The 144,179-nt window shown below is 32.5% G+C and overlaps 1 protein-coding gene and 1 long non-coding RNA gene across 2 annotated transcripts; both read right to left on the reverse strand.

The window, feature by feature from the left end:
- Window positions 1–6,973: 6,973 nt before the first annotated feature.
- dmrt99B (doublesex-Mab related 99B) lies at window positions 6,974–82,307 on the reverse strand. The gene is made up of 4 exons (XM_088240004.1): window positions 81,725–82,307; window positions 67,218–67,358; window positions 63,130–63,256; window positions 6,974–8,883 (listed from the first exon to the last, which is right to left on the reverse strand). The coding sequence occupies exons 1-4, from the start codon at window positions 81,866–81,868 to the stop codon at window positions 7,922–7,924; spliced, it is 1,374 nt and encodes a 457-aa protein (XP_088096130.1). The 5' UTR covers window positions 81,869–82,307; the 3' UTR covers window positions 6,974–7,921.
- Window positions 82,308–109,854: 27,547 nt separating this feature from the next.
- On the reverse strand, window positions 109,855–116,304 carry LOC148284426 (uncharacterized). Its single transcript, XR_015824830.1, has 3 exons — window positions 116,164–116,304; window positions 115,871–116,014; window positions 109,855–110,392 (listed from the first exon to the last, which is right to left on the reverse strand). It is a non-coding gene; the product is annotated as an uncharacterized LOC148284426 (long non-coding RNA).
- Between the last annotated feature and the right edge of the window lie 27,875 nt (window positions 116,305–144,179).

The raw sequence follows: 144,179 nt of genomic DNA on the forward strand, positions 1-144,179 counted from the left end.
CTAAATAGCCAGTAGAAGAGTCCAACATGCCATTTATTATCTTAAAAAGAAACATTAAATCACTCAATTTTCGTATTCTGGATAAACTTTCCAAATCAAGTGCATTCATTAAAAAGTCATAGTTTTGAAATTCAACAGGAATAATGCTTGTAATTGATGAAGCGTAAAAATTTAATCTGCACTCTCTTAAGTTTTAACGAATGAACTCCGTAAAATGAGCTCCAGATACTCGAATTGTATTCAAGTATGCTCCTGACAAGTGATATATACCAAGCCTCAAGGAAGATAATACTGATATATTGAGTTTTTCTACTGACATTTCTTTTTTTTTTGGGAATTTTTGCTTTCAGAGAATCACTTAATTACCCCCGGGCCCGGAGGCATCGCTGTCGATGGAACTACCAACCATCGGTCCCTGTTATAGTTTTAATTAAATGTAAATACATGTAATTCAAATACATTTTTACTATAAAACTTCATAAAATTATAAATTTTACACAAGTTTTTATTTCTATACATTCAAACAAAACTTTTATTCTTATAATTGTTATTACTTTATACTTAAATGATTTTAATTTAAATTCTTTTATTTATATAAAATCATGATTAACTACCTCTGCTTGCACTTGTATATAACATAGAAATTTGTTTAGTATCCCACCAGTCTGACGATGTCGGTCACGACGAAACCCGGTCACTAGTAAAAAAAATATAAATAAAGGTGGAATAAAACTATAAAGTATTTTTATTATTATAATTAAGATAATACTGATTTAAAATCTGCCGTTTTAAAAAATTTAAATTTAAATTAAATTTAAAATGCGTCATTTATCCTAGCCCCTCGTTTTGGAAACTGAAAGTTATGTCTATGAAAGTTATGTCTATGTCTATATTATGACTTCAAAATTTACTTATTTCTCTCTCATATTTTTAATAGGCTTTTAAGAAAAAAAGTGCCAACCTCAAAACGACAAACACGATGAAAATTTTTAATAAATCATAACTAAAGGAGAACATTGCTCGGTGAAACAACATTTTGGACACTTTTAATGCGTCGATAAACGTATCGAGGGGTTCAAGACCCGTCGGAATAAACCCATGTACTTACATCAAAACTTGATGGTGGGTATCAGTAGTATATCTTTGTAGTCGGTCGGGGGACTTTTATCGTCAACTATGACGTCATACTGAAGCTATGTCATTTTAGAGCGTAGATATATGTACCGTGACGTACGCTTCCTCTTGTTTCATATTGATGTACCTATCCAAAACTTGAAGGTGGGGGGTCGGTATATATCTTTGTAATCGCTAGAGAGAATTTACCTTCAACTATACCTTCAAGGTGAAAGAATGACGTCATGATCTTCTCATCATAATCGAGGCCCAAGTGACTTATTTATGTCTATAGATTTTATTTTTTCTTCAACATCAGTGTTAGAAAATTCGCATGTATTAACACCGTATCCCGGAGCCGTGTAAACACGTGATTATATGACCACGCGTTGTGTCTCGGTCCCGTGTTTTCACGTGGTTTATCAGCTGTCTAAAAAAGTGCATTTCATTGTCATCTAGTGACTTTTATTAGTACTTTTTCGCTGCTGGTAAACCACGTGAAAACACGGGACCGGGACACAACGCGTGATTATTATAATCCCGTATTTACACGGCTTCGGGATACAAAGCACAAAAAAGGAGTCCCTGTGTATGTGCGAACATTGCAATGTGGCTCCCCATAAAGGCCAATGTTGGCAAAACTAAAATACAAAAATGTCGTATTAAATTGTTTCAAATAAATATTCTTCTTCTTATGGTTCCTCTCCCCGATGGAGGTTGGAAATCATCATTGCGATTCTTACTTTATTGGCAGCTGCTCTGAACAAGGACTGAGTGCTGCAATGGAACCAGTCGCGCAAGTTCTTAAGCCAAGAGATGCGCCTTCTACCTGCACTGCGTCTCCCTTCAATCTTTCCCTGTGGAATGACTTGTAAAATTTTATATTTTTCGCCTCTCATCACATGCCCAAAGTACTCAAGTTTTCTTTTCTTTATAGTCTTCAGTACCTCTTTATCTTTTTCCATCCGTCGGAGAACATCATCGTTTCGGACTCTATCCACCCAGGAGATTTTTAATATCCTCCGTAGCACCACCTTTCAAAAGCTTCGATCTTTTTTGTTAAGTGTTTTGGGTAAGTGTTAATTAAAAAAAAAAAAAACAAATAAATATGGAAAGTTTAAACTCATTAAACCTAGTATTTTCATAATAATTATGACACTTTAGAGAAACCCTTCACAAAGCATGAAATTTCACAAAAATGGGCCGGGCACAGGGTAAATTCTATGTGTATTCGGCCGGTACTCAAAGTGATAAAATTAACTATACTGTTGTGATTGTTAAAAGAAGGTATATAGTTGGAACTTAATTATTATCATAAACCTTAGCAGAGCTGCTAGCTTTTAAAGAAAAATAATGTTCTTTCGGGATTAGGAATCAGGACTATTTTCTGGTACAATGATAAAACAGTTTTAATTCTTTTCTGCATAAATTTATTTATTTATTTATCGAATACATTCCATTTTTATTAAATAATTCCTATACTACCTACTAATCGACATTGTGTTGGTAAAATGTATTGAAAACAAACACACAATTCGAAGCAACTGTTTACCTAATTTCTCATATTAAATAATGACAAATTTACATATCATATAAACTGTCAATTTTGATTTATACCACGTAAATAAAATACTGATGACAACAAATTAAAAAAAAACTACCTATTTCCTCATATTAAATAACGACAAATTTACATATCATATAAACTGACAATTTTGATTTTGACCACGTAAATAAAATACTGATACAGCAAATTCAAAGCAACTGTTTACGTAATTTTCATATTAAATAATGACGAGTTTACATATCATATAAACTGTCAATTTTGATTTATACCACGTAAATAAAATACTGACAACAAATTTCAAAACCCAATTATGTATCTTTTAATGGCGTTCAATCCATTTAATTATTTTATTATAAAAAACGGGTAGGTACATGAATAGAATTGACTGTCTCCAAAAAAGATAATTATTGTAAATATCAATATTAATACTAAGCAAGGTGACGTAATCTCTAAATGTTATACAAATTCGTATCAAAACTCATTTGTAAATAGACTGCAATATGTGTAATCATCAATTTAATCATATCGATACTAATAATATGTATTTAACTAAACTTAAAAGTGATATTTATAAAACAAATTAAAGTTATGATGTTGTGCTTTGGATCCGGAGCCTATATATACAATACAGAACAGCACATAATAAGAGTATACTGTACAGTCATCTATATTCGTAATATTTATTATTACTAGCGGACCCGACAGACGTTGTCCTGCCCGAACGTTGGCTTACCTGCTATTAGCTGGTTAAGAGTTAGCTTTTAATTTTATCTATTTATTTATATTTAAGAGTGCCATTAATCAAGGGCGAAAATATGTGAATGTGTGTTAATAAACAAAAGTCAGACCAGGTTTAACCTTGAGCCCTCTAAAATTATGGCACTCAACTCATGCCCAACGCGAATTTAATAATTATTTAACCGCCAGCCGGGTTTTGGGGCAATCTTGACATTTAATTCGAAACCAAAAAAAAAAAAGAAAAATGCCCGATTTTTTCGCGAAAGCGTGCAAAACTGTCCGTATAAAAGAAAAAAGACTTTTCGTTGATAAGTAGGTACCTAGCTACTTATTTGTTATTAATCGGGTTGTGGTCCTGTGGCTAGTGTCTCGGACTCACGGACCAAAGGTCCGTGGTTCGAATCCTACTCTATCCCAACTTGATTCCCATTTTCTAATAGTGAGTTATTTACAACTCGTTGAAAATGGCACTCAAAATTTAATAGTTGGGTAAATCATAAGAAAAAAAAAAAATCAAAACTAAAATCAATATTCAAATATTAAATTTAGGTAGGTACTTGTTTATGGTTGAATTACAAAACATACAATAAATATTTTTTCAAATATGGCATTCTTTTTGCAAACGTCAAACTCCGGTCTTCTCACCAACAAAGGGGTGTTCTTATGTAAGAACACGATTTTTAAAAATGTATTGAATTAAAAATTATTTTAGTATTACCCAAAATCCAGTAAAAATAAATAAATGAGTAGAAATTATAAGGAATTTAAGGAAAGAATCTGATTGAGATCTACAAAAAACAAATGCTTTTTGTAAACAATCAAAAACAAACTTTTTTTTATCAACCCAAAAAACAACATATTTCCATTTTTTGTAAAAGCATTCTCCTCGGATGCATCCCTGGTAGATCGATGAATAAAACATTTAAGCTCCTTACTTTTTTTTACAAATGAGATTAAAGATTTTAATATCTACGAACCCGTACAACGCAAAGATCTATATTTCTCTGAAAACCGCACGTAAATCGGTTGAGCCTTTTAGAAGCAGTTCAGTGACATCACAAGTACAGAGGAATTATATATTTAAAGATAATGTGCAAGGGTAGTAAATTTTTTTACACTACTTTTCTCATCTAATGAGAGAACTCATGAAAATTGGATCTCGGATTAAACAACTCTATCGTATTTTATGGTCTTTAAAACATAAAATATTATTTAACATGATATAAAAATATCAGTTTTATGTAAAATGAAATTTGATTTATATTTTAAGTTCAAAGTTCATTAATTCAATTACTCTTATTTAATGACCTTTTATTATCTACTCTGTTGTGTCAATTAATGTTTCCGCGTGCACAATAAAATTTTAGAGAAATTAACAGATTGCCTTTTTTAACCTTACATTTGTGTTATAATTATATTTTTCCCATCGTGCAACATTATGCGGCGGCATCACGAATGCGCGCGGCGAAAGTGAGGCATAGTGGGGGAATTATTAGACACGGTCCGATGTATTCAAATATGATTCGACGCTCCTTCTGGACTATTCTTAATTCTATGGTAGGTATGTTATAATTTTTTGAACATCTCTTGGCTCTCCAATAAAAAATAAATAAAACACATATGAATCGTGGGATACTTCGGTGAAGCAAGTGAATCGGGTTGTGGTCCGTGGCTAGTGATGCGAACTTACGAAACAGAGGTCCGAGGTTCGAACCCCACTTTACTCTTGTCACTTGTTTCGCATTTTCTAACGAGTTATTTACAACTCGTAGAAAATGGTCCCCAGAATTGAAATATTTTGCAAATTATATGAACACTAATATTTATTTTGCTTAGGTATTAGTATAAATAAAAAAAAACAATTATTTAGCTACTACAAATAGCAGATAAAATTCCAAAGGAAAATTGTTTTTGAAAAGTTTATTATTTGTAGCCTTTCTTCATTAAGGTGACAAATGTAAAAATCACTTTATTTTAAGGTAATTTACAAAACAATTTTCTTCAACTCATATAGTATTGATTGTTCCAATACATTTTACCAACATGTCTAAATTATAATATTGCGTAGAATGACAAGAGCAATTACTTTAATCTAGTAGTTTTCATAATAATTTTAATGATAAGCATATATAAATGTGTTTGTAAAATCACTCTACCATCTACGTTTTCTACGGTATAATTATGGATTTACTTCAATTACATTGCTAACTATTACTAAAATTATTTATTAGTGTACTTTGTACAATGGAAAATAAACTTATTCGCCTACATAGAATTAAGTTCTAATTCAAATGTATACATTTTAAAATTATAGATAATGAAATACGTCATTAATTTAACAATATTCTGTTTTAATTATTATGATATAATACAAATATTTGTCTACAACCGGCTACACATAACGACACAATCGTCGATAAAAATGTTAGAAATTATAGGTTTTTAATGATGTTTTATCGAATGCTTAATGTTCAATTTTAATTATGCTTTAAACCTGTAGTCTCATTAACAGATATTAAGTTAAATGAATTTGCTATTTTTAAACGCCGTTCTTTCAAAAACAAAGTAAATAAATATTAAATAAAAACAGTCATTTTTTAAAGTATTCGTGATAAAAAAAATAATTACATAACTTAAATATAATAGGAAAATATTACATATCTACTACGAATACCGATAAAAATTTATAAAATGTATTTAGAATAATTGTTTTTTTAAAAATCAATATGGATATTCTTGAGAAATGTTTTCATATACAGGATGTTCTTTAAACCCTGTCACATCCGAAACTTCGATGATCAGTGTGGGCAAGAAGACATATGAGCATGTTCAAAATAATATTTATTACCCAGAATTTTTTCAAAATAAAAGATTTTAAAAAACAAATGGTTGCTTACTTCTGCAGGGAGAAGTGAGGGGGCGTGGCCATGTGGCTGATGGTGTATCAGACTCCCCCTCCCTTCTCCTCGCTTCTCCATTGCAAAGCAAGCAACCATTTGTTCTTTTAAATATTTTATTTTTGTAACTTTTATTCGTTTTAAAAATGTATTTTAATGTACCGATATGTCTTCTTGGTCATACTGATCATCGTGGTTTCAGATGTGACAAGGTTTAAAGAACACCTTGTATAATTTTAAAGATTTTTTTTTAAAAAGATGTCAATAGAAAAACGCGACAATTTTGGCATTGATAGTTGTGACGTCAAGATTTGTGACGATGTTCCAAAAAAAAATTGAATGTTTAGAAACAAAATTGAAAGTCAACGTGAATCGTGACACATTAGGGGATGATCGTAATGACCGTTTTTGCGGGAATTCAAAATTAAAAAAAAATAATTTTTATGCTACTAATAAGTATCAAAAGATATTATTTTTTTGCTGGACAGTATTTTATTGACCTTTATTACTTTAATGATGTAAAAAAAAAGTTATGTTTCCTTATTACTTTTCGATTTGCAGATCACGCCTCTTAAAATTTAGGCTTAATTTGGTTACCTACTTACACAAAGTCAAAGTATTTCAAAATAAAATATAACCATCCGAATAAAGATAAAATCAAAATACTTTGTCATTATATGAGTACCAATGTACCTAAGTATATATCAATTTCAAAATGCATAATTAGCCTGTTGGTAATAAGGTATAAATTAGTAATATAAACCTTTAAATTATATTTTTGTATTTAAAATAACTTTTAAAATGTTTTTTTATTGACCGGGCGATTTTGAAAGAACGGCGTCTTAGAATGACACAATCGTATGATTTCCTTGCTTTTTATCAGACTGGCCTTGATGTAATATTTAATAAAATGTATTTTTTATTGTATTTTTTTGTTGTGCAAAACATATAAATAAAAATAACGTGTTACTGCAAAAATTTTGTATTAAGATATTTAATTTATAATGAAAAAATGTATGTTCTTGTGTTTTCCGTTTTCAATATTCACTTAGACACAAATATTTAGAAGAATTTTTGAATTTATTAACAAGAAAATTATAAGCATTTTGCTTCTGTTTATTTACAATACTTAAATTCTAAAACAGTAGTTCATTATAAATGTTTGGAGTAGCTATGCCCAAATATTTGAATAAAAGCACATAACAACAGATTATTTAAAGAAAACGAAATGTGTCATGTTGTGCACATTATTGTGACTTTTTACAATTCTTAAATTAACTTATGAATTAATGATTAATAATCTAAAATTACTTAATTACATTATTAAGTTAAGTAAACCTTTCTACAAATATACTCTTAACCTAGGTATTTTATATATGGTAGATCACAATAATTTTAATTTTTATACTTCTTGCTACAACTACAATAATTTTCTAAAATCAATGTTTAATGAACATTATCAGAAGATATTATTTTTTTTAGAAACACATTTTACCTTTTTGGAAAACTAATAAAATTGCTACCTTGAGTAATAAAAACGAAAGTCAATAGGTATTTCAATTCTCTACACCATTAAAACCAAATGTTTTGTCATTGGAAAGTAAATTTAGTCGGAATATCCATCCGGGTTAGCGTGGTCAGATCTCGGAGAGGGCGGGGAGGCTCTTGCTCTTCTGGCCATCATTTCGGGAGTCGGGGGAAGGAATCCCGCTAAGTATTCTGCAGGCGGTCTGATGACTGTCGGGAGGTACCCAGTCCCCGAGTAGGGAGGAGTCAGGAACCTTCTGGAAGGAGAGAATTTCATGTTCTGCCCACCCAGAGGGGAAAACGCAGATTTGGCCTGGTACCCAGACAGCGAATACGGCGGAGAGTCCTGCGTCATGCCGTAGGCAAGATGGGAATTCATAAAATTGGTGACAGCGTTACCACTGAGCATCGCTTCCATGGCTAAAACCACGTCGCCTTTACATTTCGTCAAGATATTCTCTATTTCTGATCGTCTTCTACCAGGGAACACTCTCATCAACACATCCACTGGCGATCTGTTTCCTGGACTCGTGCTGTATTGAGGCGATATCTTCCCGCTTTCGAATGAACTGTCCAGTTGAGATTCGTTTATGAGGTCGCTTCTGTTCGGAGAACTGTGGTCACTGTCAATTATCGTTGATTGTTGAGGAACTAATTCTGGAGTGTCACTGGAAGAACTAAGACCTCGCGCAAGTTTCCTATTATCCTGTTCATTCGTGAGGTTCTGTATCTGATGGGTGTACTTGTTTTGTGGACTTGCCGCTGAGATGTACCGAGTTTCGTCGATTTGCGACCATTTTTCGTTCTCGTGTTTGATGAGCGCGTCTCCGTAGTGTTGCGGTCTCGTCTCCTTGAGAGAGAGGTTCTCCGGGGCTCCGACTGAACTCTGGTTGGAGTTCTCGTCTTCTTCTTCCTCCACGTTGAGCTCCAGATCTGTGTTTGGTGAAGTGGGCCGCGGACTCGGCGGGGAGCATCCTGGAGAATTCGCACCTTCAGTACCGACAGGGCACATGGGGCCGGTGATTCGGGGGCGCTTTTGCACTGCAACAAAGGAAAATTGAAATTTTAATACGTTTTTCTTTTATTGACATTTATGACTTATAAAAAGGAGCTATGTTCTTTCAAACATAATGTGGATACCTATTATTTCACGCTCTTAGTTTTTGCATTATCTGGGTCCGGGCGAATTAAAAATACAGTTCTGTGTGTAAAATAAAACCAGAACCCTGGACGAGTATTTTCAGAAAATTATTAACAGAAAAATCATTTCTACATAGCGGACCTAAACTACATAAACTGATTTCGTGTGTTTGGAAATCTGATAAACCAAAAGTATTGAAAAAAATAATTACGACTTGAATTTATTTAAAATAAAACACTTTGTAAATTTACCACACAAGAGTTTAATACATTAAAACACGACTAGTTTTGGGTAATCAGTATTACCCATCCTCAGGTGTAAATATAAACTAAACGATTATAAATCGATGAATACGTGGCACAATTAATTTATTTATAATTGTTTAGTTTATATTTACACCTGAGGATAGGTAATGCTGATTACCCGAAACTAGTCGTGTTTTAATGTATTAAACTCTTGTGTGGTAAATTTACAAAGAGTTTTATTTTAAATAAATTCAAAATGTTTTTCCACAAATGCTGAAACAATAAATAGTATAATAACAATTTGGTTGACAGATATTGGAAGTAAAGAATAAGAAATTTTACTAAGAATAGTACTCTAAATATTATGCAATTCCATTGAATCATTTATAAATCCTTTATATTTTTTAAAGTATAAAAGTAAAATGTGTTTTTTTTTTTCTCTTTTGGGCTATAATTGTTTTTCAATTTCTTCAATATTATTTTTATTTATGGGAAACATATTCGATAACCGTATTTGCCGCAACAAATCGGCTTTTTAGAACAGGCATTTGCCCACATAGGAACTGATTGCAACATTAGGTATACTAATATTTCTGGCTAGCCGACCCTTCACATACTGAGCCTACTCCTAGTAAGAACAAAATTTGTCTTGGTGTTTTTGTGCCATTTTGTAAAATATGGAATGTATGTATAAATAAATAAATAAAATAAAAAACTCTTTCGTGAAAAGGGAAATCTAGTGGGAATAAGTCACTCTCAAAGTGTAGAAGTTGAGGCTTTCGCCTATCATACCGATGCAAAGGATAAGGAAAACTGACGAAAAAAGACGTGGCATGACTAAAACCAACAAATACTTGAAGATGGACATGTAAAAAGTCGGAATAATTGGAGTGCGTGCATGATAAGCCAATGTACTGTATTTATTTATAAGGAAAACAAAAACCAACCGACACGAGTGTTGATTTAGAGATTACACACGCGTTAACTTATGACTGCGATAACTTAAGCATGTTCATTATTGTTTATTGTGATCGCTCCATTTGTTTTTTGTTTGCCTCGTAAATGAATACAGTTCACTGGCGAAAAATCGGCGTTTACTATAAAACAGAATACAATATATTGCATTTGCAAAACGGTAAGGAGTGTCTAATACAAAAAAGTGAAAATTAAATAACAATTACTATGGTGACAGTTTTTCTCGACATTTGGCTTGCCAACAGCCGTCTAAATGCAATTAATTGCATGATAAATAAAAAACAAATAATTGAAAATAGTCGTTTTGGAATTTTTTCCATAATTTTACCGGTGAAATTCAAATATGTGATTGCGCAGCAGGATTATACGTCGCGAAACGTAAATATTTTGACATTTAATATTAAGTGTTCACGGATGTTCCATTGTGATCGCGAATACGATAAACAACCGTGGCGAGAAATTGTTATCACGTCGCTTATTAGAACGTCGATAGTTTTTTTTAATTTTATTTATTTGTTTATTTTTCCATACACATATTATTTACATAGAAATATAATTACAAAAATACACTTTAGAAAAATACATCTTAAAATTAAGCTGGAACATGAATTTGAAAAAATGCCCACAAAGACTTCAGCGTCTGAGCGTGGGCCATTCCGTTTTTAATTATTTAAAAGTTTATAGCATATATTATTTATATATGTTATGATATGAACATGAAATGAAAAGAAATGAAAGATAGAAGAAAAACCAAATTAACAAATGCTGATATTACGAAAACATGATTTATTTGCAGTATGGATTTATTTTTAATTTTAATGTTTTTTTTTTTTAAGAATGTGTCTATCTGTTCCTTCCATGCTTATCCAAGACCAGTGATTTAATGTTTTGTAGTTCCTTGGTTAGAAAATTGCAGGTTCTTAGACCAACATGTAAGGAGTGCCTCTGAGCGAATTTAGTCCTGGAACTGACAGTACGCTTTCGGATCTATTACTAATACGATTTAAATTATTACTAAACAATTCCCTATTTAAGTAAACATATTTCAAACACTGAAATAAATATAATTTTTAAAACTAAGGAGTCCACTCTTTACATATAATTTATTACTATTGGAGAGTCCATGTTATTTTTTTATTTTTTTACATTCCATGTTTATGTTGCCCGGCTAACAAGGGTACATACCCCGTTCTAAGCTAGGCAATTACATTTTAAAATATTATAATAGTTAACAAAGTAATATAGAGCACAGACAAACAAAACATAAATTTAATCGTATACACATTTTGATACATATACATACAGACATACACATATATACACATGCACATACACACACACGTACATACACCCGTGCGCATACACATACATACATTCATAAAAACATAGACAATTTATTTATGCGAAACTTCATAGTTGTCATCTATAAATATATATTTTTTTAATTATTCCTTATTTTTTATATCTTATTTTCGACATCCAGTAAGAATCTCCAATCCGTGGCATGCATCAACTTTTCTGACTCCCTACGACCAATGTCATGAAAGAGCGAGGTCAACACCTTCCGCAACTTGACAACACTCCCGTCTTTCCACGATTCAGGCAAAAGGTTATGGACCTTTTTGCCTACGTAATAGTGTTGTCTTGACGCCAGAACAGTGTTAACCCCTTCAATTAGTATGAGATCCCTATTAGAGTATCTTGTATTATAGTTGTGGTTGACGCTCGGGTAAATGTCTCTATTTATGTGTGTAACCAATATTATTTGTGATTGAGCTACTGTATGCAAAGACGGTGTGATAAGGCGTTCTATCCCTCTGCTGACGCTTACGGGAAAACGGCGTGATGGTTCGTTTGTTTGTTTGTTTGTTTTTTTAACCGTTTAGTTTCTATTTCAACAAAAGAACCGCATATCAAACAAACATCAAAAGTAATATAATGCAGGCGAATAGGTACACAACCGTACGTATAGACATACAGATGTTTAACGAATATGTAAATATGTATATTATACTTTATGTGGAGTGAAAATGCAATTTTTTACTCATTCAAATGGCCCCATTCATACGGTTTGAATGTGCCAGGATGGCGTATAGTTCGCTTCATCAGCGCATAATGGCTGACTGGCCAGGTAGAAATAAAAAAAGCGTAATCAAAACTTAAAATACCTCTAACACAATGGGGTTCGTATTCACTTATAGCGGGGCGGACCAATGAAAGCGTTGCATTGTGTTAATTTATTATTCTGTTCACGGGAGGAAGATAGAATTAGGGCTGCGGAGGAGTGGGTAGAGGGGGGGGGGTCCCCCCACTCCTCTGCCCGAAAGTTTTACGAATGACAAACACAAATAAAATTAGACAACCGGTTGTGAAACGTAAGGCAGGGGCGGTGAATCGTTGGTTTCCACAAAGTCAAACATATTTTTCAATTATTATATTTATGTATATACATTTTTACTCGGCCTCGTGGTGTAATGGTCAGCGCGTTTGCCTACCACGCAAGAGGTCTCGGGTTCGATTCCCGACATGGTTGATCTCAAATATTTATTTAAAAAGGGTGTTTTCACACTAGAATATTTCATAGTACCTCGACTGGTACCTCAAGCGTAAGACTGATCACCTTACCTTCATGTTACAAAATTGATCGAGGTATGCTGCAATTGATGTAATAATCTAATGCCCTATGCACCATTAGGTGCGGAAAGGGAATGAATATATATAAATATATATTGGATAATTTATATAGCGCCATTTTTGTGAAGTATCCCTGAACGTCTTGCAGCTACAGAGCGCATAAACGATTGGGATTCTAGTTCTTCCTTTCCAATCATGATATATTTCAAATTTATCATATAGGAGCTAAAGAACCTTTTAGAGAAGGTAATATAGAAGTCTAGGCATCTACAGGGCTTATGATTTGTCATTGGCTGGTTTAAGTGGCCACTTTACACACTGTGTAACATTCACCATTCTGCCCATATTTGAAAATCTATATTCCTTCAATTATTTTTATCTGTTGATGTTTTGATGCTATTTTGATGATGATGTTAACAACTCCCCAGAGAGTTGAGTTTTGAAAATACAAGTTAGATTACAACAAGTCTTGCAGTTACTAAGCGCATGAACTATCAAAACTCTAGACCCCATTTACAAAATTTATATCGTCCTGCAGCTACAAAGCGCATGGACGAGTGGCTGCTTTGACCGCTAAAACTACCCAAGCGTTTCCAACAGTGCGGCGCGAGTGAGATGTTTGCGGCTGCCAGGTTTCCTCACTGGGATGGACTGCTGCAACACTGGATGGCAGGTCTCAGAGAAAAGGAAAAGCCAAAATTTCATAATTAAACAACTGGTGGAACACTGCTGGGAATCGATGTTGTGTCAGCATTGAAGCAGGACGTTTAAGTGTCATTCTTTTTCATTAAAATTACATGTTCTACTCAACAGCACTTACGATCAGTCATTGACTGGTTTAAGTGATCATTTTACATAATGAGCAACATTCACCATCTAGGTGCCTAGAATTTTACAAGGCATATGACATGTTATTGGCTGATCTGCTGATCTAATTCATGGCTGAACTGAACACCACTAATAAATAAATTGTTCTACTCGTGGTACCTAAGGGTGCTACTGCTAATACAGTAGCTGTCCATTGTATTGTCTTTACTTCCGAATGGAAAATCGATGTCATATTCTTCTTATTTCTCTTACAGTCAGCAATTTGACATCCGCGCTAAGGAATCAGTATTTTGAATGTACAAAAAATGCAGGATTGACATTCTGCACTGTCCTTAGGACGATAGTAGGTCAGGTGCAGTGGGCATTGTTTTCCGGGTGAGCCTAGATATCAAAAAATATTTTCTCGCTTTTGTTGTATCATCGTTCTTCTTTTACAAACATTTTGACATTGGAACTCAAAATATTGATGAAATTCCAAAATCAATAAATGTTTATTTGTACGTATTGACATTATTTTTGGTAGCAATAAATTTTTTCTTGTAATCTAAAAAATGTTTTATACCCCTGGAAAATAAACTAGAATGACAATATCTGCATTGAAACCATATTTTATATGCGCGAAAGAGAAGGCAGGTATACGCTAGTATATGAAGTTTAAATGGGTACCAGTGTAGGAGTGAGAGTGACAAAATATAACTTAGCAGTTGGCATGTCTGAAAGCGAAAAGTTTTTAATAGGTATCTTCCACCATACTGTATTTTGTATTGTCATTCCAGGGGTGTTAAACCTATCACAGCACTGAAAAATTCGTACGTTTTTTTGTTAAATCCAAGCGAAATGCGTGCACATTCCTGGTTCCTGGTTAGGTAGTTTTACTATAAATCGCCAGTATACTGCTTTTTCTATTCATCAAAAATGTGTCCTATTTCGCTTTTATAATTTCTTCAACACGTTTTGGTATGGAATCAACAAGTTTTTACAGTTTTTTGATATTTGCTGGTCTCTAAACCATATATAGATTACATCCTCATTCAGTTTTATTTTTTTTTATATTTTTTTAATTCTTTATTCGGATAACCAACATCTACAATTATCGTATATAAAAAACAAAACATATAACAAATAAGACAATTACAGGTTTTCACAAATAGCACCACAGTATGTCAACAAATATTCTCAAACATAAAATAAACTTTTATCTAAATCCAAAAGAAAAAAAAAAACACTACAAATTATTTCGAAAGCAAACGCCGCACGTCATTATGTAATCATATGCGAATAATTTCGCAAATATGAATAAAAGCTATAGAAAGATGGAGAGACATTTGTCGTAGATAAATAATGTTTAATTGTAAGTCAGAATATGAGTATAATATAATATAATAAAGCGAGCGTTTGCTTTCGGAAACAGGGGTTACCAACCCATTAAAAACAATCGTTGAAAGTAATACGAGAACATAAAAAATAAACATAAAAATCTCAGTAAATGCGAGCGAAATAAATAATAATAAACGTATTAAATAAACTTGTTTAAATCGGTCTCAGTGTTTATAATATGGACACTTGTGGTATCATTTAATCTTGCATGAATTTTGCCATATTTCACCCAAGCATATTTATTTCCTTTCTCGTCCTTTAACTTGGATTTGGTCAACGTAAGGAGTTTCTTGGTCAACGGAGTCAAATAGTCATTTACATATATTCGATTGGTTGTGTGGAAGCCTACATTGTTAGCTGATAGGTTTTTCATAGCGCGAGCGGCTGATGTGAAGTCTTCCTTTATATATCGATTAATTTTTTTTTTGCAACGATTTTTGTTGTGCAATCTGTTTTACGAAGTCAAACTTTCACAATAGCCCACAGATTGAAGGTCCGGTGAGTTTCCTGGCCATTCAAGGCATGATATCTTTTTGTCCATAAAATATTTCATCATGATATTAGACGCGTGGCATGGAGTCAAATCTTGTTGAAAAACTCCTTGAGCGTTGGCATCGACTTTTCGTAGTTCAGCTTCCAATATCTGTTTTAGCAAGTTTTCGTATTTTTGCGAGTTCATCATCCCTTCGATCGGCATAAGGCGTTCGGTAACTTTATAAGAAAGCAGCCCCACAATATTATCTTTAACGGATGCTTAACTGTTTAATCAATATGTAGCTCAATCACAAATAACTATCGACGTGCTAATAAGCGACGTGATAACAATTTCTCACCACGGTTTTTTATCGTATTCGCGATCACGATGGAACATCGTGAACACCTAATATTAAATGTCAAAATATTTACATTTCGCGACATATAATCCTACTGCGCAATCACGTATTTTAATTTCACCGGTGTAAATATGGAAAATATTCCAAAACTGCTTTTTTATTTATTTATGTATAATTTATTATGCTATTTATTGCACCTAGCCGGCGGTTAGCAAGTTAAATGTCAAGAAAAGCATTCGCCATCGTAATTGTAATTTAATTTTAATTTTTTTGTATTAGATACTCCTTACTATTTTGCAAACGCAATATATTGTTTTATTTTTTATAGTAAACGCTGATTTTTTGCCAATGAACTGTATTTATTTACGAGGAAAACAAAAAACAAACCGACACGATCGTTGACTTTTAAAAATTACGCACGCGTTGACTTATGACTGCGATTACTTAAGCACGTTCATTATTGTTCATTGTGGTCGCTCAAATGCTTGGCATGTTTTTAAGCACGTCGATAGTTATTTGTGATTGAGCTAATGAGCTGTCGTATTTTTTTCGTTGTCACTTTTTCTAACGACACGAGATCGCTCTCCTTGTACCAAAAAATGGCTCTTTTTTGAGAACAACACTATTCTCCAATCATCAACAGTCCAGCTCGCATATTTTGCTTTCTCGATCTTCCTCTATTTCCGCATCCATCAACATTCTCATCATTAATATTTAAACTAGTGTAATTTTGATTAAATGAAATAAAATAAAAAAATAATTCATATTTGATTATCTTTTTTACATTGTATTCTTTGGAGTTTTATTATTTATTACTTATACCTTGTTTTCCTAGATTGTTTTTCAGTGCATCACATGTCATTACAATTTAATTTAATTAATTTTACTTTGTATTTTTGATTGTTTTTTTTTATTATGGCTTGACACGGGCATAGCCTAAAAAGCCTTAATAAGTTCTTTAATATTTAAACAAGTGTAATCTTAAATGAAATAATAAATAAATATAAATTACCTTAAATCAATACTATTACTCAATGGGAAAAAGGAAAAAATAGGAAAGAGGAAAAGAGGAGAGACTAAGGAAGAGAAAGGAAATGTTTCCCATATTAATAAAAAAAACATCCTTTGAAACCTAATGTATGTTCAAAATATACACAGCAGTAATTTCTAAACTAAAAAAGAAAGAAAAAAAAACGATAGTTTTCAAACAATTCTCTTATGCAACTGCCAGATTTAATTCAGGTTTCAGGGTTAGAAATAATTTCGTAATAAATTTATTTTTTTTATAAAATAAATAGTGGCGTTCTTCTGATTTACACAAATATTTCAATCTTTGGGGTTCACTTTCAACGAGTTATAAATATCTCCCTATTAGAAAATAGGAATCAAGTTGTGGTAGAGTTGGATGCGAACACTGCAAACCTTGGACCCCTGATCCTCGAGTCCGCGACACTAGCCACGGAACCGCAACCCGGTTTAATTTAATTTCCGTTATACGGAAACTAGTTCATTATTCGGCGGCCTCCGTGGTGCAGTGGTCAAGACGCTTGACTCACACACGGAAGGTTCCGGGTTCGATTCCCGGTGAGAACACAAAAATTAAAATGTAATTTTTGTCAAGCCTGGGTGTTTTGTAATGTAATTCACCACTGTAATTGAGCCTACTGGCCTGTTGGGGTGCAAAAAAATAAATATTATTCGGGTGTTTTAGGGTGAAGTTTTATCCAGAATACGGAGCCCCCAACAAAAGTAAATCCTAAGAAAGTTTTCGTAATTCGCGCATCGTCAGAATCATGAAAAAGTGATTCCATTTCGCATAGAGGGATTTCCTTTTTCTGGTGATCTCTTAAGGATATTTTTAATTCATTAAAATTAAAGTATATTTAGCAGTTCCTTTTACATTTAGCAGTTAAATTCATTGTTAATTTACAATGATAGCGGTAATAATTATTCCATCAATAAATCAACCCCTGAGACTTGTGAGAAAAGCGCCCCGCAGCTCCCTGAAAAAGTGAACGCTACATCACTTGAAGTGTAGCAATGGGGGTTCTAATATTTGTAAAGTGACCCCTCGATTCTTAACACACTTTAAGTGAGGGGCGATTTCGAAGCGGGGTTCTTTTAATTGACTTATTAAATCGCTATTAAACTGTTAATTAAACTGATGCCACCATTTTTAAATAACTTACCAAGTGGACTAAGTGGACAATACAATAAATACGAAAATATTGTCTTGTCCCAGCTCCGTGAACAGCCTCGACCGCGCGGGACAGCACGCTGGCGTTGGGAGAATACGAAAATCCAGCCGCAGGTCACAAGTGAGCGCTATAAATGAACACTCGACGGTGTTTATTACTAGCGAGTTCACGAAAAACAACATTTATTTTAAACCAAGATGTATTGGAACTGTTTAGGAACGAACTAAATATTTTTTTTTTATTATTAAAATTTTTCATTGATGAACCCTTAAGGGTTACACAAACATTTAACAAAATATTTTTACTTCTAAAATTCACATTCTACTGTTAATAATAATATTTTCAACATCTTTTGTAAAGCTTGTCTGAGTCTTTTGTTTAGTTTTGTCTAGTAGTTTATTGTATAATTTTAGTCCATGGTTTATTAATCTCGATTGTCCTTTTCTCGTTTTAGAAGGTTATTTATGATATTTTTTGATATTCTCGTATTGTGTTCATGTTTACGACAGTTTTTTTCAAGTTTTAATTCTTCGTTTACAATTACATCAGTGGCTAATTTATGAATAAATTTTAAGGATTCTAGTTTAAAGAGTTCGGTCACATTTAATTGTTTAGTTTATTTAAAAAGTTTTTTAGTTGCTGTTAGATAGGGTAGGTCATATACTAACTTTAATATTTTATTTTGCTGTCTTTGTAGTCTGTTTATGTCATTTTGATTTCCTGTTCCCCATAGTAGTTGCATATAACATATTTTAGTTTTTACATAGGCTTTGTACATTTTTTTTTTCGTTTTTCGGAACAAAGTTTTTGGTTTAAAAAAAAAGATTCGATAATGTCGCCACTTGGCTAATAAAATTGTTGATTTGGGTGAGTCACTGTCGCAGTGTCGCACATGTACAAACACATGTTGTAACCATGGACTAAAACTATACAATAAACTACCAGACAAAACTAAGCAAAACACTCAGACAACCTTTACAAAAGACGTTAAGGATGTGAATTTAAAAAGTAAAAATATTTTGTTAAATGTATGTAACCCGTAAGGGTTTATCAATAAAATTAAAAATTAAATTTCGCTATTACGGATAGTCAATGTCGGGTCATAATCGCTGTAAACGCGTAGACTTTCATATTCCCTTTTCGAAATCTCCACCTCTGTTGAGATATTTGTCAATTGTGTATATTGCCAACTCCCATGCTATTGTAATAGACTTCAGAAACAATAAACTCTTGGCGCCATCCCCCGCGAATCGGTTATTGTTTTCGGCCGGCCTTTGTGTCGCGGAGAGAATAATCACTCGGTCCCGGAATTGTTAATTGTAATTTATCGCTAGGGTTGAATTATCTGTTGATGTGCAGTGCCGCGTGTACCAGACACAGAGCCAATTTACTGTTGGTTCTACAATGGATACCCGGCCACGTTCGCATTCATCATGGCCACGAGGAACACGGGACTGTACGAGCAAACAGAGGACCCCACATTCCCTTCTGAAAACGCAAACTAACTTTAGACATTTTTGCAGATTATTTATGACCCTAAGTCTGGGTTCCAAGACAATTTGGATTTCGCCCTTGCTCAGGCAGAACTGAAACAGCTAATTTTATTTTAACATGATTATGAAAAATCCACCAGAAAAGGCAACGGGAAACCACTCTGTAGCTCAATCACAAATAACTACGTCGTAAATCATCCTTTGTTGTGATGTTAACGACCTTATCTCCCTTAGTCCTAGATTGACCACATCCTCCAGTGTTTATCAATTTTGTTTGTGTTGTTCGTACTATTTGTTGCTTTAGTTCGTTTTTGTCTAAGATACCATTTTTAACGGAATTGAGTTAAGAATACAGCAGCTCAATTACAAATAACTATCGAAGTGCTAATAAGCGACGTAATAACAATTTCTCACCATGGTTGTTAATCGTATTCACGATCACAATGAAACATCCGTGAACACCTAATATTAAATGTCAAAATATTTACGTTTCGCGACGTATAATCCTGCTGCGCAATCACATATTTGAATTTCAACGGTGTAAATATGGAAAATATTTCTCAGGTCATCTTTTCCTAGTAGCTCAATCACAAATAACTATCGACGTACTTAAAAACATGCTAAGCATTTGAGCGACCACAATGAACAATAATGAACATGCTTAAGTTATCGGGGTTATATGTCAACGCGTGTGTAATCTCTATATCAACGCTCGTGTCGGTTTGTTTTTTCTTTCCTCGTAAATAAATACAAATCGGCGTTTACTATAAAAAAAATTCATAGTCCCTGAACTTGTACCTAAATCGTAAGACTGATTATTTTACCTTTATGTAACAAAAATAATCAAGATACGCTGCGATTGGTGTACCTATGCATCATTAGGTACGGAAAGGGAATGATGATATTGATGATTTATCTCTGATTGACAATTAACGCCCTCTACCCCACAGAAAGTAATTAATTTGAAGATTTTTTTTAATGTGACTACACATTGCTTCATACAATAGCCACACTCGTGATTTAACGTCAAACGTTGTATAAAATTGCTTCAAAAACGGAAATAAAACTTATACGGTTTGGTCAATTCAACCTCATTAATGCTTAAGGTCGCAATACTGTTCTAAATGAAAATCATTTTGTTTGATTATGTTCAAATGCTTGCAGACTGGCTGGATTTCCTCCCTAGGGAGTTGTTCATATTTAAATTTATTTCAACAGAGAGGGAAAGCATTTTTGAGAAGGGACCAGCCAATGACAGGTCACAAGCCCTGTAAATGCCTAGACTTCCATATTCCCTTCTCAAAAATGCTTTCCCTCTCTGTTGAAATAAAATTTATTATGAACAACTCCCTAAGAAGGAAATCCAGCCAGTCTGCAAGCATTTGGACATATTTAAACATTGTTGAATTACTACCTGGTAAAAGAAGAAGTATAAAAATTGGAAAATTGTTTTCAGGCGTTGCCTAGTAGGTGATTTGGTTCAGCCGGATGAATCTCACCCACGTGATAAAGGTTTCAGCTCTTTTACTTCACAAAAGTCAACAGACCGAAGAGTTGTGGAAATGTGGATGTTCAAACATGGGCAGAATGGTGAATGTTACACAGTGTGTAAAGTGGCCACTTAAACCAGCCAACGATAGGTCATAAGCCCCGTAAATGCCTAGACTTCCATGTTCCCTTCTCAAAAATGCTTTCCTTTCTCTGTTGAAATAAAAATGAAAATCATCTTGTTCGATTTCACGTGATCATATTTTTTGACGTTTAATCATTAGTATGAATATTCATATATGAAGCAACAATTAGCCGCATGAAAAAAATAAATATCTCACCCCATGTACGAAAACGTGTTTATTTGTATTGGAATTTAAAGTATGTATCTTCGTCGGTAACCTGTAATTGAACATGTTTAGAAACAAATGTATACAAAGCATATTTTTCATACGAAAAACTTAATTTTAATTTGTATAGGGTAAAAGCACCAGTAAATGACCATTGGTTAAGAAAACACAATATAATAAGAATTGCTACATGTGTCCAGTCAAAAAACTTTTAACACTAGAAACTATGACAAAAGCAGTAGGCGGACACATCTTTTGGTAAGAAACAAATCAATCAATTTTGAACTGTGTCTTGTCAAAAGGTAATAGTGCGTCTTCCCATTATTGTTCTGAGATTGATAGTGTTTTTATAAGGAAAGGTGGGGTAAGTGTTTTATTTTATGCTATTTCTTATGCAATTCTTTGAAAATATCCCTATTCTAATATGTTAAAGTATTTTATAATGTTATGATGTATCTAAATCTGAGTATTATTTTTACTGGGGTATTACTGGTCATTCACTGGTGATTCTGCTATTTTTTAAGAGTAATATTAGTAATAATTGTAATACTCGTATCTCAATAAAAAAGTAAAAGTACTTGGAAAAATTAATGTGTTTTTTATTGTTTTCTTTTTTTTGTACGCTTAAATAACGAAATTTATACCTTACATGTGGTTTTTACTACAAGCTGAACCTTAAACGGCCATTTATTGGTACTTTGATCCTATAAAATTTAAAATAAATCGACGGTCCCTTGGATTTAGATAAGGCAACACAAAACAGCAGGTCAATTTACAGTAGGTACTTTGTACCTTGATAATTTCACCTGAGTTTTTGCAGTTAGTTATAAAATATTTTTATTATTCTCAGAATTCTTTTAGTCTTTAATACTGCGTTTATTATTATTTTTAATCGATTTTCAATAATGTATTCTTCCCTTATTGATTATTTGTATGCCTTTTATGTTGAATTTATTTTAAAAAGATTCATAAAAGCTTTTTATTATGTTACCTAATGCACACAATATTAACAGCACTAAATACATCAAAATATATTTTTAAATATTAGTAAAGAACGTCAAGAATAACAAAAGTGCCCACTCGAGCGAATATCATTTCGTTGTGGCAACACTTCATATCGGGTGACCGCTTCCTCCATTTAAAAATGAAGAAAAATAGGGGGCAAAAAACGGGGGAGATTGTTCAAAATTCGCGGAAGATCTAGCCCTCGCTAAATATAAGGTATCAAATAATTATATTGTGTCAAATTGAGTGAAACCCAATTATTCATTCTAACAACAATGAGGAATATACATTTCATTTTTTGTGCTGGCAACTAAATATACACAGGGAACAATGTTTGATTCTGTGTAATCAAATAAAAGTATCATATTTCAACATCCCCATTGCCTCGTACGAAAATGCAAGGAATCTTAAACTTTTCTGATATTTTACGCGTCAGTGTAGTTTATTTAGCTTGCATATTTTATTTTCATTTATTCCCTAATCCAACAATAAGAGTCAAAATATTCACGTTTTATTCGTAATTTAAAAAAAACTCTGTCTGTGATACCACCTAGGAGTGGTGTCCTGGCCATTGGCCCGTAGGAGTGTCGAGTATATATTTTTTTAAACATAAATTTACTTTCACATTAATCAATCATTTTAGTTTGGTGATACATTTAAAAAAAATAATTAAAAAAGAAAGGAAAATCGAAATTTAAAAATATGCACCTATGTAAAAAGGAGAAAATAAGGATAGGCCTCTAATGCATATAATTGGCATAGGTCGTTCCTGATTGTGTCGCTATAAACTGTGTCTCCGTCTTTAATAAATGTATGTACAATGTTATAAATAAATAAAAATAAAAATATGGAGTATGTCCAAATGTTTGTAGACAAGGCTAAATTCTATTACATAGGAGAAAGTCTAGGCATTTATGGGACCTTATGACCTGCCATTACCTAGTTTTAGTGGCCAATTAACGAATCTCCAAGCCATTCTCATCACCAAATACATTAAAACTTCTTTTACTATACTTATGTGCGAAGTCAACTCGAATTCGCTTCATTAGTATGGTCCCCTCAATATAATGTATATATTAATCAAATTGAAAACATTCAAAAGAAATTTATAAGGAGCCTGGAATATCGTTTTGGTAACATTGAAAATGATTACGGCGCATCTTTGATCAATTTTAATATAGAATCACTACAAAAAAAGGCGCCTTAGATATGATTTAATTTTTCTTTTCAAAATTCTCAATAACATAGTTGATTCGCCGTATCTTTTACAAAATATTGGTTTCCGTTGTCGTATTACATTCAGCATTCTGTCTAGTGGCAGAAATAATTTAGTTTTCGGCTCTTTTACTTCACAAAAGTAAACAGGTGGAAGAGTTTAGGAAATGTAGAAGTTCAAACGTAGACAAAATGGTGAATTTCACACAAAATAAAAATTCACAAAGGCTTGAACAAGAAGATGGATTTGTGTATCTGAGAGGCATGTTTTCAACAGATGGAAGAGAAGAAAAATATATTGGAAGGAGATAAAAAAATGAATGGCGCGCTAAGCACAGTAATTGCTAAAAAAATATGTCAATCAAAGCTAAACTGGCAGTGCACAACGGAGTTTAAGTCCCAACACTTATGTATGGAAGTGAAACATGGAACTGGCAGGGGAAGCACGAAAGCCGAGTGAACACGGTTGAAATGCAATGTCTTCGACGAATGTGTGGGAAATCAATGTATGACAGGGTTACAAATGATGAAATCAGACGAGAGTGTAAATCTTAGTCAAGTTTAATTGATAGGATTAAGAAAAAGTCTCTGAGATAGTTTGGTCATGTAGAACGAATGAACGGTAACGTGAGACGAGGACGACAAAAGAAGACGTGGCATGATCAGATAAACCAAAACGTTAAATCTGGTCATGTCATAAGGAGACAGAACCGAAGGTGATGCATGACAGGATGTATAAATGTGGAAGAAGCTAGGAATGTATGCCAGGATAGACGTGTGTGGCGGTCCGTTCTCTCTGCCTACCCTTTCGATTCTTCCGTCTCGAGAGCACTTCAATCCGCTTGATATGCCGTCATCATAAAATAAAATAAAATAATATAAATCACCGCGCTACTAGGCCCTACCGTCATATGCTTTTTTTTCTGGACTTTTAAAAATTTTTTTTTTTTTAAAAACGGATTTTTTCGGCGTCTCTAAAAACAATGCGATTCCATTTAAAACGGGACGTATGGCCACGTTTAATTACTACAAAATTTTTGATATGAATCATTCGCGGATACTGCCAAATATTTGGGAACTCGTGATTGCCCCAAATACTTTTTTGAAATCCGTAGTATTGCATAATATTTTTGTCTTAACTTTCACGACTAAAATAGTTTAAAATAAGTTGTATTCTCCAAACGTTTGAGAATCTTTGGCTCGCACTCCAAGGAAGGGAGAGATTTTTTAATAAACTCCATCGACACCCCTATTAACAAGGTAACAAATACTTTATTCGCATACAACGACATATTGTATATCGGAGCTTGTCTAGAATTTGGCACAAGGAATTAATATCGCATTATAAAGACCTAGTCATTGTCGTATACAAACTGTGACAATGCCCTTCACTGGCTTTGCATTGATCGAATTACACAGGTGATACTGATATTAGCAGGGGCTATTTTGTCACAAAACATTGTTTAATATTTGAACCCTAATCTCTTGTGAATAAACAAGTAATAAGATATGTTTTTATCTATAATTTCCATTACAAATACGTGTATGCTAATTTATTTTTAAAGACTTTTGCATACATTTTACGGTGATAAATTATAGTTACAGCGCGCAATAAAAAAATACAGTGACAAGATAGAATATAATATAAATAAAGAAATCCAAAAAAATTAAAGACAAAAAAGTAATATCAGTAAGAAAATAAATGTATACGGATATAAAAACACGTTTGAAATATAAATTTTAAATAATACACACTATTACATCCACTGACACATTACCTTAGTTATGCTGAAAGCAGCCACAATTTTGAAAAAATAAGATATTGGTGTTATCGGGTGCAGTAAGGTCAATTCTATGTTCTGCTAAAAACAGCCAGACCACTTTCATACAAAAAACGGTAATAATCACCTTTTGAAAATAGTGGCAATCACAAAAACGGCTACTATACAATTACTATACAGTTATACAATATTAATTCATGTGAGTCTTTATTTATTTTTAAATAATTTAAAGGCCATGTTTAATATGTTAATAGATGAAAAAAAAATCATTATAGTTTGAGCAAGAACTGTAGATGAAAGAGTGCTATGCATAGTTAGTGCTACAGACTGGCAGATGGAATGATGATTTATTTCTTGTCATGCGAAAGGGGACATTAAAATTAATTTTTGAGAGTAGGTTTAAGGAGTCGACATTATTATTTAATAATTTATATAAATAGCACAATATTAAATATAGTGCGTCTATTTTCACGGGTAAAAAAAACATTTTGTTTAGCAAATTGGATGTAAGTGCAAAGCGTTTTATTTTTTTTATAACCTAGGTATTGAAAAAAATTCCGTTGAACATTTTCAATCTTTTCAATGTATGTTATGTATTGTGGGCTAAAACGAGTTGATTACTCATATGCGGCGGGCATAAAAATACCAGTACTGAAGATGTCGCGAAAACGGTGAAACTGGTCACTGTTTATTCCAAATTTCTGGATTTGAGTATCACTCGTCTTAATTTTTTTTATAATAAATTACAACGAACTTCCATCGATCAATTTCATTTACAATTATGAATGTTTTACATTTTAAATTGTATTTTATATTATTTTCAAGTGTTCTGAATTAACTTAATCTCTGATGCATTATATGTGTTAACATCAATATTTATAGTGGTTCTATCAGTACAGGTGGCCGGATAATTTAATTATCGGGTAATGCTACGTATTTTTACGATTTGCATATTAATAACGAAGGAATGTCTGTTAAATATAAATTGGAAACACAACAATAGGTTTCTCGGAATTACGACTAAGTCGGATGAAGGGAATTCAATTTGGGCCCAAAGCTCCTTTATACAAGTCAATAAAGCTCTATGAATCCAAATTTAATCAAAGGATAACACCCCTATTCGGTGGGTTCTAGACACTGCTCACAAAGAAATTCAAGGGTATATCGTGATACAAGAAATTATACTAGGTACTTTCTCCTAAATACAAAAAAATCTACTGTCATCGCGTCCTCTCCGTAGGGGCAGATAAAAATATGAGAATCCACGCGGTTTTAGGATTTTTAACGTAGGTATTTAAACAGAGGCGCAAATACAAATAGTATCGAATATTTTTTTCCTGTTCATTGGATAGTTTATTTTTAACTTGTTTATTTACATGGCTACCCACCGGTTGTGTTCGCTTCATACCAGAGGTGGTAAAAAAAAAACATTTATTATAAAACAGTTATTCTCCCGTAACAGCTGAAATAGTAACATAAAAAAATAAACTGTTACTGAAAAGAAAAACTAGTCAGGGTATTATGAATTCACATAGTAAACTGCTTCGTGAAACTTATTTTTTATCAATTACATAATTTTACATTGTTTTGAGAAATGCCTAGTAGGAGAAGACCCGTGCTAAAGCAGACTGATATACATGTTTATTTATACATCCATAATACCCCAGGGTTACAAAATCAACATTGAATATTTGAATATAAATTATGTGGACGAAAAAAAATATCTCGGGGTCTACTTGGATAGATATTTAAATTTTAAAAAACATACTCAATATGTAACAAAAATAATTTCATTTATGGGAAGATTACGAAATGTAATAGATTTAAAAAGTAGTATTCTTATATATAAAATAATAATATGTCCACACATTAATTACTGTTCTTCCATTCATTTTTATGTAATGAAGGAAAAATTCAAAATATACAAATTCTTCAAAAAAAGGCAATGAGGATTATACTAAAAAAATATATATATTCTAATGTAGAAAGAATGCACAAAAAAATTGGCTTGCTCACAGTAAAGCAACAAATTAAATATAATGTGGCAATTTTTATACATAAAATAATTAAGGGGATGAATGAAATAAAAACAATAATAAAATTTAACCAACAATGTCATACATATGAAACAAGGGGTAAAAAAAAGATAAGATTACCAATGAGGAAAAAAACAAAATCTCAAAACTCATTGTACGAGGGATTGAAGCTGTACAATGAGTTACCTGAAGAAATAAAGGAAATAGAAAAAATTGAAATATTTACAATTAATTTGAAAAAATATGTTATTGAGAAATTTTGATAAAAAAATTGTAAAATTATTAAAAGTTTATATTAGTTCTTAAGATGTTATGAACTAACTTAATAAATCATAAATAAATAAATACAAACGCACGCGTGTACACGCATATAAATATATATACAGATGCATACACATTCGTACATACATATATACGTATAACAATATAAATATATACATTTTTATCCTTCTTGTCTTTGCATATAGTTTTTATGTTGTCATGGATAATATGACTTACCTTTCAGTGAAGTTTATGAAACTTTCAGTTTCTTTAAAAAATATTTTTTTGATCTAATTTAAGGGTTTTTATTTTTTTACTTTTAAAATGGCAAAACCGTATGATTTCCTAAGTTTGCGTTCGTTTTACCAGACTACAGCCTTAAACGAAATTGTATTCACCATCGTTAGAATGAACTGCATATGTCCGTCAATAAATCAATAATTATCAAAATTTAAACAGAAGGTTAAGAAATATGTGTCATATAACTTATAAATAAAATATATGTACATTGTAATTATTAGAGCACACATAAGAATATGTTTGTGTGCCTTATTTCAAGATTCAAAATAAAAATAATAAATTGATAAAATGAAAAAGAAATTCCATACATACTCATAAGTGTATTTTCGATCGTGGGAATCCTTTGATCCATTGACGGCTGATAAAATCGAGGATGCATAACGATACCTGTGCCAGTATGAGCCAGAGGGGATTACAATTCTCAGTTACAATGAGTGTATATTGTTACAATGAGTGTATATTATCACAACACATTGTACAATGAAACATACGCAAAGAAAGAAGATCTGTTTCTTTAATATCTCACATCTTGAAGCGGCCTCGGGTTGCTTAAAGTGTCCCGAAGGATTTCATCTCGTCTATATATCTTCGCCTCTTAACAGGACCAAATAAGAAACAAAATTATCAGGGCCGCGATCGTACAGACTATCTTCATCGGTAGATACCGAGACGGTATACTTGACTTCTGTACTATATCTGTCTACCTCGGTATGTCCTACCGACTTGTCATCTCGACGTCATATGATCGAATCCAACCCATGAATGACGCCGAAAATTTAGTCCGCGTTACTTATTTAATTAAAATTTAAAATAGTTTTCAGTTATATTTTAAACAGGTTTTTCTGAAAAAAATTGACAACTTCAAAGCGATTATGAACTCCGATAAATCCTAATTCAATTTATGATTTTTGACAATCACCAAAACGGTATTTATTTATCTATTAATTAACGGACATTGTCTTTTTATACAATTAATACTGTTTTAATATTACAATAAAATAATATTTAAAAACATTTTTTTTAAAAGACAAGAAACATTGACAAACATAAGGGACATCAAGACAAGATCTGTACTATTTATTTAGTGCTCGTTTAAATCGCTGTATACTTAAACCAAAAAAGGTATAATAATAATAATAATAATGTTTGAATAATTTATATAACGCCATTTTTCTGAAATCACCTCAAGGGCGCTGTACAATAAATAAATATCCCAACACGTCTTGCTTAACTTTCGTCTGTATTTATCTACCGAGCGATTACATAGCCGGATCTTTTAACATCTCGATACGTACACCCAGGAAGATAGTAAAACAGATGAAAAAAATAAAATGACTATTTTTTTTTATAGTGGCAATATTTTACGGCTAGATGCTTTTATATACGGCTGAATCTGGCCACATGGCCGTTCGTTTTCAAAACTGACAGTTACATCAGAATTTAATTCGAATTCGAAATTGACTTATTTCTCTCTCATATTTGAAATAGGCGTTTAAGAAATAAACTGGCCACCACAGCACGATAAAAAAAAATGTTAATTGTAATTAAAATACATTTTTATAAAAGCAAAAAGCGCTAGGCGGAACTAATTTTTTATCACTTTTAATGAGTAGATATGTGAAACGTGAGGGACTAGACCCGTCGGTACATACCGTTGTACCTACCCAAAACTTGAAGGTAGGGGGTCGGTAGTGTATCTTCGTTATCGTTCGGGATAATTTATCTTCAATTATACTATCATGGTGAAGCTATGACGTCCTTAGCTCCCCATTTTAATCGTGGCCTTGCAGAATGCAGAACCAACCTGCCAATGGTTATGCCGGTAGGTAGAGCAATCGTGTTATTCAATCGTATCGCCTCGGATGTCGATATATTTCATGACAGTGGGATTACTCTTAGGAGGGCGATTTCCAAATTGTAATATGTACGTCAATTTTACATAACAATTTACATTTTTTTCTATTTAATAAATCTGATACGTGTATTTTGTAATGTGTTGAGAATTAATTCGATACTCCGCGATGTTCTCAGAGTAACTAAAAATAAATCAATGAAATAAATAATAACATGCATGCAGATATGTATGTTGTTAAAATGTTCCAACTCAACACAGGACTTGGGTTCTATGGATTTGGGATTTGTATCTCAATAAATGTAACATAAATATATATTGTGAATGAAATAAATAAATCTGTAAACTAATTTATTATGAAATGAATAAATTCCTCAATTCGGCCCTTTGATGTCCCTGTAACCTGAATACAAGACGGTGTCCTTTTTATTAAGAATTCCGTACATTATTACCAACTGAATTCAGCAAGTGTAACGCTTTTTCCAAGAAAAACCAAAAAAAACTTTCTAGGAATTTTCTAAAAAAGAAAATAGTTCAACAACAATTTAATATTAAAACTACGTACCTACAATTTAAAATCATTTTTAAAAATCAGCTCGCTTAATTTTTACAGAAAAATACTTATTAAAATGTAGCCCTTGTGCTTTTTTATTAATATCTGGAAAAATTTACCAGATGGACAAATTAAGCTAAATACATTAAGACAACATACCAGCTATTAAAAAATATGTACATAGGTAAGTATAGTAATAAATAGACTTGAGTTTTTAAAGCTGTAATTGTCAACAAATTACAACGGGAATGGAGAATACTTCAAAGTAGGGAATATGGACTTATGACCTTTCATTGGCTAATTTTTTATTTTTCAAATATATATTTTTTTGTTTTTTTACAATAAACACAAGTGATAAAACATGGTATTAAAAAAATAAAGCATAATTACATAGCTATGAAATACATATTAATAGAAAAAATAGTAAACAAAAAATCCCACAAAGGCATGGCCTGTTCGTGGGTTTACAAGAAAATATTAATTAATTTTCGCTCCCATAATAAATAATGGATAGTTATAATATTTTTGTGTAACATAATAAAGAAAAAATAAAATGTTCTCTAAAAGATTATACGGAATTTTTTTTATAGTAATTAAAAAAAGAAATAAGGAATGGTCCAGAAGAAGATTAGAATCATATTTGAATACATCGGACTGTGTCCAATAATTACCCCACTATGCCTCACTTTCACCACGCGCATTCGTGATGTCGCCGCGCAATGTTGCACGATGGGAAAAAATATAATTACAACACAAATGTAAGGTTAAAAAAAAGCAATCTGTTGTCTCTAAAATTTTTTTGTGCACGGGGAAATGTTGACACAACAGAGTAGATAAGTAAAGGGTCATTTAATAAGAGTAATTGAATTAATGAACTTTAAACTTAAAATATAAAACAAATTTAATTTGACATAAAACGAATATTTTTATACCATGTTAATTAATATTTTAAAGATAATGTCGGTCAAATGTCTACGATAGAGTTGTTTAATCCGAGATCCAATTTTCACTAGTTCTCTCATTAGATGAGCAAAGTAGGTTTAAAAAATTTACTACCCCGGCAACACTAACAAAATGTTCATTTTGTTTCTTCAACAATCTGACAGATGGAAAAATAATTCAATTTTAAGTAATGCGTTTGTTAAATACACATTCATTTGCTAATTACACATGAAATGTGATTGCACCCCGTTTCTTTAGGATCCTAGCAGTATTTCTACACTTTAAAAGGACGCAACACGGCATAGTTGAAACCAAATCAGGAGTTGCGTACTGAGCAACGTCTACAAAAAAACTAATGGGTCAAAACGTAAACCTGCTCATTTATGAGTAGTTTAGTCGCCTTCTGTTTGATGTGCGTATGCGGTTTCTGGACTATTCTTAATTCTATGCACACAATTGTCAGTTATCATTACGATCGGTTGACGGGAGTTTGATAGATTGTTTATTAAATCGTCCTTATATTGAGTATGTATATAATTGAAGTAGGTACCGTTTGCCCTGAAGCTTTTTGGCCCCGAAATCCCCAATAAACCATACTTTGCCCGAAAACGAGTGATATAGCGTTTATTTAGTACCTGCAACATTTAAGGGTATATTTACTTTGGAAAAATCTAAACAAATATTTACTAGAGCATAAAACTGTATCTATTGCGTCCGATATATTACTACTACCCTCACATCATTTCTCTGTACAGGTACGCAGAGAGCATGAAACGCCACACGCGTCTATCCTGACATAGCTGTACAGATACACAAGGATAAAATCGATGTTAAATAAATTAAAAATATTAACATGTGAACAGATAATATTTTGCAATAATATGATATTTACAATATTTGAGTTATTCCAAATGTTCGTAGACAAAAGACTGGATTTCACCCCCTCGGGAGTCATTGAGATTAAGAAATTACAACAGGGATGGAGAATACCTTAAATAAGGGAATATGGAAGTCTAGGCATTTACAGGGCTGATGAATCTCTTCACAACAATAAAGGTTTCAGCTCTTTAACTTCACTTAAATCAACAAATGACGTAACTAATAAACTGAAGAAATATGATGTTAAACTGAAGAAATATGATGTTTAAACATAGGCAAAATGGTGAATGTTGCACAGTGTGTAAAGTGGCCAATGACAGGTCATAAGCCCTGTTAATGCCTAGACTTCCATATTCCCTTATTTAAGGTATTCTCCATCCCTGTTGTAATTTGTTAAACATAATATTTGTTTGTAAAATTATTAACTCTAAAAAATACAGAAATTTTCGACCCTGAAACCTTACGTACGGTTGTTTATTATACCAACCACTATACCACGAAGCGGGAAAAACTAATATCAGTCAAATTACGGCAATTGAGTATAATAAATTGATAATTTTGCTCTCTTACAATAATCATGAACAATATGAATTCAAAATCCAATATGAAACCAAACATTTAAAAATTTATCCCCTCGTATGCGCATATTCCATTGTTAGAATCTCACCAGAACTAAAAAGCGAAAAATTCAGGTCAGCGTTCCTCAAATCGATGGTCTTTAGGAAAAGTATAAAATCAAGTATTGTTTTGCGTTACAACATGCCGGGAGGCTAAATTACAGTGGTGAATCCTGACAGAGAACACGCAGTTTTGAGAAAAAATACATTAAGTTTTGGTGATCTCACCGGGAATCGAACTCGGAACCCTCCGTGCGTGAGACAAGCGTCTTAGCTATTTAATTCATTGAACATTTTATTTTTTATTGGACGAAATTAAAACCACAAATAAATATTAAAACGGTTCAAAAATTTATTTAAAAATAAGCTTTACAAAAATCGCACTTTTCCCTCTTTCCAATTTTTCCAAGAAGCTAAACTTTTAGATATGAGACAAATTTATTGGTTTCAATGTTTACAATATATGTTTAATAACCAAAATGTATTTACAAGTACATAATTCAAATATATCAAGTCAAAAAGGGAATCGAGTGTTAGAAATACCACATTGTAAAACAAAACTAGCACAGAGACGTTCATTTTTTATGGGCCCATAAATTTTTTATTATTTTTTTACTGATAATATTTCGTGGATCCCAAACTTTCAAAATTTTCTTTCTTTTAAAAACACGCACTATCCTGGATTCAAATTAAATATATTAACTCTTTTTTTTATGACATATTTTGTTGCCCTTTAATAATAAGGCTTTTTTTAAATTTTTTTAAATTTTTTATTTCCTTTTTCATAACTATAAAATAAAAAAAGTACCTTTCAATATTTTGCAAAATATTTTCCGTTCTCTTTCTTATATTACACAAAAATATTATACCTGCCTATTATAATTCATAAACATTTGTATACTCACGACCAGGCCATGCCTTTGTGGGATTTTTGCTTACTATTTTTACTGTTTAATTGAAATTTAAAAAAATCTAAATATTTAAGATGTTAAATTTATTTATTCATTGGAAATTACACTAGTTTAAATATTAATGAACTTCTCAAGGCTTTTTAGGCTATGCCCGTGTCAAGCCACAATAAATAACAATAAAAATACATAGTAAAATTAATTGGATCAAATTATAATGACATAGAATAACAATCTATAAAAAAGGTAAATGTAATAAATAATAAAATTCCAAAGAATACAATGCAAAAAAGATAATCAGAAATAATTTTTAAACTATAAATTTTACAAATTAAGAATCACACATAATCAAATATACAAAATAATGGTATCATTAAAATCAACAAAATACTAGTAAAATATAGTAGTATTAAAAAACAAAATAAGAGTATCATTGAAATCAACAGAAAAAAAATATATTTATAAAAACATAATTGAAATGATAATTGATATATGTTTTCTAGAAACTCACTCAATACTATAAATAAATATAAGAAAAAGGAGCAATAAATCATATGCCAAATAATAGTACGTACTAAATTAAATTGTACAAAAATACATAATGAAAAAAACATAAAATATCAAGATATAAAAAAAGCAAATAAAAGTAAAAGCATGGAAGGAAAGCAGATTTGTAAATTTTCGCTAATCTCGAACATTAAACAAATTGACAACCTCTTCCCTATCGATGTGCAATTGGGACAACATATCAGGCCAGGAACGCTTGAGAAATAGCTCGTTAAAATGATGGCAAAGTACCTAGTCTCCAATAGCAAGAGTGTTTGCCTGTTGAACATTTGTAGTTAAACTTATTTTAAAGATATGGATCTCCAGAGTGATCATGTTCAGCTGCCTGACTACTCCTTCTATCGGCAAGACAGGTTTGTTCTGGAAGCCGAAAGGTAAACAGTCACTGCTAAGGCTGCGCTGACGGAAAAAGCCACCCGGAACATTGAAAATAGGCGAATTCTTTATAAAACCTCTTATCAGCCCGAAAAATAGGTGGGTATAAACCCATTTCTTCTAAGTTGCAAACAGATGGTCCGAGAATGTCCACCAGGAATTCAATAGGGCAGAGCCACGGATAACTTCTTTAGATTTTTTTCTGAACCCTCTTCAACGTGAGCGAATATCTCCCCTCATGTGGACTCCATATCACTGAAGCACTCTCAAGCCTGTTCTGGACCGACGAGTTGTATAGGAGTGTATTCTCGGAAACTGCCCGTTAGGAGAATAAAACCTAGTGCAAGGTTACAATATCTTCTATAACAGCAACTAAACCTCGGAGGTCACTGACTAAATTATCTAATCAAGAGTTTTTTTAAACCTTTCCCTCACAAAAATTACACACGATCCGATAGATCCGTATGGGGGGGACCAAACGACCGCAGCGCCTACTTGGCCGCTCAATAACCCGCTTAGCCTCTAGTTTAGTGGCTAGTCAGCAGGTGAGACAGAGTGGATATAAAATTAAGTCTCGAAAAATACACCGACGATTGGAAACACAAATTGGATATTTTTCTTGCAACTGGCAAGAATCGAACCCGCGACGCTTACTTCACGGTTGACCGTCTTACCAACTGCGCCACGCCTGTCTTGAAATTTCAAAATATTGTTGAGAATCGCTGACAAAAAGTAGGCAAAGTAGTAGGTAATAGGGAATCGAATTCTACAATAGTGATATTATAATACACACACTATCAGTGGTATCCACTACGCGATGCCAAGGGTAGGTTAGATGATATTTACCCTGAATTAAGACCCCGCGGGGGGTAATTTGTAGGCCACGGGTAACAGGGGTTCATTTAGAATGAATTATTTGCCAATTTGTATGACAATCGCCGCCCATTTCTTTTTGAATGTGTATAATATCAAACACAGATTAATCATAGGGTGAGATTCATTAGGGGAAACATTATGTTACCAGGTTTAAATTTTTTATCTTAAGGGTCAGATATTAGAAAGATCACTTCAGTTCATTCCAACAGAAGCAATATTACTGATGATTGAACTGTTACTTCTATACGTATAGTATAAGGCATACACACCCGTTATTGAAACCTCAATTTCATTTTTAAGTCCTGTCAGAAAAAAAGCAGAAACTTGCGGAAAAACTCGCAAAAATGACTTATTTGACATGCTCCGTGTGCTTGTTACAGACATTTTATTTATTTGACGGACTTATGCAGTCCATTCTAACAATGGTAAATACAGTTTCTTATAATAAATACAGGCACTAATAAAATAAAATAAAACTAAATAAAATTTAAGCTAGGACAAAAAAATTAATACCTCAAGACAAGATCCGGTCTATCTCAGTGAATTTTTAAATCTATAAAGACTTACACCAAAAAAGTCCAGATCTTGTCTCGAGTTTACAATAACACAATCGGGACATTGGTGCATGCAAGCCATAGTTTGTGCTGTGTTGATCGAGGAACAGCACATTATTATTTCGCAACCGGTGGATCGAAACATTAAATGCCGCTTGTTCTAGTAACGATGGTACATTAATTAAGCCATTCACCAAATTAAACATAAATATGGAGTCAATGTTATTTCTACGTTTTTGTAGACTTGAGATTTTTAACATTGACTCCATTTCTCCGTAAGTGTAGTCTCCCCTCTCGAGACCAATCATCCATGCAACTATCTTTATCTTCATGTTTTAGGGTAGGTACAGCTAAATGTACCTAGGGTTTAAGTTCCCTACGGTAAAAAGTATCACTCGTCTTTTATTTATATAATAAACATATCTACTCATTAAAAGTGAAAAAAAATGTTATTCATGGCAATTTTTTAACTTTTTAATCTCGCCGAAGTAGCTTGTTTTTTTTCTTCTTAAACTAATCAAAAATACGAAAGAGAAAAAAGTACGTTTTGAAGTCGAATTAAATTTTGACAGAACTGTAAGTTTTGAAGTCGAAGGGCTAGATGCAGAGGTAATGTGGCTAGATGCTGCCTGGGTTGGCAAAAATATTTCTATAACTAAAAATATATATAACTGTTATATTTTTTCCATAGTTTTTAATATCTTTCCGAGAGCATATTTTGAGATGTCGATAGAACCGGTTTGTAATACCTCGCTAGATACAGTCGTACAAAAAGTTCACCATACCGCCTGGGAATTGTCAAACATCATATAAAAAACACGTTCAAGCGAGCATTTTTTTGGTTTAATTGATTTTTATTGAAATTTTTAATTGTTTTGAAGTTAATGTTTTTGATGAAGAGCTTAACATATGTGATAACAGAAGCCTATTTAAAATACGGAAGATAAATACTTAACTTTTAATTTAGCATCGAACACGGAGTAAAGTTTCAGCGTCAGTTATTGGTTGAGTTCGATCACATGACGATTGCGATGATGTAATGAAAACGCGTATCGGCATGTCGGTAGATTAAAATTCGCAATACCGTGGAAAGTACAGGTAGTAGATAAGTTAAATATACCGTCAGGGTAAGTACCAATGAAGATGACGTTTGTAATTGCGGCCCTTATATTTATTTTATTTATAAAAAAAAACCATTATGATATATTTAATAATAAAATAAAAATAATGTGACCTCACCTGGGGTTACCCGTGCCGAGGACACTTAACAATATACTTTTTTTTAAAAATATTTTTACATTTGAGAATAACAAAAAAGACTTGATAAACAGAGATAATTAACAAAATGTTCACACAGTTTTAAACGCTACGTATTTATGTTCATAATTAATTTATGTGCATCTATATTATTTTTATTGCAAAGCGCATAACGAAAGAATAAAAACATAACATAAGCTATTCATTGCAGTTGGTTCAATATATTTTAATCTTTGCAATTTTGTTTCTAATCAGAGTCACTTATTGAAAATGATTAGACACAATGATCAAAATGTTTTAGTGGCAAGCCGGTTGAATTAATAAAATATTTAAATTAAGTAAAGCACTAGTACAAAACAGGAAATATCAACTTGTATAAAAGGAATCTTTTATTCTAAATATTCTAAAGGAAATAAAATTCATAAAAGGACTTCCAGAAATATGTCAATTCAGAATTCAATAAAATTTATTCCCCGCTCTTACGGTACGTTTTCTAAGATTTGGATGAATAATAACCGTATCTGAATAGAAGAAAATATTTTTAATAAGAGATCCTTCAAGTGACCACAGGTAGTTGATATAAGGTAGGGATGTTAAGTACAACCCCTTTAGATTTTTTAAAAGATTCATCCACTTTTGATATGATACGAAAACTACCCTCTTCCACTCATTAGGTACGTAAATATGTTGGGGGATATTTTTATTGCAAGGGGTGAATTGCATTTATGAAATGAGGTTAAACGGTGAATCGTGAAATCAATATAGTGATATGTTATCATATCAATCATGTTATTATATCTACTACTAGCGGCCCGACAAACGTTGTCCTGCCCGAACGTTGGCTTGCTTGGAAAAAGACTTTTCATGGATAAGTAGGTACCTAGATACCAGAGGCGAACCGTGTATAGAAGCGATTATGCGCAGCTTAACATTATATTTTACTTACCTTAATGATGTTTTATTGTAACTTTATTTACAGAAAAACAAATAAATAATCACTATTTATTTTAAATCATTTCCACCGTTTGTATTTTTACTTTAATATAAATATTAATGCTAATAAAGCACGCCCAGCGCCTGCGGTGAGCCAAAAAACTAGCCGATTATTCCAGCTTATTTTTTCATACAAATAAGTATACTATATTTTGAATGTCTTAACCCCAGTGCGGGTTTTTTCACCTAGATTAAACTCGCAGATTACCTACACAAATTATTTGAAGATTCTTGATTTGGAAAACAGTATTTCAAACATTAATTCTTTAGGACTATTTTTCTTTGAGATGATACTTTTGACATATGACTCGCAACACACATGGCGCTCGAAGCGGCCGTTTTTGGCATTATTCATTTCTAGAACAAATCAGCCAGTTGACATTTCAATCGTTTTGAAAATACCTAATACTGACTGAATTATAAACTTTTTTATAATGTGTTAAATGAATCGATAATATGGCTACACAATATAATATATCACGATGTTACGTAGTTTGAGTTGATTTTATAGATGAAAGTTGTTGTATCACTCAGAACCAAAGAAAAAATAGCAATTTATGTATATATAACTTACTTGTATGATAATATTGTATAACTGTATAGTAAATTAAATAGTGGGTAGTAATGTTATTGTTTATTTTTTACCTACTAGTTAATTTTCTATACAGTTATAATATTTCATACCATTTATTATTTAAGAATGTATTTTATGTGTACTCTTTTTCTTATTAATATTCAAAACATTAACTTTGTGGTCAAATATTTTACTAAATGTTATTAAAAATTTGTATATAACCAAATACCGACTTTTAATGTCTGCTGGTTTAGAGACGTGCCTGTCTCTTCATCAGGTCACTAATAAAATCAACATGCAACACCGACTATACACCTTCACCATATGTTAGTTTAATTGGTGTCCTGACAAAGAAACGGGTACGTCTTGAAACCGGTAGACATAGAAAAGTCGGTAAGTGGTTATTTATAAATATTTAATAACATTTCGTATTCTCATTATCTTTATTTGCCTCTAAGTATAAATATTAAAACATGTACATCTGTTTGTATTTAAAATAAATTATACAAAATATAAAAAAATAAAATTAACAATTTTTTAAAAAAAAATAAAAGCAGGCCCTGTTGATGTTCATAACAGTAATACGTATTCAAATGGTCCATTTTTTAAATAATTTTTTTTAGTATCTTAATTATTTTATTTTGGATCTTGAAATAGGGCACGCATATACAATTAATAGCTTTTATTGGGTGATACCGCGCGGTTTATAACTTGATTCTCTAGGAATTTAACGGCAAAAAGTACATCTGCTAACCTTTGCTGAATAGTATTCAATTTATGTAATGGCTCCAAAATACCTATCGGACCTTTGTATTAAGGAAAATACATGTCAAAGAAAATCTACTCTTAGGTCAGCACTCGATTCAGGAAGAGGAAAACTTGTCGAAATCTGGCGCTCCCCAAACACTGCATTTGGAGATCGTGCTTTTGCCGCCGCCGACCCCTCTACCTGGAACCAATTGCCTTTAAACTTACGAATCATCGACAGTCCTAGTCAGTTCAGATCCCAAAATCCCACTTCTTTAGACTATCATACCCTCAATTTTAAATCTGGAAATATAATATTTCACTTAAGTTTAGTTAGAATGTAAGTTTAGGTTTACAATTGTAAAGCGCCCTTGAGGTGATTTTTTACAAAAATGGCGCTATATAAATCAGTCAAATATTATATTATTATTACTTTTGTGTTCGGTGTTTTTCAAGAGGTAAGGTAGAGGTCTAAGAGGTAGATAACTATTGGATTGATGTATTTTTGTACTCGTAATTTAGTACAAAGCTTTGATAAGATTAATATTTAGTTGAATTAATTTTTACATCTAGTGATTACACAAAATAAAAACGTTATCAGATAAATAATTAAAATACGGATATTCGAAGATTGGCAGAATCAAATGTTTATTATATTCAATAATTTTTCGGGACCGCCACTGGCAAAGGGTCAAAGTTACATCGCGAAGTTAGTCACAGCAGTGTAGTCAAATATATTCATAGAAGAATGGAGTTCAGTCTCTGCACAGTGTACAGTATACTATGGACAGAGAGTAATGGACAGGGGTTGCAGCTACCCGCTGGTCTGGTAAAGCCCCTTCACGGTATAATTGAATAGGCATCACAACATGAAAACCTGCTGTGTGGGTTCCTATGATATTATTGTGTGCATTATGAGTGGGCTGTACCGACCACAAAACGCAGTGGCGTATCCAGTTAAGTCATTGGTAGATATTTATTTATAAAATGAATTTGAAAAAAATATTGATTATGTTTTGATTCCACTTATCAAGAGATATATCAAGAGATATATATATTTGCGGGTATTAGAAGAAATCTCTCTTAGAAAAAAAACAGTAAATCAGTTATTGATGCCAAAATAAACTCTACATTAAAACCTACCTACCTAAATAATAGCGTAATTTAAAACGTGCGTAATGAACTTTTTAGTTATGGCAGTTTGGCAGAGTGAATTCCAAATAGGAAAAAATCACTGTTTTTTAAACATTTTTTAAGTAAGGTCTATAAAATACTGCCCATTAAAAAAAAAATTTTTTGCTACTTATTAGTAACATAAAAAATGTTTTTGAATTTGTAATTTTGAATTCCCGCAAAAACGGTCATTGCATTGACCACGCCCCGAATTCGTCACGATTCGTGTTAATTTTTAATTTTGTTCTTGACCGTTTAATTTTTTTAGGACGTCGTCATGAATCTTGATGTCACAACCATCAGTTTCAAACATGCCGCGTTTTTCTAGTGACATTATTTTTTTAATGTTATAAATGAAAACATTTTTCCACAATATCCATACTGATTTTGAAAATACAACTAATTATTCTAAATTCATTTCATATAATTTTATCGGTATTCGTAGTACCTATATGATATTTTTCTGTTCTATTAAATGTCATAATTAACTTAAAACTCAGTTTTTTTACTTATGGCTCTCTTGACTGGGGCTGATATTATCACTCTATATATTTTATAGTTGTCTTTATTTTTTAAGGGATATTCCGCGTTTAGTTTTTCTCCGATTTCCCGGGCACCATAAAGTCGCGTTTAGATGGATACTGCCCAGAAATACTATTTATGCTTTGTTTTGGTGCAGTCCAAACATAGAAATATGCTGGGCAATGTAAACGCTGCAAAACTGGTGTTTCTTTTTAAATATGTCAACCAACACCCTGAAGCCAGGCACACTGATTTGAATTGGGTCTGGGAGGTATCGGTCATAGATGCTAATAAAAAAGTGCGTATAATGTACTTCTGTAGTACCTTCTTTCAGCACAGAGATGCCAAGGTAACCAGAGTACAAAGAGCTCCTTCGGTCAACTTATCACGTTCAACGAGTAATTTTTCCATGTATGTGGGCACCGCCAAGGAAACTTATGTCATCATATGCGGTGTGCGGTACGTGGTGCGAGCTGTATTCTCCAACTGGTGTAGGAGCTCCCCAAACAACCAACCAAATCTTACACAGTTATTAATGGAACTAATGTTTTAATATTATTTCATCATAGTATTTTAGAGTTTCTGTGTCCGGGCTGATAAAAGATTAAATAGATGAATATCCTGTGTGTGAAATAGAACCAGAACTCTAAACGAGTACTTTTGGCTCGATAGCTACTCTCGGGTAAAAATCCTTAAAAAGGAAACCAAGTGGGGATAGGTCAGCCTTTTAGATAGTGTTCGACAAAAAAAAATTGATTAATAAGGTGGTTCTACACTGCAATATGTCATTATAATATTTTTATAACAGGAAAATATAACTTTTTAGCATTTAAAATATATTATGATATAATTTATCTTGCAAAAACGGTTCATGGGATTGGCCATGACCATTTAAATTGAAATATAACGTCGTCATGAATCTTGACGTCACAATTTTTAAGGCCAAACATGAAAGATTTTCATGGAGAAGTATTTTTCAACTATTTTATTTTAAAAATTATGAATGAAAACATTTTTCCACAATATTCGTATTGATTTTGAAAATTGATTTTTCTAAAGCCTTTTTACATATTTTTATCGGTATTCGTAGTATGTGATATTTTTAACAAATTACATTATTTTTATGGACATATACTTTTTTATGCATGTAAGTAAACACATTTTTGCTACCATTCGTGTTTGCAATATGGTCAGGAGAAAGAATGACAATATCCGACAAAGGCCCATATAATATGATATAATTTTCCAAACTCAAAGTGAAAGGGACAGTGAAAGTGGTAGAGTTCAATTGAATTAAAGTTTTGATATGTAAAAGCGAATTTTTTAAGTAACTCGTTTTTAGACAAAAAAACACTGCATTTTTGTATAAGCGAAACCGAACGAAAAATCGACAATCTTTAAAACAGTTTTTCAGGAGTATTTTCTATGCAATATTTCATATTCCTGAACCGGCACCTGCATTAACGTACTAATGCAGTGCCCTGTGCACCATTTGGTAGAGGCTAGGGTGTGGTGATGATGGTGATTTTGTAGTCTTGTTAAAGGGAGATAATCTCTTTACAGGCTAAACTACTGGGTATCGCTACCCCTTTAACCGGCTGTACCCTCTCGAAGTGTATTCAAGGCAGGTACAGTGAGCAAAATACAAAATACACACACAACCGCACTGCCTATTTGTAGGAAAGAGATGTGAAGTGTCCACTCGAAATATAAACGATTCCAATTTCGAAATGTGAGTGGGATATGTACTATAGTTCCCGGGTTGATATTGTTGGAGAGAATTGTATAGATATTGTACCATATATTGTGCGAGATAGCAGATACCTCCACACCCCTCACCCCACCTGAGTTTCCATATAACGACCTCTGCGATCACTCTGGGCTCCTGATACCTTTTGCCATAGTATTATTTGATGCTGAAGTGAGTATTGAATTTGACGTCCTTTTCATAAACGATATCTGTTCGATCCTGCTACCCCGGTAAATTTTGTTTTTTAAATCACGCCAATCAACTCCTTTCCATCAAATAATACGAAAAAAACATTCTGCGGTGATACTATTACGAATGCAATGAGGGAAGTACTGTTATTTTGAATATTTTTTTTACATTTTATAAGACCATAAAAACAAAACCAATGTCCAAAAAATATAAATTTATATAAATATTGTATTAATATATTTTAAGTCTTGTAATAACTCCGCCCGCGACGTCTCATATTCTCGCCGGTAAGTTCTGCTGACATCTAAAAGCAGAGCCCTGTAAAGTAGAAATACACGAAACGTTGAAAAAAACGACTATCGGAAACCATAAATCTATCACAACACATAAAAACGCTGTACTGGATTAATTGATTCTAAAGAACGTGTAACGTAGTTCAAAGTATTTCGTTTTCATTAAAACCATTTATAATATTTTTTTAATACATTTTTGAGAAACTTCGTAGTACAATTTAATGCTGATATTTTTACCGCATGTAAGAAAACATTTTTCGTAGCCAATTTTCCGCAGCACTGAACTTCCTTTTTCTGACAATCATGTTCTCACTATTCATACTCTTTTGACCTGCAGATATTTGATGCTAATAACTTTTTTTTTATTTATTAAAAAAATATATTTTTATTCTTATGATTAACCTATACCTATATTCAAATTTTGGGACCATTTTTAACGAATTATAAATAACTCACTATTCGAATATGGGAATCAAAATGTGGTAGAGTGGGGTTCGAACCTCGGACCTTTTTTACATCCCGGTTTTTTTTTGCCTCCTTTCTTGTCTCCTCTTTCACAGTAGTAGCTGCTCGATTGTGGAATAATTTACCTACTAATGTTAGAGACGTCCCTTCTTTAAATCAAGATTGAAATGTCACTTTATAAATGTTTGAGCTGTTCCTTTCTCCTTCTTCTTTCCATCCTATACCTTTTCCTCTCCTCTCTTCATAGTATAGTGTAAATTGTTTAATAAATTTTCGTATTAAATTATAAGAGTAAATTTTTGTGTTTATTTTTGTTTAAAATTGTATTCTGTTAAAGTATGTCCATGTATTTGTAATTTTTTCAAACTGAATGATTCGGGTAGGTAGGAAGAAATGCCCGCCTTTATATGTATATCAATTGTATATGTATATAAAGTGTAAAAATAAATAAATATTTTTTTACAGCTCATGATGAAATGACAATTCTTTGTGTGGAAAAGAACTGGAACCCGGGACAAGTGTTTCCGATTAAAATATCTGCTCTCCAATAAAAAATCCAGAAAAGGAAAAACCCGGGGAAGATTATTTCGCTACGTGGCCCACTGGTTAAAGCGTTTGTCTGTCATTCGTCATGCCTGAAGTCCTGGGTTCAATTTCGGGCAAAGCCAAAGTGTCAATAGTCATAATAGTGAAATAAAATACTCTCATAATTTGGTTTCATCGGATTTTGAGTTAAGTAGGTATACGGACCAAATTGTAAAAAAATCAGTCATACTTAAAAAAAATTACATTGAAATTCTAGCCTCATAACCTTTTAAACTCATATTCTACCTTTTTTCGTTATAACAATCAAGATTTTTTATTAAAATGTTAAGGTTAAAAAAATGTTTTTAAGACATGTATTTTCAGTTTTTAGGCTCTCTTGAAAATTGGCTTTTTGAGTTATGACTCTATTTTATCGGATGTGCGATGTGCAAGGTAAGGTTTGTCAGTATGATTCTGAATATTTTTTTCCTGTAGTTGTAATCCTGCCAACATCATTCGTACAAAGGGTTTTATTAAAAAAATGAACCTAAATCAGGTCTAAATGGCTTCGCAAAATGAAACCGGCGAGCTTAATTAAATGTGAAATGAAATAAAAACCCCAACACTCAACATCACAGTATAAAGTTTGGGCGAAATGGCTTTTGAAATGTAAAAAGACCAAGGCTTTGAGAGAAACTTTCCATACATTAATTATTCCGCTGGGCGGGGGCGGGGGTGGTCAGAGAAACAAATAGGTTGGTAAAACGCTTCTCAATATTTTCACGTCTCAATAAAATATTTGTCGGTATGGGCATAGTATATAAAAACAGAAAAAAGTTCATTGAAATTAATTTGATTTATACTATTTTTCGATAATTATTATCAAGAGATCACTATATGAGATTGCTGCCGGCAATTAATTTATTTTACCGATCGTTTATGTACTCATTGCTATTTTTTTATTTGCTGTTCCGTTTTCTAGATTATGTTTGTAACCTTGTACCTATTTTGTTTTTAAGTATTCAATGTTATTTTTGGATTGTTATTCTTAATACCATCACTGCGTATGTGTTATCATTTTCTTCTAACTAAATATTTTTCCATGTTAATGATCATGGCATAACACGGGCACAGCCTAAAAAGCTACAATAAGCTCATGAATGTAATCAAATTTAACTTAATTGAAATGAATAAATAAACAAATCTTTGAAAATATTTTGTGGGCAACTCCAACATCCGTGAGGTTGAAAAATCCGAACGCGTAGTCCGCTGCAATGTCAGCTCGGACAACGCTACAATAATTTAATTAGAGAATACTTTTGTACTCAAATTAACTTTCATACTACGCATCCCATTCAAATTAATTTGATCTTAAATTCTACAATTAAAAAATCATGCAAAATTTACACGCAGAAAACACAAAGGAAAATAAACTGTGAAATTGAAGTATGCGTGGGGGATTTAGGGTATTTTTCAAAAGTAGTCAAAAGTGTTTTCGTTATTGCGTTTTAATGAAATAATTGTTGAAATAATATTAACTTAAGCTAGTAAGGGTATTTGCGTTACCAAATATAGCGTTAGCTATCAAGAAAAAAAAGCTTCAAACTGTCAAAGGGGTTGCTGTCGGTCAAGTCACATGTTTCTGGAGAGTGTGGTTCTATAAAATGCTGCGAGACGCTCAGTTGCATTAGACCAGCACCTCTACTGACTAGTCTAACTTATAAGCGTCCTCGTCGTGAACCCTGGGCAATGGAATTACTCATAACGGCGTGATTACAGCAGATAACGATAGGATAGAAGACGAGTTTCTGGCGCCTTTACACCAGAACCAACCAGCTAAGGGAATGTAGCCCCGATGGAAAGATTCACCGGGAAAGCAACGGGAAACCACTCTGGGGTGCTATCCTGAACCACTCTCGTGGCACGAGAGAACAGTTTTTATCGTGTATATATAAATACACGAGATAATACGGCTACGAGAGCGTTTGGAATACCAGCCCTGGTCATTTTTTCCCAGGTATCATTATGGCGAGAACATCCAACAAGGTGAGTTGAGAATTTGTTCCGAGTAGCTCAAAACAGAGATGCTTTTGCTGTAGAGATCGCCAACGAGGAAATAAGGAAATGACGTTTTTAGTTTGAGATTCGCTGGGCAAGAGGAACATTCTAGAAGAGAAAAGAGAAGCAGTTGGATAATTGCCCCGAACTAAAGGACAAAATGAACTGAATCGCTCAACTAACTTTTTAATGTGAGTTTATTTTCGCATTTTCAATCCTCGCCATAGTCGTCATGTATTTATTCGTTTCTTCGTTCCCTCGGACGCAAGGTTTGGTAAGTCCGCTTCGTAGTGCATACACATATAAATATATACATATATATTTGTTGACAAGTACATCAAATACGAATAACACACATATGTACAAATATAAACCACCATACCCATATACACAAAGAATGGGAATGAATGGATGCGAATCGTGGCACCTCACTAGAAACTAGCCGATTATTCCAACTTATTTTTTCATACAAATATGTATACTATATTTTGAATGTATTCACCCCAGTGCGGGTTTTTTCTCCTAGATTGAACTTGCAGATTACACAAATTATTTCAAGATTCTTGATTTGGAAAACAGTATTTCAAACATTGTTTCTTAAGAACTATTTTTTCTTTGAGATGGTACTTTTGACACAAGACCGTAATTACTTTCATGCGTCATATTGCAGGACATATAGCACTCCACACGGCCGTTTTTAGCACTATTAATTACTAGAACAATTCGGTCAGTTGACATTTCAATTGAATACCTAATATCGACTGAATTCATTGTGGTATTTTTTTATTATTTTTAATGAATTATATATCACGAAGTTACATCGTTTGAGTTGATTTCATGGATGAGAGTTGTTGTATCACACAGAACCACAGAAAAATATCTATTTATAGTATTTTTTACTTACATTATATTATGTACCTTCTATGTAGGTACAAATATATGATATTTTTTTATGGCTTACCTGTAAATAAAATCACTATTCGCCACTGCTCACTAAGCCCTAAAATAGCAAAATTCTGAGTTTTGAGATTAGGTGTCTCAGAAAAATATTGGGTGTGCGGTGGTTTGACTTTGTGAGAAATGAGGTAATAAGAGAACGGACGCAGCAAATTCCGGTGAGTTGTCGTCAAGCGGAGGCAATACGGTTAGTTGGGTGCCTCCTGAGAGCCTAAACCACGCTTGCCTACAATACAAGGCATCAGGTTTTTGACGACCTGGACGTCCGTTGCTGACAGTTCGTCGGCAGTTTATGTCAGAACTTTGGGACGAAAACCTGTCTTGGGAGGACGCAAAGGAGTTGGCAGCCGACAGAGATGCATGGAGGCTCTTAGCAGATATCATATGCTCCAACCAGGAAGCGGACATGGAAGGATGATGATGATACCAATATACAAAAACAAAAAAAACAAAAGTGAATATCAAAATTTATTGATTTTTCAATTTTTAAAACACAGGTCTTGATCATCAACGGCGAGGCATAAACAAATCTTAACCCTTCACTGTTACGTGATGGAAATTTATAAAATATAAAATATTTAGGTTTAATTATTTCTAATAATAAAAAATGGAGGATTCATCCATGGATTTCAGAGAAAAGAAAAATAAAATCCCCCTCTTGTCTATAATTTACGTTAGTTGCAATTTTAGCCGCGCGTTTTTAATTTCTGATGTTTTGCAAAGTTTTATATTAAAATTTCTCTTTTGTTTATAATCTTTTCAAATGTAACAAAAGATAATAATGGAACACGTCCACAATTTACGTTTTTGAGTTAAGTATGCAGAAACTTCTCGAGTTCCTAAATAAATTTACTACCCGCATGGTTAACAGCATTATTCTTTTAAATATTTACTTGCTTTTGAAAGCAAAAATGTAGTGCTACATTTATTAAATCGTTGTTGTTGTTATTCTAGAAATAATAGTGACCATTATTCCGTTGTTATTTTTTTAATAATTGAAAACTAAATGACTCAAGTGAGTAAACTTCCACGCTTTTTGTGCATTGATGTTAGTTTACTGAAAGCCCGGGTATGTATGAAACTGCTATCCAAGGTTATATATGAAGGAACTGATAAAAAGGTAGGTACTCGCAAAGTTTTGCTTTTGACCTAATAAAGCTGAGACAAAATCAAGTGAGGGTTATCACTAGAGCCCTTAGCAGATTGAACAAACACCTTGCTAGAATGAACCTTTCCGAAACTTCTAGATGTAGGTTCTGCAGTGCAGCTGGGGAAACACTTATACACATTCTATGTGAATGTGATGCTTTACATCATAAAGGAGCCTCATCCCCGGGGGACCACTGGCTAAACCTGAGGATGTTAATATGGATACTTAATCGCCCGATACTGTACGGATCTGGGCTTGGAGCGGAGATTTATCAAAATGTAAACTCTCGCCTTCCACACTGCAGCCAGGATCTTTATAGATTTAGGCATGGAGGGCGAGAACAATTCACGGAGACTCATCACAAGAGATCTTCACAGGTCGCAGTGACGTCAGGAGCTTGCATAGCTCTGACCCCCACCACTAAGAATAACAATAAGAATAAAACTGTGATATTCAATTTATAAACTCTCCCAAAAAGTTGTTGGTTCATGACATTTGAGGTTTTTAAAACAAGGTCATCAATTATTTTTATTTTTATTAACTTTATTGCAAGCAAACGCATTAATCAGTGCACCGTGACGTCGGCTTATCTTCACTTAATTCTCTTTTTTCGTCCCTAGGGAAGATTCACATCGCGATTCCCAAGCATCAAGAAGAGCATTTTTAAATATTCGATATCAAGTCATTCCTTTAGTTGAGTGTATTTGGCCATATTTTTACTTGGCAGTGCACTAATTATTCACATACTAATAAATCACCTTTGGTAAGGACATCTTTGGGCAATTCATAAAAGTATGACTTTAACCCACTCCCATATAGAGGTGTTATGTTTGATAACTTCCCCTATTTATGGTAAAAGCAACCTCTCTCCCCATTCTACCATATTGTCACGTATTTGTAATAAAGAGTTTAATATATTTCTAAGTTACATCTTACCCCAAAAGTGATATGGGTACTATCCGGGTAGGTAGTCTATTATTTAATGACATTTCTGGCACTAAATATCAAATATTATCTTTAAATGTCTCCAAAAGCTCGTTTCATTAGATCGTATTTTTTTTTTTAATATCAAAAGCGTTTATCACTTTATGATATGATATTTTGTAGTGGTCAGCGTGTTCGTCTACCAAACAAGATGTCTCGGGTTCAATTCCCGACATGGTTAATATGGAATAGGTATGTATTTTTAAAAGTGTTTCAAAGAGATAATATTTCATAGTAAGACTGATTTTTTTTTCCGTTTTACATTTATGTAACAAAAATGATGAAAGTACACTGCGATTAGTGTACCAATGCAATGCCCTATGCAACATTTAGTGCATAAAGGGAATGATAAAGATAATTTATAAATTCTAATAAACCACCTTGACGTTTTCGTTACTTGACGACCGGTTTCGAGGTTACATCCTTATCATCAGGACTTTATCTAACTTATAATTACTCGCGCTGCAATTTACATTATAAAATATTGTAAAAAATAAACAGAAAAATGAAAGAGGGGTTTTTGGATTGTCCTAGTTCTTATAAACATACGTATTATCAACAAAAAAAACCTAAACCATAGGAAAACGCCAATGGCGTAAAAATCTAGGGAGAAAATACGGTAATACGATTGCATGAAGAAAAGTCAGATCGCTCATCCTATTAAGAGGATAAGTATTTGAACATTGTTTTTCTGTGATTCTCTCGCAAATGCCTCTCCGATACTGTGCAAAAAATACAACTGCCTTCCATTGTTTTCCACCAGAAGGACAATTGCTGACCTCACTCTAATGCACAAAGTGATATGCACCCTAATAGATTGCCCAAAATTACTGTCCCTCATAAACTTTCGTGTGCCCGCAAGGACCACCAGACTCCGACACATGTTCCAGTGTGAATACAATAAGACAAACTGCACCCACCATTCTCCCCTGGCACGCATCCACAGAACTGCCAATAATTATGCTGTGCTTTGGGACTTGCTCCACATCACTCCTGCTGCAATAAAATCAGCTATCCTATCTATCGAATAGCCATCCCCTCGATTCTCCTCTTTTTAATGTGTTCCTTCACTCATTATTTAATCCCAGTCAGTGAAGAATTCACTTCGCTCTCTTCTCAATCCAGTGAAGTACATATTATATACTTCTGGATTACTTTCTTTCAGAACAAAGATGCTAAGGCTACCAGATTTCAGAGAGCTCCTTCAGGCAGCTTTTCTCGTTTGACAACGAGCAAATTTTCCGTGTATGTGGGCACCGCCAAGGAGACTTATGTCCTCAGATGCGGTGTGCGGTATGTGGTGGGCAAGCTGTTTCTTTACTCATCTTCACTTTATTTCATTATTTTTTTCTTCATAGAATTAATTACATGTTAAGTATAATAGTTATGGTTTTATTTCATGTTATTTTCTTTATAGATAAGCACTTTATGTACTTTTAACTGTATATTGTAAGAGCCCTCTGGGCGTTTATTAAATTAATAAACTGCATATCGGTCTGATTATGCCTGACTAAAATTGACAAAATCGACGTTTCGCTATCCCATTTTACGCACTGCAAAACTGAACCAATTTTTTTATTGTTTTTTTTTTTTTTTTTAAATATATTTTTTTTGCACCGCAAACAGGCCAGGAGGCCCAATTACAGTGGTGAATTACATCACATAGCACCCAGGCTTGAGAAAAATCACATTTATTTTTTGTGTTCTCACCGGGAATCGAACCCGGAACCTTCCGTGTGTGAGTCAAGCGTCTTGACCACTTCACCACGGAGGCCGCCAATGATGAGTATCAGAATGAAATTTTCTGTGTCGGTACTTTTTGCTTTTTTCAAAAATAGTACATATTTGTAAACCGTACGTCCAAAGATGGAAAATAAAACTGGGCGCTTTCAAGGGTTTTTGGAAGGTCCTAGTTCCCATAATAAACGATTGATCAAAAAAACAAAACTGTATGAACACGACCATGATAAATATCTATAGTATGTAAAAAAGTCACTTTACTAAAACACGGGACTACGTTTGTATGAAGAAAAGTATGACCACGTTTTCTCTTACGCTGGTACCTACAATTTTTTACAAGTAGTATTTGAATGCCACTCAGAAATTGCTAAAATTTATAATTGATCTAGTGAAAAATGCGAGTCATGCTTTTCTGTGAAGAGTAAAATTATTTTAAAAGGCTGTATAAACAAAGATTATTTACTTTTGTGAATCCTACTAAGTACGTGATTTGTTTTACAAAACGTTATTAAGAAACTATCTTATATCATATATTAAGAGTATTTAAGAAGCAAATAACTGATTATGAGAGTCAAATATTGTTTAATTTTTCTTTAATTCTCTTAAATATGTAAATAAAATTCATCCACCTGGACACAAATATTATGCATGTTAGTGTAATGAGGAAGTTCAATGCTTATATACCTAATATTTTTATTTTAGACTATCAAACAATACCAATTTTTTTTCAACTTTTGTTATTTTGAAATTACTACGCCTTTTTTATTTATTTTTTTTATTCGTTTATTTTTCCATAAATAAATTCATATGGAATTTTCATTTCAAAAATACATCGTAAAATTAAGCCATACCGTAATTTGGAAAAAAATGCCCACAAAGACTTCAGCGTCTGAGCGTGGGCCATTCCTTTCTTAATAATTTATAAGTTTATAGTATATAAATATGGTATGACATAACCATGAAAAGAATAATAAGATTGACATATGCCGCTATTAAAAAAACAGGGTTTATTTGCAGTACTTATATAATGGTTTTTTTTTTTTTTCAAAAAAAGGTTTCCATCTGTTCCTTCCATGCTAATCCAAAACCTCGAACCCACTTTAAACTGTATCAGAGATTTGATGTTTTGTAATTCCTTAGGTAGAAGATTGAAGGATCTTGTACTAACATCTAAGGACTGCCTCTGTGCGAACTTAGTTCTGTATCCTGGAACTGACAGTACACTATCAAGTTCTCTTCGGTGAGTTGCCCTGATCGGTGGGTTGGCTTCCCGGTAACCAGAAATATATCACAACGCTGTCATTGGTTAGGACTAGTGGCGTTGTTCAAAGTGCTTCATTTTTACAATTTTTTTTTTTTTTTTACGCATTTTCGAAAAACTTTGCCTTAAAATTCATGATTTTTTACCGCGCGTGAGAAAAAAAAATTTATATCCTATTTCCCGATGCACTGAACTTCCTTATCAGTGTCCCAGCGAGACCAATCTATAAGTGTAAATATAAAAATATTAGAAAATACAAATATTTGATAACATTAAGTCAAATGTTTAACCACAAAGTTAATGCTTTAAATATTAATGATATAAAAATATTTATTTAAACGTTTGACCTCAAAGTTAATGCGGCAAATATAAATAATATATAATATCAAAATTGTGATAATGTTCGCACCTGAAAATGGCGAGGGATATAACGATATGATATATTTCTATGTTCTTTCCTTCACAGGGGTGGTTGGAGTTCTATGGAGCAGCCATAAAAGATACTGTGGAATTTTTCATATGAAGCTGTAAGGGCGGTGTTGGAATTCCACGCATTTCTGCGGTGTCTTCCCATTGTGCCAAATAGTGACTGCCGACGCCATCACAATCCCATAAAATACCCTATGGCTTTCTACAAAGAAGAATTTTATAAGGACGACAGTAAGATAAAATTGCTGCGAGTTTAACAGTTCAAAGCTACCGCCCGTTCAGAAATAACCCAAGTACGAAATAAATAACAAATTTTCTAAAAAACCTATCGACTTCATCCATATAAGTAAAGAATTTAGGGCCAGTTGCACTAAAAAAAAGCAAGCTTAAGATAACCTAACCTAACCTAACCTAACCTGAATTAATTTCTGAATATATAATTGTTTATTTTTTATTCTGTATGTATTACGAGTATTTAGGCTGAGACATGCATTATCGACGGAATCAAGAAAGGGGTGCTGCGTTGGTTTGGACATGTAGAGCGAATGGACAGCAAAAAAACGGCTAAAAGAATCTACGATGCGAATGTTGATGGATGCAGAAAACGAGAAAGACCGAGAAAGACATGGCACGATCAAGTCCATCGAATACTTGAAGATGGACATGTAAAAAGTAAGAATAATCGGCGTGCGTCCATGAGAAGATGTGTGAATGTAGAGGAAGCTAGGTCTGTATGTAAAGATAGAGTGATATGACGTTCTGTTTCCTCTGCCTACCCTTACGGGGAAACGGCGTGATGGTTTGCTCGTTTGTTTATTTATTATGTATGTATTTAAAGTCAAAATTAAAAAGGGTGTTTTTACACCACAATATTTCAAAGTCCCTGGACTGGTACCTGAAGCGTTAGACTGATCATCTTACCTTCATGTAACAAAAACATTATCAATACACGCTGCGATTGGTGTACCAATGCAGTGCCCTGCGCACCATTAGGTGCGGAAAGGGAGCGATGAAGATGACAACGCTTATCGGTTGATGGTTTAACTCTTCGTTCAAATTCTCAAAGCACTCTCTTAATGCCCATCTACAATTCCTCCTTCTTCTCTAACTCATAAAGTGTCCATGCGGCTCGACTGTGTAATCATCTCCCATCTACCATCAAAGATGTTACTACATTATCTCTGTTTAAATCACGTCTGAAGAAACATCTCCTTTCTCTCCCTAATCTCTCCTCCTTTCCTGTTTCCTCTTTTTCCCTTTTTCCCATTGATTAATGTTTATATCAATTGTTAACGTTTTGAATTGTTAACATATTACAATAGAGATGAAGAACATTTTAGAGAAGGTAATATAAAAGTCTAGGCATCTACAGGGCTTATGACCTGTCATTGGCTGGTTTAAATAGCCACTTTACACACTGTGTAACATTCACCATTCGGCCATCTGCCTGGAACATCTATATTCCTTCAATTCTTTCATCTGTTGATGTTTGTGAAGTTAAAGAGCTGAAACCTTTATTTATGCGGGTGAGATTCATCTAATTGAATTATTTCACCTACATACTAGGCAACGCCTGAAAACTTTTCAATTTCTCTACGTCTTCATGGACCAGGTGGATTTATCAACAATATTTTGAGTTTGTGCAAATTTTTGTAGACAAGGACTGGATTCAACTCCCTTGGGAGCTGTTAATATTAACACATTACAATAATGATTAAGAACATTTTAGAGAAGGCAATATAGAAGTCTAGGCAGCTTATGACCTGTCATTGGCTGGTTTAAGTGGCCTATTTAAATCTGACCTTTTTAAATCTGGGTTGCCTGTCATTGGCTGGCTACTGAACATTCGGACTTTTGCAACCATTTTAAAATGCCCAGAAATATTATTCATACTGTAGATGCGCGCTGTTAAGCATTGTTGTGTTGGCTTCTTTGTACGCCCCAGTTGGAAAATCATAAGCCTTGGCTACAAACGCTACGTCATCAACCCCCTCTCTCCCCTTTCCTTCCGGCGTCCGTAATTCACTCACCCACTTTGCAAATGTTTCAGTGCAGTTCTTTTTACACCTATTACCTCAGCCACTTGTTCAGCCCTGTAAATTTTCAGTACTGAAAAAGCAGGCCCGGATTAGTAAGCGTTTTATTTAAAGTTCAAAGAATTTTTTTATTTTTTTTAAATACATATTTGAACTTCTATTGCTTACCGAAATATCTTGTTTTGAGGTTGATGATATATATCTATATCTAGGACACAAAGTCAAACTTGGTAAAGATAACCAGATAGCGGAGTTACCAAGAAGAATAGGGCTAAGTTGGGCTGCTTTCGGCAAACTTAAATATATATTTGAAAATAAAGAAGCCCCTATATGCTTGAAAAGACAAGTATATGAATCGCGCATATTGCCGGTGACAACATACGGACTAGAAACCATGTCTATAACACAAAAATCCATGGAAAGACTGATGCTTGGTGTATGTCTAAGAGACAGAGTAAGAAATGAAGAGACAAGGCGTCGAACCGGAGTCATGGATATCATAGATCGTGCAGCGAAATCAAATGGCAGTGGGCAGGACACTTGGCGAGACAATAAGATGGCAGGTGGACACTCAGACTAATAAAGTGGAGACCATGGGCAAACAAAAGAAGTGTTGGAAGGCCACGAAAAAGATGGGTCGACGACATTGCCTCTATTGCCGGTAAAACGTGTATATTGAAAGCGGGTGATAGAAAGGAATGAAGACGTTGGGAAGAGGCCTTTATCCAGCAGCGGAGAGAATAAGGCTGAAGAAGAAGAAAGAAGAAGACCGAAATATTTAAATTTTAAGGGCATTTTATGAAAATCGAAAATTAAAAGCTTGTTCTAGAAAGTGGAGATCTAGTTGCGAAAAGCGTAATTTGAACCCCTAACATTTGATTCTTATACACACAACACTTCCGTGGGACCAAAACCAGGTAAAATAGTTCATTTTTTTAAATAAACCTTTTTATACGTGAGTTTAATCGTTTAAAGTACCTACGTAATTGGCGTTTTCTCTTTTGAAAATTTGCTAAAAACATAGTCATTATTTCAGACAGTCGAAATTTTTTTACCTGTAAATTTATGTATACAGTTTTGTTTATTCGCGAAAAAATATCAAAAACTTCTTACATCTTGGTAATTAAAAAACAATTGTTAGAGCAAGTATTTTTAAACCGAGATTTTTTTAAGGTATCAGAAAAATACAAAACCAGAATATTTTTTTATTCTTTTTTTAAAAATAGTAACGAGATATAAACCCCTAATGAAATTGAATTGGCGGCATCCGCAGTGTAGTGGTCAAGACGCTTGACTCACTCACGGAAGGTTCCGGGTTCGTTCCCGGTGAGAACACAAAAATTAAAATGTGACTTTTCTCAAGCCTGGGTGTTTTGTGATGTCATTCACCACTGTAATTGGGCTTCCTGGCCTGGTTGTGATGCAAAAATAAATAAATAAAAAGTACGTATTGACCTATTCCTAAATCTATTCTAATACATATATTATAACTGAAATTATTACAAAACACAATTCGAAAATGTAATTAAGTAGAATAAAATAAAAATAAAAACAATAATAAAACACTAGTGACAATTGAAATTAAGTACAAACACACAAATCTTGACGCCATTTTAAATTCAGTTACGCTTGCTACAAAAGAATTTGATGCTCGGATCTAACTTAGTTAATTTCAGTCGTAGGTCCCCTCTATAACTTTATTAGTTATATCCAATCGATTTCGTTTTTTATTGAGTAAAAATGGCGCTTAAACCCCGCCAAATACGACGAGGGAAAGGGTAATAATAATTTCCTGGCATGCAAAGTAATATTAGGATATTTTGTGTTAGTATTTTGTCTTCGCAAATCGATGCCATTATTCCTACATCCTGCATAGTTTCTGTGTTTTCGGGTAATTATTGAAATTGTAGCGGGTTTCGTTCTATTTTAAGTACATTTTGGCGTAAATTTCAATTTTGTACATTTCAGGCATTTTTTTGTATGACCGATGAGTATTCCCATCTATATGTGGAATGCCGAAGTGTCATCTCTGAAGCGTGGTGCCCCACCTCTGAAGCATTATGCCCCACCGTGGGAAACACTGGTCAAGAATACTTTTTATATATAAGGTTTAAATAACCATTTTCCATCCAATTCGGTTCTGTCGGGGGTTTTCCGTCACATTAATGCTTCCCGTGAAGGCCCAGTGTTGGTTTAGAACATTCTAACAACTTTTCTCAATAATAATTGGTCTGAAACGGTAATAATTCCGGCCAGTGGAGGCTAGAGAAGGCCAGAGTAGAGCCGCTATGCGCCATTAACGATGTTGCCATAATTACGTTATTTTTCAAGTTTCAAGAGCCGGCCATTTTCCATTCCACTCCGCGGGAACTTGGCGAGCGAGGGTTAAATGGAGTATTACCAATTTCGCTTAGTCGCAACTTGTTTATACGAATCATAAAACTTTGACCGGCAGGATTGTTTCTGAAAATTTGCTGATGTTTAAATCAATAGATAACGAATGATTAAATTATCTAGTTATTTATAAAGCGACACGGGGTTAAAATGAGGAATTTCAGTATTACGGAAAATTGTATATAAAAAATCTTCTCTTACACGGGGTAAAAATAGGAGCATTTCATTGTACGGTAAATGGTTCTCGGAAATGTATAAAAACTAGTGGACCCGACAGACGTTGTCCTGCCTGAACGTTAGCTTGCCTGCTATTAGCTTAGAAATTGCCATTTGGTTATAAGCCCGCCAATGTACAAATAACATTATGTACAAAAAGTTAAATAAAAAAATAAACAAATAAAGTGGCCACTTAAACCAGCCATTGACAGGTCATAAGCCCTGTAGATGCCTAGACTTCTATATTCATCTCTGTTGCAGTATTGATGTACCGGAAAGAAACAATATTGAACGGTATTCGAGTAGAACTTGCGTTTGGTGACTGTTCCGGCACCTAAGCCCACTTGACCACCCCTGAAGACAAACACGGCAATGTTTGTCGTAACCAACGGCTAACAGCAGAGCATAGAACAGAGATCGGAAAGCGGAGAGCAGAGAGCAGAGACCAGAGAGCAGCCGCGAGTGGTGGTGTATATGATATGTCGGTGTGTGGTGTAACGTGTAACAGAACCGTAGACTCCATTAGCATTGCGCAAGTTAACAAGACACACTTTGTTTAAACAAATAAAGATCTTTTTGGGTAAACACTCCGCTTTATGTCCAATAGAAAACTTCAATGTTCTGCAACTATATATGAAAGTATTATAAAGTAAACCCCACAGAGGCGACTCGTGGTTTCATTTTTATCGGTACTCTCCCGTATTGCATAAGAGATATTTCGCATGAATTCTAATGGACATATTACAACAAAAATAAAGAATTATAATAATGAAAATACTTTATAGTTTTATTCCACTTTTATTTATATTAAAAAAATATATATATATAATTTTTTTTACCAGTGACCGGGTTTCGTCGTGACCGACATCATCAGACTGGTGTCACTGACACTGATAATGACTGACGTCAGACCAATCTGACCCGGTGACTAGTAAAAAAATAATAAAAAAATAAAAAAAATAAAAGTGGAATAAAACTATAAAGTATTTTTATTATTATTATTAAAATGCAGTTCCACCAAGAAATGTCAGTAGAAAAACTCAATTTATTAAGAAATAAAGAACATTTTAGAAAAGGTAATATAGAAGTCTAGGCATCTACAGGGCTTACGACCTGTCATTGGCTAGTTTCAGTGGCCATTTTAGACACTGTGTAACATTCACCATTCTGCCCATATTTAAACATCTATATTCCTTCAATTCTTTCACTGTTGAAGTTTGTGTAGTTAAAGAGCTGAAATCTTTATTTATCTAATTCAATTATTTCACCTAAATACTAGGCAACGCCTGGAAAATTCTATACTTCTACATGGACCAGGTGGATTTATCAAAAATATTTCGAGTTTGCCCAAATTTTTGTTGACAAGGACTGGATTTAACTTCCTGGGGAGCTGTTAATATTAACATATTACAATAGAGACGAAGAACATTTTAGAGAACGCAACGTAGAAGTCTAGGACGTCTGGTCCTCAAAATGTTGTTAAATTCTAATGGAAGTTTAAGAGAATGTTATGTACGGAGGCTCATGAGAGCTTACGAATGAAGTTTATATAGCACCTTGAGGACGAAAACGACTTAGACTTAAAATGAGTTAAGATCATAAAACGAACTCAATGAACACTATCCCTCTTTCTGCATAAAAAAATGCAACATTCAGGTGGGAAAAGGACAAAACAGTTACATCGGTCTCTTTTTTATTCAGAGAATTTAGATTCCGTGTCAATACGGAAGCGACGCTATTAGTGTTGTGTTTACATTGCTGTGTGAAGGACGTAACGCAGACAAACATATAATGACCGAAAGCCGGTTGAGTCGATTTTATATTCCGATACAAATGACAAGTTTACTTAATTTTTAAAAATATTAAAAAGACCAATTTAGCTTTGTGATTGTTTTGTTCCGACTTGCCAATAATCTTAGTGACTTATTTAAGTTTATCTCATTTCATTATTTAAATTATCGATAATCTCAGTTACTTATTTACGTTCATGTCATTTCGTGAATTAATAAAAACATGTGTTTGGTGACCTGAGATGACCTAATAAAAATTATGCCATCTTATTTACCAAAGTGATTTTGTTTTTGAACACAAATTATCTGCTAGATTTTTCTGCTTAATAATTTAATGTACACTCTTACTGATTGTGAGTGAATAGTGGTGTTATTCGCAAGACTTGAAATCAACTTGGGACAATATAAATTGGTTGAAATATAGTGATTTGACTGGCGGTAGTATTGTTGTAACTTTGAACTGTCAATTGGTAGACATAATTCTAACGCTCATTGGTCGAATATAACCAGAGACATAGGAAATTTATGTTTTTTAAAAAAATATTAAACAAAATATGTTAGTATTATAATTTTTTGTAAAAGGCAGATTTGCCGTTTATGTTATTAAAATGAAATAAATGTAATGCTTTTGTTTGCGTTTTTTCTAGGTTTTTTTATCAGCTGTCGTACGCCTCTGAGCATTGAATATTATTTGATTTGGACAAACAGCTCCAAGTCGCGGTGTCTCTGCGGCCATGAAACTTTGTTTTTATAAAAGTGTTTAAATAGCCATACATTACTGTAGTTTGTGGGCAAATGCTGGATAGGCCGTATTGTATGTCCACCTGCAGCCGTGGGCAGTTGGCAGTTCACTACCTAGGTGGTCTTCTGCTCCATACCTACCTATGTCAACTAATCATATCTATCATTTCTCTAAAACCGCTAATGTGTTGCAGGTTTAGGAGAATGCTATTTATTCATTTCATGAGTACTCAGTATTACACACTCTCGCATGCACGCAATACTCACACACCCATACACATATACACACACCCTAAATATATAAATCACAACTTATGACACCAAAACAATTATACGCTAAAACAATACTCACTTATAGATTCGAAAACTACTCTTACTCAAATGAAAGACATAACCCCCACAATACATCACATACAAAGATACAATCACTAGATCCTCAACACATAGACAACTCAAACAAATACAAACTAAAACCACTTTCGGACAAAGGGATTTTGAGTATTATTCAATTAAAATCTATAACCTACTTCCACTATCTATTAAAACAATTAGTATCGAAAAAATGTTCAAAAAGGCTATAAAAAAATGGATAGTGGAGCTAGGTAGAAGTAAAATGGATTGTCTCATTCCCCCATACCAATATTGAATCAACTGCTCCACAAGTGTATAGCTTATGTTAAGTTTTTGTTATTTTCATTGTGTGTTTTGTAATATAAATAATATAGATGTACATAAATACCTTGTTTTTAAAACTGTCTGAATATTTGTTACTTATCTTCGTTTTTTTAAAAGTTAGTCTTCTTTGTGTATTCTCAAATGTAATTTAAAAAAAGTATATTGTTAAGTGTCCTCGGCACGGGAAAGCCCAGTGAGGTCACATTATTTTTATTATTAATTATGGTTTGTAAGCAAAAATATGAATAAATAAATAAAATAAATATATACTCACTCTCTGATTGTAAAAAAATAATATTTAAAATGCGCGTCTTAAAACATACTTTTTTGTCTTATACTTAGCTTCAATAATAAAGTCTTATTTTATCTTATTTTATTTTATTTTATCTCGACACTTGTAAAATATTATTTACGCCCACTCACCCACCCCCTCACTCACTCACACTCACAGAAACACACTAGTATGTATTGTACGTGTATTTAATGTATTTCTGTGGATATCTGTCATTGGTTTTATTCTCTGTATATTTTATTTGTTATATTTTTGTTACATGTATTACTGTTGATATCCCCAATAAATAAATAAATTTAAAAAAACTAACATGTACAACAATAATATATCGTATACACTAAATAAGAGAACGCATTGTTTTTTATTTATTTTATTGTGACTATTATTACTATAATTTATTGAAATACATTTAAAAAAACTTATTCCTACTACGAGACTTTATTTATAATCTAGTGAAATTATATTCTATTGTATAAATTGCATCTAATTTTATTAAAATTAATCTTTTATAAATTCTAATAAACTGCTTTAATAACATATAATGAAAACTAAATTTTGGTAAAATTTTGGTAATATAATTGGTGAAAGATGTTTAGTGTTATTATTTTTTATTTTATAAATTGTGTTTATATTGTTCAATCTTTTTCTGTTTGTGAACTAAAAATAAATAAATAAATAAATTACTTTGCGAGTTGTTAAGTTAATGCAGCCATTAAACATCAGGTAGAATTAGACAAAGGCCATTTTCAGGAGAAGTGTACAAGTGTGGAGTTTGTCTAAGGGAAGAGACCATTGCAGGAGTCTTCTGCAAGACATTGCATAGATTTGTACATGGTACTATTAAGCGTGTTGTCCAGGTGTTTATTAAAATTTATGTTAATGTAATATTTTTTATTTGTCGTATTCTTTAATAATATGGATGCTTTCACTTTCTATTTTGTTGTATCCCAACTCAACACTCAACACTCTTGGCCTAAAAGAGTTAGGGATACGTTTTTATTTTTTGTAATAAGTGTCTTTATATGAATAAATAAAATGAATAACTAATAACATTACGAGGGACAAGATAACTGCTGATTTGTACATAAAATATGTCGGTTTTATTATTTTATTTATTTTTTATAAACGCCCAGAGGGCTGTTACGAGACAGGTACAAAATTACATTTGAAGCGTTTTATTACAAAGGTTAATAGGCAGGTCTTATAAATATTGTAAAATGTGTGTACTGTTTATGAAATTTGGTCTATATAAATTGGTTATGTTTTTTATGATTATTTTATATTGTTAATTATGTTAATGATAATTAGGTTTAATATTATTTGTTAAATAACTAATTTAAGGCATGTTTCACATTTTGTAAAATGTTTAACTCGGGAACATTATTTTGTATAAAATAGGAATACAAACAGTGTAAAAGTATAAATAAATAAATATGTGAATTTTTAACCGATTTTTTTTTTTAATTTTACATCCCCACCGCAGGTATCGGCTGAGTCTTAGTTTCGGCCTATTTTTGTCCAAAACCGAAACCGCGGCCGAAACTAGTTTATTTGGCCGAAATAGGCCGAAACTGAAACTACGGTCGGTCATGAATTATTTCACCCTTTATCGTTTAATGTTTTGATTTTATCTTATTAAATTACGTTTTAAAAAATTTAAATCGTTCCGTCATTTAAGTCTTTATTACTTAAACATTAATTTAAATGACATTAAAAATTTAAGTATTCCGATAAATTTTTAGAACCATTTTTAGAACCATACAAAAAAAGCAGGGTAGAGAAAAATTACTCACTAGGTTGATGCATTTCGTCTTTGTAGTGGGGACGCTGCTGCGGCGCACTTCCCGGAGGCCCCGCGTAGAGAAGTCCTAGCTCCCGCGCCTCGCTCTCCTCTTGAGCCTGCTGCCTCCGTAGCGCCACCTGTGCCGAGCACATAAACTATATCCTGTAATTACATTCCTACAGATAGCCCATATCTTGACTAGACATGAAAGAATCAACTCAATTTCTAAGCTAGAAAAAGGTGGACAAAAAATTAAATCAATATTGAAACATATTTTACAATTTTAATAAACATTACTTTAAACTTGTGTTTTTCAAACTGTGGGCCTAAAGAGTTTGCTTGAAAATAAACATCGGACAAGGCTGTTCCTCTGTGTTTTTCATTGGTTTTCCCAAATTGAGGTCCAATTTATAAGGCTGTAGTCTGGTAAAACGAACGCAAAATTAGGAAATCATACGGTTTTGCCACTTAAAAACGAATGTTTTTTTGAATCGCGCAGTAATAAATAATTTAAAAAAACATAAATTAGATAAAAACAATAATTTGTAAAGGTATTCTGTGAAAAAATATTATAATTAAAATATAATTACCGGCAGATTACGCCATTTCAAATTAAGACTGAACTTAGGTATTCGGGATCTCAATAAAGACTAAGTGTTGAACTAAAGTATGTTATTATAATTTGAAGATAATATATTTAAAGACAAAGATTTTCATGAAAATGGCGCTATATGAATTATGCAACTATTATAATAATAATGTCAATGCGAATACGAATAAATATTCTTATAATTTCATTTTTTTTTTAATATTTTGAACTAGTGTTTTATTTTACAACCACAACAACAGCAAACCATAACGCCGTTTCCCTGTAAGGGTAGGTAGAGAGGATAGAACGCCACATCACTCTATCTTGGCATACACATTTCGCTTACACTACATTTATACATTTTCTCATGCACGCGCGATGATTATTCCGACTTTTGACATGTCCATCTTCAAGTATTTGTTGGATTTGGTCATGCCATGTCTTTCTCGGTCTTCCTCTATTTCTGCATCTATCAGCATTCGCATTATAAATATTCTTAGCCGTTTTTTCGCTGTCCATTCGCTCTACATGTCAAAACCAACGCAGAGCTATTTTCTTGATTTTGTCGATAATGCTTACCTCAGTCTTACATAATGTACGGATCTCAACATTTGTGCATCTATCGTACCTCGTTTTACCACTCATTCGCAGTAGGGATCGCATTTCGACAGCATTCAGCCTACTTTCATCCTTGTTTTTCCAAATCCATACTTCGCTCATGGTCGCAGAACAACGACGCATTATAAAATCGTTTTAATATTAGTGAAAATAGTGGTAGGGAACTCAAAAGTGATGTAAATCTATTTGATTTCCATTCTACAGGACTCATATTGACCATATCGAGTCTGTCCAACACCGTTTTCTAAGAAAAGTGGCATGGTTGCTCGGATTACAAAGGGGTAATTATTCCTATTTTGAAATAGAGCAATTTATTAATCTGTCTTCGTTGGAGAGACGTGGAACTGTGATGGACCTTATGTGCATTTTCAAAATACTAAATGCTTTAAGTGATGTCCCATCTCTGTTGCAATTAATTTCTTTTCATGTTCCCAACCGTGTCATCAGAAGTCAAAATCTGCTATTTATAAAATCTTCTAAGAGCAACTTTGGTTTTTATGCCCCAATGTCCAGAATGTGTAGATTAGTCAATTCACCACACGACTTGGAATTCTTTGGGATAGATCTTCTGGCTTTTCATAGATATCTTCGCGACTAAACAGTGTGGGATGAAGTTGGATTGGCATGGTTTAGCTTGAAGTCTTAGGTCTTTTGTTTTTATGAATATATTGTATACAATTATGGTTTTTCCCTCGTTTGTCTTTGCTAAATAGTTTTATGTTCTTTTTGTTCAGTTTCTTGCATTTATGTTTTCATGTAACTGTTGTAATTGGCTTAGGCCGTATATATAATAAATAAATAGTGATTTCTTAATCGGCTGTCAGAATAAGAAATTAGTTTTTTGTGAAGAGATCCAGTTGTGATATTAAAAACATTTAAAACTTTTGATTTTGTTCACAAAATATATTGTTATTAAGAAGAAATCTATCTCTCTGATTGGCCATATTGAATTATCTTCATTGGCCGGTCGTGAGGTCATTTGTAATAATTTAAAATTCAAATAATGATTAGTTCTTCACTTTTGCTTTAACTCTTTACTCTTGTGTGTATAATTCTTTTTTAAATTTATTATTGTTTCATATTAATATTTATATCAACCACGAAGTAAACTTTATAACTTTCCTTTTAAAGCACTTTTTTTCCTTCTTCTCTTCCTCTTTTTAAAAAACTGCTATTTTCTTTTATTTACCTTTCTTTTATAAAGGTAAATATTTATATTTGTTACAGATGTGATATTTATTTTTTATATCAACACGACAAGTTCATTTTTTTATAATTTATTGACCAAAAAAATTATGTTCAAAACTCGTTTATTTATCGTAGCTCTTAGAAATTTAATTTACTTTGTCCCCATTTAGATATTTTTGCTACAAAATTTTGTGACTTCAAAAAAAAAACTTTTTGAAACACTGTAAAATAAAACGTTTGTCAGTGTGTAATAAGTTTATGTTCCTTTAATTATGTTTATTTTATTATAATATCAAAATTTTGAATTGGTCAACTATATTACGAAAATCCCTCTCCTCCACTCCTCCACTCTATTTCCTCATCCCTTAACCTTCTTACGAGCTCTTTTTTTTCTCATGTCTTACATAATATATTATTTTTCTCTTTACTGTGTAACATGTTCTCTCATTATATTTGTGAAAAACTTTAACTGGATGTGTGTACTATTTTTTGTATTTTGTATTCTTATATAACAACCGTTGTTTTTCCTTAATAAATAAAAAAATATTTGTTATCAATATTCATTTTATACTTTTAAATAGGGGCTAGATTTCACACCGTCAATGCGCTTTTTAACTGTAAGACGCGTTGTAAACCAGCAACAATTTAATGAGTTAACTTTTGATATTTTTACATAAACAATATTCTATCGGTCAGTACACGTGTACAATTTATTTTGTCAACTTGATTTCCCTTTTCTAATTGTAAATTATTTTTAACTCGTCGAAAATGCCCCCAAAATTTAAATATGGGAGTAAATTATTACATAATTATTATTTATTTAATAGAAAATAATTGAAAAATTACAAATGAATGCAATTTTAATATTTTTTTAATTCTGTAATTGAAGATATCGAGCCATAATCGCAAAAAAATAACAATTTTTTTTTTTAACGCTTTTTTTTTTATCGCACAGATTGACAAAATTAAACTTTTTGAATGATCCGTGAAATAAACAAGGTTTTTCGTATTTTGTATTCTTAAAAAACAACGGTTGTTTTTCCTTAATAAATAAAAATAAAATAAAAATTAATTTATGTAAATACTGTTTACCATTGTATACATTTCTCGATGTTTTTGTTCTTCTTTAATATTTTATTTTATTTTTTATTTTTTCAAGAATTAACGGTACAAGTACTTTTTACATTACATACATGCATACGTATTTACAGTGGAGTATATACAGTAACAAGTTTTTCAATGCTTACTTAGAAAGAACATAATTAAAATATTGATTCCACACTAAAATGTTTTACAAGTAATTGTTTATAAGCTGGAAATTTCAATAAAAATATGTCACCTAAATCCGAATGTTTATTACCCAGCGCATGTAGACGATTCAGTACTGAATTGCTAGAATATATTGAGATATGATTGTTGCAGTGATAAAGTTATTATGTTATTTTTTGTTGTCTTTTTTTTCACTGGCCATGGAACCGTAAATAAATAAATATTTTCTTTGCCTTCACACGAGAGCGGCTTAATTTTATTTGACACTTTATCTCACCACTCCGTCGTTGTTCTACGAACACGACGGTACGTATCCCGCGCGACCTATTGTGTCACTTTTTGAGGCGCGACCTACGTAGGGTTAAGCTCATCCTTCTGGAATGCCTGGATTATTGAGATACTAAATATAAATAGATACAGATTTAAGTTCTAACCTGAGCAGCCATGACCCTTTGCCTCTCCGCTATCAGAGTGCACTTGGCGCACACACAATCTCTCCATCTGCAGTAGCGTTTGTGTCCCTTGAGAGCCGAGACCACGCCATGGTTTCTGCACCTCGCGCATTTGGGTGTTCTCTAAAAAAAGAAAAAACTCTATTAATAGATACAATAAAAATTAATAGAGCGGTAGGAAGGAAAAATGAGCTGGATGATATATTAATGCAGAAAATCTGTATGCATATGTGATGAATGGCTCAAACGGCAAGACGTTTGGTAATATAATGATAGTAATAATTTATTTATTTATTTATATATACGCCCAATGGGCATTTTAATGAACACATTTATTCATAGAAAATTATTATAACAAAATTAGAAAGACTCAATGGTTTATAGTAGACTTTGTGGGAGCGGAAGCGGGAGAGAGGTGTTTATAATTGAATTTGATTCAGTGATCGTTAGAAAGAAGACAACTTGTTATCAAAGAAATCAAGACTGGTATGTTTGTTGGCAGACCTAAGAATTCTGGGCACAAGGAAATGAAAACCATAGTTAGTTCTATGGTTATCGGTATAAAAGAGTAAGTTTTGTCAGAGGTTTCTAGTTGGGATATTTAATTTTATTGAGCTTAGTAATTCAGGCGCCTCAAAGATGGTTTATCAACTCTTGGTTTATCAACTTAATTTCACTGAGGAACTTCAGCCTTACGGGAAATTGGATACAAAAAATGTTTTCTTGCGCGCGGTAAAAATTAGATCATTAAATTGTATGGCAAAGTATATTAAAAATGTACGAAAAAAAAAAATTATTTTTTTTTAATAAAAACGCACTACTTTGATTGACGTCACTGGTCCGTATGAACCAACCAATGATGCGAGAGTTGGTAAGGATATCCGGTTGGTATACCGTAAATGAACCAATGGGAACAACTAACAGGGAACAACCTCTGACGTGACACGCGGAGTTGTTTCAGAAATACAAAACTTTAAAAAATCATAGTGCTGATAATACATAGTTAGTAAAAATTTTTTTTTTTTTTGCTTACTTTAAAAGTCTTTTAACAAACAATTTTTTTTAAAAAGACACTGAACTTCCGCATTGCTTTATCTACTACATACATACTTAGGTAATAGATTCCTCTGGATTATATCTAGTCAGCCTAACTAGGTACAACCTTTTTTAAGGCATACGTTATACGCAAAAATAAACAACAAAATTACAATAAATTTTTAAAAAATTATAAAATTCGTAGTTAAAAACAGAGTTCTTTTGATATTTTTTTATGACATTACTACCTAGTACCGAGTTAATTTATTAAACAGTAATACAATATTTAATTATCATCATCATCATTCCCTTTCCGCACCTAATAGTACGTAGGGCACTGCATTGGTACACCAATCACAGCTTATCTTGATCATTTTTGTCACATTAAATGTTTTTATCTTTTGCATAATTTATGAAAACTTAATTGGTTTTTTTGTGTTAAAAAATTGTTGTTTTCAATACTTATTATGTATGACTGTATGTTTTTTGAATAAAATAAAATAAAATAAATATCGACTGAATTCACAGTGCTATTTTTTTTAATGAATTATATATTAAATTAATGGATAATATATCTATATAATATAATATATCACGAAGTTACATCGTTTGAGTTGATTTCATGGATGAGAGTTGTTGTATCACACAGAACCACAGAAAAATATTAATTTATAGTATATATTACTTACATTATATTATGTACCTTCTATGTAGGTACAACAATATATGATATTTTTTATAGCCTACCTGTAAATAAAATCACTATTCGCCACTGGTAATTAGACAAGTCGTGATTTATTTAAATAACTACATGATGATTTAAATGCATGACTTGTCAATTTGTAGCATTCATGCAGGAGTAAACAACATATGTTTTTAGTGGGTAACTTAAACGCTGATTTTAAAGTCACCTAATTGTAGACATTACCCCGCGACATATCATTATGGCGTGTGCTTTTTGATTTTGATTTTAAATTTATATCCGTTAAAATTTTTAAGAAGTCAGCCAAGTCCATATTTATATAATATTTTTTACTGTAACAGAGAAGATGACAGAATTATCTTCAAATGTCCATGGTAAATTCAAATTGTCTTTACGAAAGTTTAATGTTCACGAAGTTTCATTGCAATAACATTTATCTACGTTATAATATAAAATGCTTAGCTCGCCGTCATCATTATTCCCTTTTCGCGCCTAATGGTGCATTGGGCAACTGATTGGCATATGGCAGTGCATCTCTATAAAAAAGTGTTAAATGAAGGTAAGATGATTAGTATTATTGAAGAATAAAAACGCTTTTAAAATAAACATTTCATTTAAATCATGTCGGAAATCGAACTTGAACATCATCGCATGGTAGGCAAAGTAGACGTAGGGTTTTTTTTAAGTAGCCTTGAGTAACACAGAAGAATAATCATTCATTCATAACCGTAAAACTTATCACAACTAGTTTATCATTGGTTGATTTGGAAGACCTAGTGACGTCATGCAAAGTAGTTCGTTTTTATTAAAAAAAAAATTTTTCATGCATTTATTTCAAAAGGCATCTGGACAACATGCTTAAATATCTTGCAGCAGTCTCCTGCAAAGGTTTCTTTTCTTGTACAAAATCCAGACCTGTACACTCTTTCTAAAAACGGCTTTCGTTTTGTAGAACTTAATATGTTCATCCAGGACATTGTACATTCTTGAGGCCATAAAATAGAAATTCTTCTGAGAGAACGTCGTACGTGTTTTTGGAATTAAATCATTCAAATTACAGGAAAAACTCGTACGAGCATTCTGCTGGGATTGGGCTGCAAACCAGGCGAGATAAGTGTGCTTGTCAATTTAATTGACGGATGCATCGAGAAAATAGGAAACTGGATGGCTGAAAACAGACTAACATTAAACCCATCAAAAACTGAACAACCATGGGTGGCTTCAGCCAGACGACAGAATTTGATCCAGGATACGGCCCTACCCAATGTAGGGAGTACCGCTTTACCCACCGTTAAACTACTGGGAGTTTTACTCAATTCCGACTTTTCTCTTAACGCTCAAATTAGTAGAACGATAAGTTCATGCTTCTACCAGCTTAAACAAATTAAATGCATACGCAAAAATTTGCCGGTTGATGCCGCCCGTCAATTAATAAATGCGTTTGCAGTGTCTAGAGTCGATTATTGTAATGATCTGATATGTATATGATCTATGCAGGTCTACCAATAAACAAAATGACTCACCTACAATCTGTACTGAATGCCGTAGCGATACTTATTTTTGGAATCTCTAAGTTCAGTCATATCACTCCACTACTTCGGGAACTACACTGGCTACGTTTTCCACAGAGGGTCGAATACAAACTCTGTTGGCTTATGTATAAGTCACTGCACAACTCTGCTCCGGAATATCTAAGGGAACATTGCATTCCAGATGAACTAGCTGACAGGCGTCTCACGCTTAGATCAGCTATGTCTACGGCGAGAGGAAAAGTTATTATACCTCTACGCAAACAGCGCACTAAATTTATGAACGCGCATTTGCGGTCGCAGGCCCTATGGTATGGAATGCTCTCCCAGCAGAGGTGCGAGGCTGTGAAAGTGAAGTGATGTTTCGGAAAAAACTTAAAACCCACTTGATCCACTAATCATTTGAATTAATCCGTAGCATGTGACAACAAAATAAATTGTTTTAATTAAATTACAAATTTAAAAGCTTCAATTAAATTAATTCAACAATAGAATCACTATGTAAAGCGCCCTTGACGTATTTTATTACGAAAATGGCGCTATATAAGTTATCCATAATAATAATAATAATCTACTCCTGTGGCCGTATGACCAGAAATGTGTCAATGACTCTTTTTTATAAAAATGTCTAATGTCCTGTATTTTCATGAATTGGAACAATGTCTCAGATGGGGCAAAGTGGGAGGACATCGCAGCTTCACTCTTAGTATTAATTTTTGGACGTTTATTAGGGGTAGGGGGTTCATGACAGACGCAGTGCAACCTCCCCAGCCCACTATACCATAGGTTGCCACTGACTGGAATGAACGCTTAACAAAAGGGCTTAGCGTCATTTAGCCTCTTTAATTTTAATACTACAATAAAAATCGTTTAATTTTTTTTCAAGTGAAGTTAAGTTAGGTAAGGATAGGATGAGTTATGTTAAATGATATAATTTTTTTTGCTTAACTTAATCCTTAGTTCAACTTAATAATTCATTCTTAACTTAAGTCTTATTTTTTTATTATTATACTTAACCGAATCAATCCGAACCTTGCATAACTTGACTTAACAAAAAATAGGCGTTTAGTTCGGCCGTTTCCAAAGCGTAAGCTTACAACCTGCCAACACTTAGAACTTTTTACCTTTATTCATTCAACGGACTGCCCAGCCATTCGGGTGAATGCCGGCATTTAATGAACAGCCTAGCCGTTCTGTTGAGTGGCTGATATAACAATTTGGCGGCGACAGATACATTATTGAGATCACCATAATCGATAGTTTATTTAATTTCTTTCCTGTGACAATTTTCTTTTTCTGTCCTTGCCATTTGTTTATTTTTATTAATCTTATTAACTAAAGGTTTTTTTTATTTATTTGATTTACATATCGTACATATAAGTATGATAGTTATATTTGTATTGTTTTATAAAAAAATATATTTTTTTAACTGTGTTGTATGGTAAAATTGACTAGACACAATTATTTTTATTTTTTATGTATACGACCTAAGCCAATAACAACAGTTACATGAAGAAACATAAATACAAGAAACTGAACAAAAATAACATAAATCTATGTAGCAAAGACAAACAAGGGGAATACAAAATGGTATACAATATATTCATAAAAACGAAAGACGTAAGACTTTGAGCTAAACCATGCCAATCCAACTTTATCCCACACTGTTTTAGTCGCGAAGAGATATACGAAAAGCCGAAAGATCTATCCCAAAAAATTCCAAGTCATGCGATGAATTGACTAATCTACACATTCTGGACATTGGAACATATAAACAAAAGTTGCTCTTAGAAGATTTCATAAATAGCAGATTTTGACTCCTGGTGACTTGGTTGGGAACATGAAAAAAAAATTGATTGTAACAAAGATGGGACATTTATAGTATTAAGTATTTTGACAATGCATAGAAGGTCTATCTCAGTTCTACGTTTCTCCAATGAAGACAAATAAAGAGATTGCTCTAAATTGGAATAATAACCCTTTTGTAATCCGAGCGACCATGCCACTTTTCTTAGAAAACGGTGTTGAACAGACTCGATATGGTCAGTATGAGTCCTGAAGAATGGAGACCAAATAGGAGAAGCGTATTCTAGATGGGGTCGAACTAGCGAGCAATCAAGAGTTTTGATGGTTTCGTTCTTTATGTAATTTTATGTTTTCATTTATTCGTTCACAAGAACTAATAAACAATTATACAGAGGACTGTTTTTAATTGATTTAAAATATTTTTTGACTTTCTGTTTGTTTTATTTCTTCAGGTAAATCATTGTACTTTTTTAAAACCTTGTAAAGTGTGTTTTAAGTTTTTCTCCTTTTCATGTATTTTGATCAGTTCTGTAAAGCATTTTCAATTATTTTACCTGTTTATTTATGGAAATAATTTAAAAACATAGATAATATTGAATTATTCTACAACAAATTTGTTAATAACGTATCTCCTTATTGCATACTCCCATATCACTGGCGGCTCCTGACCGAAAACATTGGCAGTGCATTTCTTTACGCTTTGTCAACTTGTTTATTAAATTCAATAATATTATAACAATATGGCAGGTCTGACGTGATAAACGAGCAATAGTATGCAGCCCGCGCATCGGAACCAGAAACGCTAAATGCGCCCAAAATAATACGCACGTTATACGTAACTAAATTAGTACTAATATCATGTCGTTACGCATGTTCAAAGTGACATTACAAACGAACTTTAAACTTCAAATATGTGCATGCGTTAGCAATGCCCGGAGCATGTATATTATCTTCTCCCTCTAACGCACGATTCACCGATTCACGATGAAAAGTTGTCTATCTCGCTCAAATGACGATTTTAAGAGATATGGTATATTTCATACAAATTCAGGGTAAAGAATTGTGCCAAACAGAATATGCACGGGGACGATTGCGCATGCGTAGACAAGATAATAAAATCGTCCGCTAGAGTCGATCTCGCTAGATCTTTTGGCGCTAGTATAGAATATTATGTATGATGTTTAAGATTATATTATTTCAGCGAATGCCTGTTTCTTTGTACCTATAACATATTTTGACTTTCAATAAAATTACTAATTTAATATACATATTTTTACTTGGCAGTGCATTGCCCTTATGCACATACTAAGGAGCCGCCTCTGCCCTATATTCTCTCGATTGAACGCGAACACAAAGAGCTGTCGAAAATGCTCACTTTCGTTTATTTGACATTCCATTTTGGTGTCTTGTAATCAAATAAAATAATATATGTAACGTAAAAGCAAATACAATTTCTTGTAATTTTTTTTTTTCGAATGACGTATAACCTTTACTATTTTGTCTTATTTTTTTTGCTCATTTTCGAATTAGGAAATAAACAAGTAAACGTACGATTAACAGAAAACATTTAATTGAATTTCATACGCCAACTATACAAATTCGTAGCTAATTTTGAAATTTTTTAAGTGGTTGGGTTCTTGAAAGCCTACAATAACAATTATTATTTAAAAGTTTTAAGAACAAAATAAACATCAATTAGTTATACCAATTACAATAAATAATTATTGCGAAGTTGATTCGCAATATATTTTGGAATTTTAATTGCCTTTGGTAGTGAGTAAATAGATAGACAATTATCAAATTATTGACATTTGTGAGTAGGTACCTACCTCTGTGCTATTTGAAGACAGGTGTTTTAAACCCTAAAAATAAAAATAAAAAGAATTAACAAATGAATTTTAATATCAAATACAATTAAAACTTTATAAAATTATTTTTGAGTTGCGAAAAGATCTAAATATTTTTAATTCTTATTTGCAAAAAACATCGAATGCCTTTTCCTATCATGCAAAAGGTCTCAGGTTCGATTCCCGACGTGGTTGATGCAAAATATTTATCCGCATGTACAAAAAGAGTGAAACTGCAATCAATTTTATTTTAAGCGTGTCTAAAAAACTTATTTATAAAATTAAACTTACTAGAATAAGTCCTCAATGAAATAATTAAGCTTTAAATTAATTTCACATAGGTAAACATGAAATAGCTTAAATTAAAAAGTTCATCATAATATGTCTCATATCCACGCCTAATGGTGCATAGGGCACTGTATTACTGCACAAATTTCAGCCTCAGACTGATTATAGTGTTCTTTTTTACATTAAACAAAAGCATTTAATACTTGGGGAAATTCTGCTTATGATGACATACTTTTTTCAAAGGAAAAAATTTTTGACAATTATTTTAAATAACAAACAACAAAATATCATAAACTATTTAGCAGGGGCGAATTGTTTAAATAAGCGATTATGCACAGCTTATCATTATATCTGCTGAATTGGCATGTTTTTATACTTTTAAACTACTTTAAATTACTTATATTATATATGTAAATAAAATCAATATATTGCTGCTCTTACTATAATGTGTCATTAATTTTGAAGATGTTTTTTAAATTGACTTGAATTTTTTGTCTTATATTTCACTAAAAGATTCTTCTCGTCGTTTCTTTGAATCCCTTAAAATAAATATGTGTATATTTATGTTTTTCCTTTTTTTTAAAAATGTTATTACTATTTTATTTTATTTTTACATCTGAGCATGTTTTTCATTCTTTATTTCCATTCTTAATTTTTAATTACTCTTACAAATTTTCTTCATTTTTAATAATATTTCCATTTGTAAATACTCACTACAAACTACAAACTTTAAAATATCCTTTTTTCACTTGAATTTTAATTTTTAAACAACTTTCATTTATGTTTTTCTTTTTCCTTCTCTTTTTTATACTTTCATAATTAACCTTACATATAATTGCTTTAAAATATGGAAACTTCACTGGTCCGTTAGAATTAAGTCTAATTGTGTAAAATATTAAACTTTGTAACTGTACCGTATGTTTCCTAAATAAAAGAAAATAAATTAAAAAAAATTAAAACAATATTTTACTTTCGATAGTAATGTTTTCTAATAAAAATGTTTATGGGAAAATAAACAGAATAATTGTTAAATATTATAAATCACTACCACTGTTTAAATCTTCCTACAAAAAAATAATCTACAAAGTGCGCCCAGCGCCCATCGCGTTCTCAGTGAACGATGAAACTAGCCGATTACCTCAGCTTATTTCTCCATACAACAAAAGTACATTTTATTTCACATCCTTAACTCAGTCAGGTTTTTTATTAGTAAAACAAGCTTGAAGATTACAAAATTATATGAAAATTCTCTGTTTGGAAACTAGTATTTTGAACATTATTTCTGAAGGACTATTTTTCTTTGATAGGAGACCGTTGACATATTATGTATCACATAGAACATGTGGCATTCAAAGTGGCCGTTTTTGCCATTACTCATTTTAAAGGGAATCGGCCAGTGCTCAGTGTTGACATTTCAATCACAATGGAAATATCTACTGAATATCTTTATGGTATTTTTTTATTAACTTTTGCACAAGTATTGTATTGAAATAGAGCAGAATAACGCTACGTTTATCGCGTGGTTACCATAGAGAAAATAGTAATTGATAAATATATTTCTTGTATCTGATGTACTTTTGGGCACACTCTTGTGCTACATTTCTACCAGTGGCAACACCGCAAACAGACACCGGAAACAGGCCGACTGCTCGACGGCGCGATCGAAGCTAGCCGGAATCTGCGTGTCATCGATCAGCTTTGGTTCAGTTATATTATCTATTAAATCTCAAATCTCAAATTATGTAGTGGATCTTTTGTTGAAATGGTATGATTGTGACTCACCACAGTTTCGTTGCAAGGTTGCGTGAAGTTTGAATGAAAGATTCACTTACATTGTTTGGATATTTAATAGATAATATAATAAATACACGATATTTTAATTTTTTATTTTTTTTACAATAAACACAAGTGATAAAACAGAGTAATAAAAAATAAAGCATAATTACAAAGCAATGAAATAATTCATATTAAAAATAGTAACAAAAAATTAATAGTAAAAATAGTAAACAAAAAAATCCCACAAAGGCATGGCCTGTTCGTGGGTATACGAGAAAATGCTAATGAATTTTTGCTCCTACAATAAATAATGGACAGTTATAATATTTTTGTGTAACATAAGAAAGAAAAAATAAAACATTCTGTAAAAGATAATATGGTATACAACGATGTGATTAAATTAAATACAACACTGAATGAAATTAACCGTGATGCGAAATTTACATGATGTGGGTAATTGTAGGTTTTAGTAAGAGAGAGCAAAAGCGAAACTGAACCAAAGCTGACCGAGGACACGCAGATCCCGGCTAGCTTCGATCGCGCCGTCGAACAGTCGGCCGGTTTCCGGTGTCTGTTCGCGGTGTTGCCAGTGGTAAAAATGTAACACAAGAGTATTTATTTATTTATTTATTTTACCCGGTCGTCATTCTCAATTTTAAGTCAATTATACAAACGGTTATAATAATAATGGGCGTGTTTATTTTTAATCAAATGACAAATAAATAATCAGCTTCTAATAATTTATCATTTAAATTAGTGAGAGCACTGGGGTTGCACTTTATCGACCAATTGGTGAATCCATGGGTTCATGGTAGTCAGTGCAAAGCGAGGATCATTTTCAACATGTAGACTGTTCCTTTGTTTTGTCTTAATTCCCAACAGAGTTGAAAAACCACGATCACAAAGTTTTTTTTTTATTTTTTAAAAGAAATATTTGCGTTCTTACAATTTACGCAAACATTTAATTTTGTTGACCATTTTCAACGAGTTGTAAATTACTCACTATTAGAAAATGGGAACCAAGTTGGGGTAGAGTGGGATAGAACCACGGATCTTTGATCCGTGAGTCCGAGACACCAGCCACGGGACCACAACCCGATTCAAGTTAGGTAATTGAGAATGGCAAAAGGACACACAGTGCTGACAATAGGATAAATGGAAATAAAATATTTTTTTAAACAAAATAAAAACTTTTTTGTAGTCATGTTAGTGGCATAAAAAATATTTGTAAATTCCCCCAAAAACGGTTCATTGCATTAGTCACGCCCCTAATACGCCAAGATTCGGTTAAATTTCGAACTTTATTTGTGACCGTTTCAATTTAAATAGAACGTCGTCACGAATCTTGACGTCAAACTATCATTTGATAGCTTGTAGAGTCGAATATTACGAAATATTTTCCTTTGTAAATGTAAATGATATAGCGTTGATTTGTGTGTATTTTTTTGGATAAAATAAATTGTTTTTATTTTATTTATTTCGAATACAAACAGATGTACAGGTTAAATGAATATTTAAAAAAAAAATGAAATTATATAAAATGTATACATAGTAGGGCCTGCCATCCAATGAGGAAGTTCAGTGTTTTTTTTATATTTTTTTATTTGTTAAAAGACTGTTAAACTAAGTCAAAATTTTTTAATTTTTTTTTTTATATATCGTATTATCGGCGCTACGATTTTTCAAAGTTTTGTATTTCTGAAATAACTCCGCGTGTAACGTCAGAGGTTCATTTCCGCTTATTCTCATTCAGTTCTTCCCATTGGTCCAGAAGCGACAAGCAGACCGGAAATCTTCCATAGCTCTCAGATCATAGGTTGATTCACATGAACCAGTGACGTCATTTAAAGTAGTGCGTTTTTATCAAAATATTTTTTATTATTTTTTCTGTACATTTTCAAGAAACTTTGCCGTACAATTTAATGCTCTAATTTTTACCCCGCGTAAGAAAACATTTTTTTAATCCAATTTCCCGTAGGGCTGAAGTTCCTCATTATATGTATTCACTAAATAATACTGTAATAAAGCGACGACGCGACGCCTTGAAGTTTAAACTATAGAAATAATAAATATACTATATATTAAAATAAGATAAATATGGACAAAACAAGGAGATCGTAGAAAGGAAAAGAAGGAAATTGATAAGGAGTGGTAAAGGATGATTGAAGGAAAGTGAGAGTGGAAAATTGCATTTGATTTAATGATTAAACGAATTATGAATAAAGAGCATGAATCAAGCCTATTAATTCTCTTCTGTACATATTGTATGGAGTGTTAAATATATCAAGACTATTATTTTTTTTGTTAAATGTTTCACATATACGAGGGATTGTAGAATGTTTCCGATGATTAGTTTTAAATTTACGAATATAGAAAATATCAGAGAGTCTAGTTGGCCTGGGGGGGACACGGTAAGCAAGTAGATTAATGAGTTCCGGGGAATCGAATTTATTATTGACAATTTTATAAAGCAGGATCTGATCAAACATATCTCTTCTGTGTGCTAATGAAACAAGGTTATAAAATTTTAATGAAGCTAAATAATTTGGAAAATGCAAATGAAATTTGTATTCTAGTTTTTTCAGGATTTTTTTTTGAACATTCTCGATTCTATTAATATTTAATTTATAAACAGGAGACCAGATAGCAGTGCAATATTCAAGATGGGGGCGTACGTATGTTATGTAAAGCAATATAAATGAACCTAAATTTTTAAAAGATTTACACAGCCGCATGATAAATCCAGTCATTTTGTATCCCTTGTTAATTATAGTTTCTATATGACTATTGTAATTTAAGTTTGAGTCCAAAATAATTCCCAAGTCACGTATTTCGTTTACTTCTCTAATTGTATTTTCATTTATCATATAGTCATATTTTATTTTATTTTTATTACGAGTGAAAGATACTTTGTAACATTTAGACACATTGATATAAAGTTTGTTTTCAACACAGTAATTCGATAATGCATGTAAATCTTGTTGTAACTTTGTACAATCATCTCTACACTTGACTTTAAGGTAAATTTTTTTATCGTCAGCATAACAAAGGTAATGGGCATTTTTGAAACATAACTGAATATCATAAACATAGGCATTAAATAAAAGTGGCCCAAGGTGTGATCCCTGTGGTATACCAGACGGAATGGAGATGAAATCAGATTGATATCCTTCAATCATAATTGACTGAAGTCTATTATCTAAGTAAGAGATAAACCATCTGTATAAGTCACCGTGAATTCCCAGATATTCTAATTTACGCATAAGAATTCGGTGATCCACCTTATCAAATGCTTTAGAATAATCTGTGTATATGACATCAACTTGTTTTTAAACTTTTTGGCGTACTTAAAATCCTTTTTATTATAGTTTCTATTTCGTTTTAGTCTATATGTATTTAAAAAAACAGCTTGTAAGTGAAAATTCTTGTTGGAAGTTCATTGTAATTTATTATAATATGTAAAAAATAAAAGACGAGTAATGTCTACTTAAATCAGTCCAGTCCAGTCTAGAGTCCAGCCCAGAGTCGCTAAAGTGATGAAACCGATCGATTTTTCTACAAAATGTGTGAATTTAAGTATCACCCGTCTTTAATTTGTATATATCTATATATTTTTTTTCAAATATTTTTTTCTTTGCGGTTTACATGTTTAGTAATTAATATATGGACAGGTAAATCGCCCAGAAAAATAATTGAGACGGATATTTAAAAAAATAAAATAACACTAAATACATAAATTTAAACATATTTTAGAACATTTCATTTGTTCATTTCACTATCTTTAAAGCAATACTGATCTGTCATATATGTTTAGATTTGTCAGAAATACAATATATTGCCATTTTCAGAAAGAATATACAAGTTTGGATTCTGTCTAAGGGAAGAGACCATTGCAGGAGACTGCTGCCAGATATTGTATAGATTTATCTAGTATTAAGCGTACTGTCTAGAAGCCTTTTGTAATATCTGTACATATGTTTATGTAATATTTTTTAATTTGTATTTTTGCTATTATTTAATAATTTACATGCTTCCACTTGCTATTATGTTGTATCCCAACTCAACACAGGGCCCTTGGCCTCATAGAATTTTGGATACGTTTTAATATATTTTTTAAATTTATATGTATGGAATTTATCGACAATATTTTAAGTTTGTCCAAATTTTTGCAGACAAGGACTTCCCTCCCTAGGAAGCTGTTAATATTAACATATTACAAGAGAGATGAATAACATTTTAAAGAAGGCAATATAGAAGTCTAGGCATTATGATGTGTCATTGGCTGGTTTAAATGGCCACTTTACACACTGTGTAACATTCTCCATTCTGCCCATATTTGAATATTTATATTCCTTTAACTCTTTCATCTGTTGATGTTTGTGAAGTTAAAGAGCTACAACCTTTCAGCTTCAGTTTTATGGGAAGAATGGTGAATGTTACACGGTGTGTAAAGGATAAACAATAAACAATAAACAATGAAAACATTAGTTTTTTTATATATTACAAACAAGAATCTTATTGTGTATTTGACCAGTTTAAAAGATTTTAGAGTACAATAAGATTTTTCTAGTTTTATGGGTGTTTTCTGCAAATTGAGAAATGCCGTTTTTGTGATCGACACCTTTTTTCGGAGGTAATTAATACAGTTTTTTTATATGAAAGCGGTCTGGCTGTTTTTAGCAGAACGTAGAATCGACCTTACTGCACCCGATAACATCTATATCTCAATTTTTACGAGATTTTGGACTGGCTGCTTTCTGCATAACTACGTTCATATGACATCAGGAGAATAAAACGTTGGAAGTGTTTATGACCGTGCAATAATTTATTTATGTTTTCGCGTACACATATTTTACTCATTCGCGTATTTTATTCATTTTTGTTAGTTTGCCGAATGCTTATGTACATAAAGTGAAATTGACCAAATTGGTCTAGGGGGATTCGAATCCCCCGTTCGGTCCGGCTAGATTAACGTCTAAATAATCTGAACAATTTTAGTGCATTGTTTTAAGTACACATTGTTCCATATTTGTTAGCGGCAAATATTTTTCACGACTCAAAAGTTAAAAAATGACAGCTACAAATGTGGCACATAAAAAATAACGGCTTTTAATGGAGCATCATTAATTTATATCTCCTACACCTACGCGATATGTACAAACAAATCTGCCAGACAACGGACTCTCATTATTTATATTTTTGTCAAGTTCCAGATTAAGCTAGGGTTTCCTAGGACAGCGGTGCCCGTATTTTAACGGCCGTAGTGAACGGTGATGCGGTGGATAACCGTGGTAACGGTGACTAGAGTGTGGTTTCCTAGGAAAACGGTGTTAGAAACACCATTTAACACCGTTTCACTAGGAAATCACTCTCTAGTCGACGTTACGACGGCTGTCTACCGCATCACCGTTCACTACGGCCGTTAAAATACGGGCACCGCTGTCCTAGGAAACCCTAGCTTTACAGACAGTTTCTAAAATCTACAAGGATGTTACAAAAGCAAACCACGTGTGGCTGATAGCAGCCCGAAGGCAGCACCTGATATCTCTCCGAGGCTCGCAAGAAGAAGGCGGGCGGGAGGGCTCCCAGCACGGGGTGTTGGGCCACCAGCTGTGACACGTCCACACCACTAGGGAGAGACATTTCCATGGCGAGCTAGTCCACTGTTCCGAATTACGTGCACCACTTCAATATCCCATATTAACACAATAAAAACACAAACGATTTATAAAAATCACTAAGTAAAAACGATTTTACAACGCGAAAGTAACCGTTTGAGTAGTCCACGAATATAATCACTTCAATTTTTCGAAAATATTTTTTCAATGTTCCATATTACCTCCCAATACCCTACAATTTTTTTAACTGCAAAATTTTATTTTTTGCCAATATTTTTAAAGCGTATTTAAAATTATCGATGGGTATTTCGATTTAATTGTAACAAATATCAAAATTGTTATTATTTTGCAATTTGTGTAACACTGTTTTATCGGAGTCTGCGAGCGTTTGCAATTTGGAGCGCGGTAAAAAGCTACTGTCGAATGTCTAATTCCCTTGACAGGCCGCCTTCGCTTGTCATTACGAACTGACTGACATAACCTAACATTTGCGCCGCGCGGGAAGTGACGACTATGGACACAGTTTTCATCTATCCGTCTCGCTTCGCCGAACGTGAAACTGTATTAGAGGCGTGAGAGATACAAATGTAAACAGTTGAAATGATTGTAGCCAATGGGAGAGCGTGGCGGGTCCCCGCCCCCTCGCGCGATTGGTCGGAATAAGGGAACGCTCGGGAGGGAGGCTTCGGGGATTTCTATTATGAAAGTGTAGTTATTTTTTAAATTGGAATTGTGATAATTGTTTTTGTTGAGTTAGTTCGCTCTGGCTACACCCCTGACATTTGTTTTCCATAGAAAATGGTTTACAAAAGGCCTATAGTTATATCAGTTTATTTACTTCCATTCAAGAGCTGTCTAATATAAAACATGTTCTATTATAATAAAACTGTAAGGGTGGATTGTAGATATTTTACATTGGTGTAGGTGTTATAGAATTTATAAAGTGTAAACTCCAAATCGCCTTTTAAAGAAAAGGTACAATTTTGAGAGTAAAATAATACCAGAATCCAGGATGAAGGTTTTCGACTTGATGGCTACTCTCAGGCTAAAATCATAAAAAGAGAAATCGAGTGGAGATAAGTGCCTACGTCTCGTTGTGTAGTGGTTGATTTATACCATACTTGATTTCTTGGGTTCGTTCCTGGGAAGTCCGAAATAAAATACTTACCTATTGATTAAAAATCGAGCGATTTAAATTGAAACTGTGCAATTGGATGACATTGATCATTTTTAACTTTAAATCTTTGTATAAGTTAACATAAGTTGTGTCAGCTTTTTTCAAAATCGAAAAGTGAGCACAAAAAGTAAATGATTTTTTTTTAAATTTTTTTTTTTTTAATTTATTTATTCATACAAATACATACACATAACAAAAAAATATATAATTACGTATCCCAAACTCTATGATGTCACGGGCCCTGTGTTGAGTTGGGATACAAAATAATGGAAAGTGGAAGAACGTACATAATTAAATAAAAGGAAAGATAAAAATTTAAATATTTATTATTACATCAACATACATATATATAATAAAATAATATATTCCAAAGGGTATCTGGACGACACGCTTAATAGTACCTATATAAATCTATAGGTATAATATCTCGCAGCAGTCTCCTGCAATGGTTTCTTTTTTTAGACAAAATCCAGGACTTGTACACTCTTTCTGAAAATGGATTTATACTGATACGCTAATATTATGGATTAAAAAATCAATTCGTTTTAATATATATTTTACAAAAAATACACTTTCAAACCACCGAAACTTATTAAGTAATATTGTAACTTTTTTATTAAAAATCGGGTGGTATTCTGAATCTTCTCTATCCCCTGGAGATTTTATTTAGAACATTATTGCGACCTTAATCATTACCCAAAACACTTAATTAGGTTGAATTGACCAAGCCGTCTTCGTTTTTTTAAGTTTTTTTGAAGAGTTTTAGATATCATTTGACATTTAATCAACAGTGTGGCCATTATGAAAAATGAAAATCCCAAAATTAACCACTCTTTAGGGCGGAGATGATTCAGAATACAACCCCTAGGGGACCTTAGATACCCTTTTAGATCTGGAAGGATTAAGACTGAAAGAACATTGATGTGGTTAAGTCCATCAGAGATTTAGTTGTTTTGGACTATAAACTGACATACAACGAGCATATAAATAATACAGTAAATAAATCACTGAAATTACTTGGCTTCATTAACAGAATATCCTCTGATTTTACTAATGTCCGTACAATAAAAACTCTTTATTGCTCAACTGTTCGCCCTCTTCTAGAATATGCCTCCGTTGTCTGGTCTCCATTCTATGTCAATCGTATAAATCACATTGAATCTGTCCAACATCGCTTGCTTCGAAAAGTAGCGTGGATGCTTGGACAAGAGAGAGGTAATTATTGTTATGCTGATTTAGAGTCAATGTTAAATATTTCTAGTCTACAAAAACGTAGAACTAATATTGACTCCATATATATGGCATACTAAATGGTATAATCGATGTTCCATCAATACTGGGACAAGTAAAATTCAATATTCTGACTCGTAGGTTGAGAAACAATGAAGTACTATTCATCGATCAGCATAGAACAAACTATGGCCTTAATTCTCAATGACCCGTCTTTGTCGTATTGTTAACTCAAGACAAGATCTGGACTTTTTTGGTTTAAGTTTACAACGATTTAAACGAGCACTAAATTAATAGTCCAGATCTTGTCTCGATGTCCCTTTTGTTTGTTAATGCTTCTTTTCTTCTTTTTTTCATATTTTAAACTATTCTTTTATTGTAATATTTAAACCCTATAAATTGTAATAAAATAAATAAAACAACTTTGTTTTTAACCACTAAATTTTATTTTTCACCGACCGGTTTCAAAGCAAACAAGCTTCTTTGTCAAGGTTTACATAACTAATGAATTGATTCCTTTTTATTTTATTTCTATCATGTTCACTAAATACTACACGTTAACTCAATAAATCAAGTGGTTTTTTTTCTCTTACACGGGTGGTAATTTGATATCATTATTTTCGAAGTAAGCCAGGAGAGGACTAAAAGAAATATTGTTTATTTGGTTATTAATTATTGTTTTCTTATTATGAATCGCTTTTTTAATTTCTAAGATTTCTAAGTTGTCAAATTTTAATATTTTAATATTTTATTTTCAACATGAAGTACTTTTAATCCAGTGTCTTTATTGAAGTTATGATTATTTTCTATCAGATGATTTACGAATTCAGAAAAATTATTATTATTTAAGCATCTTAAGTGTTCTTTTACTTTAATATTAAAGTTTCTTATAGTTTTTCCAATGTAGATTGAATTGCAATCATTACAATTTAATTGGTATATTCCAGATTTATTATATTTATGGACTTTGTCTTTGTGATTTTTTAACAATGTTCCAATATTATTAGTTGTGTAGAAAGCCGGTTTAATGTTTGAAGGTAGGTTAATTAGTGGTTAAAAACAAAGTTGTTTTATTTATTTTATTATAATGAATAACCACAAAGTTAGTGCTTCAAATATAAAATTTATACCTATAAATTGTATTTATGGACAATGTCCGTTAATAAATAAATAAATAAGACTCTCGGGAGGTACCTGTAATATACGACCCAGCCAGCCGTATCGCCTCCGCTTGATGGCGGTTGTCAACAGAGGTTCCTGCATCCGTTTCCTTATTTCCACATTCCTTACGAAGTCATACCCAAACACCAAAAGACACACCAAAATTCCCAAAACTCGATAGTTTGTTATTTTGGGCCCTAGTGGGGAACATTGCGTAGAAGACGTTTGGTTTTCGAAGTGTAAACTTCGGATCTCCAAACAGCTTTCTACGTTATGTTTTTACACGACGCAATACCCATGTATATAATTTGATTCAAAATCTTATCAGATTTGTCCGTGTATTGCGACCATTATCTCAAAAGCATATCTACAATAGGGTTTGTATTTCTTTTATACGACCGCTAAATGTTTTCTTCCCGAAGTTTTTCCTTGTTAAAAAATATAAAAAAGAATACCCTTACCTCCCTCCGGGTAGGTAAAATTAACCTACCTTCCCCACAAGAGAAGGCCTACAAAGGCCGAACAATAAACAAGTTGCCAGAAACAAAAAAGAAATACAGAATAAAACAAACGAGAAAAATAAATATCAAATATCAATTACTTTTTAAAAAACAAATTTCAAGTAGGTAGGTACCTACTTACTTCTGAAGTACCTACCTATACACCTTTCAAAATGTAGGAAGGTACGGAGAATCTCGCGTACCTTTTAATCTAAGCACTTGAAAGGCTTTTGTACTAAATAAAAGTTTATATGACCAGTAATTGAAGTGCGTAGCTATATCAGTAGCTCAATCACAAATAACTATCGACGTTCTTAAAAACATGCTAAGCATTTGAGCGATCACAATGAACAATAATGAACATGCTTAAGTTATCCCGGTCATAAGTCAACGCGTGTGTAATCTCTAAGTCAGCGCTCGTGTCGGTTTGTTTTTTGTTTTCCTCGTAAATAAATACAGTTCACTGGCGAAATCGGCGTTTACTATAAGAAAGTAATACAATATATTACATTTGCAAAATAGTAAGGAGTATCTAATACAAAAAGGTGAAAATTAAATTACAATTACTATGACGACTGCTTTTTTTGACATTTGGCTTGGTAAGCGCCGGCTAAATGGAATAAATAGCATGATAAATAATAAATAAATAATTAAAAATAGCAGTTTTGGAATATTTTCCATATAGCTAGATTTTTGCATGTCTTGCAGCTACAAAATGAATAAATGATTGATATTTTAGCATCCTTATAGTGCTTTAAATTAATTATTAAAAAGTCAATGAAAATTATTTTTTAATTAAGTAAATAATATGTAGTCACCCTCACGGTGCAGTAATCTGCGCGTTTGACTACCATGCGAGAGGTCTCGGCTTCAATTCCCGACATGGTTGACATGAAATATTTATATCAAAAGGTGTTTTTATACTAAATAAATAAAAGTCCCCTGGATTGCCATCTGATGCGTAAGACTGATCATCTTACCTTCATGTAACAAAAACGATCAAGATACGCTGAGATTAGTGTACCAGTGCAGTGCCCTATGCACCATTAGGTGGGGAAAGGGAAGGATGATGAAAAAAAAAATTTTTTGACAATTATTAGTAGCATAAAAAATATTTTTAAATTCGTAATTTTGAATTCCCGCAAAAACGGTAATTCCATTGGCCACGCCCCTGATACGTCACGATTCATGTTTATTTGTTCCTGACCATTCAAATGTGTTTAGAACATTGTGGCGAATCTTGACGTCACAACTGTCAAGGCCAAACATTTTGCGTTTTTCTAGCAACGTATTTTTATTTAATTTATATTTCACATTTATGTGTGAAAACATTTCTCCACAATATCCATATTGATTTCGAAAATACAATTAATTATTCTAAATCCATTTCGTATATTTTTATCGATATTCGTAGTATGTGATGTTTTCCTATCGACGAATCTACACATTTTAGACATTGGGGCATAAAACCAAAATTTGTTCTTTGAAGATTTGATACGTACCTAGAAATTTTGCTGGTGAAATGGTTCGAAGCATAAAAAGAAATTGTTTGCAGCAGATATGGGACGACACTTATAATTTTTTTTAAGGCGTAAAAGGTCCGGTTCATCTTCGTTCTACATTTCTCTAAAGTAGTCAGGTTAAGAGATCGCTCTATTTATTATAAGTATTTATTTACTTCGTATGTGTTGTGATACAGAATATAGTAAATTAATGAATAATTGAAATAGTGGAGGAATATCTTGGCTGCTCCTACTTCATTGTGGATAATGACTTTTCTCTGATTTCCATATTTTAATTCAATATCACCATGTTGCCTACAGTGAGCTTAGTATTAAGGAACTCCACCACTGCTGTAAGGCAGGTGTATGTCAGCTTCCCAAACTTTATCAAAAAACAGCTTATGTAGTTTTCCACTTCAAATTTAGGATTTTTCATCGGCGACCGGGCTTCGTCGTGACCGACATCGTCAGACGGATGGAAGGCGAAATAAAAACTAACGTTTCATACAAGGTGGATCAAGGCTTGACAATATATTTTGTTACTGATTTAAAAAATAGAAATGTATATATATTTATTATTTACATACAATATTACATTTTTATAATTTTTTTTTGCAGGACTCACCAACCCAATTAATATGGCTTGTCGGTAAAAATCCTTTCTATGAAAACAAATGATAACAAACACTTCATAGTTGTATAATAATAATGAGGAAGTTCAGTGGTTTTTTTCAATTTTTTTATTTGTTAATATACTGTTAAACTAAGTAAAAAAATTTTTTTTTTAATTTTTACATGTCGTATTATCGGTGCTACGATTTTTTAAAGTTTTGTATTTCTGAAATAACTCCGCGTGTGACGTCAGAGGTTCATTTCCGCTTATTCTCATTCAATTCTTCCCATTGGTCCAGAAGCGATAAGCAGACCGGAAATCTTCCATAGCTTTCAGATCATAGGTCGATTCACATGAACCAGGGACGTCATTTAAAGTAGTGCGTTTTTATCAAAATATTTTTTATTATTTTTTCTGTACATTTTCAAGAAAATTTGAAGTACAATTTAATGCTCTAATTTTTACCCCGCGTAAGAAAACATTTTTTGTATCCAATTTCCCGTAGGGCTGAAGTTCCTCATGACAACTAACTTAAATATAAGGAGTGAAAAAAAATACGTATAATTTATGTTTTCAAATAATATTTAGAAAAATGCAAAAAAAGGAAAAAACAAATATAAAACATCGCAATTATAAGATAATAAATAAATACAAAACCGGAATACCAAAATTTAAAACGGAAGTGTGTACATAATTAATAGGCACAAAGTCTTTTTTTTTAAAAATATTTTCTTCTTTACATATCTATATACACACAGACAAATCCATACACACATATATACACATCCGTACATACACACAGACAAATCCATACACACATATATACACATGCACATACATATTCATGAATTTATATTTACACATATATAAATATCCATGTCAATATTACATATTTCCTGCCTTATATATATCTATATTTACAAATATTCAATTTTATAATTATATTTTTTTATATATATTTTTTTATTAAGTTTTATTCATTTTAACAAGTAAATAACATACAAAATTGTATTTTTGTTCCCGCAAAGCCGAAGCTTGTCTGCGGGTTACATTACATTTTTTTTTTTTTTAATTTATAAGTAAGTACATAGTTTAATAACAATTAAAGAATAAGATATATTTATACACTTAAGTTTCACATGCTGTTTAATAATTTTTTGACTATTTTTTTAAATAAAATTAGGTTTTTTTCTTCACGATTTTTGGCTGGTATTAAATTGTACAGTTTTGGTACTACACTACCCATTGTTCTGTCACCATAGTAGTTTTTCTGTCGTGGTACCATCAGCTGCTGTGCCGATACTTGTCGGGTCATGATCTGGTGGTTTATTTTGGATTTGAAATTGCAGGAAGTGATCTGTCATTATCTTATATTGACACTGTTTGTTAATTGGCAAAACGTTAACAAAATCAAATAATATTTTATTGCTGTCTTTTGCCTCATTCTTTATTTTTACAGGTACGATAATTTTTAAAATTTGTACCTGTAAGTTCAAGACTCTATCCGTATAAGATTTAAAACTTAATCCCCATATTCTTAATCCATATTGAATAATTGGGTCAACTAGCCCCAAGTAAACTAGTCTCAGCACTGGGTATGGTATGTATGGTTTTAAATGGTACATGTTAAGTAGGCAAACTCTTAGCTTATTGCAAACTGTTTTTATCTGTTCTTCCCAATTAAAAGTGGAATCTATAATAATACCTAAATACTTATAATTTGATACGTGATCTATTTTTGTGCATTTGCAGTCTTGCAGATTGATATGCAAGCATTCGTGAGTGTGTGCATATATTAACAAATCTTCTTTTGGTCTATTATATGGGGACGTAATGTGTAACGCTTTCGTTTTTTTTATATTTATTGTTAGGCTATAATCATGTGACCATCTTAAAACTTGATTAAAATCCGATTGCAGTTTTTGCTGCGCGTCTATTTGTGAGTCTCCAATAGCAACAATTGCCGTATCATCTGCAAACTGATAGCACAGTGAGTGTTGTATGACATTTGCCATAGAGTTACAGTATATCAGGTATTCTAGGGGACCAATTACTGACCCCTGGGCTACTCCCGTTTTTACTTGTACCTTTTTGCTGAATATGTCTTGTATTTTCACAATTATATTTCGATTTTTGAGATAGTTAGCGAGTGGTTCTTTATACTTTCCTCTGATTCCAGCATCGTTCAAACATTCTACAAGGCGAGAGTGGTCTAAGGTGTCGAAGGCTTTAGCATAATCGACGAATATAACAATCACGTGTTTTTTGTTATTTAAGGCTTGGTTTTGGTTTATATTGTTTGCAAAGTCAGACAATAACTGTGTTGTGTTTTTTCTTTTTTGAAACCCATACTGTTTACAATTTATTATTGAATTCTTATCAAGATATTTTGTTATGTTCTGAACCAAGAATGTTTCAAATATTTTATTTATACAAGTCAATATAGAGATAGGTCTATAGTTACAGTATTCCAAGTGAGAGTTTCCTTTGTAAATAGGCCTTATTATAGATATTTTTAGACAATCAGGATAAATCCCCTTTTCTAGACACAGATTTATTATTTTACAAAGCAAGTGGCTGATATTTTCCTTTACATATTTTAAATCCCGAATTCTTATTGAGTCTATACCTGGCGATTTTAGTGAGTTTAGTTCGGTTGTGGTGCGTACTTGCGGCGATATAAACTCCTGATCCTGATAATTATGATAATGAATTTTAAACAATATTTTGAGATTGTCCAAATGTTTGCAGACACGCTGGATTTTATTCCTCGGGAGTAAGATCTCCCTAAATTTATTGTAACGGAGAGGGCAAACATTTTTGAGAAGAGAATAATAATAATATTAATAAATAAAAATGGCAAATCGGGTTGTGGTCCCATGGCTAGTGTTGCGGACTCCCGGATCAAAAGTCCGAAGCTCGAACCCGACTCCTCCCCGACTTGATTTCCATTTTCTAAAAGTGAGTTATTAACAACTCATTCAAATTGGCCACCAAAAGTATAAAACGCTAATATTACTTTTTTGATAAAAAAAATAAGAATATATAGAAGTCTAGGCATTTACAGAGCTCATGACTTATTATTGGCTGGTTTGAGTGGTCGCTTTATACACTGTAATATTCACCATACTGCCATGTTTCAACACACACATTTCCTCAACTCAAAAGCCAAGAGATGGAAGAGTTGAGGAGATATGAATGTTTAAACAATGGCAGAATGATGAATGTTACACCGTGTGTAAAGAGCACGGTGGTGGGGGTAATCATTGTTCCGCGGAGATAGCCTGCCAGTCTATCTCGGTGGCAATAATATATATAATAATATGCACCGTCAGGTACGGAAAGCGAAATATAGTGATGATGAATTTTGACGAATCAAAAGACATTTTTTTTTTTACGTAGAACATGAAGGTCTAAAGTTAGATAGATTAGAAATTTTAGAAATAAATAAAATATAAAATAACAGCGATATAATTTTAATAAATCAGCAGATGACATTTTAAAACATACCCTTATTAGCCTCCCATTTGACCCTGTACATTGCAATGAAACAATAAATATTTTTATAGAGTAGAATCCTCCCTCACAGTACACATGTTTTTGATAACTTTGTTTCATTTAAATATTATGTTTTGTATGTCTTTCGACTTATTTTTTCAATATACCTATACTTAAGATAATGAATATTTAGTTAATGAATATAAAAGATCCTTATACTGTATAATATCATATTTACCAGTCTGCTAATTCGTCAAATGAATAATTGGAAGTGTACCAAGTGTTTTTAATTTATAACTTATATTTTAATATGTAAAAGGTATTATATCATTACTATGGAATTTCATCAAGAATTGTCAGTGAATAACTAAAATCTTTTTTACCTTTATGGCCCGATCCACTCATCGATATGTGCGCAACCCAGCTCTTTTATTTATTTATTATATATATATACGGCCTAAGCCAATTACAACAGTTACATGAAGAAACATAAATGCAAGAAACTGAACAAAAAGAACATAAAACTATTTTGCAAAGACATACAAGGGCAAAACAAAAATAGTATACAATATATTAAAAAAAACGAAAGATCAAAAACTTTGAGCTAAACCATGCCAATCCAACTTCATCCCACACTGTTTAATCGCGAAGAGATCTACGAAAAGCCGGAAGATCTATCCCAAAAAATTCCAAGTCGTGTGATGAATTGACTAATCTACACATTCTGGACATTGGGGCATAAAAACCAAAGTTGCTCTTAGAAGATTTTATAAATAGCAGATTTTGACTTCTGGTGGCACGGTTGGGAACATGAAAAGAAATTGATTGCAACAGAGATGGGACATCACTTAAAACATTAAGCATAAGCATTAAGCTTTATCCATTTCTTATTAGAAATTTTATAATTGCGGAACTTATGTCTTTATTGACAGGTTGTACAATTGTCTTTGACAAAAGTTTGTGTTGATTTTCAATTGTTTTGCAGCATTAAAGTGAAGTGTCTAGTAACTAGTATTTTTGCTGTGTGTCATAGTAGACTTTAATGTTTTTGTTCCAGCCGCCCGGCCCGCGCCCTAATTCCTCCTCGGACAGGCGCCGTGGCGCAGTTGGTTAGACGGCCAACTGTGAAACTGGCGTCGCGGGTTCGATTCCCGCCAGTTGCATGAAAAACATCTATGAAAGATTTTTTCTCCATTGGTCTGGGTGTTGTAGTGTATTTTTTGTCACCTCCTTCTATATCCCCTTAATCCCACCTGCTGATAAGCCTCAATATAGAGCCTTAGCAAGTTATTCCTTTTTTTTAAATAAAAAAATAAACTTTAGTATAAAAAGTAATGTAAAATATTGAATGAAAAACAATGTGTTTATCAAACTTTCTTAAGGCAAAAACATTAAATTACGTGTCATTAATTAAAACATGAATTGTTTATGAAAATAATAGGTAAATATAAATTTATGACAGTAATGAAAAGTTAACAGTATGTGAAAAAAAGAAAACTAAAATAATGAAATTAACGGCAAAAGAAATTACATAATTAACATATTACAACATAGATGAAGAACACTTAAGAGAAGGTAATATAGAAGTCTAGACATCTACAGGGCTTATGACCTGTCAATGGCTGGTTTAAGTGGCCACTTTACACACTGTGTAACATTCACCATTCTGCCTATATTTGAACATCTATATTCCTTCAATTCTTTCATCTGTTGATGTTTGTGAAGTTAAAGAGCTGAAACCTTTATTTATGCGAGTGAGATTCATCTAATTGAATTATTTCACCTGCATACTAGGCAACGCCTGAAAATGTTATTTTTTCAATTTCTATACTTCTTCATGGACCTGGTAATTTATTATCTATATTATATTTATTTCCATATATAAACCAGCCATTGACAGGTCATAAGCCCTGTAGATGCCTAGACTTTTATATTACCTTCTCTTAAATGTTCTTCATCTCTGTTGTAATATGTTAATATAAACAGCTCCCTGGGGAGTTGAATCCAGTTCTTGTCTACAAAAATTTGGACAAACTCAAAATATTGTTGTTAAATGACATAATGGTTAAGTATGGTTGATTATGACAATAAGACTTAATCTTTGGCAAAATCTCTCGCTGCGTCAGAGGTAGTTTGTTACAAAAAATGTGGAATTTATTCGGTATAATCCGTTGAATTTTGTTAAAAGTGTGAGTATTATTATTTATTTTTATTTATTATTTATTACTGCACTAATGGTGTTTTAGAACCAGCTATTTCAGTAGTGGTATACCGGAGGACTCCAATGTTTTTAGAATTAATATAATCTGAATATATGAACAAAATGACGTTCATAACTCCAGCCTTTCAGCTTTAAGGGACAGAGTTAAGCTAGGGTTTCCTAGGACAGCGGTGCCCGTATCTTAACGGCCGTAGTGAACGGTGATGCGGTGGACAGCCGTCGTAGTGGTGACTAGAGAGTGGTTTTATTTTTTAACGGTGTTATCAACATCGTTTTCCTAGGAAACCACTCTCTAGTCACCGTTACGACGGCTGTCCACCTCATCTTCTTTCACTACGGCCGTTAAGATACGGGCGCCGCTCTCCTAGGAAACCCTAGCTTTATACACATTTATCTTTCCAAATCCAGTGTGCAAATGACAATTTAAATATATAAAAAAATACAGCTTCATCATTAAAAAAATAAGAGAGATAAATTAAGTCTTGTATCGTATGTCGACTAGGCAGTTAACTAAATATTTAAAAATAAATGAATAAACTTCAAGCGATCTTTGGTGAACCTTCGGTATTCGGAATGCCGGATATGTAAGGCGGCGGGGGCCCGCCCCCACAATGGCGAATGTATAAGTTTAACAGTACGACAGCGAATGTGTTTAATCCAAATTTAATGAAATTCCTCCGGGAGCTCTGGCTGGGGAAGCAGGAGAGAGCTCCGAAGAATGCCTATAGAAGTTGCCAGGAACTGTACTATTGCGAGCAGATGTGGTGAGACGCGTAGAGATACAGGTATCAGAGAAATAATGAAGAGTGGGTGTTAATAAAAATATAAAATCAAGTTATCTGAATTTTATTTTATTTTATTTTAATGAAATAGACGGCACTTAGTGTCTTTTACATATAAGTTGCATATAATAAAATACATACATGTAAGTGAAATAAAGTATTTAAAACAAATTATTACTAAACAGTTATTTACAAATCAAAAGAAGTAAAAAAAAAAGATAAACGGTTTAAAAATAATATTACTAGTTGTAAAAATACTTGAAAAATTAAATATTTGGTGATAGAAATATTTTGAACCTGTAAAAAAAAGAGAAAAAAAACTAAGAAAGCAACGCATATTAACAAAAAAAAAAATTAAAACAAGTTTAAATGACACTAAACGAAGATTTTTCTTTTTTAAATTACATGTATTATTATTTAAAACTACTACTTAGGTAACTACCAACTACTACTTAGGTACTCGGCGGCCTCCGTGGTGTAGTGGTCAAGACGCTCGACTCACAGACGGAAGGTTCCGGGTTCGATTCCCGGTGAGAACACAAAAATTAAATGTGATTTTTCTCAAGCCTGGGTGTTCTGTGATGTAATTCAGCACTCCTCCTGAGCAGGCCTCCTGGCCTGTTGTGGTGCAAAAATAAAATAAATAAATAAAATAACTAATATAAATATACATAAAAATACATACTGATAAAAAAAATTGAAAAGAGAAATATTGTGTACTTTTAAATGAAATCAAGAAAAGAAAAGAAAAAAAACATCAATAAAGGAATTTAAACAATTTTGAAGAATACTAATTGATAAAAAAAAATTGTTATCTAGACTAGCTTCTAGCTTCTAGGTACTAGCTTCTCCTACCCATGAAATACAGGTGAAAACTTAACATGGAATGAATCACCAACGTCTTGGTACCTATTGCCTAGAGCAGGGGTCTCCAAACTATGGCCCGCGGGCCAAATCCGGCCCGCCAGTGTCATCAATCTGGCCCGCGACAGCCAATGATTTATTGTCACCAATCTGGCCCGCGACTCGCCACTAGATGTCGTTAAGTGTCACAATACACAATAATAATTGAAATGCAAAAAAGCGTAAGTTTGCTTAGGTCGCGCACTTTGCGACTATTCTAGTCCAGAAATATAGTTAAGGGCGGAAAAATTAAAACTGGTTTGGCCCTTGGAACAAACTGAAAAAATCATTATGGCCCGAAGGCTTCAATGTTTGGAAGCCCCTGGACTAGAGCGTGAAGTCTATTGATGACTGCATTTTTACCATATGAAGTCGAAGTATTTTTGCCACAGTATTGGTAGGTTTGCGGAGTCACTCTTTTTGGAACATTGAAATTAATAAGTAATAAACTTGCAGGGGTATCAAACATAGAATGAATTATTTTATATAAATTTAGTAAGTCAGTTATAATTCTTCTATCGCTTAGTCTTAATAAGTTCAAAATATACAATAACAAATTATCATCTAAAAATTCGATACTAACACCTAACTTAAAATTAATAAATCGTAAAAACTTATTCTGAACTCTTTCAATGCAATATCGATGCCTAGAATAATGAGGAGCCCAGATTGTAGAGTTGTACTCTAAAATGTTTCTAACAAGTGAAGTATACAGTATGCTTAGCACACCAATATCTTTGAAATCTTTTGTGGTTCTGATTATGAAACCTAACATTTTCAGTGATCTATTACTAATGCTATTAATATGACTGATAAAAGATGATTTTAAATCACGTATTTCGGTAACAGAGACAAGTTTAGAATCGCCAATAATTAATTAATTAATAATAGTAATTAAACATTATTGGACACTGAGTTCTGTGAAATCTCATTTTTCAAATTTAGATTGTTAGCTGTCCAGATTGTTTAGTTTTAAACAAACCATTACGATAGAACGCCATATCGCTATTTGCATACAGACCTCGCTTCCTCTACATTCATACATCTCATGCACGCACGCCGATTATTCCTACTCTTGACATGTCCATCTTCAAGTATTTGATGGACCTGATAGTGCCATGTCTTTCTCGGTCATCCTCGTATTTTGCATCCATCAGCATTCGCATCGTAGATTCTTTTAGCCGTTCTTTCGCTGTCCATTTGCTCTACAATGTCCAAACCAACGCAGCACCCCTTTCTTGGTTCTGTCGATAATGCATGCCTCATCCTTACACAGTTCACGGATCTCGACATTTGTGCACCTATCATACATTGTTTTACCACACATTCGCTTAAGGGATCGCATTTCAACTGCATTTAACCTACTTTCATCATCGTTTTTCCAATTCCACACTTCGCTCCCATACATTAGAGTTGGCACTAGAACTCCATTGTGAACTGCTAGTTTTGCCTTCTGCGATAAAAAATTATTTGCCAAAGTAAATTTCAGTGCACCGTTCGCCCTATGCCCGTCACTCACCCTTCTTTAAATATCTTTCTTGGTTTTTCCATCCCTAGTAAACATAATTCCCAGATACACAAATTCATCTACCTGATTTAGAATATCTCCGTTCACACTGATCACATTTAGTTATATTTTCACCCCTTTCAAAAACCATCATTTTCATACATGGATTTACCACACATTCGCCTGAGGGATTGAAATTTGATAGCATTTTGCCTACTTATTCTGCAAACGTCAACTACAATAATTATAATTTTTTTTACAATTCAAATGAGGAAATTCAATGTCACGGGAAATTGGATACAAAAAATGCTGTAAAAATTATGGCATTTAATTGTACGACAAAGTTTCGCTAAGATTATTATATTACAACGCAGATCAAGAACATTTTAGAGAAGAGAATATCGAAATACCGGCATTTATATGTTTTATGGCCTGTCATTGGCTGGCTCAAATGACCACTGGCGTATTTTTCGTGCAGTTCAGTCGCAGAGGTCAAGTACGGTAAGACTAACATGTCACAATTCACCCTAATTTTACCGTGTCTTGCGAATTCCGACAATACGTGTGAAATGGGCGAATACGTAACAATTTAAAATGACAAAGTATCTCATTCCCAGTGGGCCAATGAGAAGAGGGGAGGCTCTTTCTTACTCGCTATTGGCTGGTAGAATTAAGTCGCTACATTTGAGTTACTTGTACTAATCCTCTGGTGATTCTGCGCACAGAGGGATTGAATCTGAAAGCGTTATATTCTCGGTTAGGTATTACAATTATTATTACGGTTTACGTACACGTCACGTTACGTTACGTTACGTTACGTCACGTTACGTTACGTTTACGTCATTTTCGTAATAAATACCCAAACGGCGCTTCAAACAAATATTCTAGATTCTATGCATTGATCAATTTAGTTAGGCGTAATATTTAAGTAAAACAATTTAGATTTACGGCAGCAGAGAGGAAAAAAAAATGTTGGGAAGGGAATATGGAAGTCTAGGTATTTACCGAACTTATGACTTGTTATTAGCTGGTTTGAGTGGCCACTTTACACGCTGTGTGACATTCATTATTGTGCCTGTGTTAATTTTCAATTTTTAATTTTATTTATTCATATATATGTACATTACAAAATGGAATATCTTAATTCATACATATAGAAATAATCAACATAATATGGTAAAATTAGGCATATATAAAAATAACATCGTATGTTAAAAATGTTTTTTTTCGTAGGACTTTTTCAATGTACAATACAGAATTTAAAAATATAGATTACACAAACATCACTCTGTCAGATTTAAAATTTACACTAAAAATGCATTGTGTAACTTAGTAGACATTATAATAATAAATATGTACATCTCCCCTCCCCTCCTTATCCTCTCTTCAAGCATTCTTGTCCTTATCCCGCCCAATTTACAGTAACTTAATGTTCCTAAAATAAATATTTAAAAAATCTTTGATTATTGAGTACATGAAAATAACATTTTTATTTGTATAAATTGTATGTATATATTTGATATGTAATATATTTTCTTTACTAACTTTGTATACTATGTGGAAATCTGTTACTAGTTCTGAGTTTATACACTATATCTGTTTGTTTACTAAAAATATGTATGTAGAACTGTTGATTTCCCAAATAAAATAAAATAAAACACATAAGTATCTATACATATTATCCAGAGAATAATATGTTAAAAGTAAGAGAATCTTGTAACGGAAAACTCCCTTAGAGACGTGAAAAATGACAATGTTCAAAGTAATATTGTTCAACGTAGAGATAGCCTTTCCAACAGGCATAACCATTGGAAGGTTGGTCCTGTATATTGGAATGTGAAACAGCCTATGCTGACGCTGTCTAAGGTAATTATCCGGAACATAAAAGCTAATGTTTCGCATAATTTCATGGAAGAATTGAAGGAATATAGATGTTTAAATACAGGCACAATGGTTATTAATGCAGTGTTCTCTCTCTCTCTTGCGATGAATTTATATTTTATTAACTCCCTAGGAAGGAAATACAGCTTGTCTACAGGCGTTTGGACATACTCAAAATATTGGTAAATGAAAGTATAACTATGTATGCGAACACTGTGAACGGGTTGGGGTTATCCTGAAACAGGTAGAGGAATATGTATCTGGGCAGTATGTTTACTAGGGGCGGAAATATTGAAAAAGATATCGAAAGGAGGGCGATTGCCGGGAAAAGGGTGAACTGTGCATTAAAATATATTTTAGAAGATAAAATGCTTTTCGTGAAATTAGCAATTCACATCCCAGCGCCGCGCCGACCCTTAGGGAGCGGAGGGTAATACCGTACAGCGGCCAATTCCGCATAGCAGTTTTAAGTAGAAATATAAGGTAATACAAAAATATTATGATATGGGAAAAAATATTTATGGAGAAAAAAGAATATCAAAATTCAAACAAAAGGTTAAGAAATATGTGTTAAACAACTTATGAATTATATATGTGTACACTGTTATTATTAGAGCATACATAATAATGTGTTTATGTGTGCCCTAATTCAAGATTCAAAAATAAATAAAAGTAAAGCAATTTATGTATGTTTGTTTCTGTCACACGCGTTCGTTTAGTGTAGTCTTGCACCGAAGCAAGTTATTCCATCAGTCAGCGTAGCGCCAGTGGTACTATCAGACGTGATGTGATATCACACTTGCGGTTAAAACATTCGAATATCAGAAAATAAGCCGCAAGTACATATTTTTACGAAATAAGGTATTGACGGTATTGAATTTCATTTTTTAAGCATATTTAGCATAATGTTGTCGACTCTGTAACACTTAATTGCGTATGTTTTTGTAACTACTGACTGTTGAAGTTCAAAATACGTTTTCGGTCGATTCCGTAAACTCTACGGTATTAACCGCCATAACTATTTGTATTACACCAAGCTGACGCCACTTGACCTGATTGCTCTTTTTTACCAAAGCTTACCTCAGAATCGCCAATCCGGAGAAAACTGTCAATGAATTTAGAACTGAGGGTATCGGGTCTTAAGGTTTTAGTTTTTTAAATCAACCTGATGAAGATGAGCCACCAAATGAACTTGTTTCAGCAGAAAAGGCAATCAATGCAGAATCAGAGACAAGGCGTACCAATGAATGATCAACTTACAACCTTGTACGTCAGGCATGGATAACACTATCCAACTTGACGAAGCTGCCGATAACCAAATTCAGCTTGAGGCAACTACGAGGCGAGTTGATGAATCTTTTGATCTCTCCGAAGGTTCTGAATCTTATCATACATCAAAACTGAATATGCCAATCCAACCTGAAATGGGTATCAAACAAGATACCTTTAGATTTTTTAAACCCACAGAAGAAAAAATTGGACGCGTCTCAAGAAAAATCCTGAAATCATCTGAGCCCACCGGCCAAGTATCTTTTTGCAGTATTTCTCCAAAATAAGCAATAAAAAACAAAACAACGAAGCAAAAGAAGTAAACAATGCTCGAAATTTTTAACTTCCACTCCAAAGAAGACATTCTTGAAAATAAAGAAATGAAATCGCGATAAAAAAGAATACAAGGTTAAAGAAATAAATAGCAAATAGTTTGCAAAAAACCAAAAAGCCAATCTAATAGAGGCCAAAACATACACGACGACGATGATAATAGGTAGTGTTATGATAAAATACAGTCACAAGAATAAATAATACAAAAGTCAACATAAAATAATGTGCATAATATGCGAAAAATTTTAAAAGAATAGAAAATCACGGCACAGATGCGGGTCATGCGGAACTGGCAGTGATGAGACTTCCGCGGATAGTTATTTAGGAGAATTTTGCGAATGAACCTATGTAAAAACTGTAATAAAGGTTTGATTGAGTCATTTTATAAATTTGTAAAAATACCTTTAATCGTGTTTTTTTAAGCCTTGAAATAATGTTGTACGACATACGACGAATGTTGTACGGAATTACACGCAAGTGTCGGGTAATTTCGTGCTTCCTACTTTTTAAATCATTTTTTTAGGGTTCCGTGATAGTCGCATATAAATAAGCTGTGGTCATGTTAAACTTAACTAAATTATGGGTAGTAGTTTGCCTTGTACTGAGTAGATTCCAAAAAAATTACGTTTAAAGTTAGGTGTACAGCAGTAGCCTCAGCTCCCCTATTTGTATGGAAGCGAAGTAAGGAATAAAATAAACAAGGATGAAAGTAAGATGAATGTTGTCGAATGCGATCTCTCAGGCGAATGTGCCATAAAACAATGTACCTAATAGGTGCATAAATCTCGAGATCCGTGAATTACGTAAGGCTGAGATAAACATTATCTAGGAGTTCTGAGTTGGTTTGGAGATGTAGAGCAAATGGACGGCGAAAAACGGCTAAAAATATTTGATGACTACCAAAAAGACAGCATGACCAAATTTTATAAACACTCGAAGATGGACAGGTCGAAAGTCCGAATAATCGTCGTGCGTGCATGAGAAGTTGCATGAATGCAGAGGAAGCGAGGTCTATATGCAAAGGCAGTGGTGTGGCGTTCTATCCTCTTTGCCAACCCCGACGGGGAAACGGTGCGATGGTTTTCTTTTGTTTGTCTATTCTAATAGTAAGTTATTTGCAACTCAATGAAAATAAACACAAAAATTGCAATCTTTAGATAAATCACAAAAACGTAAACGTGTTTTTTTAAAAGTACATAAAAAACAAACTGTATATTTGTCTATAAAGTAAAATCGAATTTCGTAACAACAAAAATATATTCATTTAAAATATGTTTTGAAACGTATTTTGTTTTCATTCAAATGTACACGTTTTGATACAGGACATTTATCAATGTTAATTTCCTATTATAATCAGGATGCATGGACAGATTCTAAAAACGCAATAAAATATTTTCTAAAAAAGTCGAAATGTGCGCTTTGTGACATCTATGTTTGAGTAGCAAAACTAATTTTCGTGTTATTTCCAACAGATGTCTCTAAATAAAAAGTGTCCTGGGAATGTTGTAGTAGTTAGTTATTTTTGTTACCAACAGATGTCTCTAAACACAAAAACCCTGTTAAAATTAAATGTTATTATATTAATTAAAGACAAGAAAAATATTCAAATTTCTAACACATAGTACATTACCTTCAAATTGGAAAAGGAAAATACCAGTTACTCAGAACATTCAAACTCTACTGATAGTAAACCCGCATTATATTAATTTATTCATTGAATGCATAGTACACATTCTACACTTTATACACAGTATTTTAATATTACAGAGATACATTAAATTATTTGTAGCAATAAGCAAATGTGTATAGAAAGCAAAGTATGGATATATATAACACGTGTCAGGCCAATCATGGCAATAATCATATGGGATAGCAACAAGAGCTGACACAACCAGGAGTAAGAATCAGAAATAACTTTAAGGGAGAATGCATAGAAATCAAATCCACAATAAGGAAAATATCCCCAGAGTAGTAATTCACTAGAGAAGTTCTATTGCATAGAACAAAAGCATTCCCAATTTTTTATTTGGTTTTGTGTTTAACAACAAATGTGTATTGGACGGTTTCAGGTTCATCATCATCATCATCAGTCGTCTCTTGTCCAATGTTAAACATAGGCTTCCCCCTTTAGTCTCCATATTTCCCTATCCTGAGCCAACCGCATCCAACCACTTCCTGCAACTCGTCTTATGTCATCAGACCACCTTGTCTGAGGCCTGCCGACACTTCTTCTACCCGTTCTGGGTCGCCATTCCAGGACTTTTTTGGTCCATCTAGAGTCTGTGATTCTGGCTATATGACCAGCCTAGCTCCATTTCTGGTTGGCAGCCCTATGGACCACATCGGTGATCTTTCTTCTCGCTCTAATCCATGTATTGGTTTTTCTGTCTCTCAACAAAATACCCAGCATTCTCCTTTCCATGGCTCTCTGTGTCACTGATAATTTGTGTAATTTTTTTTTCGTGAACACAAAAGTTTCACAGCCATATGTCAGTACAGGGAGAACACAAGCATCAAAAAGTTTCTTCTTTAAGTAATGTGAATACTTCGGAGATTTTAGGATAAATGAGAGCTTACCAAAGGCGGCCCATGCTAAACCTCGCCTTCTTTCTATTTCTACCTCTTGATTATCTTTGCTGAGCTTTATTTCATGTCCTAAGTAAATATAACTATCAACCTTTTCAATTATTTCTCCATTTACTAAGATGTTACATGATTGGTTTGCATCACTCATTACTTTAGTTTTTGAAGCATTCATTTTCAAGCCTATTTTCAGGGATGCTGTATTAACTTTGTTTATCATTTTTTCGAGTTCTTTCTCATCTTTAGCAAATAGGACTATATCATGTGCGAATCTGAGATTGTTAATGAGTTCGCCGTTGATGTTAATACCCTTGTTTACGGTTTCAGGTTGTATTGCTGTAATGAGGAGCTAACTTAGTAGCTAATAATCATAGAGTGGTTTTTCTCCATATGGGCGACTCTAGCCAGTAGCATGTTATTACTTTAAGGAAATATCACATTCTTCAAATACCAATTATAATATGTGAAATGGGTTTAGAAAAACTACTTATATTTTATAAATCAATTATGGATATTGTGTATGAATCTGCCTTACATAGTGCACGGATCTCGACACTTGTGCACCGCACCTATCAATCTAACAATTCTTCTTCTTGCGGTGCCTTGTCAGGTCCCCCGGACGTTGGCGATCACTACAGCGAAAGCATCTCGGTCCTGCGCTACTCTTATATTCCGCAGCCAGGACATCTGCTTATTGGATGTACTCGCCATAGTGATTCCTGGGAAAAGATGACCAGAGTGGTTTCCCGTTGCCTTCTCTGGTGGATTTTTCTGTCCGGGTTACCTTCCCTTAGCTGGTTGGTTCTGGTTATTAGGCGCCAGAAACTCGCCTTTTTTCGTCTCCTTCGTTATCTGCTGTGATCACACCGTTATGAGTGTGATCCCATTGCCTGGGATGCACAACGTGGACGCTAAAGAGTAGGACTAGTCAGTAGTGTTGCCGGTGGAACGCAACTGGGCGTTCGCAGCGTTTTATAGAATCACACCCTCCAGCATGATGTGACTCACTGAGACCCCCCTGACAGTTTGAACCCCTAACTATAATAATTTTCTAACTAACAAATTAATCTAACAATTAAAATTTGAAATTTAGTAAAAAGGATAACAGAGAGAACCAATTTTACCATATAACGCAAAAAAAAAATTGTTTAGCTTCATAAAACAATATAGAAATAGCTTACATATATCTTTGGGCTCTTAACCAAGGGCAGATCAGGGATGGTGCTGATCATAGTCTATTTTTACTCAATATAATTTTTATAAAGGGGCTTTGTCTTGACTACATATTTATCTAATTATTTACGTAGACGTGTCATCCGGACGGAGCACAACTCACTCCGGCGAGGTGGTGTACTGGTCCATACCCGTATACAAACGTTCTAGCCACTTTGCGTGAACTTCCAGACTGTCGCTCCACTCGCTACGTGCGTCTCTCTATCTCTCTTCTCGCCCCTATATATAATTCAAATTGAATTTAAAAAATAATAATTCAAATTTATATAAACAAACAGGAAGGAATGAAAAAATAAAAGGAATGAATTTCTACAGGGCAGACAGGAATATCGACAGCAGAAAGGCTAATTGACATAACCAAAAATCATTTGATTTTTGATGGATTATTGATCATCTTCCAGGAGACATTATCACCATCTAGCATTCTTTTTCTTCTCACGTCCCTTACTTCTGCCGAAAAAAGCTGAAAGATCGTCATCAGCAGTATAGGAACTTGCAGGCGTGAAGAAGTGGCAACTTGAGTGAAGGCTCTCGTGAGACATTCGCAGCACATGTCTAAGCCAGATCCACCGCAGCACCCTCAAAATGCTCATCATAGGAGGCTGCTGCGTCCACTCACAGATTTTTATGTTAGTTGTGAAATAGAACCATCTTATACCTGATATTATCTTTAAATTAATAATGGCATGAATCGAGATGTAAAGAACAAGGAGATGCTTAATTCAAAGTTTTTTCAATGATAGCATGAAGGAAGACAATTTATTGACAAAATAATTTTTAGTATGTTATGTTTTAACAACAGTTAGTTACAAAATAAAAGCCATTTAAAAAATACAATTAGTGTAATTATATTTTAAAGCTAGTTTACAAAATGAAATACAAAATATCAAATATCCATTGTTATAAAATTAATAGTAAAAATGGTGTGTCAATAATTATTCGGCTTGGGATCCGAAGGACTTGTATCCCAGTCATCACTTTGTTCGGAGCTATTATCATTTCTCATCATCCTCTGTAAATTTTCATCTCCTTGGTTTATTCTGTCGAAAAATGACTTCAGAAGTTTTTTGTTTAATTGGTCCGTTTGCGATAATTCTCTCGGAGGGAGGTCTTTCAAATTGTCTCCGTCATCGGGCTTCGGTTTATTAATTCCGTTTCCAACAGGTTCAGACATTTTTATAGTATTTTATTAGTTTTTTGAAAGCCAATCCTTAATTTTTAGATAAACAATGGACTTAAACGTCACAAACGATGCGTCAGCTGTCACATTTAAATGTCAAATTTAGTACATAGACAAAAGTTGAGAATAAACGGTGCTGCCATAAAGCAAACCTACCCGAAAATTGTGGCTATTTTATTTTAAAAAAACTGTCTTTTTGTTAACTTTTTCTGTACCGCTAGGGGTAATATATATGTGGCGGTTCCCAGTAGGTCGCAAACTTTTCGGTAATTTTTAGAAAATACGAAACCTTTAATAATTATTTTAAAAACGCGCATGTCAGAAAAAAGTTACCAAATAAATACACGATATATCATTTAAGGTACCATTGCCTCAGAAAAACGCCATTAAAATTGATAAAAAAGTTAGGGTTGTCACTTACCACATAAACTAATATTCCATATCATTCCACGAACAGGCCACGCCTTTGTGGGCTTTTTTTTGTTTACTATTTTTCTATTAATATGTATTTCATTAATATGTAATTTTGCTTTATTTTTTTAATACTCTGTTATTATCATGTTTATTGTAAAAAAACAAAAAAATAATTAAAAAAATAAAAAAAAATAAATTACATACTTTATATATTATATCTTCATACATTGTATATGTCAAACATTCATATTCTCCTTCCATTTAGAGTTTGTAAAAGATAACAAGCTCTCGCATATTTCCATGAGTACAGAAAATATCAAAGGTGATGCCTTACACAAAAGTGGCTCCAGGTCTTTGGTTTTACATTACAGACCGGTGGAAATTTTTTCCTCACTTGCGAAAGTATTCAAAAGAATAATCAAAACAATAAATAGTATGTAGTGTTAACTAGATAATCTTTATTTATAAAAATGCACAATCGGTTTATTCAAAATCGAAATATATTTTCGGATGTGACGCCAAACTCGATCCTTTGTTCCCCTCTGCGTTCCGCGCATGCGCCAGTTGGCGCATTATTATTGGTTTGCCTAGAGTGCTATTGTCACCCCTAGCGGTGGATCACGGAAGTTGTGCGCGTGGCGCTAATATTCAAATATTAGCTAACAATAGAAAAACTGAACCATTGATTATTAACAAACAACATGGTTTGAACATGGTAGATCCACAATTACTAATTTTATGGTAGTTATTGACTATTTGTGTACCGCTTTGGATAACAGAGTACAAGTTAATATTTTTTATTATGATTTTGCAAAAGCTTTTGATTTAGTGGATCACTTCATTCTACTAAAAAAATTGGAAATACTAGTATTTTCTAACTCCTTACTTAATATTTTTGTCTGTTACTTATGTGGTAGGCAGCAGTTTGTGTCATACGGGAGATATAAATCGGAGAATTTTTCAATTTGGTCTGGAGTACCACAGGGGTCAAATTTTGTGCCGCTACTTTTTGTGTATTTATACATAATATTAGTCAATGCATAAGATTTTCGGAATGTTTGCTTTTTGCTGATGATCTTAAATTATATTCTAATATTTTTCCGTTAACGACTATGCAATAATGCAACAGGATATCAATGAAATTCTTAATTGGAGTAAGCATAATAAACTAGATTTGAATATTGACAAGTGCATGATGATGTGTTTCACTAGAAATTATTATACTTTGTATTATAACCATAAGATGGCTTGTGTTTATTTGAAGCATACCTCGGAAACCAAGGAACTGGGAGTGATCTTTAACACACCATTAACTTTTCATAGTCACATTATCAATGTGAGTCATTTAGCTTCCAAAATGTTGGAATTTGTAATACATAATTCTAAACACTCCGCAGAATTGAATACCATTAAGCTTTTGTAGACAATTTTAGTGCGTAGCATTCTAGAGAGTAGTGCGGTAGTGTGAGGGGCTGAAGAAGCCACTAATTCACTAATGGTTGAGATAATACTGAAGAAATTTTTTCGTTACCTCTACACGAGAGAGCATGGATACTACCCATTGCAGTACCCATCACTTTTCCTTTTAGGTATGCTTGGTATCACAAATTTACGTACCAGAAGGAGCTTGCCTTGTTTAGGATGGCCTTTCAACTTCTGGACGAGTGTATTTACAATCTCAACATTTTAGAGCGCATAAAATTATATGTACCGTGCAAATACTTAAGAGCTAGGCAACAGAAACAATTTGTTCTTCCAGAACGCAGGACAAATATACAATTGTTGATGCCTGTGGGGAAAATGATTAGTCTCTTAAACATCCTACCGAGGAAAGTGGATCTTTTCCATGCTGGGATTACCAGTTTTAGACTCATCCTTTCCATGTACCATAATGTGTATTAGTGACTTATTTGTCATTGTTTACTATTGTTTTTTATGGACCTTAATAATCTGTAGTGCTTTTTTAAAAATCATAACGATATCGAAATTATCTAAACAGAAATAAACAGACAAACACGTATGTGTATAATTTCTGAACACTTTCGCATTTGTAGTATTAGCATAGAAGTATTTATTCATAAATACACGGCATTTCTGTCATTTACTTTCTGTATTATTGAGAGCGTTTTTATAAACGTTCTTTATTTTATAATAATAATACAAAATGATATATTAATAGCTACACCTATTATATAAACAAAAACATTCATATTTTATGCTTGGCCGCTTTAGACATATATCCAAAATATTAAAATCATTAATGGTGGATAACATCTCTACAGTCATGACAGTTGTAGGTACGCTTATTATTTTTAAGTACTGCGTAATATAATTACGACGTGTGTTCAGAAAATAACGGGAAGTTTTAGATTTCACGGGTTTGGAGAGTCCGATTGTCCAAACTTTTATTATGTTGGTATATAAGCCCCTGAAGTACGCTTACATTTTCAGCAGTATTCATTGTTTCCTTCATAATTTGTGGTTTACTTTGACTTTGTCTGTGGCAGCCGCTAAGGTTAGAAGTGTTCGGCGTGCTCGGCGTGCTCGGCGATTTTCGTCTTGGCGACCCAGAATGCCTCCACTGGGACGATTGAGCCCTAGTTTCGATGTCCTATCCATAAACTCATGTTTCGTCACCTGTTATAACACGTTTCAGTAATTCTGCATCGTTGCTGACATCATTTAGTGACACCTGAGCAACTTTCATTCGCCGCTGTTTTTGATCGAAATAAAAAAAATTTGAACAAATTTTTCTGCCACGTGTTTCATACCCAAAACATTCAAAAAAATTTCATGCCACGAGCCAATCGATATGCCAACATTATCAACGATTCCTATGATTGTGATTCGGCGATTCATAACCATTTTATTAACTTTTTCCACGTTTTCATCGGTTGTTGATGTGCTGGGGCATCCGGGCCGTTCGTTATCTTCAACGTCTTCACGGCCATCTTGGAAACGCTTATAGCACTCGTAAACTCTTGTTTTACTCATAACAGACTCATTAGAGGCCTTTGTTAACATTTTACACACTTTATTTTATTTTTTACACAAAATTTGATACAAATTCTATAATAATTTTTTTTTGACAAATAATAATCGCCAAGCTCATAATAACACGTTTCACCTTAGTGGCTGCCACATACAAAGTAAACAATAAATACAGGTGAACATTTTAGCATACTTCAGGGCATGTATACCAACATAATAAAAAAATGACAGTCGGACTCTCCAAACCCGCAAAATTAAAAAAATCCTGTTGTTTTCTGAACACACCTTGAATACACAATTGCAAAAAAAACAATTTTTAAAAAAATTAGAAGATTTTTTGACAATGATTTATGCAAAATTATTTACAACACAAATATACCACATATTGACTACTGTAGAAAAATTAAACAAAACCTCAAATTCTAGGAACATGTCCATGCGTACGTAGAATAATATTGTTCCCAATATATTTAATATGTTGCCACTTGACTTAAAAGCATGTCACAATGAAAATAAAACTTTGTTTTTATTACGAAAGTGGTTAGAAGACAGAATATTTATATACTGATGTGTTATTTATCTAAAACTTTTATTTAAGAAACTCAGTATTTTATCTCTCGTTAAATACATTTTTAATAATATTTTCAGTTTGTCCTAATTTTTGACTAGGATTGGAAGACAAGGACTGAATTCAACTCTCTGGGGAGCTGTTAACATTGACATATTACAACAGAGATAAAGAACATTTTAGAGAAGGTAATATAGAAGATAATATAGTTAATATTACACATGATGCGTACTGAAAACGATAGAGCGTAAAAGTCGCAATGAGACCCCGCCCAAATCCTATCTCTCTATACCAGCCGCGCAACGGGTTTTCAAAACCCGGGCATACCTTTTTACCTTTTCCCAACTCTGTGTATAGATATTTTCAATAAAATTACGCGTGTCCATTACAGTATTTTAAATTTCCGGTAATATTGAAATACACAATTGATTTATTTTCATTTATTTAATTTATTTCTGTTATCTGCTTGTTTCGTCAAATCATCGATTTATTTATACAATGTCTCAACTCTGTGTTAAGTTGGGACCAACATCATTAAAGAAAATATAGAATAAAATCATATAACCATACACACATTTTACATATAAAGAATAAAGTAATTTACCATAATATAATGTACACTAGTTTATTTTATGTTTAAATAATAAAAAATCTTAAAACAACCGATTCACGTTTTTATCAAAAATAGACTGAATCTTATATTTTATCCTAATCATTTAATTAAGTATTTTATAAACCCATAAACAAATGGCGAAATCTCATTTATACTTATTTTGGCGATGCTGTCTTAGGTGATCTTTGTTTTGCTGGCATTAGAGTAACCAAGTTTTTTCAGTAATTCTTTAGTCTTATCTAAAGGCACCGTGTTGATAATACTGTCAAAACATGCGATATTCGTTTTTGACGAGTGGAAACTTAATTTTCCTTTAAATCTTCCGTAAAATATTCCTTCCCTTCCAAATAAGTGCACGGCTTCTGATAGGTTGATTGGTTCAATTACTTTAAAACCCTGAAACATAAATAATTACAGCCTTAAGAGATTTAAGAATGGGAGCAAAAATGAGTGGTATAACTGTTAACTGTCTTCTGTATGCTGATGATGCCGCGCTTCTTGCTAGCAGCAAAGAAGACCTGCAATTATTGGTAACAAAAGTTTTCGATGAATGCAAGAAAAGCGATTAGCTTACGAATGCTGATAAATCGAAAGTGATGGTTTTGAAAGGGATGAAAATATAACTAAATGCGAGATCAATGTGAACGGAGATATTCTGAATCAGGTAGAATAATTTGTGTATCTGGGAAGTATGTTTACTAGGGATGAAAGACCGAGAAAGGTATTGAAAGGAGGGTGAGTGCCGGGAACAGGGCAAACGGTGCACTGAAATCTACTTTGGCAAACAAATTTTTATCGCAGGAGGCTAAACTAGTAGTTCACTACGGAGTTCAAGTGGCAACTCTAATGTATGGGAGCGAAGTATGAAATTGGAAAAATGATGACGAAAGTAGGTTGAATGCTGTCGAAATACGATCCCTCAGGGAATGTGTGGTAAAACGATGTATGATAGGTGCCAGTAGCGTGCCTAGGATTTACGAGTAAGGCAAGCCCATATATATATTTTTTAAATTCACAGGTGGTGTAATTCTCTGACAGCCTCATAGTATAGTGGCCAGCGCATTTACCTACCATGTAAAAGGTTTCGGGTTCGATTCCCGACATGGTTGATATAAAATATTTATTTAAAAAGGTGTTTTTACACTAGAATGTGTCATAGTCCCTGGACTGGTACTTGAAGCGTAAGACTGATCATTTTACCTTTATGTAGCAAAAATGATCAAGATACATTGCGATTGCAGTACTCTATGCACCATTAGGTGCGGAAAAGGAATGATGATAAATTAATTTGTGTGAAAACATGATGTGAGCTTACTTCACTACAGTTGTACAGTCTACAAAACATCCAAAAGGCATATAATGACGAATAACAATATTTTTTTCAAATATGCATAGGATAATCTTTCTGAGGTCGTTTAAATAAACGAAATAAAGAAAACACAATATTATTTTATATAAAGGAATTCCTCAGATATCAACCATTACCAATAAGTAACATCAATATAATATAGCGTGCGTAGAGTTGAATAATAGTCATCGGAACCCATAGATACATAAATATAAATTATAATTGATATAAGATATAGGAAAAGGAAAGTAGATAGGCAAATAAAAAAGAAACGTCGGCCATCTCCGAATTCATTTTATACATGACGTTTGCACAAAATTAAGTAAATTATCGTAAATTTTAACCAGTACGGGTCTTTATACAATTAAGATAAAAAAAACCGTTTAAAATTATCAAATTCCGTAAAAAAGAGCATAATAAACAATCGTAAAGTTTGTTCGACACGAAATACGAGAGGCGCTCTCTGCCAACTTTACCCTAAAGAAGCTGGCTTCAGATTCCCATATAAAACTCAACATATACAGACAAACATTTGTTGAGTTTACTGATTGCATCACATGCGAGTTGCACCGTGAAATAAGCCCCATAAGAAGCCCACGTGCGTGAGCGAGATAAGAAGACATAGTGTCGTTCGCGCACACAGATTTCATGCGGTTCGGATCTCGGGATGCGAACAGTACCAACGTCGAATAGATCTCTAATTCTCATGCGCGGCGAAATTTAAACAACGAAATGAATTATTTTTAAGCGTTTGGTTCAGATTTGGTAATTTTGAAATAAAATTAATAGGCAAGCCCGGCTTATGGGCTTCTATGGAAATACCGCCACTGATAGGTGCACAAATGTCGAGATCCGCGAAGTGTGTAAGGCTGAGACATGCATTATCGACAGAATCAAGAAAGGGGTGCTGCGTTGGATTGGACATGTAGAGCGAATGGACAGCGAAAGAATGGCTAAAAGGATCTACGATGCGAATGTTGATGGATGCAGAAAACGAGGAAGACCGAGAAATACATGGCACGATCAAGTCCATGAAATTCTTGAAGATGGTTATGTCAAAAGTAGGAATAATCAGCGTGCGTGCATGAGAAGATGCATGAATGTAGAGGAAGCGAGGTCTGTATGCCAAGATAGAGTGATATGGCGTTCTATCCTTTCTGCCTACCCCTACGGGGAAACGGCGTGATGGTTTGTTTTGTTAAATGAAAATCACCCGTTTACTTCAGTCACAATTACAATATGAATTATGTAAGTTCCAACTCCAAATCTGTAAAAATTTTGCCTTGTGCTGAGTGTTGACTTGGGACAAAGACAAACTAAACAAATAACCATTAATTATAAATCTAATTTATATATATATACGTATTTAAAGTTTTTATAAGAATAGAAAAATTTTGGTAAATTGCTTTACAAAAAAATTAATAAAAATTTCATTCTAATACTCCATCTTTAAAAAAAAAAGTTGATTCGTTTTTGGGGTGCGTAAATCAAGGATACGAGACCTCGATTTTGTTGGTCTTAGTTAGGCATAATGAGTCCGATATGCAGTTGTCTTTTTTGAGTATTGAGGAGGCATCTGCAAGAGAGTGACAAAAATAATGGTCTGCCTCGCATATCCTCTTAAGCTCTGCAACTGGTATTTAACTGAAAATACTGAACAGGTAACCAAAATGTTTTACCCAAAAATTTTTCGTGTCTTTGATTTCAGGAAAACGCTGCAAGTTGACTACAAACTTACTCAAATGTGATGGTGAGACACCCCAAAATATCCCTAATTTCTCTAAGAATTGTCCTTTTTTCAGCTCAGAGCGCATGCAGCTAGGGGCGCGTTGTAGAAGTCTGAATGGTAACATGAAATATATTGCAACCGTAATAAGGCATAAGGACTTAAAAGGTTATTGTCGAAATAATTAAAAATAGGACACAAAATGACGAACACTGTCAAAGTGGACCAGGAGATCTGTTGATGTCTGGTCCTGCCTCTCCTGAACGAGTTTTCTGTGGTTTCCTCTTCAAGCAAATGCGGAGAAGTTCTTTTATGGGAGGAATGCTAGACCGAGAAATTAAGGATTTAATTCATTTTAAAATAGTACAAAAAAAAAATTATAAAAAAAATTGTGTTTGGAAAAAAAATCATTAGGATATTTTCTAAATTTTACCATGAAGAATGATCCTCTAAAGTTTCGCGGTCTGGTCCTGAAACACCGTGTTTATCATTTATAAGAAGCCACAACTCTACTAACACCTACTGTATAGTCCCTCTTTTACAAAATTGACATAAGTGTTGTGTGCCAACCTTTTTGCCTTTTGTTATATTCAAAACTAGCGCAACCCATGTTAGACAATTGCTATCTCCCACACCTTAATAACTTATATGGTATCGCAACTATTTTATTTTTGATCTTTGGCTTGACATTTTATTTTAGCCAAGGGTTATTTATTAGTCGTAGTCTATACCTATTTGACAATTTATATCTAGAGTGCTTGCAGACTGGCTAGATTTCCTCCCTAGGGAGTTGTTCATATTTAGATTTATTTCAACAGAGAGGGAAAAAGTTTTCGAGAAGAAATTTGGAAGTCTAGGCATTTACAGGGCTTATGACCTGTCATTGGCTGGTTTAAGTGGCCACTTTACACACTGTGTAACATTCACCATTCTGCCCATGTTTGAACATCCACATTTCCTCGACTCTTCCATCTGTTGACTTTTGTGAAGTGAAAGAGCTGAAACCTTTATCACGTGGGTGAGATTCATCCGGCTGAACCAAATCACCTACTAGGCAACGCCTGGAAACAATTTTCCAATTTTTATACTTCTTCTTTTACCAGGTAGTAATTCAACAATGTTTGATTATGTCCAAATGCTTGCAGACTGGCTGGATTTCCTCCCTAGGGAGTTGTTCATATTTAGATTTATTTCAACAGAGAGGGAAAAAGTTTTCGAGAAGAAATTTGGAAGTCTAGGCATTTACAGGGCTTATGACCTGTCATTGGCTGGTTTAAGTGGCCACTTTACACACTGTGTAACATTCACCATTCTGCCCATGTTTGAACATCCACATTTCCTCGACTCTTCCATCTGTTGACTTTTGTGAAGTGAAAGAGCTGAAACCTTTATCACGTGGGTGAGATTCATCCGGCTGAACCAAATCACCTACTAGGCAACGCCTGGAAACAATTTTCCAATTTTTATACTTCTTCTTTTACCAGGTAGTAATTCAACAATGTTACACAGTGTGTAAAGTGGCTACTTAAACCAGCCAATGACAGGTCATAAGCCCTGTAAATGCCTAGACTTCCAAATTTCTTCTCGAAAACTTTTTCCCTCTCTGTTGAAATAAATCTATATCTAGAGTCTTTACGTGTTTGATAATTTACCTATCTTAGTGCTCTCACCTGCAAGGGGCGGATGTCCCAAGGGACAATATTGTTTGTCTAAAGATTGACTGTTTAGATGCACCTTGCGATGCTCCAAACTGAACCTTTCATAAATTAACATATTATTATCCCCTCCATTCAATGTAAAGATTCACTTTATAACCCAATACATTGGTTCCAGGAGGACACATTGAAATTAGATTCCTAACTTAGTACGTCGTGACTACGACAATTTATTATTAAATGTAAACTTGAATATTATTAAATTATAAGTACAGTAAACCCAACAAGTGAAGTTGGAGACATTTCGTTATCTTCAAAAGTGAACCAAATAAAACAATACCATCTTCGAAGCTGCCTTTTATTGACGACTGGAGGGCTACTCAATTACTCATTACAAAGTGCCCCTCAACAACTTACACGGCACATAACATAAGCAATGTTCAAAGAGTTTTTCAAATTGCATATGCCAATAGAACAAATTAACCACATAATATTATGTTTGTTAAATTCTTTGAATTCACTTACACTGGAGGAACGCAGAATAATAACAAATTTAATGTTTTTCATAAAATCATTAATTCTAAATTTGATTCTTGCAAATTACTTGATTTAATAAAAAAATAACACACCAGCGCGTGGAACTAGATGAAATACTTTATATTATTGTTCTCAAACCGACTACCGTACATTCGCGAAGACTGGACCGCTGTGCACGTGCAGACCACGAGCCCACTGCGTGATATCGCATAATTAGCCCATTTCACACCATGGCCAAAATCTACACGGCTATTATATTACAGCCGTGTATAGTTTATTTCATTATATATTTTAATTCTAACTAGACTTGTTATAACACTACGATACGGTTGGCTTGGCAATGTACTGCGGATGCCTCCCGAGAGCCTTAACCATGCTTGCCTACTTTACAAGGCATCAGGTTTCCGACGTCCTGGACGTCCACCGTCCACTGTTCGTCGACAGTTTATGTCAGAACTACGGGACGAACCTGACTTGAGAGGACGCACAGGAGCTGGCAGCCGACGGAGATGCCTGGAGGATCTTCGTAGACACCATATGCTCCAATGAGAGAGCGGACATGGAATGATGATGATGATGTTATAACACTTATTGTTAATTTTATTTACCTTTTCAAGATGACATTTGGAATCCGAGTAAATAAATCTATCGAGAAAAGGTTTCAAATCTGTATATTCGCAAAAATCCTCAGAATGCAAATTTAAACCTGATACAAAGCGTTTGCCATCCCATTTCCAAATTCGAAGACGAGCCTGAAAAAAATACAAATCCTCTAATTTAACAGCAACTTTTAAGCGTATGAATCAAGTTTTTTGTGAAATAATTACATTTAAACCCTAGAATAACTGAACAATTACAATAAAAAATACTTAACGAATTAATGTGTAGAAAATTATTTTACCATAATAGGTCCAACTTCCATATAGACAGAAGTGTTTCCATTTACAGTCCCCACTCCTGTCATAGGATCTGTTACCAATTCAATATTTATATCTGTAGCATTTATTTTTTTTGGCCCCTTGCACAGGGTAAGAAACTCGTAAACTATATCAAATGGACCCTGAAATTTATTTATTTTTTACAAAACAGTTTAAAAAAAACAGATTGGTAATCATTCAGTATATTTTTTTGACAAATTGTAGTCTGGTAAAACGAACGCAAAATTAGGAAACCCTACAATTTTGACATTTTAAAACGAATGTTTTTTTTTAATCGCGCAATAATTTGTTATCTTTTATTTGTCATCTTATATTTGTATGTTTCTTTTTTACTTTTTTACAGTTTTAAAAAAAATAAAAAAATAATTTGTTTAGTTTTAATTATTTAGTTGAATTCTATGGTTGTATTTCATATTATATATTACATAATTCACTGCTGTGATTATTTCTGTAAAACTTTTTATTGTAAAAGGTTCTTTGAACCGTTAATATATAAATAAATAATAAAAAAACATAAATTAGGTAAAATCAATATTTTTTTAAAGGTATTTCTGTTAAAAAATATACTTAAAAGTTTTATGTAACTAAAATATAATTACTAAATGTTATTGAATATTTTGTATAACCACTTACCGACTTTTCTTTGTCTACCGGTTTCGAGACGTACGCGTCTGTTTGTCAAAACACCAATTAAAAACCAACATGCAAAACCCACTATACACATTCACCATAGTTGTTGCACAAAAATATAAAACCAACACGACATGCATTTTAATAAGCACACGCACTGATTAGGACAAACATGCACTGATTAAATTATGAAAATATTATCTTGTTTGAGAATTAATGAAAAAAGTAGAGGGGATGGAGGTTTTGCATGTTGGTTAATTGGTGTCCTGACGAAGAGACGGGCACGTCTCGAAACCGGTAGACAAAGAAAATTTGATAAGTGGTTATATACAAATATTTAATAACATTTAGTAAAATGTTTGACCACAAAGATAATGCTTTAAATATTATTAATAAAATATTAATACTTTTAGACCGTCAGATTACGCCATTTCAAATTTAGACTAAACTTATGTATCTGGGATCTCAATAAAGACTAAGTATTGAACAAATTTTTTTTAAATAATTTAAACATTTAACATAAAAAGCCGCGGCCAAATTTTAATTTTTTGTTTTTGAAAAAAAGTACAAGCATTTTAAATCACTTACATTTTTGTGACATTTTCCTTTATTTCTACTTAAATTTATGCCTTCGGCAAAAAATTATTGAAATACTTTAGTTGAAACCTTTTTTTGCCCATCACGTAATGCAGGCTGTAGAAGTTAATGAATAGAAAGCAAATAGCTACTAAATTGTCGATACTCGTATTCAGCAAGCGAATTGACCTATAAATGGGTGAATTTCGACTTACATTTGTACGGCTTCTGGGTGTGTAAAACAGTGCATGAGATCTCGCTCCAGTATAATTATTAGGAACAAACAAACTGATCTCTTTCAGTATATTTGGATTATATATGCTTCCATAAATATAGAAATGATTCCCAAGAAAAAAATGATGACGAGATTCGAGGGTGTGGTAATCCAGCGCCCCTGCTAGAAATTTTATTTTACATACCCCTTAATTTATTAAAAAATAAATTAAATCCCACTTACTATTTAATAATGCACACTCCTGAACACTTACTTCCACATGAATACACACAAACACACATCTACACTTACTCTCATACAAATACACATAAACACATCCTTTTGTTGTAACACAATTTAATAATAGTATGATTTTTATTTAGAAACCTCACTGGTCTGTCTTTAAACTTTATTTAAAAAAAAAGTTATTATATCATTGTCGACTATTTGTTTCTTTAAAATAAATAAATAATAAACAATGGATACAAGAATAGATAATTATTTTGTCGAAAACACAATATTATTTCTCGAAAATAAGTGGCTTTTTTGTAATTTGTACTACAATGAGGAATTCCACTGTTTTCTAATTTATTTTTTTTTCTATTAGCGTACTATTCAACTAAGCAAAAATCTATATATATATATTTGTGCGTTATTTACAAAGATATGATTTTTTAAAGTTACATTTATCAAATACCGCGCCAAATGACTGTAATCAGTGTGTCACTTTTCAGTAGTGACGTCATGAAACAGTTGGCGTTCTTACTTTCACTGGCCTGACAAGAATCTATGGAATATTGCTTTGATTACTTCATTTAGTTGATCGTAATTTGCTCAATTCTATGTTATGGTTGTTTTTACGAACGTTTTGATTTAGAAAAACCTAGAAATTTGACATAATCTCAGGTTGAAATGTCAAATTATACTCTTTTTTTTCTATGGTCAAAACGTTGCGGGGGCTTTAAAGCGGAAACCGGAAATACTACACGTAGATATAAGGAGTGACGTCATTATTTACGATTTTAAAATTAATACTATTTTTAACATTTTTTATTTATTTTTGCGTGTGTTTTTGAGATATTTCATCCTACTCCAAAATGTTTAAATATTCACGTGTACACGAAAACATTTTAAAAATTTAATTCCGGGTTGGGCTGGAATTTCTCATTTAAAACAATATATATTCTCACTTACCAAACGAACACTTTTTGATTTTCTTCTTTTTTCTTTTAATTCATGTTGCATTAAAAATAATCGTTTCATCAGACGAAATTACCTCCAGTGAGATTCTAATTCCCATTTTCTTAAATCTCACTACCGTTTGTATCAGAATTTTAAATAACAATTACTTGAAAACTAGTCTTATTTAGGTCCAAATCATATTGCTGGCATTCCAATACTCAGAACTATACGAAAAACGTACAAAGAACTGAATTCTAAAACGTTTTTTTGCGTTCTCCTCAATACCCAAATATGTACATGGCTAAATCAACTGGACTAGGATACAAGTACGTGTGGACGAAAAGGGGTAGGATCTTTATGAAGAGAAACGAATCAGCCTCAACTATACATATAAGAAGCACTTCCGATATTCCCACGGAGTAAAAATATACTTTATTATTTTTCATTTTATTTTCATTTCATTTTTATTTCATTTTTTATTTTTAATGTTTTTATTTTCTTTAAGATCTTAATTCATATTTTCTCTTTTACTAACTATGCAAGAAAACTTTGCAAACTATGTTTACAAAAAATTATCCTTTTCACAAGTTCAGGAACTAAATTCTGAATATTTATACCCGTACATGCACACATACATATCCATACATACATATATACACATATATACACATACATACATACATACATACATACATGTGAACATACATATACACACATAAACATCCATGAGAATATTACTTAGTTATAAATTCTATTTTATATATATCTATATTTACAAATATTCCATTTTTTTAATATATAAACTCCTGATCGAATAGCCAGTCTATTATTTTGCCCTTGTCACTTTTGGTAGTGCAAAAAAGTGGAGTGTGGTTTTGGTAGGTATGTGAATATGTGTGTGATTGTATATGGGTGTGAGGGTAGGTTTAGGGACAGGGTAAGTGTGTGTTTGATATGAGTGAATAGAAACAACTTAAATTTATAATGTAAAAATATTATTTTTTTATAAAGAAACATATTTTTTTTCATAAAATAGTTTTTTAATTTTGGTTTTAAAAGTGAGTTTACTGCAGTTAAATATGTCTATGTTATTGAAAAATAAATTATAATTACGCGTCAAGCGAATCAGATGAGAGTTCTGTATATAGTTGGTGCGAACTGTAGGTAAATGGAAAAGAGATAGATTCGTGTGACGGGTGCGGTAGCCAGGTACATTAAGGGCCAACTCAGAAACCAGAACAGGACTATCAAGACGTCCATTAAAATTTCATGTAAAATCCCCATATCTAATACCAAACGACGATCCTCAAGACTAAGTATATTATGTTTATGACAAGAAGTTTTATAGTTAATGCTTTCAATATTAACAAGAGTTATTTTTGTTGTGAAACAAACACATGTTTCTAAATAAAATCTCTTACTTAACAGCCCTATGAATGGATTCTTAATTTGAAACAAATTAAACAATTATCATTTTATGTAAGCTGTCAACAAACAAATTAAAATTATGACGTGTGATTGCTTTAAGTATTTGAAAAATCGAGGAGATAATATTGATAATATTGAAAAATGGGTACCGTGGAGACCCATGATAGTTATTATGATGTTCGTCGTGATGTTAATATTATACTTGCATCTTAAGTACGTGTCAAAACCAAATGACCGAATCGAAAGATATCAAATCAACCAAAGAAGAAGTCAAAGGAGCATAAATAATAGAGTAGGAAATAACCCGACCCTCACAAGTAGGCGAAGAAGTATAACTTAGGAAGCGAGGTGAAGAATTTGGTATGATTTATTATATTTTTTTTGTACAAAAAGCAGACATTGTTTAACACTGAAACCATAACTGTTATTGGCATTGACATATAAAAACACACAGGCATGCCCCGAGCATGGAATTAAGAATAGTCCAGAAACCGCATACGCACATCAAACAGAAGGCGACTAAACTACTCATAAATGAGTAGGTTTACGCTTTGACCCATTAGTTTCTTTGTAGACGTCGCTCAGTACGCAACTCCTGATTTCAACTATGCCGTTTTGTGTCCTTTTAAATTGTAGAAATACTGCTAGGATCTTATCAGATCACATTTCATGTGTAAGTAGCAAATGCAGTACATAAAATTAGAATTATTTTCGATCTGTCAGATTGTCGAAAAATCAAAATAGACATTTCGTTAGTGTTGCCAGGGTAGTATTTTTTTTTACCCTACTTTGCTCATCTAATGAGAGAACTAATAAAAAATGGACCTCGGATTAAACAACTCTGTGGTGGACATTTGACCGACATTATCTTTAAAACATCAAATATTTTTTAACATAATCTAAAAATATCCGTTATATATAAAATATATTTTTTTTTATATTTTAAGTTTAAAGTTCATTCATTCAATTATTTTTATTAAATGACCCTTCACTTATCTACTCCGTTGTTTCAATCAATATTTCCGCGTGCACAATAAAATTTTAGAGAAATATACATGTTTTTTTTAATGAATTATTATTGAATGCTTTTTTTTACCGTACATTTGTGTTATAATTATATTTTTTCCCATCGTGCAAAGAGTCTTATTTTTGAATATTTTAATGTTTCGACAATATCATTTATGTATATAATAAACAAAACCGGTCCGAGAACCGATCCTTGTGGTACTCCCAATGAAATTTTGAGGGGCTCGGAAATTTCATCATTCACCTTCGTTATTTGGTATCTATCGCCAAGGTACTCTTCAAACCATTTTATAGTTTTTCCTTTTATTCCTATTTTTTTCAATTTTTTAATAATTATTTCTCGGTTTATTGTTTCGAAGGCTCTTTTAAAATCCAAAAAAACTGCAATTACGAACATGTTCTTATCGGTTTCCTCTTTCCAATCTTCTAAAACCAAGTTAATAGCCATTTCACAAGATTGATTGGTTCGAAATCCACATTGTTCTTTGCATAATACTTCCCATTGTTCCAAAAAATTAACTAGCTCATTCTTTACAATATATTTCAATAATTGCTCATATTTTGGAAGGGTGTTTATGGGCCTGTATTCTTCACACTTCACTGAATTTTTTATTTTTGCTATTGGAATGACACTTGATGTTTTCCATGATTTCTCTTTCTACTGTTGATATTTTTATTTATTTATGTGAACATAAAATATAACAATATAAAGAGTTAAGTTATACTAAAATAAAAATCAGTATAAAAACATTGATTAATTTATTTATTTTATTCACAAAATATTTATTTAACATTTATTGAGACACAAGTCCTAACTCCATGGAACCAAAGTTCTGTGCTGAGTTGGGACGAAATGATATAGGTATAAAAAGAAAAAGAAAAAGAACAAAAAATATATGTGTATGTCAGCATACAAAAGATATAAAAAATCAGTATATATTGTATATGAAATAAGTTAACTGGAGTTCGTTAGCATAAGTGGCTTTCGCAAATCAATCGTTAGTTTAAAACATCATAAAATATAGTAATGATTTGAATTCGTACAGACTCTCTCAATGTTTGAAGACAAAAGACTGGATTTCACCCTCTTGGAAGTCATCAAGATTAAATAAATTAATCATAGAATTAAAAATAGTCTAGAAGGAGCATAGAATCATATTTGAATACATCGGACTGTGTCCAATAATTCCCCCACTCCGCCTTACTTTCGCCGCGTGCATTCGTGAAGTCACCGGGTAATGTTGCTTGATGGGAAAAAAATCATAACACAAATGTAAGGTAAAAAAAAGCAATCTGTTAATTTCTTAAAATTTTTATTGTGCACGCGGAAACATTGATTGACACAACAGAATAGATAAGTAAAGGGTCATTTAATAAGAGTAATTGAATTAATGAACTTTGAACTTAAAATTTAAAACAAATATTATTTTACATGAAACGGATATTTTATATCATGTTATATAGGCAACACTAACGAAATTTCCATTTTGTTTCTTCGACAATCTGACAGATGGAAAAACAATTCAATTTTTAAGTTATGCATTTGCTACTTAAACATTCGTTTGCTAATTACACATGAAATGTGATTGCATCCTGTTTCTTAAGGATCCTGGAAGTATTTCTACACTTTAGAAGGACACAACACGGAATAGTTGAATTCAAATCAGGAGTTGCGTTCTGAGCGACGTCTACAAAGAAACTAATGTGTCAAAACGTAAACCTACTCATTTATGAGTAGTTTAGTCGCCTTCTGTTTGACGTGCGTATGCGGTTTCTGGACTATTCTTAATTTTATGTTTCCTCCTTTAGTAACTATAGATGAAACAACTCATTTTTTCAATTTTGGACTATTACTACAGATTTTTTACTATTACTAACTATCATACAACGGGGTCTTAGCCAATCGGCGCAGGATAACGAGGTATTGCACTTTTTTTTTAGTTTTGCTCTAGACAACAACAAATCACACAATGACGAAACGAAAAGATTGAAATGTCAAACTCAATGTAAAATGTCACTTAGTATATAGTTGATCGAAAAATTGAAAATCGAAAAAACGTTTGCTCAACCAGCTAATGGCAGGCAAGCCAATGATCGGGCAGGACAACGTCTGTCAGGTCCGCTAGTTACTATAAACCTCGCATAGAGTTAAACTCGCTTTAAATCTGGGATAACGACCATAGAAACATATACCTGCACATTATGTGGTATAACGCTGGAATAAGCACGCGATCTATCAAAAGTCATATTTTTCGGTAATCAAAATGGATAGTTTATCAGTTTTTTTTTTCAGTTTTGAGGTTTTGCGACCTTTTTCGAGAGATTTTTTATAATTTGTTTTAATAATATCTGAAATGTTATGGGTTTGTATGTATTTTATTTAATTGTGATAAAAAAAAACACGAATAAACTAAAGAACTCGTTTTAACCTTCTCTTCTTCTCAATTTTGATTTCTTTTCTAACGGTCTTCTCCATGTTCTCCATTACACTGACAGAAGTCTCGATTTGACTTTGACGTTTGTTTGTTGTTGTTATAAAAGTTACTGCGCACGCGCACATATCAGTGTTGACTGTTTAAAAAAAATGAAGCATGAAACAACCTGTGATTGGTTATTCCAGGTAATAAATATTTTTATAAGTAAGCTTTTTTTTATATCGGTTATTTTATTTATTTTAATTTTATTTTATTTGGGAAATCAACCGTTCTACATACATATTTATAGTAAACAAACAGATATAGTGTATAAACTCAGAACTAATAACAGATTTCCACAAAGTATACAAAGTTAGTCAAGAAAATATATTACATATTAAATAAATACATATATGTTTATACATATAAAAATGTAATTTTTATGGACTCGTAAATATTTTTCAATATTTTTTTTTTTTAGAACAGTAAGTTATTGTAAAATATGTAGTTATGCTGTATTATTTATTAATTTATTATTATCATTATATTACATACACAAAATTATATTTTAGTCAAAGTTGCTTTGACTGCCGAGCTAGGGTTATTTACCCCGTTTTAGAAAGTCAAAAAATTTAAAAAACAGTAATTAATATATAAAAACATTTAATAAGATACAAGACAAAGTGAAAAATAAGTGAAAAATGAAGTAAAAACATGGTAAAAAATGTAGTAAAAATATATTAAAAACATAGTAAAATTGTAGTAAAAACAAAGTATAAACATAATAAAAATGTAGCAAAAACATACTAAAAATGTAGTAAAAAAAAAAACAAGTAAAACATAATAAAAACAAAGTAATAAATGTAATGAAAACATAGCAAAAAAACATTAAAGCTATGTTTAGTTTGTCTGCAACCCAAGTCAGCACAAGGCAAAAGTTTCATTGAATTGGAGTTGTTGTTGGAGTGTGGAGAGTGATATTGTAATTGTGACTGAAGTGAATGGGTATTTTTTTAAAGGCTGTATTATTTTTGTTGCAGGGATTTAAAGTAATGAAATCATTCAACACATCGACAGCCGTGCACATATTTTTAAAGGAAGGAGTATTTTATAGAAGATTTAAAGGAAAATTAAGTTTCCACTCGTCAAAAACGAATATCGCATGTTTTGACAGTATTTTCAACACGGTGCCTTTAAATAAGACTAAAGAATTACTGAAAAAACTTGGTTACACTAATGCCAACAAAACAAAGACCACATAATGAGACAGCAAGACAAAAATCTTTTTTAAAATTTTATTCATTTTTATTTTATTCAGAAAACATACAGTTATACATAATAAGTATTAAAAACAACATTTTTTTAACATAAAAAGACCAGTTAAGTTTTCATAAATTATACAAAAGATTATTAAACATTAAATGTGACAAAAAAATAAAATAAATAAGAATTTCAAGTGAGAAAAGAATAATTGTTATAATTTGCGTTTTCCATGGAGGTAATAAATTTAAATAAATAAAAATACCGAATGCACACTCCGAGCCATCCACGCACACACACATGAACGCACATATAAAACATACACAAACATATGCATAAACGCAGCCTTTATTATGCAGGTTATGTGCAGTTCTCTATGTAGGCACATTATAAATGTCCACTGTATGGTCAACTATATTTGTATTGTATATTATAATGTGCAACTGTGTGACCAATATTTAAAAGTAGATATATTTTGAATAATATGTATTACATTTACATTTACATTTATAGTAATATTATAAGTTTTGTATAATTAGTTATTTTATGATATGTATAATTTTTATGTGACAACATTAAGGCGGTTCATCCAGCCAAACACAATTTCATTTTCGTTTTAAGACGGTAGTGAGTTTAAAAAAGAGACAGCAATATATTTGTCCGTGCGCGCGGGTGAGTCAAGCTTGGGTAAAGTTAAATACAGTATGCCCGCTAAGTACCCGCAAAAATGAGATTTTTTTTACCTGCATGGTCATAAATTTGAATTTGAGTTCCAATAGTTCCTTTTGAAAACTATAATTACTTTTGCAAGATAAATAATATGTATTATGTTACAGTACGGACTCACGGCTCAATTTATTTATTTTATTTGGATTATAAATTTGTTCTCACCTATCATTAATTTTCGTATAAACTATTTTTTTTACATCGTTTTTGGAATATTATTTATTCCTTAGTCTTAATATATCAATGTGCTGGATACGATTTAATGCATAAAAAGTATTAAAAAAAAAACAATATTTTATCATCAATAAATATTTTATTATTTATCCAGATACATATCCAATTACATTAACAAATATATTATTGCTGATAAAAAAGAAACTAAAAAATACCATTTAATTATTAATAAAAGCACACATATTCTATCTAATACTTAACATATTTTTTGTTAAAGCTACACTTTATTCACAAACAAAATAATAAAAGTAAAATATAATATACTTGTTATGTCTTTAAAAAAAAAAAATTATTGAAGTCAAAACACCGAAATTTGCATACAAGGAATATCTACCACCGATGTTAATTCCTCTAGATGAGAAAATCCGCTACCTATGCTCATAATTCCCGAAATTATTGCGTGATTTATGTCAATTTTATTTGATTCATTACGATCTGAATGTATCGAAAATATTCGATTGCACATTTCACAACAAATGTGCTATAAAAACCCTTTCCGAACTTCAGATCTAAACTTTAAATTTATAATGGAGCACTGTAAAGCATTGTCATGTTTTGCGATTTCTTGTAATTGTTCAAAAAAAAACCCTAAATCAATTATTCTTCGTCCACTAATACTAAAATGAGTATTGTCGTCTTCTTTTTTTTTTACGTCCAAACAATATCCAACATCTTCTTCAAGTATTGTTTCAGATACCTGTTGAAAAAATAAAAATATATATATGGCATTTGCAATATCTAACAGTGCACAAGACAATAAAATAGGAAACATTATATTATTATGTTCAAATTTTATTAACATAATTGAGTTTTCTAAGAAAAGAACCCTTAATGAGGAACGCAATTAGCTGTGGTTTTAATATGCATTTTCAATCACCAAAAAATCCGAGTTTGACTCAAATAAATATGTAGTTCCAAGAATCAACAGTGCTTATCATGGAGTGTGCATAAATGTTTCGGTGAATTCTATTTTTAATAAGCTAGTGATAATTAACTCAGTAGGTATATAAATTAAATGATTTATTTCATTTTTTGGTAATAGTATTACTAAAAAAAAAAAAACTAAAACCAGCACTATATCCAGAATGCAAAGCTGAGATAAGCTTTGTAGAACAAAATAAAAAAAAGTATTTTATGATGGTTCGCTCGTGCGGAACGAATAAATGATGGATGTAGAAGTCGATGAAGGTCGAGAAGGACGTGGCATGATCAAGTACAATAAATATTTGAGTTGTCCCATGTCGGAATAATCGGCGTGCGCGCATGAGAAGATGCATGAATGTGAAAGAAGCATGCCACGTGTGCCAGGACAGAGAGGTATAGCGTTCTATTCTCTCTGCCTACCCCTTTGGAGAAATGGCGTGATGTTTAGTTATTTAGTTAGTTATTGAGCATAGCATAAATATGATGCGAGTATGCCTAAATTTATAAGTACAACAAGTGCTTGAAAGTGGACATATGAATTATTCTCGTGAAGATATATGATGCCAGGATAGATTGGTGTGGCTTTCTACCTTCTCTGCCTACCCCTTTCTATTTTTATGTGTTCTGTAACTTGAATAAAAAAAATAAAACTATTATTTTATTGGTTGGTTGGAAAAAAATGCCATTTGGCAATAAGCCCGCCAATGTACAAATAACATTATGAACAAAACGTTAAATAAATAAACATTTATTGGATAATTCAAGGCCTCAGAAAACAAATCAATCAGTTGGTAATGTCGTTTCAGTTTCTATGAAGCTCTGCGCCTCATATATAATATGCTAAAGAATACTCGATTCCGAAACACACTGTAGTTATACATGCGAAAATATAAAAAAAATTCTTACCTATTTCTTTCTTCATTTATCTTGTCAAATCTTTTGGTCTTGTTACGATATTTATGTTTTCTTGTAAAACCTTTAGCTTTAATTGTTTTGGAACCCATTTTTAATTCAAAAACTTTAAAAAATCACAGAAGAAACGTCCCGAAAAATCCGACACAGAAAACACGTCCGTACTCGGTGACCGCCCGAGAGAACTGATACCAAACTGTACGTTTAATATATGATTGATTCTCAATGAAAATACATGATTTTATAATATTAATTACATTTATATTTTAGCATTTTTTGAAAAATAAAAAATATATGTAACTAGAAAAATGTGTGTTGTATAAAGAAATGTAAAAAAAAAATCAATTTTAAAAGTAATATACATAAGAAAGAGCCATTTAGTTTAAACAATTTAACCCAAAATGGACTCTGAAAGAATTGTATTTTACGAAAATTATATGCTTTTTTTCAAAAAACTAACTCATCATCGGCTTAGGTAAATAATAGATCTTTCAATAACTACAATAAAACATGTTACAATATATTATCTAAATAAAGATAATTTGTGTTGAAAATGTTGAAAAAAACGAAAAGTGCACTTTTCCTTGCAATTTTTTAGTCAAATAAAATTTTAAAAAGAAATTTTTACTTCATCAGTTTACTAGATAAATGTTTAATCTTCTATGTGGTTTTAAAAAAAAAAAGTTATACTTATTATTAGACTCTAAATTTTAGTTTGAAAACTGCCTTTTTTTGCTCCGCGCTGGATGGATCGCCTTAACAATAACAATATTATGTGGAAGCCTCTAATTGGACTTTATGAGAAGTATTTATGGTATAATTGTATCTAATAAAATTAGAAATCTCTGTTGGCTTTCCAATGAAGTAAAAAAATATATATATATACATTACATGCGGCACATATACATAGCATAAACCACTCAAGATGCACATTCAGCAACTATCCCAAATAATCAACCCCATGAAGAAATATTCTGTATAAATGCAACGTGCAATTAAAAATGTCTCCATCAATATTGAGTCCATTATAATTTCTACAAATACGTCTAATGAATGATTTCGAGGTATAATTGTTTTTACAAGTTGGAACATAAAAAAAGGGAATTTAATCTGGTATAGCGAAGAGGACAACTTTACTGAAACCGATATTTTGTAAAAGATACGGCGAATCATCCATATTATTTAGAATTTTGAAAAGAAAAATTAAATCAGATCTAAGGCACCTTTTTTGTAGTGATTCTATATTTTAATTAATTAAACATGCGCCGTAATCATTTTCAATGTTGCCAAAACGATATTCCAGGCTCCTTATAAATTTTCTTTGAGTGTTCTCAATTTGATTAATTTATACATTATATTGAGGGGACCATACTAATGAAGCGAATTCGAGTTGACTCATTATAAATGAGATGACACTATTTGTCTACGGGTTAATAAAATACATAATTCCCCACTCTTTCAATTACAACCCTATTTCTTTGACAGATAGTCAAATTCGAGACTGAGGTATTATTATTGATACTAAACTAATGTGTAATATTAAATCAGTCCTAAAAAAACACATAAGATATTCGGACTTATCACGCGGGTATCAAAACCATTCAAGCTGCAGGAAGTGTTTAATCCAGCTCTTATTTGTAAACGATTTTGAAAAATAATTAACACCAAAATTCAATTTTTAAATAATGTAAATAGGGACTAGGCTTCATACCATCCATGCGCTCTGTAGCTGCAAGACATGATGTAATCTAGCTCCTATATATCATAATCACTTTTTAGTAGGAACATTTCACAAATTTACTATTATGCTTAATATTTATTTTTGTAAATTTATTGAAAATTTTAAGTTGCTAGAATATCATTCGTCCATGCACCTTGTAGCTGCAAGACGATTAGTAATTTTGCTTCAATAGGTAAATTTTATCAACTATCAAATTTCTAAATTTAGTAAATGGGGTCTAGAATTCCAACCGGCTATGCGCTCAGTAGCTGCAAGACTTGTTGTAATCTAACTTGTATTTTAATAAATTTGTTTTTTATTCCGTTTTTTAAAATATCACTTTAACGCTAAACTTCATTGTCAAATAAAATAAAAGAAAAACTGTAAAAAGGGGCCAGATTTATTACTGTACATGCGCACTGTAGCTGCAAGACGTGCTGTAATCTAGCTCCTATATATCATAATTTATTGTACTATATGGAGACGAGGAACTAGAATCCCAACCGTCCATGCGCTCTGTAGCTGCAAGACGTGCTGCGATATTTATTTATTGTACAGCGCCCTTGAGGCGATTTTCACAAAAATGACGCTATACAAATTATCCAAATTTATAAATATATATGCAGAGACATAATTTGAAAAACTTTATGAAACATTTGTCCGCCCCCAGTAAGAATACTGTACTCCTATTTGGTCACCTTGCTAAAATGTTAGTATTAATGGACTAGAAAGGGTTTAACGAAGATTCTTTTAATAGATCGACTAACGGTTAAACCTTAACTTCTCTGACTATGCTAAAAGTCTGCGGTACCATGGAATAAACTCTCCTTAAAATCAAAGAATATTGTTAGACCAGCTATTTTTACACAAATTAAAGAATAGTAAAATTGATTCCCTTAAACTATTTGAAAGACTTCCATTCCGTGTGCTATATAGACCGACAAGACAAACTTTTCTGTTTTACACAGACAATGCGTCAAAAAACTATTTAAAACAATCTACAATACCTAGAATATGCAAGCAATATAACAATAGATTTACAGAGGGCAATATTTTTTATGACAATGCAAATACATTAATGTCAAAAATCATAGAAATATTATGAGAAGCAGATATTTATTTTTTTTTCTGTCCTGGGCCCCGATTACAATGGGAAGTTAACATTTATCTTAAATTTTATCTACAAAGTAAAATTATGTTTTCTGTATGAAAAGCAGAACACGCATACACTTTTTTCTTCTAAACATGTGCAATTATAGGTTACCGACGATATGCTCATACTGATCATCGTGGTTTCGGATGTGACAGGGTTTAAAGATCACCCTGTATACATATTTTTAATGTCTTATCTTTTACATTTGTTATATTTAACATAATTTAAATTTTTGTCTTAAATGTATTTTTTTTTTTGGTGTGAACATAGGTGTCCTGCACTAATATACAAGGAAAGTGACAATATTTCTGAACAAGCTGTTTGTTTACCCAATAAAATAAAATTAATAATAATTCTGTGTTTAGGATAAACTTTAAGATTCAGTTTATTTTTGGTAAAAACATTAATCAGTTGTATTACTATTTTTCATTATTTATACGTAAAATAAACACGTGTTAAAACAATATACGAGTATAATATTAAATTACTTTGTTCTCAATATGTAAAACATGTTTATGGTTATCTGATTTTATTCTTTTTTTTTTTAATGAAGTCTGTTCCAACTTTACACAGAGTTGAGACTTGTGTCCACATTATATGAATAAATCCATGAATTGACAACGCAAATAGATAACAGAAAAAAATTAAATGAATGAAAGTAAATCAATTGAACGTAGTTATGCAGTAAGCAGCCGGCTATAGAAAAGTGAAACTGAGATAATAGCACCTTTTTGAAACGAGTGAATAATCAAATATACACAACAGTTGGAATGTTTTTGACTTTGATAAATGATAAACAATGATTTTTTTATTTTTTTAAATTTATTAATTACATTATACATACATTTGTTAAGGACAGAGACACAGTTTATAGCGACACAATCAGGAACGACCCATGTCTGTGAACTTGCTCCGACTCGCTAGAAAATCCATGTTGAGTCGGGGCACTTGTAATGCATTCATAACCATACATTCACACACATATATACATATATATTCGCACATACATATTTATATTATATTTTATACATACATATACATATATATTAAGTTTATACACATCATTGATACTTTATACATTATTACATTTTACATTTATAAATACATATTAATCATTCACCAGTTAGTCCACATTTGATCGCAGAAATCCATTCCCGTTCCGAGCAAACCAGTTACTCAAACCAGATTTGAATTTCGAAAATGACTCAGATTCCATTGTTACCTGATCTAGTAAATTAAAAATTCTTGGACCTACCACAGAGAAATGTCTCCTGGCCAAAGTTATTTTACTTTTTGGTACGTAGTAATTTACCTTTGAGGAATATCTTGTTATTATTTCCTGTTGTGTTCTTTGTTTACTACTTGTGGTCCAAAAGTTCATCAGACATGACTTATAATAGATTTGTCTAATTGAAAGGACTTTGGCCTCTTTAAACAATAAATCCGATGAAAAGGTAGGAGGATATTTAAATATTATTTTTAGTATGTTTTTTTGGGTTATGATCTGTTATACCTAGCATTTTTTCCTCATGTATTCGTATTTAAAATTATATAAACTCTTATAAATAAACAACTACAACAGTGTAAGTCACTCTCCAAGCACAAGAGTTAGTGTCTTTTTTTGTAGAGTTACAGTGATAACATTTACTAGATGTGTAAAAGTAGATATGTATAGAATTTTAAAAAAACATGTACCTTTTATGAAATTTATTGATAAAAAATTTAGATAGTTACATTTCAATCTTGACTTAAATGTATATAAATAAGGGGTGTCTCTACATTAACGAGTTATGGTTTGGGTTTGAAAAATGTAGTTAGTACTTGAAGCAATCAATTATTGTTTCTTTATAATAGTGCACGTTATATTATATTCAGCAACAAATAAAAATATGTAAACATGATGTTTTCTGTATTATACTATAACTGGTATCACTGCAAAAGGATGTACAGTGTACAGTACCTCCTTGTATGTTGTTGTGTTGATCTAAATATATATTGCAAAGAAAATAACTTATCAAATATTTATTATTTAAATCGTCATCGCGTTTTTCTTTTTATAATGTATTAGTATTGGAATAACTTATTAAAAAAAACATTATAAAATAATTGAGTTTTTCTACTGACATTTCTTTGTGGAACTGCATTTTAATTATAATAATAAACATACTTTATAGTTTTATTCCACTTTGTTTATAATTATTTTATTTATTTTTTACCTGCTGGCACTTGTATATAACATAGACATGTGTTTAGTCTCCCACCAGTCAAGTATTTTTATTATTATAATTATAAAAGAATGGTAAAAAACATTGTTTTTGGATTTATGAGAGATTAACCAACCTTATAAATAAAATTACAAAAAAGAAATCTTAGTAATAGTTTGTTTCCTAAAATTGCGTATATCATAGAATTAGGAATAGTCCAGAAGCCACATACGCACATCAAAGAGAAGGCGACTCAACTACTCATAAATGAGTAGGTTTACGTTTCGACCCATTAGTTTCTTTGTAGACGTCGCTCAGTACGCAACTCCTGATTGGAATTTAACGATGCCGTGTTGTATCCTTTTAAAGTGTAGAAATACTGCTAGGATCTTAAAGAAACAGGATGGTCTCACATTTCATGTGTAATTAGCAAACGAATGTTTAAGTAGCAAATGCATTCCTTAAAAATTGGATTATTTTTCCATCTATCAGATTACCGAAGAAACAAAATGGAAATTTCGTTAGTGTTGAAAGAGTATTAATTTTTTTTACCCTACTTTGCTCGTCTAATGAAAGAACTAGTGAAAATTAGACCTCGAATTGAACAACACCGTGGGGGACATTTGAACGATATTATCTTTAAAACATCAAATGTATTTAACATGATGTAAAAATATCCGTTTTATGCAAAATAAGATTCGTTTTATATTTTAAGTTCAAAGTTCATTAATTCAATTACTCTTATTAAATGACCCTTGTTGTATCAATTAATGTTCCCGCGTGTACAATAAAATTTTAGGGAAATTAACAGATCTAAACTGACAAATAAACTATTACTCGTTATAAATATTCGAACTTATAAATTCACTTCATCTAAAATAATTCATATGAATAAATTATATTTGTTTAAAATATTTAGGGTTGCAGATTTAACGAACACAGGTGACAATTAAAACAACGTGGCGACATGTCGAAGACAAAATCTTGAAAGAATGTTATTTGGGCCCGCTTCTTACATGATCTTGAATTTCCCCGTTGAAGTCCTGGGTCATCTGGTTGGCATTTGTATGAGGTCCAGCAGTAGATGCTCCAGCACCAAGCCATAACCTCAATGTCAGCAGCTTCTCGGAAGACTATGACGGAGCCATGTAATTTAAGAGTTGGATATAGATTTCCAGTCATGATCTCTTCAAAATGAATCCATCGGATTCGGGAAATATGTACTAGTTAAAAATATGTATAAAATGATACAAAAGTACGAAGGTACAAAGGGGCTCTGTAAATTTTAACCGGCGTATGTATAGCCTGTGAGCTCGCCAATACATGACAGATGACATTAACATAACCATAGAAAAACATAGCAGTTAAGCTCTCAGAAGTAAAGCAACGTGAATGCAGCAATGCTTGAACTACATGTCAATAATATTCTAATAATAAATAATATTATTTGGCCATACGGAACTTTAAAGCACACCTTGGTTTAATTACTAATAGTATTTTATCGGTTAGGTAGGTGTATTTAAAAAAAATGTTGCGTACCTGAAAAAAGCACAAATAATTATGTTTTTGTAAATGATGTCAGTAGCGACACTCAGAGAGTGGCTTTGTGACGTTTTGACATTTTTTATAAGAAATTCATGGCGTAGCCGAAATACTGTTATAAAAACGAGGATATTTTTGTTGATTGACGTTAGCAGGCGCTACCCAGGGACGACTTTGTGACGTGAGAAATTATTTTAAAAAAGAGATTCATGGCGTAGCCGAAATATTGTAATTAAAACGAGGATGTTTTTGTTGATTGACGTTAGCAGGCGCTACCCAGGGGCGACTTTGTGACGTGAGAAATTATTTAAAAAAAGAGATTTATGGCGTAGCCGAAATATTGTAATTAAAACGAGGATGTTTTTGTTGATTGACGTTAGCAGGCGCTACCCAGAGGCGACTTTGTGACGTGAGAAATTATTTAAAAAAAGAGATTTATGGCGTAGCCGAAATATTGTAATTAAAACGAGGATGTTTTTGTTGATTGACGTTAGCAGGCGCTACCCAGGGGCGACTTCATGACGTGATGAAATTATTAATTTAAATATTTTTTTTCATTTTACATAGCGTAGCCGAGATAAGAAATTGCGTGGTGTTTCGAAATTTAACCGTGTAGGTAGCCGCCTAGTAACAATATTATTTTTGTATTTGTATAACTCCTGTTTTATAATGTTTATGTATTTATCGCTATAAGAATTAAACTAAAGATAGTTTTTACTTTTAATCGCTATCCGTTTTTTAAATTATGTTTGTAACACTCAGTAATATTTATTTTTCAAGTATTCAATGTTATTTTTGCATTTTAATTAATATTGTTAATATAAAGCGTATTTTTATTTATTCGAATTTACTAGACTGTTTTTATTACAAAAAATAAAAATGCATATTTCTCTATGTATTTTTCTGTTATAAACAATCTATTAAAATAATACACATCAAATTTCCATTGTCTGTTGATTTTATTTGCAATCTTCTTTTTTTTCGATGGTTAAAACTCTAGGAAATTCAAAGACAATAAAATTTTTACTGTCATATATTGGCGAGCTCACACGCTATACATAGCCCTTTTAACCAAAGATTAGTGGGAAGTCTAGAAACAGTAGATTTTGATAAATAAAAGTTACTCACACCACAAGGTAACCCCTTTTTGAAAATTGCTCATCGCGAGCGGACTTTCTATCACCGAAAGAGAAGCTTAGATTCGCCGCGTCGCACAGTGTTTCGTTTCATACAAGCTAGAAACTAAAAATTCTGAATGTACTTTTAACTCACGTATGCGATTCATTTAATCCTAAAAAGAGGTTTTTTTTATTAAATATGTAATAATAATTCGTTTTATAAAAAATATGTCACATTTTGTTATTTAATAAACGAAATAAATTTTCTGGAAATTGATATCTGCATCCAATAATGTATTTAAGGATCATAAATAATTGAAATTTTTACTTTAATTCTATTGACTGATAAATCGGTCAACCCATAAAATAAATCATTGAAAATTATATTAGATACTTGGGCATAAAATAAGAATTCACCCGAGAGAACTAATCTGCCTTCACTTGTTTTGTCAGAATAACCATTTTACAGCTGATTTTATTATGTTAAACATGACAACTGAAAGGGTTTAAATAAACTTAAAAGTTTGACATTGTAAGGAACACAGAAGTGAGGCAACGGACACAGCAACCCTTGGTATCTACTGTCATCCAAGGCGTTTTGGCTGGCAAGGCCATGTACTACGTATGCCTTCCGAGAGCCTTAACCATGCTTGCCTATGTTACAAGGCATCAGGTTCTTGGCGTCCTGGTCGTCCACTGTTGACAATTTGTGGGCAGTTTGCGTCAGAGTTGCGGTACGTGGACTTAACTTGGGAGGATGTACGGGAGGTCGATAGCTTGGCCGGAGGCAGATTATGGAATCCATATGCTCCACATAGGGAGCGGATATGGTATGATGATGATAAAACTTAAAGGTTTTTAAATAAAACATTTGTTATAAGTGATTTTCAAATAGATGTATTTTGAGAAATATAAAAAGAGAATGTAATGTAGATAAGCCCAAGGAATAAAATTCTTGTCGAGAAACTCTATTAATACTAATAGAGTTCATTTCACTGGGTTTGGTGCCACAAATATAACAGGACATGGTTGACTTATTTTCAGCCAAAACGTTGCAAATTTTACCATCTACCATTGTTAAAAGCATTTTAAATTTTATGGACAATACTACACCTCCAATATTAACATAAAAATTTTCAAGTTTTTCAATTGCATCTTGAAGTTTTTCGATTTCAGACTTAGTAGGAATATCAGTTTCTTTGGCGAAAATAAATTTAATAGGACGACAATAAGAGGTTGAGGAAGGGCTTAAATTTTGCCAAATTACTATATTAGGGTCATCATTAAGCCTTAGTTGTATTGGAACGAATGACATAATAAATAAAAATTCATCTATTGCATGCTCTGTGTGAAATTTCTGTTTATAATTACTATGTCCTGAGCTTCCATTTCCACCCCACTTGCATATAAGAGTCAGTACAGAACCTGAAGGAACTCTTTCTTTTAAGACTTCTGATTCTACATTTAGCAATCGTTCCACCGTATGATTTAAAATCGCTTGTAGCTGGATTTCTGCACTAGTTTCCGTTATTTTGACAAATTCCTCGCTCAGGCAACATGCTTCTTCTGCTTTTCTTAAACTATAAAATGCCAGATATATGTTGTGGCCGGTTTTTATGGCATTTTTACGCATAATTTTGTAGGAATGCGAAGATAATTTACAGTCAACGTATAAACTTAGCGCTTCCTCAATTGTTAATGCCCGCTGTTTGTTTACTTGTTGACGTTCCCTACGTATTTTTGCTACTTCATTGGGAGTATTTTTCAAAATTTTCTTTAGGAGATCGGCAACTGTGCATTTTCCTGATGCTCGAATAGATACCTGCGTGGCAAACGAAAGTTCTTCAGATGTCTTCGTACTCACTAAATCACGCACTTTTGTCCTTTTGCACTGATCACTGCATGCCCCAAAATCCTTTGCGGGCCTTCCAGTAGACGTAGATGGTTCATTCATGTCTACTGAAGGACTTTGTCGAAAGTTTTCACATATCAAAATATTTTCACTACCGTCGAGCCACTCAATTTTTTTTTTAACAAATCTATCTAGTTTACAGCCAGATTCGGTCCATTTTCTGCTTATATTTAAACAAATAAGCTTAATTTGATTTTTTAACAGTTTTTCACCACTTGCACCAAGTTCACCGACTTCAAATTTACTAACAATATTATTTAACACTCCTTGAAGCCTTTCTTTCTTCGTCAAACTCTTCCACATCACGTACAATTCTTGCCTGTAAATCTCGTATCTGGTACCTGTAAAATAACAAAATAAGATAGATGCAACTTCGTGCGGTAAAATATCGAAACTGTAATGAATTAACAATAAATTGGTCTAGTGAAAAATGAAAATAATATTTTGCTACTTTGATATACTCTCCGAGATAAATTCTCGAGAAGTTAGAAATTGATATTTTTTTAACTACTGAAAAATACATGAGTTAAATTATTGTTTTTTTAAATACCTAAATGAAATACATTAAAATATTAGAAAAAAAAACTATCCAACATACCTTCCAAAATAGCTTCCATTTTTTTTTAAATCGAAATAAAAAACTTTAAACTTGATAAACAACCTTTACACGTCGGACGCCAAAATGCAAATAAATGTAATTAGGCTTTCAAAAACCAATTATCCGACTTTCATATTCTGGTATGAATCACCCTAAGCATTAATCACCCCAATTAGGCTTACAATCGTCACACTAACTATCTGGTAATGCCCTCATGACGTCATCGTTTAAGAATTCAAAAGTGACTTTTTATCTTGTAGCTTGTATGGGTCAAAACACTGTGCGTCGTAGACAGGTATTCGACATAGAAAAAAATTGAAGATTGGTCGCATGATTATATTGTCTGTGGCGGTCATAATCTGATCGTTACAATTGGGCGGGCTTCATTCCTTAGATTTTTTATGGGTTAAAGCATTATGAAGCAAACTTTATTTTAAGTATACTTAAAAAGATTTATTTTTTATTTCATTTTACAATACGCTCAAGGGGCAATTACAAAAATGATACTGATAAGAAAAAACATAGTAATTAATAATTTAAAAAATAAACAACACATTAAAAAAAACAAATACATAAAAAAAACAAATATTTTACACACATGGAGAAACAATAAAAAGCATACTGCAATGCAAAATAAAAAGTGAAACTTTGCATAGTAAAAAAGAAAATATGGATACAAGAAAAATATTAGAATTAAAAAAAAAATGTAAATAACTTGTAAAGAATTAAAACAAAATATACATATACGCATAAAAAAGTGTTATTAACAAATTAATGTTGAAAAACAAATAATAAAAATTAGTTTACAGTAAGTATTATTATTTACAGTAAGTATATATTATTAAATTATTATAGTATTGACGAAATTAAAAATCCTGAGGTTGTCCGAAGGAACTTTTCGGGATCATTCAGAGCTACCTTAGTGATAGATCTATCTCAGTGGTCCACGGATCCATAACCGTAAGTAAAACGATGACCATGGGTTGTCCACAGGTTTCTATGCTGGGGCCATTACCATAGAATATACTATTCAATGACTTACTGCGTTTACCTTTTCCAGCAGGCAGCGATATAGTGGCCTACGAAGACGACGCTCTTCTTCTCTAGTCAGGAGACAGTAGAAGGGAGTTGGAAATTAGGGGGTGTGAGGCACTTAAACTAATTTTAGAATGGGGAAATGGAAACAGACTAACATTCTCACCGCAAAAGACTATGGGACTCAAGGTGAAGAAAAAAACCCACAATCAGGATAGGTGGGCGGGGAATACGATTTTTCCAGGATGTAAGGTACTTGGGTGTCCTTCTGAATACTCAAGAATCGTTTTTGGTTCATGCCAAAATGATATCCTCAAAGGCGTCTTCACTTTTTATGAAAGTACGAAGGGTGAGCCGAGCAACCCCAATCCCAATTATTATTCAATTTTTCTAAAGAATAACCCTATGGGCGGGAGAAACAATCACATAGGTCAACTGATTCAAATTATGCTTTATTTGCTCATCGTGTAGTACGCACCTATGTTCCAGGGCGAACCGTGTATAGAAGCGATTATGCGCAGCTTACCATTATATTTGACTAACCATAGTAATGTTTTATTGTAACTTTATTTACAGAAAAACAAATAAATTATTGACATTTATTTAAAATCATTTCCACCATTTGTATTTTTATCCTAATATAAATATAAATTTTAATAAAGCGCGCCCAGCGCCTGCGGTAAGCCAAGAAACTAGTCAATTATTCCAGCTTATTTTTTCATACAAATAAGTAAACTATATTTTGAATGTCTTAACCCCAGTGTGGGTTTTTACTCCTAAGTTAAACTTGCAGATTACACAAATTATTTGAAAATTCTTGATTTGGAAAACAGTATTTTAAACATTGTTTCTTAAGAGCTATTTTTCTTTGAGACGGAACTTTTGACATAAGACCATAATTACTTTAATGTGTCATAATATTGCAGGACATAAAGCGCTCAGCGCGGCTGTTTTTAGCACTATTAATGACTAGAACATTCGGCCAGTTGACATTTCAATTGAATACCTAATATCGACTGAATTCATGGTGGTATTTATTTATTTATTTTTAATGAATTATATATTAAAGTAATGTATAATATATCCATATAATATAATATAATATATCACGAAGTTACATCGTTTGAGTTGATTTCATGGATGAGAGTTGTTGTATCGCACACAGAAAAATATCAATTTATAGTATATATTACTTACATTATATTATGTACTTTCTTACCTGTAAATAAAATCACCATTCGCCACTGCTATGTTCACACGTGTTCCAAAAAAACTAACAAAATAAATCAATTAAAAAAATAAAAAAATACTAATAACAATTTTCTTTAAATGCATTTTGACACCCATTAATTTTACTCAAATGTAATTCTGAAAACTTCTGAATTGGTCTTTCACTTTCACTTACTTTCATCCATTGGAAATGATAAAAATAACCTATTTATTTATTTATTTACGGTTCCATGAACTTTTTACGTAATTATAATTAAACCAGTAAAAAAAATACAACAAAAAATAACATAATATTAAAAAAAGAACAAAAATATCGAGAAAATTATACAATTTTGAACAGTATTTATTTATAAAAAAAAATTATTACATCTGCAACAAATATAAATATTTATCTTTATAAAAGAAAGGTAAATAAAAGAAAATAGCAGTTTTTTAAAAAAGAGGAAGAGAAAAAGAAAAAGAAAGTGCTTTAAAAGGAAAGTTAAAAAGTTGGGTATTTGGTGTCAATCGCATAGTACCTTTTTGTACACATGAAACTAAACAATGCATATCAACAAAAAAAAAATAAAAAAAATACCCCATTGAAGATTTTATCTACTATATCTGTGATTAAGCCGGATTTTTTCCCTTAATCGAAGTACTTCATTATTAAAATAAAATGGTGAAATACAAAAAAAAAACATTATTCCAGTCATAAGCTGTCATAACGTACCCATTTTACTTTGACATCGCATACAACCATTTCAGCTCCCAAACTGCTCAGTATAAGTACTATATTAATAATTTGAACCGTGTGTTTTAACATTTTATCCTCAACTAAAGGGCAAGAAAATATTGATTTATTTAAATAATGTTATCTACCATTAGAGGTATGAGCTTCTAACCCAAATTCTGATAAAATTATTTTTAAAATAGCTTTCCAAAATTATTGTAGATAACGTTTCAGCCCATGTTGAATATTTACTATAAATGTATTTATATTTATTATTTGCGACCTTTACATAATTAGACTAACGAAACAAAATAACTTCAAAAAGCGAGCGAATTACCGAAAATCATAAGGAATTCTTAAAAAAAAAAATACAAACATTGAGAAAGAAACTTAAAAATATGAACAAAATAAATGCAAAAGTATGAACAAATAAAACAAGTTCATTGGATTATAATTCTACATTATTTTAAAATATACAAAGGGTATATTGTGTTGCGTTTCGTATTGTAATAATTTATTTTTATTACGCTTTTTTTTATAGATTCATAGCTGAAAGCCTTTGGTATAATTTTTAACTCAACATTTGTGCTTAGTTCGAAAAATACGATACAATCAACGAAAGAATACAAAGGTGTCGCAATTTACATTCTCCATTTGCAATTTCCCAAAAAGCTGATTTTTTTAGTTGAGTCGTTTTCGTCCTAAATTTGGGATATATAGGTCATAAGTCCTGTGGATGCCTGGACTTCTATATTCCCTTCTATCTCTGTTGTAATATGTTTATATTAACGGCTCCCTAGGGCTTTGAATCCACTTCTTGTCCACAAAAATTTGAACAAACTCAAAACATTGTTGATAAATCCACCTGGTCCAAGATAAACATATTTTCATGCGTTGCTCAGTTCATACTGAAATACCTTCATATGAACTGTCATACATTCATAGGTGAAATAATTAAATTAGATGAATCTCACTCGCAACAATAAATGTTTCAGCTCTTTAACTTCACAGACGTCAACATTGAAAGCATCCACCACATACCAGAATCCGTTTTAAAGACTAAATGTCTTTCTTCGAATTTAATCATACAAGCAAGCAATTTTGTTTTTTTTTTTCACAACGAATTGATTATATTTCATTCTTTACTAACCAAATTCAGTAAGGAAAAGCGCGAACAAATATTTACATTTATAAATTTTAATGTCCCTTTCACGATCGCTCTAAAACCACCCCTCATCGTGTACAAGGTAGGGACAAAGGGAAGTATAAATAAAATAAAATAAATAAATCCTTCACCCATTTCAAACCCCCTTATGCTGACAGTAAGAGGAAACGTTAGTTACTACTCTCTGGAGCACCAGAACGCCCCCAGGTGACAGTCAAGGCCAGTCACCGGCAGCGTACCCAAAATCAGCAGACCTACCCGAAGACTGCTGGTTGCAAACCAACTTTTGCCACCACTTACACCTATTCAACCTGTAATTATTGAAGAATTTTACCTCATCAAGCGAAATCAATAAATGAGACGTATATTCCGTGCTCAGGGAAGTCCTCAGCAAAAGATGTCCTCTGACAGGGGCACCCGCAATCAAAAACCACAGGCCCCAGACACGTCCAGTGACTCCTGTTTAGTAAAGGATTAATTATCCCCACCTTCCCTTAGATCGGGACAAAGACAAAGACGGCAACAGATGGAAGAATTAAAGAAGTACAGATGTTGAAATATGAATGTTACACAGTGTGTAAGGTGGCCACTTATACCAGCCAATGACAGGTCATAATCCCTGTGAATGCCTGGAATTCTATCTTCCCTTCTCTTAAAAGGTTTTTAATCTCTGTTGTAATATGTTAATAAAAAAATAGTTCAGAAACGTTTCAAAATTAAAAAAAAAACATTTAAAAAATCTAATGGTTGCTTACTTCTACAGGACGCAGAGCTAGCTACCCCGTCTGAGCTCCTATTTTCTCCCCTGCAGAAGAAAGCTACCTTTCGGCTTTATAAACATTAAAAAAAAACCGTTTCTAAATGATAATTTTTTAATATGCCAATATGTCTTCGTGCTCATACCGATCCTCGTGGTTTCGGATAAGGCAGCGTTTATCATCATCAGCATTCCCTGTCCGCACCTTATGGTGTTTAACTATAAATGCTTAACGAAACTATTAAAATTAATATGTATTAGTGATAGAAGTGAAATTTCAGATTAAGTGCTACTTTTCAAGTTATTAAATAATGTTCTTGACAGTCCCGAATTTGTGAATTTTTATGTGAGACAGCGTGGGACGAGACAAAATACTTCTTTTGCTGTTGATTTGCATAGTTCAAACTATGCTAAATACTCACCTATTCCACGGTTCCACCTGTTAGCAAACAAACATGGAAACTTAGATTTATTTCATTTATCTTTATACAAATTAAAATCATTACTTTTTAATCGCTTCTTTTTTAAATTATAAAAATGTACTAAATGTTATACTTGTTTTACTGTTTATGCTATAATACATCGCCTCTGTTACTTCAATACTTTTTAAATTTAAACCCTTTATTTATTGTTAATTTGCTGCATAACTATATTATAATTTCATATTAAATTTTTCTTTATTTTTTCCATATTTTCTGCTGATTTTATTTCATGTATCTATATTTTCTATACTGCGTACATGTGTTTTGTTTCAGTATAATTGTTTTTCAATATTATTTTATACTTTGTCGAAGGCCTAAGCCGTCGAAATAAATAAATAAACAAGGCACTGCATTAGTACACCAATCGCAGCGTATTTGATCATTTTTATTACATGAAGGTAAGATGATCAGTCGTACGCTTCAGGTGCCAGTCCAGGGGCTTTGAAATATTCTAGTGAGAAAACACCTTTTTTAATAAATAATTCATGTCAACAATGTCGGGAATCGAACCCGAGACCTCGTGAATGGTAGGCATGCGCGCTGACCATTGGTTTATCGTACTCTATAATGTATGTGTATTTTAAAAAAATGTATTAGTGGGTTATGTTTTTAATCTAATGTATAATAAAATGATTGTGTTTTAAAATATTTCTTTTGTGTTCTTAATGACTATTTTTATTTTATGTAATATTATGCTTCGAAACTGAGGTCATTTAAAATGCATTAGGTGAATTTCGTTATGCAATTTTGTTCATCACATTATGTCATTTATTATTATGTAGGTGTACCAAGTGAGAGTAGATGTGTCATGTGCATATGGCAATG

This window comes from Micrasema longulum, unplaced genomic scaffold, assembly GCF_059751315.1.
Source record: "Micrasema longulum isolate JH-2025_06_02 unplaced genomic scaffold, ASM5975131v1 h1tg000120l, whole genome shotgun sequence".
In the NCBI taxonomy this organism is placed as follows: Eukaryota; Metazoa; Arthropoda; class Insecta; order Trichoptera; family Brachycentridae; genus Micrasema; species Micrasema longulum.

Excerpts from the sequence above, each read along its gene's own strand:
- dmrt99B (XM_088240004.1), bottom strand. The coding sequence starts at position 81,868 with ATGGAAATGTCTCTCCCTAGTGGTGTGGACGTGTCACAGCTGGTGGCC. Across the intron at positions 63,257-67,217 it reads AAAGGGTCATGGCTGCTCAG|GTGGCGCTACGGAGGCAGCA; the intron begins GTTAGAACTTAA and ends TGCTCGGCACAG. Across the intron at positions 8,884-63,129 it reads AGACGAAATGCATCAACCTA|TGCAAAAGCGCCCCCGAATC; the intron begins GTGAGTAATTTT and ends CCTTTGTTGCAG.